Below are 121896 nucleotides of genomic sequence, written 5' to 3' on the forward strand. Positions count from 1 at the left end.
TGTTTATTGATTCCTTTATTTACTTTGTAAATACATTTTTTTCCAAGGAATTTTTATGCAGGCAAATTGTAATTTTCCATAATTTTTTTTTTAATATTCTCTCGAAGTTGTAAAATACACGAACGCTCCCTTGTCATCTGTGGTGTGTTCTATTTATAGAAAATGAGATAGGTAAGTAGGTCATGCTAAGAATAGAAATAGAAAACTTCACTTACAGAGTAACCTCCCTTATCAATAAATCGGATCAACATTTTTGACGAAATTGTAAATAAAAAAATATGTTCTGCTCTACAAATAAGGACGGGAAAGACAGATAGCATTGTTTTAAATCACATAATAAGTTGCATTACATACATTTTTTATGTTTTCTTTTTGCCATTTTTTGTTTATTCACTAAAATGTATTGTGCAATATCGTTGATCCTTTTACAAACTATTCACTGTGTTCAGTTTATCACTCCGAAACTATTCATTACCATCTTTACAGGGTCCGAAATAAAAGTGTATCCCATATACTCGACACCGCCTTCAGGGCGGCGTCGAATAATACTCGCGAAAGGCGTGAGGCAGTAAACATAGATAGATAGATAGATAGATAGATAGATAGACGGGTAGGTATGTAGGTAGGTAGATAGATAGATAGATAGATAGTAGGTAGGTAGGTAGATAGATAGATAGATAGATAGATAGATAATATCTGAAGTTTAAAAATGATAAATGATAAGACATACTTTGCAAGAAAAACATAAAGTTTCAATATAGAACTTTTAGATTATGTATGCCAAATATAAACCTAAATCACAACAGAGCTGATCTACAATTCAAACAAGTTTAGAGGAGCATGTCTCTGCGCACCCTCTCCCACGCAAAAATATTTGTCGCACTGGCGTTTTCTTAAAAAAAAAAGTCAATAAACGTTCTTCTTCTTCTTCTTCTTTTTCTCCTCCTCCTTCTTCTTCTTATTATTATTATTTTCATTATTTTCATCATCAAATTGTACGAATGATATAATATTTACTTTCGGAAGTACATATAACATAGAAACGATTGAAATTTAAGATGCACAGTACCATACAGCGCTTTGTTTTATATTATCAGTTAGACCCACATTCACACCAAGTGATAACATATTTCTTTTAGTACTATTAAACTCTCAAAAAGTGTAGACAAACAGAGCTAGCGTATGTGTTAAAAGCACTTCTATTATATTTTGTTACATGATTAATGGCGGTATTCAGGCGATCTATTCATTCACCTAAGCGATTGTTTTCATTTACATGAGCGACTTTGACACACTGTAAACAAGTACGCCGTCAATACTTGCGTCACTTTCCCGTTGCTAATGTGTTATGATATTTGATCGAGCTGCTCAGAATTATGACACCGGGAACTTTGAAAAGATTAAAATGTGTTTCCATATAAATACTTCGATAATTTTCCTAGTAATATAGATTAAGCATTGTTATAACAAAAATTTTAAATTTAAGAAAATGGTCATGTGTTCGAACTTTTGAATTTGCGTGTTTTGTCGGCTCGTGAAATGAAAACATTTTTTTTTTTGTCGAAGTACAAACTATGTACAGTAGAGTAAATTTTAGTATTCTGTATCAGCTTTGCTTGATTCTTCATTAAGCCGCAAAATATCGCGTTAACTGCTGTCAGAGTTTAGTATGAATGATGACTTCAATAGCGTAAATTGTTATTCTGCAATAGATAAGCACGTATTGTAAGTAGTAACTAAGAACAGCGAAAATCATATTTTTTCAATGCTGAAAATACCCAACGAATGTTCGATATTATTATTTATTGTTCGGTTACCAATAGATTAAACTTTAGATAAAATAATTTTCAGATTCACCATTATTCCACAAGTCTATTGCATGATAAACTATACATAATATGCTAACGGAATTGCTGAAGAAACGTAAGACCTGCCTTAAGACTAACACATTATCCAAGCAAATATAAGTAACTGGCGGAAGAAGTCCATATTCACAAAATATAAAGGGAACCTCCTATAAAATTCGGAATACATTAATTTCAAGTAAGACTATCGCTAAAAATAGTGAGGATACATCCATTTAATTGTTTTATCAACTTTATAATGAGGATAGTACATTTTATATCTAATGAAGGATAATACCATTTATAACATTTTATGAGGATAGTACCATTCAAGTCTTTTATGGGGAGAGAACAATTTAAGATTGTTAATGATAATAGTATCATTTAGAATTTTAAATGAGGATAGTACCATTTGATGAATATAGTACAATTTAGAATTTCTAATGATAATAGTATCATTTAGAATTTTAAATGAGGATAGTACTATTTGATGAACATAGTACCATTTAGAATTTCTAATGAGAATAGTATCATTTTGAAATTTTAATGAGGATTGTACCATTTAATGATATGTACCATTTAAAAAATTTAACCAGGATAGTACATTTAGATTTATTAATGAGAATTTTACCATATAACGAGGACAGTACCATTTAAAGTTTTCAATGAGGATTTTACCATTTAAATTTTTATCAGGATAGTAACAATTATATTCTAATAAGGCTAGTGCCATATAAAATTATAGTGGGGACAGTACCATTTAATATTTTAATGAGGATAGTACCATGAAGATTTCAATGAGGACAGTATCATTTAATGTTTTTAACGAGGATTGTACCATTTAAATATTTACCAGGATAGTAACAATTATATCTTTAATAAGGATAGTACCATATAATTTTAATGGGGACAGTATTATTTAAGATTTTAATGAGGACAGTACCAATTCAGCTTTTTTTAATGAAGATAGTACCATTTAATATTTTTAATAAGGATGGTATACTTTTTTCCTCTGAAAAATCATATATACTCTCTATATGTATTTTAAAAACAGTCTCGAAATTGATCGACGGCAAGGTTGCATTTTGGTCTCAAAACTAAGTTTCATAATCCAAGGCATTTATATAATCACATGTTATGATGCTTTTCTGTTATATCATATTTACTGTATCGCCATATTTGTAAATATGCTTTGTTATTCCTCATGGGTATCTGATCTTCTTGAAGAAATGAAATAAAACTTTTCAACTTTGTCTATCATGTAAATTATAATTATCAGGCTTTTCTGTGTTCGTGGCATTTTTAAACTTCAGTAATATACTTGAACAATAGTGACTGATATAACACTATATATAATAGTTGGCAAAACGTGACGCAAATACTCATTTACTATATTATTAATTGCTAAAACCAATTATTTTGGTGAATAGAAATTATTTAAGACAAACAATTGACCGTATGAATATGGCAATTTGTCATTAAGAAGCAATTAATTTCTTTTTTACACATATATCCCACGACTCTTGATTCAATATAACTAATTCAATACGATGGTGGAACTAAACTATGTTTTGCAAAAGAGAAAACCATGAAATTAAATTATACTGTTTAAACACAATCGTATGAGCAATAATATACTACATACATGCATATACTACAAACTGATTGTATGAACAAGAAACTTACTGTAGAATTAAAAAAGCTTTGAAAGTAAAATTATGATACTAATAGAATTGTCTTATCTAAGATTTACTACACAGAAATATATGTCATGTTTTACTTGCATACTTCAAGTTAGCTATATCTAACTTTGGCGATGTGGGGTGCGCGATTTTCATACTTGTGCTAACATGATCCACGTATCACAGGTTAGGATAAAGCCCAAAGTTGTTATAAAAGTCACATTCCACTCTTAGTTTTGACTGTATTCCATGGAAAAAGTAAGGAAATAAATGTCTAATAGTCAGATTCTTGCCTTGGCGATATATCATATGTTTTCTACTATGAACGGATAAGCATGATTCAAAAGTAAACAGTTTCAATCATTGAAAAATCTAAAAAGTGGCTGTTTCTTTAACAACATCACAGAGATGGAAATAACGTCGATTAATGACTTCATTGATCCTGAAATTTTTACTAAACAACAAATAGCTCATACGGTAATAGATTTCACTAAATGTTAATAATTCTTTGCCATGCATAATATTTGATACAAACAATCGAGATTAAATGTGAACTTGTGTCTGTGGTCTTCCTGGAGTGACATGCTTTAGGATTATGGTATGTTATGAAATGTAATGAAAGTCCAAATCCTCCGAGACATTTGCAGATTTGTTGAATCGATGATTATCTTAAACTATACCTAACATGTTTTAAGACGGATGTTTGGAAACTCTTTTACAGTATATGGTATCTTGGGATCTATTTGCTTTCCAGTGCAAAAAGCACATAGGAAATTTATTTGTCAGCCACATTACAAATTGAGAGGCACTATCTTGTTTTAGAGGTTTCTAAATAAATAAATATGTTTTGTTCGGTACAGGCTTCAGATGATTCGTTATGTTAAAAATACTTGGAGTGTAATCTAAAGCTGCTTTTTGAGCGTAACAAGCGTTTCGTAATTGAAATTGTGAGAGAAAGTGAAAGAGGTTTTTATACGTACAAATGAAGAAACAGATCTAAATGGCTTAACGAAAAAGAGTTTGGTTCATTTATAAATTTCTTCACGGAATATCATATACTAAATGTAAATGTCTGTCGCTATACTGTTTTGTGTTCCACTGATTCCTGCTGAAATAAAAAAATGCTTAAGAAATAATAAGTTCCCAAACGTGGTTTATCGTAGAATAACCTGAGTTTTGAGTTCTTATGCGTAAGAATAATATCAGGAAGGCCGTAGGCCTGACTGACATATTGTTTCGCATAAGAACGAAAAACTCGAGTTATTCTACGATAAATCACACTTGGGAACATATCATTTCGATTCTCACACGACATACTAGTATCAACAGTGTTAATAAAATAGTAACCACTTTTTACGACCGTGCTACGCACCTGGTTCGGATGACGTCATTGCACGCGGGTTGTTTATTGCAGAATAACCCAAGATAGATTTTGCTGTACATGTATGTAGGTTATTTGCTGGTCGTGTTAGCTTATTACCGATACTTAGTCTTTGTTGCACAGTTGGCAATGAAATGGAATGCTTGTACATATATATGACTTTGGTCTTATATATTACTATTTAAAATTTAGGAAGAAAAAAGCAATTAATTTTATAACATCAAACTGAAACAAACACGTACTTGAATTAAATCACTTGGAAATTCCTTTTGAACCATCATCCGATTGACTGTCAATCCAGAGGTACGGTGTTCGAATACCGGTCCAGGCACTGGAAATTTCCGAGATGCTCTTGAGTGTCTCCCACCTAACTTAGAGGTCTGTGCTGGTTCAGACGGCTTCGCGTGCTGTACACAGGGCACGTTAAAGAACCAGACTGTCTATTCGCAAAGAGCTAGGATAAGTTAGCCCGACAAGTCTGTATCTAAAACGTTCTCTCTGTCTGTTCTGGGGGCTTTATCTCACTCTGTCCCTCTGGTCCGATCGCTCTATGTCTGTAGTAGTAGAGGATGAATTTCGCGCCCTGTATGGCTGCGTTTACTGCATGTAAAGCGCCTTTGAACGTGTTTATCACGAAAAAAGGCGCTATATGAATCTGGCATAATAATAATAATTAATAATGATAATAATATTCAAAATAATGATAATAATAATGATTTATGTAACATTTCACCACAATTCACAATCTCAATAGAAACACAGTTACGATGGTATATCAAATTCTTTAGCCTTACTATTTTGTATTAAAACGTTCTGATTTGTCTTATTTTATTAATGTAAATTTACTATACAAATGACAAATTAAATCAAGCCGTACTTTGAAATTGTTTGACATTATCTTTGTTTTGAGTGATACATTAGAAATGGTATTCGAAACTATATTCCAGTGACAACCTTCCTTGCATAATTGACTTGGACAGTCTTTTAAAGAAAAGTCAAACTGCACGAAGAAGTTGCTTCCCTTCTACTTTAGAAATCTCTATCCATAGGTAAGGGAGATCACTGCGTAGAAGATTGAAGAAAAGAACTATTTTTTTTAGTCCGATTTCTTTATTTCTACAGCGTCAACTTCAAATACTTTTTCGGCATTATCGTTAATGTAACACATTTAAATGTACAGCAACGGAAAATTGCTTTTATAAAGCATTCAACAAAACACACACTATGTGCAGTAAGATGCGCATAATGCCACTTTAAGAGAAGGAGTTTAATAGATAAAGAAGATATTTAATATAAAACTAACTATTGCATGTGGAATGCATAGGCAAGTGATACTGAATCTAGAAACTAACGGATCAATGGAAAGGTTGCACCATATCAGATACCAATTATCTCGCTTTTTTAGTGTGCCTATAGCATTTTAGATTGTAGTAATAAATTTTGACAAAGCGAAACTCTAGTATCCATTTTGAAATGTCAGGCACATTAATTGAAGGCAAAAATTGATATGAAAGATGGTTTATTTGAAAATTTCTTGTTAAAATTACTTACTTAATGAAATAAAATTTATTTTCCATTTTGAAATGTCAGACATATTAACTGCAGGCAAAAAGTGATACGAAAAATGGTTTATTTGAAAATTTCTTGGTTAAAGTACTTATTTAATGAAATAAAATTCATCAATGATAATAAATCAATTACCATATATAGTCATTACTCATGCTACATGCGTCAAAATTGCTTTTACTATAAAGGGCTTTTATAGTATTCACAGCAATTTGCTACAGTACGTTTAAGTTTTTTATGAACAAAATCTTTATATTATAACATGCCCGTTGTATCCCTTGTTAACAACGGATGGGTTGTTATGATAACTCATTTCCTGTGATCCGTCGGTCGTCCGTAAGTCTTTTTTCCAAACGATATCGCCTCTGAAATCACATGAAGAAGGTTGGTGAAAGTTGGCCTGGATCTTCCTTCCGACGGTTCGCTTCAAAGTTTGTACGAACGCTTCAACTCTGATCCGCAAGAGTTAAACTCTAACAAATAATTCGAACGACATCACCTCCGAAATGAATGGTTTGATTTTAAAATGATATCATAAATATCCCTTGGTTGACTTTCTACCAAAATTCTTCAGATCAATCCGATTCTACATAAGCTCGCTATAGGGGGCATGACCATTTTTCCTTATACATGTATGCATATTATGGAAATTATAAAAAAAATATTGTCAGAAATTGTTTTTCTATTTTTCTATTAAGTAATTTTCAGGCAAATGATCCTTGGCTGGCGCTTTAACGCAATGGTCGATTCATACACGGTATCAAAGCTTATCATCTAAATCCTTGACGACATCCAACAAAAAAATCCCATTTTGTATTGTGTTTTTTTTTTTCTAGCGTGCCTCTATGGTGTTTGTCGCAATAACTTAATAAAGTTAGTTAAATACAATGATTTTGTTGCACAATAACGTACAGTTTCAATCTTCTTTGTTGAATAGATAAACAAGTCGGGTCTTGTTAGAATATGTAATGATTCCATATATTGGCAGCAAGCCAAATGGTTAATTAATTAAATAGGTGTTATTGTGTTACATTCTTTTAATTTGTTATTTTTGTAAACAACGATTTTTTTTATTCTTTGAAACGTTAACAAAGTCAAAACACAATTGTAGAGTCTCCGAAGGAACATACTAGCATATCGACATTAATTGAACGACAAAAAGTAATAGGTAAGGGTACATTTCTCGGAAGCACAGAGCACCACAAACACAACCTCAGAGCCACGCATTTGCAAAATAGGCCCACAAAAAAAGCTGTAACTGAAAAATATTACAGACGGGTTGCTTCAAAAATCCAACAGGTACATTTTAATTCTATGCAAAATACAGATAAAGAGGAGGAGGGGTAAGGAGTAGAAAGGGGGATTGGGGAAGGGGTTTAAGGAGAAAGCAGAACAATGATGAATATATACAGGGAATGCTACGTTCCTTGATCACAGTTACACCACAACGTAAACCGCAGCAGCGCAGACATTCATGCACCAAAGACAAACACCCACACACACACACACACAAATTACTAACATAGATAAACATATAACAACACTGTAGGGCACCGCCAAAGACACACAGACGCACAAGTACACAAACGCACACTTATAAGCAGGACAAAAAAACAACCAAACAACAACAACAACAACAACAAAAAATTGGGCACCCCCTTAGGATTCCGGCAGCCAAAATTAAGATGGACACGAAAACTTACTCATAGTAAAGGGGGAGGGGATGCCAAAACAAGGGAGCGTAGTTGCAAAAGGAAATGATGGGGGCGATAAGGAGGGGGCGGGGGATGAGGAGAAAGAGGAAAGAAACATTAACAATAAACAAGACAACATACGCAACACAAAATACAAGACTTACAGAAAACCAGTTACTGACCGCCTTGGAACGGTCAGTAACCTATATAAAGGAAACTGGGAGTTTAAATGTGTTTAGTGCATGCCAACCTCATACTTACCCATTTTTCAACAAGTTAGACAACACAATGTAAATAAAATCCCCGGTGAGAAAGGCTCCAACATTAGCGGAAAAAAATACCATATCATATTAGGTAAAACATAAAATTAAGGTAAATCTAAGGTATAATTACACCAATGTACTCAACTACTTGTCTGAAGTCAGAGCACCAAGAGTCTAACTTTTAAGAAAGCTGCAAGACAAAACTCCACTCCCTCAGTCCGTTATATGTAGGATTTAGGGGCATGATGGAGTCTTTTACACTTTATTAGTCATCGCACCATCAAATAGGAAGAGTGGCGATTTACTTTAGAGGGATCAATCACCAAACATACACTGTTTTTCACGATTTTCGAATCGTATTCTCTTTTGATAAACTTTTGAACAAATTTTAAAAATATCTGACTAAAATAAGGACTATGTTTAATTTTCCGAATTTTATAGACATCTCCATAGTATTCTGGGTGTGTAAGTCCAAGTTTTAAAAGTGTTTTAGATTAGTATTATATTTATCTAACAGTTCGGACGATCTGTAGTAAAATTTATTGAAAGCTTCCGTAGCTTATTATAACGGTGCTCTTTTCTTAAGAGTTGTAGAGCGATAGTACAATAGGCTTGATAGAGTAAGCGCATTTTATAGTGCGTGTCAAAACTTCTGTTTGTATTAGCCGAGTCAGTGAGTAAGATATAACTGTATACTTTTTACGTTGACATTCGTTTAAAAAACAACATGGACTTATTTTTTCCTGGAAATTTGTTCAGGGTCAAGCTCTTTCTTTGGGGGGGATTTTAGTTAATTAAAACTGGGTCAAAATGGAAATAATCCTATTTGACTCATATTAATCACTCTCCAGTTACAAGTAGCTTTCAAGGACAAATATTGCGTTTTTATTACACGCAATCGTGACAGATACGTAAACTGAAATCGAACCTATTACTTTTTGATTCAGTGTCCAACACCGTCTCTCTTACTTACGCATAACGCACCACTTACATTGAGCAAAGACAAAGCAATATATGATGCTATACATCACAATGACAAGATTCCACCTAAAAGTAGGTCATACTTTACTACACCTGTTCAAGGTTCCACCGGATACTGCATCATGCTCTGCAACTCCAGGATGTGGATTGGATTCTCACCCATGATTGAAGAAACAACTTGTGTTTGTTGACATGAAGCTTAAAGGCCTAGATTTTGGCAGTGGGCCAAGGGATTTCTGTCTTCACCAGCACAGTTGGGGGCTAATGACCATCACAGTATGGTTCCAATAAACAAGGGTCATTGTTTATTGGAGAGTCAGTCTACCTTTCAAGTGTATCAATTAGTGAGAAGGGGAAACAAAGTAATTTATTTTAAATTAATGAATAATTAATAACATTTAATGTTATACTAGGTTTTATTTTGTCATTTCTATGTAAAGAAAAATATTGTTGATCAAACACAATAATAAAATAATCAGAAACTTATTTTCACAATAATAAAATAATGAGAAACTTTCTTAAAGAAATATGCAAGTTTTTATTTTTTTCAAATTCTGTCTGGAGAATTGTGATATTTCAGAAAAATGTGACTTTCACTCATCTAAAGCTGGCAGAATACTGTACATATAATACATTTGTCTAAAATTGAAAACAGTATGTGCATTTCAAAGTTACAAAGCAAAGCATGAAAAAAGTCACTTTTGGCAACAAACTGAAAATGAAAATTGAGTATAGATGGAACACAATAATTTTATATTAATTTTTTGTCAGCACAAAGAACTCATTAAGTTTTCACTATACTTGTGTTTTATTATCATTATTATTTTCAATATTATTACTGTATCTTTTATCATCCTATATGTAATATAATAATAATAATTATTATTATTATTATGATAATAATAATAATAATTATTATTATTATTATGATTATTTTTTTTTATTATTATAACATTAAAGTAATAGTTATTATAATCTATATAATATCAAAATAATAATAATTACTATTATCATTCCACATTCACTGAAGAAAAATTAATTTCTTTCAACTCCACTGCACACATCTTCATGGTCTAGTTGGGGTCCTGCTGTGCTAATTGCCCTCTAATCAGTTACTGTTACATTATCGCTGATAAGCAGCAGATAAGATGGGAGTTGTATATTGGATTTGGGTGGGGAGGGGTGGGACACTTATATAGTAGTGAATCTAGGCCTTTAACGTGAGACATTTTAATTACTCTATACATTATGTAACGTCAGTCAGTCTCCATATTGTCTTTGCTCGAACTTATCTGCGTTTTCGCATGTAGTAGATAGTTACTAAAATTTTCTAAATTCTTTTTCATGTTTTAACATTTGTAAGCTATTTTAACTTTTTGTGTTTTTATATTTTCACATGCATTCTTCAAAAGTAAGGTCATACAAGTTTACTGAGCTTAGAAACTGTTCCATGAACACTCCTTCCTACTTCCATTTGGGTGCAAGAATGGATGATTTAGTCGAACTGATGCTGATGACACAAAGGTGTATAAAATACCTTTTTTAACTTCAGAACATAAAACCGCACTATGAAATTCTTATCGGAATATCAAGTAAATGCCATATTTACACGGAAAACAACTTGCAATTCTCTTCAATTAGGTTTTGCATTGTCGATATCAATCTTGTTTTATTTGTAAAGCATCTGATTTCAATTGTTTTCCTCTAAATGAAAGAAAAAAATCATAAACCATTTTAAAGATGGAATTCCAATTGCATTACTTTCTGTTGAAACACTGATTTCTGATATTTGATAAATCTATTGCATGTTATGATTGTTTAAAATCAACTGAACGACGAAACTGCCCTTGACATATATCATATCGTAAGAAGTTATCTTATTTCCTTAACACACAAATTTCATTAAGGAATCGGTCAGATCTTGCTGTTTGGAATGAAAAGTGAACCTCCTGTATAAAACTCGGAATACATCAAAACTAATTTTTATAACATCTGGCATTGACCATATTAATGATTAATTATCAGGATATTCTGTGATCGTGGCATTTTTAGATTTTAGTAATACACTTGAACAATAGTGAAACTCCAGCTCCCATTTTGTATTGTCATAACATAATAGTTGAAAAAACGCGACACAAATGATAGTTTACATCATTATTACTTGTTAAAACCACTTAGTTTTAGTGAATAGATATCATTAATAACAAACAATAGAGCGTATGAATATGGTCATTTGCGACACAAGAAACAATTAATTTCCTTTTTATACATATATCTTGCGAGTCACGATTCAGTATTCTATTTGGCATAAACAAATACAATCTCAAAACAAACATTGTTTCTCACCAAATACAGATACTCGAGAAAAAAAATAAGAAATTGATATTACAATAACTGTACGTATATGTGTAAGTGTATTTGTGGAAGACCCATTACATTATGGAAACGTAAAATGCAAAGCAAAAATCATTTTATTGAGTAGTTTAATACACGTTTTACAAATAAATCGCGGATTGAAACAGTAAAAGAAGAGTTTGTACAATCCACCTGTCAAATTTTGTCACCAGTTTTCACGATCAGTCAAAATTATTTTCCCCCCTCCATTCTTCATATGAACTGACATTTGCCGGAAACTCAGAACGTGGTTTCACCGAAAGTAAAAGTCTTGATACCAGTAAATTTTATATTAGAAATGATATTTCTAATTATAAACTGCTAGTCAAGTATGATTCAAGAGTAGATTTGTATTGTAAGCCAAAAAGTTTTAAGATTATGTAACAGAGCGGTAAACTGCTAGGATAATGTATAAAGAGGTTTTAGTGTGCGACGAAAGCTGAGCTAAAGAATTGCAAAATTACAAGCCAAGTATTAGTAAACATCCACTAAAACACAAGTTTAAGTGATGGCTTAACTATTTAAAGGTTTAAACTTTTGCACGTGGTAGAGTTGAAAACTGGCCATATAGTATAATTGTACTAAAATCAAAATATGTAGGAAATACCTGCTTAGCAGCTTGTACATGATTCGTGCTTTAGGCGGATGATGTTTATATTGTTCGATTAGTTATTGTTTTCAATTTCTTAAAGGTCCACCACAACGTAGTGACCTAACACTACCCCTTTTACATACACACAAACTTAATGAAAATATTTTGATAATAAAGGTATAATACAGTTATACTACAAGATGGCATGTGGACAATTTAGGCCCTTCCTGAATTATTTTTTACAACTTCATCTGCAAACTTATTCAGTCAATTTTTAGTATAGTTAAAAAACCATAAATATACAACTATCTTACATTGTAGAATGTTTGTTTTGTTTTGTTTTTTTGGGTTTAACGCCGTTTTTCAACAGTATTTCAGTCATGTAACGGCGGGCAGTTAACCTAACCAGTGTTCCTGGATTCTGTACCAGTACAAACCTGTTCTCCGCAAGTAACTGCCAACTTCCCCACATGAATCAGAGGTGGAGGACTAATGATTTCAGACACAATGTCGTTTATCAAATAGTCACGGAGAACATACGCCCCGCCCGAGGATCGAACTCGCGACCCCGCGATCCGCAGACCGACGCTCTTACCTATTGAGCTAAGCGGGCGGGCTATTGTAGAATGTAGAAGCAAGATATGCCCTAACATTAATTAAATACATCACATTAACTAAACGCTGTGCATACTGCTAAGATAATTCAATAATATCTTAAAGCATTTAACACATTTTCTTGGCCTTTTTATTTTATTTCAGTGTTAGTTTGTAAGTAGAAACTTGTTTTTACCCTTTTTGATGAAAATAATGTATTACCACCGTGAAAACATAAAAGACTACAGATATTCTGTAGTAGGTTATTTTAACTTTTTGCAAGCGAAAATGATGAGAATTGAATAACTTGTGTTTTAACGACGTTAAGTTTTAATGGATCTGAAATTGTTTAAATTAAATAATCAAGTGATGGGTGTTATACATTTCACTATCTTACATGAACAAACTGAGTTGCACTGACTCTGTTCGGTTCTGTGTATCCAAAGGATCTTAATCTAGATTTTATTAACTATCAGAACAGCAGTCTTTAAGTGCCATGTGGCCGCTGTAAAAAGATCTACCCATCTTTGGACTCAATGTTGTTACATTATCTGGATATTCTGGTCATTTGGGACCATGGAATACATTCAATTTTACTATCATAGAATTTCGCTTAAGTCGGTGCTAGTTGGCGTGAGTGGTGTTGCACATTTCATTACCTTTCATGAACAGACTCAGGCAAACCGTGTCGGCTATTATTTTGCTTGGTTGTGTTCTGTGCTTCCAAAGGATGTTCTTATAGATTTTTGATGGTGATAATAGATGACTAGACTGTGTTTGCTTGGAGTTAAAAACAGTGGAATCGTATTTGAAAGTGTTTTTGCGATGTTAGCATGAAATCCCTAAATCCATAACATACCCTTAGTGGTATGTTAAAGGTATTCAATGCCCATCTTTCACCAAAATAATAACTTATAATGGCCTGTCAAATTATGTCATTAGTTTTGAAAATATCAACAGTGAGTGAATACATGAGCACGTTGTTATTATTACTGTTCCTGTGCTGTTTAATTTTCTGATAGTTTTAACGATTTGCCAAGCAAAAACGGAAAATCATCAGAGTTGAACCCAGGCTAGAGGCAGCGTACATTGCATTAAACGCTAATTAATTAATTAGATATTATGCTTAATGCTTAATTGGAGTGGGACTGCTATTGTTTTACTTGGTTGCTTTTTTATGCTAACAACGGATCTTTTAATAGATTTTGTTAATCTAGGTCAGTTGTGAAAATGTTTGCAGTGGCAGGATTGTAGGAGAAAACGAATGTAAGCATATAGTATTACGAGAATTCAAAGGTCTTTTCAAATCATTTAAAATGGTATTTTGTGATTTCTTAAATACCCAATTGTACAGTTACACGGCACTTAAATATTGCTGTTGTGATAGTTAATAAAATCTGTAAAAAGATCCTTTGCAAGCAAAGAATGCAACCAAGAATAATAATAGCAGACACATATTAATTGCGTAAATATTTTGCTAAATTTTACTATCGCAATTCTGATTTAGGTTTAAAATTCAATAGTAATTTAAAGACACTTCTGCGAGAAGGTATTTCTAAACCCGTTTTTTTATGGGGATGTGGTTTACAAACTTCGTAAGATCTTGGGTCATGGTAATTTTTCAAATGTATTTGGTAAAATTATAAAACGTTTTATTAAAAGAGGTTACGATCCAACTGTTTTGAGACATACCGCATGTTTAGTGTTCAACCCGTTTACAGCTGGACACTACGCTTCCCTCTTTGATTGTGTCTGACGAAAGAGGGGGAGGACTCTATGATAAGCAGTTTTTAAATCCTACCAGGACTGAACTGTTTTGATATCTGTCTTCTGGCCTGTTTCGTCGGGCCCTTAAGGGTGTTTCTCTTGTTGCTCTGTCTTCTGAAAAGGCATTGAGTACATACGTTTTTGGTTCTTAAGGTTTGTTTTTTTTTATATATTTATACACGAGCATTTCTGTGTTTTACACGCCATGCCTTTTTGTTTCCATTACGTGTGTTAGAGATTCACCTGGAGGTGATTACCTTTATTTACACTGTCCCGTGTCTTTGGAACATGGTGGGGGTAAGGGTGAGGTTGGGTGCGCACCATAAACCGGTTTAAGCTCCCCAGTGGTGTTTTTGCCACTGGCCGTTCCAAGGCGGTGCCCCACTGTGTTCCTATGTTTGTTCGTTTTTGTCGTCGTGTGTTGGCTTTGTGTGTGTGTGTGTGTGTGTGTGTGTGTGTGCGTGCGTGTGTGCGTGTGTGTGCGTGCTGTGGGTTTCGTTTTGGGGAGGCTGCGTTTTTGGTGCGCGGCATTCCCTGTTTGATACTTATCTTTGTTTTTTTGACTGAGTCTGTTCATGAGAGGTAATAAAATGTGCAACACCTCTCACGTCCCCTAGCACCGGCTTAAGCGGAACTATATTACACTTATATTATCCCAAAGGACCAGAAAATATAACAACACTGAATCCAAGTACGGGGAGACTTTTTACAGCCGCCACACGGCACTTAAAGATTGCTGTTGTGATAGTTAATAAAATCTGTAAAAAGATTCTTTGGAAGCAAAGAATGCAACCAAGAATAATAATAGCAGACTCGGTTTAATTGAGTCTGTTCATGAGAGTCATGAGAGGTAATAAAATGTGCAACACCTCTCACGCCCCCTAGCACCGCCTTAAGCGGAACTCTATTACACATGTTGGATGGATGGACTCCATGATCCTAAAGGACCAGAAAATATAACAACACTGAATCCAAGTACGGGGAGACTTTTTACATCTGCCACACGGCACTTAAAGCCTTTTTGTGCCAGGTTGAGCAGAATTTAGCATATGCACATGTTAGAAGTACCCAAATACAATTTAAAACACCCGCAGATGTGTTCACACTACCGATTAATGGATTCTTTAATGAAACACAAAGTGCAATTCTATGAAAAGCGGCAAATGATCCCTAGATAAAAACCAACAATATTCAAATTCTTTCTGAATATGGAATATTCAAATCATTATTGTAGACAATAGACATTCAAATTTAAGACAAATTTCAGACATAAAGTATGCTGGTGTGCACCTAGTTGGAAGTGGGTAATATTAATCAAAATGATTTTAAACGATATTAGCTTACTGTATCTGTACATTTTAGTTTACGGAAGAGTTTCAGTGGAGCCTCAACGTTTCAATTTTCTTCGATTTTTCTAATAAATTTAAAATGAGAAGACAGTGGCCTACTTCAAGTATTCTTTATGTTCAATTTATATTCCACTTTATTTTTTTCAAAATTAAAGTTACCTACATGTTCATATATATAATATGTAATGACAATTTATATATATTTTATGAAGAAAAGCTCGAATTACACCAGGAAGGGATACTAATCTGGAATAAAATGCGGTTTCAAATACGAAAGAGCAAGCCGGTATAGCCAAAAAATAGGTTCTTTTGCGAAACGTGTTCTAACGAATAAACAATACACTGTAAAATCCTTCTTTGTTTAAATAAAAGAAAATCTTAAAAGTGTTAGAATGTAGGTTTAAGACTGATCTCATATTTTTTTTTGTTCTCGGATGGTTCTCAGAAACCTAGATGGCATTATAAAGATTATGGTATTTAATTAAATTTAATTAAATGAAATCCAGGTGAAAATAGTAATAATTCCTTGTCTTCTCAAGTTCCCTTATTAACTTATTTGATTTCTCGGCTACGAGCAAATCAAATAAGTTAAATGTGCTGTACTGACGTGTATAATCATGTATTAAAAGAAAATTTAATTTAAATGTATATTTAAGGACACACGAAGTAGTGATTGGATGCCTTGCTATAAAATGATTTCTTTCCACATTTCCAAAGAAAAATATGTTATGTAGCATACCAATATAACGGGGAAAGTTTAAGCAATACCAAGGCACTATTTAAATTAAATTTTATTCATCAAGGTTTTGTTAGGACAACAAAATATGCAAAACTCTTTAGTTATTTCAAGTAGATCCATGTCTCTCATCTATGCTCCAAAGAAGCAAGACTGAGTGTGAAATGTAAAAAAAACTCATAAACTACCAAAGTGTGTCACAAAATTTTCCTAAATTGTCAGAAAGAAATCTTATCAGAGAGTATCGTAAACACATGTCAGATGTTTACTGTGTATCCTGAAAATTCATTAATAAAAGTTATATACATGTATTTGAATCTTAAAATTCAGCTTCGTGGCATCTGATGGGGGAAGGCACGATGAATGTATATAAAATGAAAACAAAAAAATGTCAGAATTGCCAATTCACTACTTAGTGTGTTCTCGGTCAAGTTTATTTCTAACTGCATCGTTCTGAAACCTAAAAGCTTATTCAAATTACTCTCAAGCTAGCGTTCTTGTCTCACTAGAGGAGTTGAAATCGTGACACAATTTGGAATCGAGACTGTTGCCCCCAGATTTAGCGACTAACAGCGCTCCACTTACTTATAATAAACACTGTTCTCCGCTTAAAGGTTGCTTAAATGAGGAGCTCTAGACAGCAAAGACATCTTGTTCTACTGTGCTAGAACAGTATGTATAAAATTGAACTCACAGTTCTTTGACCTGATATGGTCACACGACATTTAACAATAACAGACAACTTTCTAAAATAAGTAGTATATATATCCTGATTAATCTCTTGTAGGGAATGGCGACGTTGATCATATACTAATTCTGTCGCTTAGGATAACATTCAAAATCGACTTGAAAATAAGAATTTTATGAACCTTTTGATATTTGATTGAAATAGAACAATTTATGTTCCCATGGCTACATTAAACAAAATCGCGGAATTAATAAATTTCTAGACATTATCTGAGATTTCTGTAAGATAATTTATCTATTTTTTCCAACTTTAATGAAAGAAATAAAAATGTAGATATTAAACTCAGGAAACATTAGAAGTTATTCTATGCTAGAAACATTTAGCACTTGTTTGGAAACTAATTATCATGTTTATCTTAAAATGTTGCGCAAATATGATTGATCACTTTTAATCAAATTAACTATTGCTCATCAGTCTTTATTGTGTTCAAGGAATTTTCTGATTATAGTTTATTATATATTTGAACAATAGTGAATACTGGCTTCCATTCTGGTATTGTCATTGCACAAACAATCGGGAAAACATGACACAAATGATTATTTCAAAAACCATTTTATGTTAAACAAAATAGAAGATTGGTATTAATCATGCCAAAAGCATCAAATTTTCGTTTGTTCCATACAACTTTATTTTTTACAACAACAACTTTTATTAGCAATATCGATAATTACATGTCTTTGACTAATGAACAGTAAAAAAGATACATATGGTTTGTACAACATGCGTAAACATAAACAAATTTCAATCTCAACAAATATTTACAAATATTATTCTGGGTTCTCTTTCTGTCAGAGGACTCAAATTGTCAAATTTTCTCAGAGTGGGCCATGATATTTTTGGTAAGTATTTTGAGCGAAAATTCGTATATCTTGGACAAGTCATAAGTACATGGTATACTGATTCCACTGCATTTAAGTGACAATATGTACATGTAATCTTTGATTTCTAACTATACCATTATATCTACCAGTCTCTATGTAGCTAAGAATGGTTAAAATATTTTTATTTAATAGGGTTTTGTTGTCTTGAAAGATATTTTAGAACTTTTTCTCCTAACGTAATGTCATCGTAATAAAATATAGAAGAAGATATTTTCAGATATTACCACCAAGAAAACTAAAGGCAAACTCTCGTAGCACACGCATTTCCGCTACCTTCTATGAACAGGCTCAATCAAAGCGAGCCTGTGCCATTTTGGATTTTGTCATGCATGACGGCCTGTGAAGTTTCAATTCAAAAAATGTTCGAAAATTTTGTCACTTAATTTTTTTTGTGAATTAGATGATATGTAAACATTGAAACACGTGTTTTTCTGTGGTGTTTAACACTTTTCTTATTTGCAGTTTCGTTTAGCAATTTGAAAATGCTTCTGTTTATCTAAACATTGTAATATGTTGGGTGTTGTTATTCCATCTAAACTATATAAAGAATGCACTAGTGACATGTTGATTAAAAGATTGTGCACAATGCAAAGATATTTCGAAAAAATATACAAAACTTTTACTTATTTTATGAACGCTATTAAACAGTTCTTGTGTGATGATTAGATGAATATTCAAGTTTATGGACCTGACCAATGTGATATTCCAGTCAATTTCATTTCAGTGAAGCTATGGTAGTTAGTATTTTCTCTTCTAGAGAGTGTTCTTGTATCGTTCTAGAGACTTTGTTTATTTTAGTTTATATCAGTTTTGTGTAATACTTCAGTAAACTTTCTATTCAACAACACTTTAGGCAGCTGTAAGTTCAGAAATTCAAAGGTTCCCTTAAGAATTTAATAAGGTATGATTGTTATAATCCTAATCCTAACCATAATAATAATTGTTATTTTAACAGATATATATACACAGCGCAAACACATTTGAACAGTAGAAGTTTAGCACAATCAGTCTGCTTCACAATGGTGTATTTTATTTATTGTACCATGTAATATATTTTTCTTATGCACCAGGGTTTTTAAAAGAAACAACTAAAAAAACTGGTTATTTTGCTTCACGAACAGGAAGTTTTCTCCATTGATGTTCATTTGAATAAATCGGACTATATTTACTATACTAAATTCAAATATAATTACTTTGACTTCTTAAAAATATTGCGCCCTAATACACTCCAAAACCCGTCACACAGAGTTATTGACTGTAGATTAAAAAGGAAAATGTGTAAATAACTTGGTGATAAATGGTTGCATAGATACTACAAGAAATGTTAATATTTCATATGGTTCGAAAACCTATCTAAACGTATTCAAACCAAAACATTTTAACCTTTACCCTGCTAAATTTCGAAAATGGACTAGCTCATCATTCAATTTGGGCAGTACCATTTATTATTTGAAGGGGTGTTTGCTGAAAATTTACTGACAGAATAGCGAACAGTGCAGACCATGATCAGCCTGCACGGATGTGCAGGCTGATCTTGGTCTGCACTGGTCGCAAAGGCAGAAATATTCGCCGCCAGCAGGCTAAAGGTTAAACGTTAAGTGCAGTTAATTACATTAAAGCGCAGTTTAATAAATGTACCGAATACTACATTTCCTCTTGAATATATGAGCCGTGCCATGAGAAAACCAACATAGTGGCTTTGCGAACAGCATGGATCCAACCCAGCCTGCGCATCCGCACAGTCTGGTCAGGATTCATGCTTTCGCTAACGGTTTCTCTAACTGCAATAGGCTTTGAAAGCGAACAGCATGGATCCTGACCAGACTGCGCGGATGCAATATGTTGGTTTCCTCATGGCGCGGCTCAATTTTGATATTCAGAAAGCACAATCTAGTTTATCGTATGACATTAATTTAAATTCAATGAAATTAAATCAGTTCGAAAATGGAAATGGGTTTACTGCTCCATATGATTAATAATACAGATATGAGAAAAAAAAGTGAGATGCATTATATGGATATGCCATGAAAGCCATTCAATTTAAATGTTTATTTAATGTAGTTCATTTTATTGACTTAATGGCATTTGCGAAGAATTATTGTTAATTTATCAGTGTCTCTATATACCATATATCTCCATATACCATATATCCATATACATTATACACGTATTGAATGGCTTAGTCAAAAACTATTGTCCGACTTCGTACAGATCCGAATGATTACGGGTAATAGATTTTACTATTGACCGTTAAATCATTCAACAAGTCTATCATTATAGGACATCAAGACTTCATTATCACGGTTTTGTTTTCAGCTTTCTTTTACTTATTAGCATAGTAAACGTTTATTGAATATGAACAGGTTTTACGGCACACACCATGGTTTTACGGCACAAACCATGGACCGATGATTTATATAAGGAGTAATGTAATAAAGGAGGCAGTAAACAGTTTTCAGAGCTTCTCGGCCTAAAGTCGCCTACCCAACTTTCAAAACCTCACACAACAGTCTGTAACCACACACATGAAATAAATATATTGCAACATTAACATGGCTTATGTCTACCGTTACAAACCATCTGCAATACATCTCTAATATCTAGTTTTCTGTTTATAAGACCTGAAGTTTGTGCTCTCCCGGTTGCGGAAACTGATGACGAAAAAAGCTAAATTTGCCAATTTTCAAATCGCTGTAGAAAATTCCCTGCAAACGATAGCTCCTACTGCTACACAGTTTTATACACCGGTAAAACTGAAAAAATCTGAAAATAAGCTCAAATATATGTGCCATCCATACCGTTTTTTCTCTATTCCAGTTTTCCTGAGGCCCCTGCTAAAATGAGAACTCCACTTTAAGCTAGCTCAGCGGAGGTATGTATTCGCATCTGCAAGTCATTTTGTCATAATTTCAAGATCAAGGCTACTCAACTAATTTTCTTTAAATAAGTGAAACTCAATTCTAGCCACTGAAACTTCAATTTTAACGATTATTATTATTTTAAAGTTCAAATATGCACTTCAATCCGTAAACTGCCTTATATTTGTAAATTTGACCCTGGCAAATTCGACACTAACAGCTGAAAACTGTTTACTGCCTCCAAATACAAATAATATTGTAAAATAACACAACGTATGGTCAATATACAGTTTAATCAACATACTGTACGCGGTCTTTTATTGAGCAATCTTAAAATTTGACATCAAAAATTAAAACCACATTCAATCAATGTTCAGTTAGACAAAAGTTCTAAGACTACATGTTATATTCATAGTTTAGGTTAAGAACTAAAGTATTAAGGCTAAAATGCTCTCTACAAAATATATGGACTAATACTAGAGTACACAACAAAAGCTGTCTGAGGACATGTCGTTCGAATATCTGAAACCCTTTCACAAAATATTAGTTTACATATAAAGGCATTACCAAAATTCTTTTTCTACACTGAAAAAGGGGCAACATTTTGTACAGAGTGGTCGTCTCATGATGGCAAATACCTAAAAAGAGCAAAAAAGCATTCAGTAGGTAGTCTCTAGTAAGAAACCAACTTACTTGAACAAACTATGTGAAAAGGGGCAAAAAAGACCTAAGTTATTATGTCCAAGACTTGCGATGAGTTTGACAGTTTTCAGTCAAGTTGTTTCTGTAAAGAAAACTGCTTACATGTAATACATTCACAAAAAGTCTAACAGAAGTTAGAAGTGGAAGAATTTTGACAAAGTATAAACTTTGGATTTATGCAACTTGTCATGTAAGGCCAGCTTATGACGCCGAAAGCATGCGTGATGCTTGCAAGCATTTAACTTGATAGGCGTTCATGCAAAACTTTAATCAAATAGTATGTTTAAAAGGACATTGAAGCTGATTTCAATCGCTATCAAATAAGTGTTTGCGAATACTAGTGCCTGTGTGACACGAGGTCTTGCAATTCGTGACACTGGCGTGGATCGAACCAGTAACCTCCAGTTAGCCTCCAATACCTCTCCACTCGTTACGCACAATTCTGCTGTTACAGTAAGTATGCAAATGACTATTCGCCTACCCCCAAAGGACATGGTACGAAATCATAAAAAAACATATTATTGTTATCTTTTCATGCATACCCTTCATTTTCTTCATTTGGATGAAATGATCTGTGTAGTTGGTGCTAGTGACATAAAAGGGTATTAATCATTCTTTTATTGAAAAGCTCCTTTATAAAATTCTTTCTTTATATCACGTGAAAGTCAAGCGCTATTTGCATGCCCATGTTCTTCATGCTCCTTAATTCGTTTTGCATGCCAAACATCAATTTTGTTTTCAGTTTATGAAATCTAAGATCAATTATCTTGCTACGAATAGAAGAGAAATTTTAAACATTAATTTCCTAGCAAACCGTAAAAGATAAAACAGCCATGATAATAGATTTTGTTAAATAATTGATATTGACAATCTTATAGTACGCATATGTTATAATTATTAACAAGCAAATTCGATGAATTGGTATCCCCCGCCGAAAGGGTCTGTGGTGAGGAACGGCAAAAAAATATATCTGGCAGAAAGTTAAGAATGTTACAAAGATGCAAATAATTTCATTAGTCAAAATCAAATTAACAGAAAATGAATGTTTTTTCTTGGGGAGGGGCAATGCTTTTTTCGGGGGTGGGGGGAGGGGGGGGGGGGTGGGGGGGGGGGGGGGAGGGTACAAAACTTTACATGTTGATTATAAATATTGATGGAAAATAAAAAATGAAAAAAATGGGGGGAGGGGAATGCATGATCAGGGTGGTGAGCATGACTGGGTGGAAGAGTGAGGTGAGAGAATGGTACAACTTTGCATGTTGATAAATATTCATGGAATGTTTGAAAAAAAAAGAAATAAAAAAAAAATGAAAAAAAAAATGGTGGGGGGGGGGGGTGGGGGGGGGGGGGGGGGGTTGGGGGGGGGGAGGGGAGTGACCAAGGTAAGGTGGCAACCAGGTGTGGGTACACAACTTCACATGTTTATAATAAATGTTCATGGAAAAGAATGAAAGAAGTTTAATGAAATTCTTCCAATTGTTTGGTTTGTTATGTACAAATCTGTAGATTTTAAACAATTAAAGGGCAATAACTCTATGGGAAAATTGACCAATAAAAAAAGAAAATGAAAATGACGGGCATCATCAAAGTATGTTGGTTCATATTTATTTCAAGTTTCATGAAATTCTACAAACTTGTTACTGAGAGATGACTGCAGACGTGTATTTTTCATTAAATCAAAGGCAATAACTCTAAGGGAAATTGACCAATAAAAAATAAACTTGACGGGCATCATTGCAGTTTATTGGCTCATGTTTATTTCAGGTTTGATGAAATTCTACCAGCTAGTTACTGAGAAATGGCTGCGGGCGGACATTTTTGTGCATTTTTCATTAAATCACGGGCAATAACTCTAAGGGAAATTGACCAATAAAAAACAACAACAACAAAAAAAAAAAACAAAAAAAAAAAAAAAACAAAAAAAAAAACAGAAAAAACAAACTTAAAGGGCATCATCGCAGTATCTTGGTTCATGTCTGTTTCAAGATCGATGAAATTCTACCTGCTAGTTACTGAAAAATGGCTGCGGAAGGACATTTTTCGTTAAATGAAGGGCAATAACTCTAAGAGAAATTGAACAATCCAAAAAAAAAACTTGACGGGCATCATCGCAGTATGTTTGTTCATGTTTATTTAAAGTTTCATGAAATTCTACCAGGTAGTTACTGGAAAATGGCTGCGGACGGACGGACTGACTGACGGACTGACGGACGGACAACGCCATTTCAATACCCACCTCCCGATTTCATCGGCGGGGGATAAAAATATAACGGAACAGTGAAACTATCCTTAAAATATGTTATATCAGTGAATTACCGGTATATCTAACGGTTACATATTTTCTAACGTGAGTTTTATTAAAGTTGCATCGCGTAGAAATGTTTATGAGGAAAAGATAACCCCGTTAAGGAATCCACAATGCATTTATGTCTAGTAATGTTAGAGATACTATTTAGAAGTTTTAATGACAAAGTTGTTCACGTGTTGTTAAAGAAGCTTTCTGAAACGTTAGAGTCTCACAAAAATCTAAAGACTTCTCTCCCTCAACAGCTGACAACAAAATTATTTTGCTAAAATACGTAACATTTTGCAAATACGTTTTGGAAGTCTTTGTAAGTTTTTCTAGTAATTTAGTTTGCCTTGCTGTTGTTTACGTAGGAGTTTTGAAAAATCAATAAGAAGTACATTATGATGGTACATAGCTAATTGTATGTATCTGTTCTTAAATACATAGACTGATTCTATAAAATATGTCTTTAATTTAAATTTATGTTGACATTTGTTAAATTTCTGCACACAAGGAGTTGTGAAATAGTACCCTGTTTGTTACATTTTTAACAGTCTTACACTTAATATGTTTTAATAACAAGTGACATTTTATCACGGGTAATTAAAATGCCATCAAATTAATTGGATTTTAGAGCATATAGTTTATTTTCATCTCATCAATGCACAATCATGACATTTATATAAACATTTGCATAATATAAAAGTACATCGCGATTCACATTTGAGACAACAGTAAAAGAGATAAAACGATTCTTAACCTCTTAAATACATTCTAAGATCAAGACAAAGGAGTTCTTATTTTTACCCTAAATGAAAAGATCGATAATAATAAACCAAAGGGAGATAACACATTTATTTAACTCGTATGAATGGTTTGAGACATAAGAATACCATTTTATAAAATACAAAATTTCATTTAAATGGAATTGGATAAGAAAATTTCCCTTATACAAGCTAACCTATACATATCACAGTAAAACATGATAGTATTATGACAATTTTTAAATTTGTAATTCAAAAATGGCGTCTACTTATATAACAGATTTGTTTTGGCGGTGATATTTATCATTCCCTTATTGGAGAAATAAAACTTTAATTCATTCTCATCTGAAAAATTACTAAAGGAGTTTTTAATGGGCAATGCCTTAGAATCTTACTTATCCTGATACTCTGGTATGCTGAACAGTATAACAATACACGCATTTCATTTTCAACTGAATTATGAGAGATGGGACACAATCTTTCCAGTTCAGGAATATTTTCATATCTTCCTGTTTCTAATTGAATAGGGGCTACTCCACATATAAACTTAGCCAAAGCTGCTCTATGTTTATTTGGTAAAAGCTATTAACATACTCCTCAGTCTGAAACTTAGTGTGTACGTATCCGAGACATGATGGCACACTATGTGTTATATATGTGTTATGTACACTTTACAATAATTATTATATGATCAAAATGTCTAGATATTTCTTACACACAACGAAAAATGGATATTTTAAAGAGTTTTTCTGTAATACAATGAAAAAAGTTAATTTGTTTGTTTCATTTAGTGTTTTAGTTTTTGTTTTAATGTCGAGCGGTTAATGGAATTGACGGGTTCGGGTCCTAATTAATTGAAGACATCCGGCCGGCTTATTGAGGATCAGTGCTTTCACCCCGATGCCAGCGTGTCCGCACTACCTAAAGTTATGCCCAGAGGAGGGGCATTTGAGATTCTTCCGACACTAAACTGAAAAGCTGCCACATCACCTGAATTGTATTGGTTGACTTAAGATCAAACTAAACTTGATGCTGTTTTTCAACAGCGCTAGCATTTCTATAATATATGGCAGTCAACGTTCCTTTATTCTAGATTATAGTAATTAATTTGAACCAGAATTCACACGATCACCCGGTCAGAAGTTATAATTAAGACTCAATTAACAACTCCGGCTGGTTATTTCTATGTTCCGAGTTAAATGTTGAAACTGACCATTGGTGAGCTTACATTCTCGCATTCTGAGACATTGGTCTCTAAACTTTGGATCCAGAATTATAATAGCTAGTTATTATCACGGTTATCTGTACTTCATTATGCAACTAACGGGTAATATCAGAACTAATGAATAAATAGTGGGCGAAATAGAATATATTTGAACATATATTTGTTAATAACTTACCAAATCGTTAACTTATCTGAATAAGTTATTAATAGATTGCCTGAATATGGTCATTTATCATTGAAGTAGTTTGTAACACTCTTGGATAGAGTATTATGACTATAATGATTTGCCTTTGCTGTTTTGCGACTGTTGTTATATGAAATACGAAGGTATTCGAACTTCAGTTATTCTACTAATCGTTCAAATGATTGCCACACTTTTTTTGTCTTGACTTTGTTGTTTGTGTTGTCCATATTTTTGTACGTAGCTGCTATGTACACATCAATACATGACAGGTGTAATATTTCTCTGTTATAGTGTATTTACATAGGTTATGTAATACTTTAAAAAAATTGATACATATGCCACTGCCCAAAACGTTTAAAGAATTCATACATACATAGAAGCCTGATGCTAAAAACAAAATTCTTGTATTTGATTGGGATATAATGCATTTAACATAAAAATGTAACAGGATACTTTGAAAGCTTGATAAGTTCTGTCCAGGAGAGGTAATTAAATGTGCAACACATCGCTTCTCTGTTGACACTGGCTTAAGCAAACTTCTATAATGCAGATATATCGCATTGATAACATGCGCTAAAATGATCACGAAATATAACAATGTTTCGTCTTTATACGCCATATGACCCTGAAATACTGTTGTCCTAATAATTTGCAAAGTCTGTGAGTAAATCCTTTGAAACATGATAACATAACTTAAAGAAACAAAACATCTACGCTTTCTGTCTGTTCACGAGAGGTAATGAAATGTGCAATAGCCCTAACGCCCCTACTATCAGGGCATAAGATGGACTCAGTGATCCCAAAGGATTAGAATAAATAACGACACACTGTCCAAGTATGGGGGAGACCTTTTACGGCTGCCACACGGCACTTACGAACTGCTGTTCTGATAGCTTATTAAACCTATAAGAAGACCTATTTGGAAACGCAGAACACAACCAACAGAATAATTGATGTTATTAACTTTGCTCATAAGAGGTGAAAAAATTGCTACATCCCTGGCGCCCCCTTGTACCTACATTCTGTCATTAAAATGCATGAAATAATTATAGACTACAAAGGATGCAGAAGATATAACATACCAAGATCAGGTAAAAGTAGTTTAGACTACGTTTGCCACACATCACTTAGGAATTGCTGCTGTAACAATTATCTAATAAAATCTATAATACCCCCCTTCAGAAGTATGAAGCTCAAGCAAAATTATAGAAGATTCGTTTTCTATTGATGTTGTTCCCGAGAGATAACGAATCTCCACATCTAGCACCGACTTAGGCTGAATCTTGTATGCAAATACGAATTTACATTAAATGGTCTGCACGATGATGATTATGACTGGCTTTTTTATGCAACCAGATTCAAAAACACTAGTAGATATACGGTGTTTGGCAATCCGTCTGTCACTCATTTACATTACCTTCTGTACTCAACTCCTCCGCGAGTGTCCATCAAACTCAAATGAAACGTGGAAAACATCATTAACATGAAATGGATATGCGCATGTTGTCGAGACTTTTACGGCTAATTTCATTTTATTTTGCTCGATTTATTCTATAATATTACAAGTACATTTGTCATGAGGCTTTAATAGCATGGCATGGAAATGCAACGCCTGAGTTTTGTTTTTCATTTTAGCCACTGTAATTGAAAGCAACAAATATATTTGTCATTTTTGCATATTTAATTAAATTTAATATAGATCATTGCGATCTTTGGTACTAATAATACTTAATTAATTTTCCTTCTCACTATGATCATAACGAAGATTAAAATAGACTGTTTTCAGTGTAATTACTCTACATGTGTATGTCAGGATGTCAGGAAAGCAGTTTAATTGAACGTGTTATTAATTTAGTTTATACAAACTATATGAGCTCAGTTGAGAAAGAAACATTAAACTTCTTGAAGTTTGATATCTAGAAAACAATATCACATTGCGGAGATAGAGTGCGCGACCTTTGAGTTGAGTGGCTGTCCTGTTTTCAACAATTTTCTGGTTATACTATTTACACCTAACCTAACCAACTAACAACTGGCACCTTAAATGACACAGAAAAAAACAACAATATTATTCTTGAAACGGACATTGCCAGTGATTGTTCATAAAAATGAATATATACAACTTCTTAAATATCTTTGCTTTCCAGAAAAAAATATCACTTACTTACTTACTTTATATAAATGTTTTTGGAAAATTGTCAAGGTTTTCTCCCTAATCAAACATGATATTGTTTAAAAAACAAGGAAAGTCTGACAATAAGTTAATTTTGTATGAAAGCCATCTTCAAACCTTTCATAATGCTGAAGGAATTTTTAAAATCGGACCATTATTGAAAAAGATATGACAGTTTGAAATTCTAAAAAATGGCTGATCATGGAGGCGGCCATTTTAGTGTTTATGACGTCATTTACACGCTGCTGAATTCATTATGTAGCAGATAACCTTTTAAATAGATTTATTTCATATGTTTCTTGTGTAAGATATAAGACAGGGTAATTTATTTTATTATAGCTGGAGTAGAGAAATTACTTTACAGAAATAAGTAAATACAGTTCAAATATGTATTCAGGAATTTAATAAATCCACCATTTTGTTTTTTGTGGCCATGAAAATAAAATTGCCACCATTTTTATAAAATATTTAAATGCTCATAACATTCTCATTCTTAAACTGATTTTGAAAATTCTTTCACTTCTTTAAATGATTTAAGAAATCCTAGCAGATGGATTTAACATGAGAACAACATTGCCATTCCCTCTAATAATCTTGAAAAATATATAAATATAAAATATAGGTATAAATATATTAGCACAGCTCGAAATTCAAACCAAGGGCACACATAAAATGATATTATTTATATATCTATGAAAACCTTTTGCAGTAACTCATAAAAAGCTCTGTTGCACAAATGTTTTACTGTACTTCTAAGCAATTCAATATTTAGATGACAGTGCTATAATAAATAAGAGCAAAATGGCACTTTTGAGAAAACTGATAAGAACTATTATCTAATTTTATTTCTTGTAAACGGTACATTATAACTTTCCATTGAAACAAAACTATTAGTGTCCTTAAACTTTTCATTTCTTTTTTTATTCATAGTGAAAGATCGTATCTTCATCCAACAACTCGTTAACTAACAGTAATTGGACATTTTTTTGTCAGTTCTCAGATTTCATAATACTTTGGTTTAACAAGTCTGTAACTTTGCACATACGACGCAGACACCGACACTGGTACTGGGTATAGCAAAAGGTTCATGCAGTTTTGAGCTAAACGTAATGTGACAGTTAATAAACACTTTTTGATATCTCGCTACTGGTCGGTCAATACAGAAAGTCATTATTCTAGGGTACTAGTCAAGTTGGTTCTACCCAGGTGTTCGCATGTGATGACCAAATGTTCGGATAGAAACATATTGTAATAATACGGAAATACCGTGATAATTATGACCTCGAATTATGTCTGTGTGACTCTATCACTCTCCCCAACCAAAAACATTCGTAATCCAAACATAGCGTCATATTCCGTTGAAAAGATGCAAAAGACAGAGAACGTGGCAGTAACATAAATGAAGGTGTGTATCTAGCGACACACTCTGTCTAAATTTGTAACTAAGTACTTATTACTAAGCTCGGCCAAATACTCAGATGGCGATTAAACCTCGTTTCAGTATTTCCATTAAACGTGGCAACTTCAAGTAGAACTCCTACAGAAATCCAACATGATATTCAATATTCATTCCACAGCATAAAGTAGGTGCTTGTTTACATAGATCGAAAAAATGACAGTATCGATGGCGTGCAATTATATGATAATGTTAAATAATTTAGAAATGTTTACATTAAATAAACAAACAATGTACTTCGAACCCCACAAGAGACATTCAAGTTAAGAGATGAAACATTTAACAATTGTTTCGTTGTAAAACACATTCGCTTCGCCCCCATTATGGCCCTAGAGAGTTAAAATGGTATGCAGTTCAGCTTGAGTTTAGAGCTACTTTGACGTACCGAACTCTCAATTCACTGGCCAAAAGCAATAATCTTTGTTTGAAATTTGTCGGCCCGAGACCATAGCGTTTTGTCAAGAAACCATTCTCAGTCTTAAGCTTATTTTTTACTGAATGTATGCAATCAGTGGCTTCTGATCAAAGGCAACTGAACTTTGATGTTTGACGGCACTTTGCACAAGCGTTTTGCATTTATTCGGTGTCCAAGTCTGGCGTTGATAATACTTCGTAGTTTGTAGTAAAGATGTCACCTTAGGTGTTGTTTTTAATGACAGCAATTGCAAATAATGCGAGAAGAAGCGTGTATAGCTTATCTCGTTCTAGCAACGATTTGATATAGCACCGTGAGGTAAATATGGAAAATACGAACAACATTGTACGCTTCGTTGTAGAAAAGAAAGGAAGGTGATTGTCATTTCTTTTTGACTAACACAAAAATTTGCTTATACTAGTGAATATTTGCAAGGCATTAGAAAAAAATCTGTAACTGTAGTTACGCAATGTAAATGCGATTCCAAACGACTTGGCCGATATGTAAATTACGTACATTTGTAAACACAAGGTGCGTAGCAACGTTTTCCGGCACAATAATTGACAATAATTAGCATGTTCATGGTGTGACCATTTGATAGAATAATACTTTATTTTTAAACTGTAAGGCATATATTTTGAGCCTTTATTTATTCTTAAAGTTTAGTGTTAAGGGATTTAATGCCGTCAACTTCATATAGTCTGTATATATTCTTATCCACGAATGAAGTTGTTTTCCTACAATTATACGATACCTTTAAATTATAAGCAGTAATGCATTCCATTGCTCTTTAAATTGATTTGTTTAAAAACGTTCTCACACTTAAATGATGACCACAGATCTTGAAGTAGACTATATTTTGGAAACACATGCATATCTGAAATATTTTATTCAGATAACTAAATTTTCAAGGACGAGTAATCTTCATTGGCTTCACTTTTCCAAGAAGGACCACTTTTTTGGTAATAAATATTTTCTCTGACCATGAGCAATTATTTTCAAATACTAATTCATTATAAAATCGGAATACTCTTGTATCAATATTTTAACAAAGAGCATTTTCACATGCAATGTGAACTTTGAGGTAGCATCTCAATTTATAGGTACTGATATAAAATTTACCTTCTTGCATTCATTTATACACTGTCCACACTTTGTGCAAAAATGTTACAAAAGACCCCAGGGTTAAGCTAAGTGAATAACGGTTGTTGAATATGCAAAATGGCGTTTATTAAAGTACTAGGCTGTTACTTATAACACATGGTAAAATTGAACCACATAGATTATATTACCTGCTTAACAAATGAAGTCCATATATGTTTTGAAAACCACTCTCGTAACCGTTTCTTAGAGTCATATCCATACTTAATTCCAGTATTTATCAATTACAAGCAAGCATAGACCTCATGAATAAGTAATAACTTCAATATACAATTCATACATGTATTAGGGATGTGCATCACTGTGAATGTTAAAATGATCTATCAATGCCTCTGTATTAACTCTCACCAACATATGTGGCTATATATATATATATAATTATATATATATATATATATATATATATTATATTGTGGCTATAAACACTATAACATGTTTAATGCTAATAAAATCTTTGTATTGTATTGTATTGTATTGTATATATCAAGTATTTTCGGGCAGGAATCGGACTAAATTAAGACTGGTCCCCGGATTAACTTCCGACGTTTTATAACAGATAGCAGAGCGTCAGTCTTTCAACCAGTTGTTCGGGAACCAGACTTGATTAGCTTAACTTTATTCTGTAAACATTGTCTTTGATCTTATCGTCATCTTATTTGTCCCATTAGTTCTAATAATATTTTCCATGACAATATTAAATGAAATTACAGTAAAACTCTTACAACATTTCAGTATGAAAATATCTTTTCCTCAGCTAGAACAAGGTGCTCTTTTGCACAGCTTGTGATATTGAAGAGGAAGACACAGCTTATACCAGCTGCCAACGACTTGCAATTATGTACTCAATATTTTCAGAATTATTGTACATTAAGTTAAAATGATAACATTATTTTGGTATCCCTAAGGGATCATTAGAGCATGAAACACTGACATTATCACACTCGTATGCTATACTTTACTTTAAATCGATGAAATCTGAAATCTCCTCGTTTTGCAAAACATAGAAACATATAGAATACGTATGAAACGGCATTTTGTCATAATTCCACTGACACGTTACATTGAAATAAATATTTTATCTAAGCGGCTGTCAATAGAGATGTTTGTTTAAAGATCAGAAATATTAAGTGTCAAACGTAATTGTTCTTTTGCGACGGAATACCTTTACATTAATATAAAGCGACCATTATAGGAATATGTCAATACTCTAGATATTACATTTAATGAAGGTTCTACGCATTTATTACCAGATGTAAAGAGTGATAAGTAGAAGATAACATTTTTCTCTGATATAACATAACTTGTATGCCAGGCTGATATTTTAAGTAGAAGTAAATGAGCCGCGACATGAGAAAACCAACATAGTGGCTTTGCGACCAGCATGAATCCAGACCAGCCTGCGTATCCGCGCAGTCTGGTCAGGATCCATGCTGTTCGCTAACGGTTTCTGTAATTGCAATATGCTTTAAAAGCGAACAACATGGATCATGACCAGACTGCGTGAATGCGCAGGCTGGTCTGGATCCACTTTGGTCGCAAAGCCACTATGTTGGTTTTCTCATGGCGCGGCTCAAATAATATTTTAGACATTATTTTTTCAGTGATATGAATGACTACATGTATTTTTCTTTCTTTTACCTTTCTCTTGTAGAGTTGTCATGGAAAACATGTTCCTTAAAATAACATACGAGTATTCGTTTTTTTACTGAACATCTGTAAATTATAAGGTGAAAGGCTATATCTAAAACTTTAAAGATCAGTTGCAAAAGTGATTACTTCTTTTACTTTTATTCATTATAAGTATGTTTCCATGATGACAAAATAACTGCTCATTAACTGTTCATTAAAGGAAACCAGGTTTATTGTATTATTGATAAGAAAAGACCCAAACTTTACTTGAGCCGCGCCATGAGAAAACCAATATAGTGAAGCCTATTGCAATTATAGAAACCGTTAGCGAACAGCATGGATCCTGACCAGACTGCGCGGATGCGCAGGCTGGTCTGGATCTATGCTTGTCGCAAAGCCACTATGTTGGTTTTCTCATGGCGCGGCTCAATTTACTTAAGTCACTAATACTGTGATCTGACCTAAATAAAGATAATTGTTGTTGTTGAAGTGTAGATGACTTTCGTATGAGATCGTATTAGATACACTTATTTGAAGGCATTCCTTCTCCTTTACGAAATACTCAATTGTATGTGATATTTTTTATTTCAGAATAATCACAATGCACAAAACTTTTAGATTGTAATAAATTTTTTGGCGGCAGAATGGAAACGGTTTGCTCATAGAGTATGGTTTCAAAATCCAACCTTTTCTATTTTATTAGTTTTGAACTTGTTGCTTTTATACATTAAGAAAGACAAAGCACACCTCCAGGAAAAATTACGATATATTACTCGCACTTTACTGGCTAAAACACGTGCATGATCGGCAAGTTCTGTGATTGCCATTAAAATTGTTTAATGTCAGAAAAAAATTGAACTAGAACTCCCACATAATGTCATCATCATGATAACACTATTAACAGTAAATAAATGTTTGTAAAAGACAACACTTCTGCAGAATTGTATTTAAAGTTTCAGAATAGGTCTCCTTAGTGGAAACCCCTGAAGTATTTCAATACAAAAATGACTCTCAGGACTTGCGTTTAAGGTAGCGAACTTATCATGGCATTCTGCAAATTGTGTATTTTCCGTTTATACTCTGGGTATTCTCTGTTTCTTCTAGGTCTTCTTGTTACCAACAGATTCCCGTTTACACAGCTTGTTTTATTTCATTGGGATTCTGAGACTGTAAAAGATATCAACGGCGCGAGGGTTCAACGCAATAAGGGCGTATCTACATATAATAACTATATGTAGATACGCCCTTATTGCGTTGAACCCTCGCGGCGTGCAATTATATGATAAAATTGGATGTTTCAGTATTACTTCTGATACAAGTAAAACATTCAAAAATATTTCGATATACGCAAGGGGCCATCAGAACAAGAAGAGCACATGTAAAACATTGCTTAATTCGACATACTTGCCCACTATTAATGTAGCCAAACGTTTGTGTTGACACATGCCATTTTAAAAGAATATTTACTAAAAAGATCTGTAAGATCAATTGTCAACTGAAGTTTTCTTTTCTCGCAATTTTCATATAAATTCAAACAAAAGTAATGGTTATAGAATGTCACGCCATTAACCCTTATTACACTTAAAAGGCTTTTCGCAACGTTTAATTTTTCAAAACATATGTTTCAATAAAATTGCCAAAGTATAAGTTAAAAAGCTTTATGATTCTTCTTTTATCTATAGTACCTTAAGATAAGTTAAGTTTATAAATGTGTAATTTTAATATCTAAAGTATCTTACGAGTTATAAATGTACAACTCCGCTCTATGGTATCTCTAAAGATAGGGTCATAAATGTGTAATTCTGTTATCTACAGTATCTTAATGCAAGTTCATATTTGTAATTCTAATATCTATAGTATCTAAAGATGCGGTCAGAAATGAATGTATATTTCTACCACAGATATATAAAGGTACATTTATAAATGCATTCTTCCGCTATCTTAAGTATCTAGGAGTACGAGTTACTCTTACCAGCATTGTGTACTATGGCTACGGAATGGTACTAGTAGCTCCCTCGCTTGGCGCTCAGCATTAAGAGGATAGTGCTAGGACTGGTCAGCCCGGTGTCAGTATAATGTGACTGGGTGGGGTATCATGCCACGTGTCTACGGCGTGATATTCCAGTGAGGCAGCACTATAAAGTTGGGCATTGTGCTCACTGCTACAATTAGACACCGTCGTTTATATGACTGAAAAATTGTTGAAAAAGACGTTAAACCCGAACACACGCACGCACGCACGCACACACACACAGATCAGGTTTCATACATGCAGTGTATTTACAATTAGGCAAAATATCAGATGACTGTAACACTAAAACTTTAGATCACGTAAAAATTATCTTTAATTCTTACTTCTTCCAAACTAAAGTATGGAGGACAATGTTGGTACATTCATGGAATATAACTGTGACGGACAAGTAAGCAGAACAGAAATAATCCCTAAAGCCCGTTGGGTAATAATTTATAACTCGTGTTGGGAAAAAATCATTTTAGATAACATCATTTATATATCCATTGTATGGAATATGTTAAAAATATGCAGTTAGGACAAAGATATTGCCAATGTTATAAATATGACTTTATTACACTTAAAACGTCTTAGTGATTTATTTCTATAATTTGTGAACTGAATATCAAAGTTTCTTTGAAAGTGTGTTTTGAGTTAGTTCGTCAGTTGACCTAAGGGCACGACAAACGCTATCGCGGAAAACTGCACTGCTCTTAGTTCAAAACTCCTTTAAAGTAAAACGTTTGTAAACTTTAAAGTAATTTCAATAAACATTTATGATTTAAAGTGGTTGTATAACTATAATGTTAATTCACTTGTAAAGACGCTCTGTGCGTAAAAGATGGTTTCCAAAAGACATTATTTACTATTGCTATATTCAATGTACCTTACTATCAACAGTTATTCTTGCATAAAAACTACTTTTTTCACTGGATCCGCCCATGTATAAACGGGAGAAAAATCGTGTGCAAACAAGGCAATTCACGTGCTGTTAATACATGGTTTTTACTTTTGAAATGCTTTGCCAGGGATATATGTATGTATTTTTGCGCACACTGATAGTTGGCATCTGCGTCTTGTTTCTTCCATAACAACCACTTCTTGTAGCATTATAGATACAATGTAATCCATAGTATGTTTAGCTGTATCTGTATCCAACCCCAAACGTACTGCCCCCATCAATATACGCACTAGCCTCTCTTAGAGTTCACTCCCTTTACAAAGCGTATGTTCAGTTATTGTAAATAACTGTGAATAAATAAGTATTGCGTGTAACTTGTGCTATTGTTCGTTTTTAGGTATTATATTTATGATTTTGGTAAGTATCAGTCGGTATGTTTTTATCTAATTTCTCGAAGAATTTATATAAACAGCTTGGAAACTTGACAGTACGTTCGTACTCATCCGTACTCCAACTGCGTGTCCGTACTCAATATAACTCGAATGTAAAGTTATTATTCTTGAAATTGTGATCGAGTCCACCAAATTGTGAAATGATATGAACAATTATTGGTAGTTTTATGTTTGTAATAATGAGAGATAAAAAAAATCGCTTAAAAACCTTGAGGATGTGACTTTGATAGTGTTGTTTATTACCGGGCCCTGGATACGGATATTTAAAACATGTTTACCGTTTCCAAGAACAACTGGAATGGTAAATAAAAAGTGTACCGGAATCGTCAAGTCATCACATATGAAAACAATACATAAATCGTCGTGAAATATTTTTTTATGCAAGAATAGCGACAATACACGTTTGTTTTGTGTATTAACGTCTGCAGAAGCCCTTGGGATAGTTTGTGACCTCGACCTTCGGTCTCGGTCACAAACAATCCCGCGGGCTTCTGAAGACGTTAATACACACAAAAAAAACGTGTATTATCCCTACAAAATAGTTACTATGTTTCAAGTGCCAAAATAATAATGGTCTAGGATAGCGGAACATCTGCGCATCCTGCCGTCAACGTCATGTAGCAACGTCATTATTGTGGATGAAAGGCGCTGAATCAAAATCAAACGGTATCTGGATGAATTATTTCTATCTTTTTTTCTTCTTTTTTTTCTACCAGAGGTATTCATCAAATATATTTGAAATATTACATTTTTGAATTATATATAAAGACGACGAAATAGAAAGCACACGTTTTCAAGCGGAAAAATAATGTATTACTCAACGAATAAACTTTACTTCCGTAAACACCGCCATGTAAGATAATGTTATCAAACCTCGTGTCAACGTGTCAATGATTATCAATAAAGCTTCAGATATTATGATAACTTGCAACAATACACCCACGAACATCTGTATTTATTACTGACAACAAACAAAATGCTCTTCTAGCTTTTAGGTGGAAACCGACAATTTTATGAGAGGTATTAATGGCGGGCTGTTAAATGTTGAAGGTCTCAAACCTGCTAGTAATTTGCTTTTAAATAAGTTACCCCGGAACTGACGTGTGACAACAAACATACCAATCTCACATTACGAGAAATTCTCTCTTGGCGTCAAAATTATTTTTATTTCGATAAAATCTCTATCATTAACATCTAAATATGACTTGCTCACTGTGTATTAAGTCTGAAACTTGTCCCAGGAAATTCCTTTTAATAACACGGAGACCCTTCATGAGAATAAACACTGATATCGATGTGTATTACAAAGCAAACAAGGATCCAACATTGTCATCGCTATACGAGGATCAGCCATAAAGTTCATGAGCTACATATATGATTTGTCTTACGCCTATGATATCAACTTCAAATGTTTTTATAATTTGTATGTTTGACTTCTATTACAAGACTTAGTATATGAGCCGTGCCATGAGAAAACCAACATAGTGGCTTTGCGGCAAGCATGGATCAAGGCCGCGCAGGCTGGTCAGGATCCATGTTGTTCGCTTTCAAAGCTTATTGAAATTAAAGAAACTGTTAGCGAACAACATGGATCCTGGCCAGACTGCGCGGATGCGCAGGCTGGTCTGGATCCATGCTGGTCGCAAAGCCACTATGTTGGTTTTCACATGGCACGGCTCATATCTTGTTTCTTTCATAATAAACAGTTTCGTTACTATGACACCTCCTTAGGAGCACTACTAAACCTTAATGTAAAATCTTACATTTTTTTTTGTACGGGAAAAAGTATGAAACCGACTGAAATTTAGTGGTGATAACAATTTAAAACTAAATTGAAGTGCACATGAGTTGTTGATGTCAAACGATAAATAAGGCCCGTTATTTCACTGCCTGGAAATCAATGCATGTGCCTATGATCGAAAATCAGTGAGTGAAATGATTAGTTTGGAAAAACTGATCTCATTCAGCATTAAATTGCATAATATTGAAATCCATCAAACTTATACAAAATATAAATATATAACCTAGTAAACATGGGATTTAATGCTGTTAATAGATGAGAGACTATGTGTCTAAAAATATAAATATGTGATGACATTCAAAAAGGAATTTTCTAACATTAAATTTATACATTGTAGCTGATATAATATAAATCATAATCCAAAAATGTACATTCAAGAAATTGTTTTTCATCTTGTAATCCTTCTTTTTAATGTGAATTTACAAAACAGCTCAGAGGAAAATAACTTTTATGAAGGTGTTAATATTTTTTAAGATATATAATATTTGCTACATACAAAATTAAGATTAAGTGTGTAAAAACTTTGGTCTATGGCCTACTTGTTGTGACATACTTTTGGATTAAACAAATAAATGCATGAAATATCGTGAAATTTGAATCCTCCGAGGCGTTTTCAAATCATCTGAGGAGGCGTTTATGTGTATGAGGTTCTGTACCTATTTTTGAAACAAAATAAACAACAAAAACAAAACAAAGCAACTGGTGTCCCTTGAGATGAACGTTGATAAGGAGAACAGAAAGCACATGGCAAATTAGATTTCAGTCATATTAAAATGTTTATGCAAATATATTGTTTTAAACTTTCCTAAAAATCAGATGATCAATGCACGTTTTTGTCAGTTGCCGCGTTAAAAGGATATGAATGAATACAGTGCACGATCAAACATTGACTAAACATGAAAAATAACTAGTTATATTAATGAAAAATATGATTTCTTTCTAATCTATTTCATTGAAAACAAAGTATTTTTGATGGTATGCATTCAAGTCGCCAAAAGCAAATTGATTTAAAATTAAATAATTTCATTCTATAAAATACAATTTAAAATTCATTTTAAAATCCAGTTTTCTGATAAAGACTATTAAATAGGGAAGCTGGACAAAAGTAAGTGCCAACTGAGATTTAAATCTAACGGATAATCTTTCATCATGGGTATTTTTACCTCACAGTAGGTACCATGAGCACATGAAGTATCTTACACATGTATTTCTTGTTCAACAGAATAAAGAATAAAGCAAACTGCAGTCATGAAAGCTAAATATGCATTACATCACACGTCAGATTTTTTAATAAATAGATATAATATGATCATTTGCTCTATACTTTTTCCTATTACTAAAATACTCTAAACTACTGAAAATGTTGTCTGTAGGTTTAGTCATTTATAATAAATAAAGAAGAAACAGAATTTGTATCATGCAATCTAACCCAGTCTCTTTCTGAAAACGCTACTTGTCTATTCACCAAATGCATAAAATAGGGATTTTCGTGAATATTTCAACCATAGTTTGCATTGATCTAATATGTATCAAGGTGGAAGTATGAAATTCTTGAAATTTAAATGTATCTTTAGTTATTTTGGAATTATAAAGTCTTATATGTATACGAATGGTTATGACAGATATTCAAAGAAACCATGATAAACAACAAGTTTTAGTCTTTCGAGGAATGAATTATTCACAAGGAGAAAGGAAATATCATGGTCGCAAATTTCAGTTCCTCGGGCAATAGCAGGTTTAAGAAAAAGGCACATGTACAACAGAAGAGAATTAGCACACAAACTCTCGACGAAATATGTCAGTAAAAGGGTTTAGTAAAGGAGACGAGCATGCCTTTACTCAGCGAGGCTGCCGATAACGCAAACAGCAAAACTCCTGAAGATATTCCCATTCTTCAACATCGTGAAAAGTGTATTAAGCGCGCGTTCCCCAGAACACGATTGGAAGGTAGAATACGAACATGATGCTAATCCACCAGCAGACGATGCCGGCGATGAGACAAAAATACGGAAACTGGCAAGAATGGTATATGCAAAATGATTTTTTAAAAGTTACTGTCCGTCCGCTAAAATCACTTCTAACACTGTACTGTAGGGTCTTACTTTCGTCAAAAATGGTTTTATTTGAAATTTCAATGTCTAATAATTACACTTATATTTTATTTACTGTACACTTAATGTATGTTAGATTTAACTTTTTTTTTCTCTTTCCTGCTTGCCAATTATTAATATATTTTATCTTGAATCAGTAAATGTCGCCAAAGGAGGGATATGAATAAAACAACTGCATCATGTGTCAAAAAAAATTGCATTGACCTTAATATTTTTGTCGAAATGTATTACCAATGCATTTTTGTTAAATTATTTTAACTTTTCTTTTGCCTGACTTGTTTGTTAAGATAAATTAGAAGTAAATGAAGTCCAAAGCTACACATATTTTTCAAATATAATGTGAAATATCCCGATATCTATGAAATGGAAGTATAAAGCAAGAAATTATAGAAGACTCAAAATACATGCTTAGCCTTTTAATTTTTTCATGATTAAGGCAAATGGGGCAATTATAAATTGATGAAGGAAATAAAACATACATTTTGTCAATAGTTAATGAACCTTTTAGTTCCTTAAATTAGATCTGTGCAAGAGTATGAGCATTACAAAAAGTGCAAATGTCATAAAATATTATTTAAATGTAATTGACGACCTTTAATATGAGGGAATGTCTTCCGCTATTATACATCATATAAACTGAAATAAACATTTAGACAAGCTTTTACATCTAACATACCCAAGTATCAAAATGTTCTATATTCACGGAGATGGTCAACGTCACTTCTTATAAAATCATCAGAATCGTGTTTATATGCTAGTGATTCTCTAACTTATATTTTGTAATGTTATTGTACATTAAAAATGATCGGTCAATCGTCACAAAGACATGATATACTTGTTAATTACATGCTAAAATTGCTATTTCACGAAGAAAAGGCGTTTGTAAAAAAGATTGGATTGCAAAACATAACCATTTGTCATAGCAGAAACATCGAAATAGCTTTTAACACAATCAGCTACAGTATTATTCACAAGTTAATGGATTTATGATATATCATATAAAATATTTAACATATAACGAAAACAAACATGACAATATAATTATGTGCTTCAATTGAAATACTCCCTGAAAAAAGTACAAAATAGTTTTGTCGGAATTAAGCAAGTTATAGTCAGCGAATGCATAAAAGAAAAGAAAACTTGAACTGTGTTGTTTTAGTCAAATATGACCACTCTGTTTTACTAAATATTTACAATAAATTGAAACTACGTTTAGGTGGATATGTTCCGATTCCTCCTAATTCTTAATGCGTAAATGTTATGGGAATACCAACACTTCAAGGCAGTTAAATTTACGTTATTATGAGTTTGTTTTTAAAAGTGAGTACATCAAACATTTGATACGGACTTGAACGTGTTTGGTGGCAGTCCGACGGTCAGAGAGCCCGAAAAAAAACGGAAGGTTTATCTCATCTGGCAGATATTTATAGCAAAACTGGAAAAAAGGTGGAAATAAATTACAGGTTGTCGTCTTCGACAACATACTATTACGTCATATGAAAGGGTCCGTTTAAAAAGATAAATACATCATTTAAAACATTATTCTATTGAAAATTGCCTATTCCTTTAAGGTGACTTGTTGATATTTTATCTTTGTAATGTATAGAATGCGTCCAGTTCTTTCGAATCTTCATGAAATCATCAAATTGTTAATTCATTATGCAATGAGTCTTCATAATCTTTTCAGTACCCGATTACATTATTATATATGCATTTTGCTAGAAACTAGGGTGTTTAAAATAAAATTGTTTTATGAACTTATAAATTTGATAAACGTGATGGCTATGTTTTATCTTTTGACAGCACATTCCTTTACTGACGTATATCCTACACATTCCGGTATAAAAGTGATACCCACACCTTGAGTTAGCTAGTATCAGCATATATCATGCATTTGTTGCTTTATGAACCCTGAACCCTAAATCTCTTGATAGTTGTTTCTTCACGTCTAATTTGATTTAGATATATAACATTAAATTGTATATATACATATATCAAACGGCGAAAAAGATGTGTCTAGTAACAACATGACAATATGTAGGGAAAAAAGCTAGTAGATTAACGTGTTGATTGTCACATTACATGCATTTTGTGCTTTAAAATCCTGTCAATTATCTGAGTTAATTCAGATGTTGCTGCGGAAGTATTTTATTATAAAAGCCTTCGGGAGATTTAAATATTATCCCTATGGTTTCAAATGTCAATATATTTTCCACATTTGTATAAATTTTTTACATGTAGTAGGGTCCTTTGAAACAAGATTGTAAGTTTTAAATTATATTACAGGTACATGAGGTGGGTGAAAATCACCCTCATCCTTGTCCAAAATAGGTTAAGCCAGCATGTTTCAGCATTTCCATTTTCGTATCTAAACAAGATTTGTAACGATTTAATTATGTTTCTTTATAAATCCCCAGTTACTGTCAATGCAAAATAATATATTGTCAATTTCCAATATATTATAACTGACAATGTACAATTTCGATGATATTTTGATGAAATAGCAAAAAGAGATTTTGAAAAACATGTTCAAACTCTAAAGATCGTAGTATGTACTACATGTTTTAACCCTTATCATGCTGGGCACGATTGGTCTTGCTTTAGCGACCAGTGTAGATCATGATCAGCGTGCACATCTGTGCAGTCTGATCATGATCTGCATTGTTCGCTATTCAGCCAGTATCTTTTTGGTAAGCACCCATTTTAACAGTTGATGGTACTGTCCAAATTGGAAGATGGGCCAGTCCATTATAGAAATTAAGCATGGTAAGGGTAAATGCTGGAAATTGTTGGTGTAAGGTAGCGGACCCGTAATGACACTCGGATATTTCCTTCTGATTACGCAATGGCCATTACAGAATTTATTACATGTTTTATCAAACTATTAGAATGAAATATATCTGATATTCTCACAGTGAAAAATATCAAATATATATTTCGCTGGTAAGAAACTATGAAATAGGTAAATTTATTTCAAACTTGATATAAAAAGAAAATTTGTTTGTTTTACATTTAAGGTCGAAATGACTTGCACTCATGAACACCCTATCCTTCATTTTCACTCGTGCCTGATACTCGTAAAAATATATTGCAACTGGTTTTCACTCGTGAAAGATATTTCTATTAAAACAAACAGATATCCTCTATTTTTTTTATCTTAGACCTAATGCCAACAGCTTCAGGTAATTAACACGTAATGGCGTTGGGCAAAAAATTCTCAAATGGACAGGCATTCGTTTGGCGGAAAATTAAATATTTTCGAGATATGAACTCGGATAGATATTTTGTAATGTGTAGCTTTACCTGTAGAGGTAGAAACATACATTGCGAAAAAATTGTTTATTTATTTGGAACAGGTCACAACAGAAAATCGTAACAAAGTGGAAATGTTACCTTTTACTTGCAGCATTCGTGGCCGACGTAAACCGGAGCGTTTGTTTATTCTAAGACGAGAATTGTTTTCTTGCCGCTCACGTGACCGGCGTATCCCGGGTTCGGTGAAGCAAATTGACCCAATGTATCGATTAAAAAAGGAATTTCATAAAATTTACATGCACATAGTTTGGTCGTTTTGGTCTTTGGATGAAATTAAAATTGCTACAAAAATCTAAATTCATTTATAATTTTATTGACCTATTTAAATTATTTCATCAGTATGATTGTTTTAAAAGAATGTTTATCTCAAGTATTTGAGATAATAATCAGTTTGTACAGGAAATAAAGCCGTTTAAATAAGTTCAATAACATAAAACTACGCCCAATGTTTTCTTATTGAATTTGTAGCAAATTACTGAGCCTTAATAATGTCTTGGAAAATGATCGCAAACTTGATAAAGAAAATGGATCCGCAAAATATTTCTTAATAGCTTTATGACAATAAAAAGTTGAACAATGTCAATATGACTTTCAAATTTAAATCGCCTTTAGTCTCAATAAGTTCAGCGTCAAACGATATCAAAAGTACCCTATATTCCATATATTCAAAATGCAGTCTATATATTTTTCTTTTCTGAAAGCGAGGCAAAATACATTTAATCGTTTAGCATTTAAAAAAAATAATATTTTCTTATGTTAGATTTTGATTTAAACGTGTTTGGTTCAATTAACATAATTTGCATGGTGCTTAAGAAGGTTTATTTACTATGATTTTATAAATGATGTTTTATAATAAAATCTTTTAGAAGATCCTTAGGAAGCACAGAATGGAACTTAGCAAACTGACAGCTAACACTGTTTAACTAAGTCTGATCATAAAAAGGTAATGAAAAGCGCAGCTCTCTTTATGCCTTTAGAACTGGCTTCAGCGGAATTCTATAATACATTTATTATTGAATTTACTCCCTGATTTCAAAGGCAAAGAAAATATAAGAACACTGAGTCTCATGAAATCACTGGTTAATGTATTCTTTTTAATATTGTTATTTCCTGAATGTGTATATTGACAAATCGTGAAAAGCAAAAGAAGGCACGATAATATTTTGTAAAGCACTAAAATGCTCGGGTAAAAACATTTGAAAAGCAAATCAGACGAACCATGTGAGCATGGGGAATGAGGATTAAAAAGGCAAACCCTATTTAAATATTTCTGTATGTCTGTAACCTATAATCAATATTTAGTATTTTCCCTTGATTTGAATCAAGAAAGAGTGCTTTATCGATTGTGTCAAGTGGGTAGGTAAGATGTACATGTATCTTTATCTATAACGAAATGCTAAGTGAATGAGATATTTACAAGGAAAACGACTTACACATGGATGCTCTTAAATTAGTGTTGTGCATGTACGTCGTGAATATTTTTGGTTTTAATCTATAATATATTGTTTCAGTATAGAAGATAATATTTTATTCAAGATGCATTTCGAATAAAGTTATCTATTGTCAAGCAAAGGCATTACATCAATATCTTAAAAGTATTATTGTTCGAACTTTCAATGTTGCTCTTAAAATAGGGAAAAAAAGAAAGTTTCGATTTAAAAATCCAAATTATTTGTTTCATTTGGTTTTAAGCCGCACCGACACAATTAGGTCATACGGAGACTTAATAACTTTTAATGGAAGCGGAGGACCAAAATATGCTCCCTCGGGAATTATTTAAGATATAGGCGGATAACTTGGTAGAACAACCGGCCTTTTGCAATCCAGCTGAAAGTTTTCCTAAAATTGCGACCCGAGTGATGCTCGAACCAACACGGATAAAAGGCGTGTTAGTCACGCAAATCTCTAAAGAAAGCCACATTTTTTTTTTGTTCGAAAACGATATAATAACTTTCACAATTTCAACCTTCTTTGCATTGTAAATAATATGTTTATGTTGGGGTAAACGTCACACCTACATTAATAATAAGTATATTATTACATAAAAACACTAATTTCAGAGGAATTTAGATAGAATACGGGGTCAAATATATAACACCGCGATAGTCTAAAATATAGTCTTGATGTCCAGAAAAGTAATTTGTTTAAAGTTTCTTTCCTTTCTTTTTATTAAAGTTTTACTTTTGTTTAAATTGTTCGTAAAGATAAATTTCTGTCGTGAAAAATGGAAGTAAATCGCAAAGGTATTTTAATTTACAAAGACTTTTCTTTCGAAATTTGGAAAGAACATTTTAGCAAGAAAAACATAATAAATTGACCTAAAATAATGTCATAATTTTGACAATGACGAAGCTAAGGTGTACTGTTTTTCTGTGTGATTTGAAATAACTATTGCAAAATCGCGAGGTGAAAGCAATGGAGGTCCAAGAGTGTGTAAACGAAGATGCACTTAGACTTTTCTCTCATTCACCCTTATCATGTACTCTACAAATACCGTGTATGCGACGATGGTAAATTTTATATTGCTTCCCGACATGACCGACAACCTCACGACCCCGAAAAAATAGTTTTTATATAAAATTTTCATATTTTCCTTTGTTTTCATTGATTATAATGGTGTTTGTTCAATTAAAAAAATAATAGAAAAGATTGACTGTTTATCTTTGAATGAGAACGAGAATTATGTTTGTGTTTGCGACCGTAAGATCTTTTTGCTGTTGTTGCAGTGGCAACTAGTGATAGTATCTATGAAAGTTCCATTATGTATTTCGCCCTTTGTGTTTGATCTTGAATGGATACTGTGAATTGAGTTGGGCGCTCCTTATTTATAACCGTTTCTCAGTTTTTCAAATGTGAAAATTATAGATTCCTTTTATGTATAAAATGTAGGTAGGTACAAATTGATAGGGTACTTAAAATGATATTATCTATCACGCTAGATCTGGTGTTACGTCATCAGCTACTAATTTATTGACGTTCGTCGTTGTACGTTATTTCATTTTTATAATTCAACGTTTTACCGCCGCTCCTACGCAAAAAGAAGTATAATGCATAAATAAAAAAGATAACTAATAATAATATATAAATTGCTTTTTGTACTTATTTATCTTGAACAATGTCGTTTATATATTGAACATATTATGCTACAAACATGCTATGCGCTTAATGTAAATCATATGAATCCATCTGATGTAAAAACATGTAAATGTAGGTTTGACATTTTCACAGTTTGCATTGTTAGTATGACAGTATAAATCAACAAAGTTTTCCAAATATTAAGCCCGCAATATTGATATCGGAGCAAGATTGTGAAATCATCATTTTGGAATATACACAACTTGGCGAACGCATTCACATCACTGCAGTGGAATTATTTACGATCACAATATGATTGAAACTTCAAAACTGCACTTCTTTACTTTAGCAGGTAAGGTTGAAGTCGAGGAAAACGACACCATTGCTTACATGTCAAGCGTAGCCTTATAAACTAAATTAACTTCTTCCACAACCTAAAACATTTCAGCTTAATCAGGTATATACATTGTTGCTATTTTTATTACAAAAAATGTAGTTATATTGTAAGTAGTCGTTCAAATGAGAACAGATATATAGTGTAAAAACTATTTCCTGTAAAAAGAATAAACCCAGTCCAAACACATGCTATGCACTTTTAGAGTTGGAAAACTTGTTTTGACTATTGCTCTTTGTACCAAGATATAACTAATGTAAAACACCATCTGTGCAATACTATGAGATCATCTGAAGTAAAACAAAACAGTTACATCTTATTGTCTTCAGATGGCACGTTCAATTCCATAACACAATAAGTATTAACTCAAAAGAACATAATGTTGTCGATAACACGAGAAGTCTTTAATTAGCCGGTTCTTGTCATCGCATAATTATACGGAAAAGTCTGATAGCAAGCAACATGAATTAAACTTGAAACGTCTGGTGTCTCCAGAAAAACCCAGAAGTAAAACGTTGTTGTCAGTGACACAAAATTTCCTTTGAATCAATAACATGAGATGGCCTGGAAGTAACACTGTGTGATACGCCCTCGTTTTCGTTGTATTTCTTTCAGTTCTACGTCACTTCCGCCCATATCCTTGAATGTTTCATAAGCTACACCCATAAGCCGGTCAAGTAAACGGTTTGCCAGTTCTCGTTCGCGTGAGATGATACCCTTAAATGGAAAAGACCTTTTAATATTGATATGAAAATAAATCTATATGAAGATCCTTTGGAAGAATAGAACGCAACCATGAAAAATAGGAGCATCGAATTAGTTAACGAGAGGTCAAGAAAAATAGGAGCATCGAAATAGTTAACGAGAGGTCAAGAAAAATAGGAGCGTCGAAATAGTTAACGAGAGGTCAAGAAAAATAGGAGCATAGAAATAGTTAATGAGAGGTCAAGAAAAATAGGAGCGTCGAAATAGTTAACGAGAGGTCAAGAAAAATAGGAGCATCGAAATAGTTAACGAGAGGTCAAGAAAAATAGGAGCATAGAAATAGTTAATGAGAGGTCAAGAAAAATAGGAGCATAGAAATAGTTAATGAGAGGTCAAGAAAAATAGGAGCGTCGAAATAGTTAACGAGAGGTCAAGAAAAATAGGAGCATCGAAATAGTTAACGAGAGGTCAAGAAAAATAGGAGCGTCGAAATAGTTAATGAGAGGTCAAGAAAAATAGGAGCATAGAAATAGTTAATGAGAGGTCATGAAAAATGAAACATTTTTCTTATTTCCCCTAGTGCCGGCTAAAGATAAATGAAATTTTAATGGATTTCATGATCCTAATGTACCTGAGAAAATAAAAATACAAAATTCAAGTACGAATGGCTTCCATGCTCTCCTCAAAAAACGTATGTACTGCTGTTGTAATAGTTAAATACAATTGAGCCGTGCCATGAGAAAATCAACATAGTGGGTTTGCGACCAGCATGGATCCAGACCAGCCTGCGCATCCGCACAGTCTGGTCAGGATCCATGCTGTTCGCTAACGGTTTCTCTAATTGCAGTAGGCTTTAAAAGCGAACAGCATGGATCCTGACCAGATTGTGCGGATACGCAGGCTGGTCTGGATCCATGCTGGTTGCAAACCCACTATGTTGGTTTTTTTCATGGCACGGCTCAAATTCATCCTTTAGAATCATAGAACGCAACCAAGCTAAATAATAGCAGAGTCGAGTTAATAACAGACAACCTTAATTTTACATTTGAAAAAAAGTTTATTCTCTCGCAAAATGTTGTATGAACTAGTAAGATTGACTTAACTGTATTATGGTTTTTGTGCGATGCAAAACTAATTTCTATATAAAATTCTACACGTGAATAAAGCACAACTAGAAAAGTATGATTTAGAAAATAAAGCGAAAATTAGGAAAAAGACAAATGAATACCTGCTTAGAGTAAAAGTCTCCGGTGGCATCGTCATCTATGCTGGCACCAGTACTTGCCTCCACAAGCATTAAAGCCAGCATCATCAAATATTGCGCAGTCATTTTTTTGTAAATTTGTTTCTTTCTTCAAACAAGACAGATCTTGAAATGCAGATATAAGTTCAACCTTACAAACTTCCCTTAAAAGACAAAAAGAACGAGTTACTTCGGAACTGTCTTATAAAAACAACATTCTGTAATAACCCATAAATCTCGGTACTTAATTTTGACAGCGCGTGGCGAAAATTAACGCATACAAGTAATGAAATTGTCTGTGTTTAAAGGAACGTAATTTTAGCAACAATACGGACAAATGACCAGTTATTACTTGCTAATTTGACGCTAGCGTAAGTTTTGAGCGAACTTGAAAGACTGCGTAGATTAAGGGCCTCATTATTTACATCTGTCAGGGCTTCACCTAGTGTGGCGAACGTAATGTAAAGAATAATAGGGTGTAATTTCCCAGAGGTAAACTTACGTTGGTGTAGAAACAAATTAAGAAAGAACGGGAGAAAATGAATAATTACAATACGCTAGCATTTGTTCAACCGTGCATATTTATCAGGAGGCGGACGCGCAAACAGAAGTTGCTAGGCTATTTAAGACGTCTGTAGAACAGAACAGAAAAGTTAATTATTAAGAAATATTAAAGAACTTAAATGCGCATATTTGTAAATGGTCAAGAATCAATATTCAAACTTATACACACATACAGCGAGAGTGACAGCAAAATTATTATAGCATCGGAGAAAAACAAAACAAAACAAAAAAAACAACAAAATAAGTTGATATAGTCATTTTAGTAAATATTCACTTTGTTTCATTGTTCCTCTATTTGAAAGTGTTAATACATGTACAATATAAAGCTAGTGTTTTCACAATCACGATTGAGGTTAAAGAGACAATGGTGTTTTTTTTTTATCTATCATTATTTTTAATTAACAGAAAAAGCTGTATTAGCTGTGCTTGTTACACAATGTTACCTTAAAGACATATCGAACAATTTTCTATATGTATATAGGCAAACATTTTCATACGGACAGAATTTCATTAAACTTTATGTATTGACTCAGATTGGAAATATGTATTGAAAATCATTCGTGCCCATGCTTGATCTTGAATTACTTGCCCTTGAAAATAGATTTCTTTTCAGTATTTTCCAACTTTCAAGTGCAGATAATTCATGACAAGGCTGGGTACGTATGATTTATTCTATTTCTGTTTTTTAGTTGATTCTCTGTCAGTAAACACAGTTTAAAGAAGAAATTCTGTCCGTAAGAAAGTTTACCCCATTTCAGTATAGACACTGTGTTCTTAACTATAAACATGACAAAATGATACCGCAAAGTCCTGGTCTTTCCCTTTGTTTACTGCTGCAAAAGAAGTCTGAAACAGAAATATAAATAAAATGCACAGTTTCCTTGCCTTGATGTTGAATTCTCTGCCCTTGAAAATTGCATTCATTTAGTATTTTTCTGATTTTCAAGGGTAGAAGTTCAAGATCAAGCCCGATTATCTATGCTTTTAATATATATTTCCGTTTTAAACTTGACTCTCAGTCAGTAAACAAAGTTTAAGGAAATTCTGTCCGTATGAAAATGTTTGCCTGAATGATGGACCAGTCTATTTTAAAAATTTAGCGGGCTAAGGGTTAAGACACATCAATGTAGACGCTTTTAAATTTTATCATATAGTATCTATCAGGCAGATGCATGCAATGGAAGGCAAAGATCCTCTTCACATAATCGATCAAGAGACCTGCTCCAGATTCCAAAAAAATATCTCACAATGCTGTGAAATTATGCTTTCTAATAAACGTCTTTTCGTATTTCCTTGTAAAATACGGATGTATGGTATTTGTAGCGTAGCTGTCAATTTACTATTATTTGTTTATTCTTAACTATAAAGAATTATGGCCAATACAGGACTGCAAGTTTTGTTCAAGGAGATAATCATTTAAAACTGGGAACTACTTAAAGTACATTTTTCATTTTAATCTAGCGCTTTGTATCATTCTTATTGAATCACTATATTATAACCATGCTTGTCATGCTGCAAACTGAAATCTTTTCAATCTATTATCTGACGTATTTAGTTTCACACTTTGACACTTGATAATCTTTGATGAAATCTTATCTTACCAGTATCCGGCACTTTTATTGGTCAATAGACATGACATGCTGATCCAATATATTTCAAATTGATGTAATAATTAATATTTTTCACATAACATAAATTGTATCCGCTTGCTGCCTTTTAGTCAAGTTTTAGGGGGTTAATCCCAGTATCAAGTCTGATGTATGTCTTAAAAATGTCTCAAAAAATTGTGAATTTCTGTTTACCTAATGGCATTAAAACCTTTTTCCTGTATTGTTATTGTTGTTATCTTTGTACTTTTCAGTTTGGAGTTGAGTTTGACAAGTATCTTAGATAATTACTTGTAGGGCCAATTTTCTATATCTGTAAAACTTACGTAGAATGTTGACCATGTCAAGTGGGATAAATATCACAAAACCAGAGAACTGTCTGTTACAGACAAGGCTTGTAATTATTCGGTATGAATCTTTTAGTATTGTTATTTTTCCAAATTCTGCGAATACGGAAAGAAAGGATATTCGGCAAAATGAATTTGTTACACGGTTTGTTAGAATCAGCATGAAGAGTATCTATTTCATATTGGTCATCAACAAACCATGACTATAATAATATTTATATATGACCTTTAAACGGAGTAAAGCCATGTAAAATTGTCAATAAAAGTATAGCAATATTTCTGAAATTATTGTTTTGTATTTGCATTCGCAACTTTTAATGAAACCGTTTTATTACACTTAGTAGGAGAAATTTACAAATATATAGACGCAGTCACTTTTATATGAATTGAAATTCTGTACAAGTACAATATAAACTTTTCATTAAATTGTAAAACTCTCTTAAATGACAGTATCATATTATCGAAAACAGAATTTAAGACGACGGCGAAAGAAATTGCATGAGCACCGGTAAACATAATCAACGATATCAACATATCGTCAAAAATCATAAACCCCTGTAAACCCTTGATTGATTTTCTATATATATGTACTGTACTGTAAATTTAAAAGAAAAGAAGAAGTAACTGAACACCGAAGGAATTTCTAGTAGGAATGATGGAAACACGAGGACATTAATAAAATATTACAGACCTCACTGGGGCAATGCGGGAGCGTTTTTTTTTTTAGAAAAGATAAGCTGACAAGACGGAATGTTATATAGAAGGCGTGTACTTATGAGCAAAAGTACATTTTCTGAAGCACTTTTGAATGATTTTTATCATGAAATATTTTAAGATATGTAGTTCTTAATATCGATGGTCGGTCAAAAAGGAATGAAGAGTCCTTATTATAGAAATTAAACAAGTTTAATGTGTCACGGTTTTTCAACTCTATATACGTTTTCCGCCATGAACATAAAAGAACGTATTACACTTCATTACAGGTGAAGTGATAAATAATAATACAAATGTAGTAATAATAATAGTATAAGTAATAATAGTAGTAAAAGTAATAATAATAGTATATCGTGTAAATCACATTTTCAGTGTAACTGTTTCGCTAGTTGTCATTGTTTAAATGGCAATGACGTCAACGTCATCAGTAACGTTAACTATATCTCTAATTTGCAAAAATGAAATATTAAAGGTACATTAGGTTTAAAACATGAACAGTTACTTCATATAGTGTATGTAAACATAAAATTATCAAGTTTATGTGTATTTACAGTACTATGCATTAGGTTTAAATTAGTACACACTTTATACATGTATAGCTAAACACAGTATAAATGTGTACTAACACGAAAACAATTTACAATAAACTGTTACTGCATAACATTTAATTATGAATGTAACTCTATATGTAAACTTTGTTTATTTACTGAGTAGAGTTAAATACATTTAATTAGTAGTTTATTCATTTGAAGTAAATAACTAGGTATCAAATATTTTAGTGAAAGATGGCCATTGTATATCATTATATGAGCCGCGCCATGGGAAAACCAACATAGTGGCTTTGCGACCAGCATGTATCCAGACCAGCATCCGCGCAGGCTGGTCAGGATCCAAGCTGTTCGCTTTCAAAGACTATTATTATTAGAGAAACCATTAGCGAACAGCATGGATCCTGACCAGACTGCGCGGCTGCTGGTCGCAAAGCCACTATGTTGGTTTTCTCATGGCATGGCTCATATTTTCAATGACTGGAACCCGCCTATTGTACATATTATGCTGTATCTATATAAGAGCATGGTATTTATCCTCTACAAAAAGATATTACTTGACAACCAACCAGTTTTTGCTCTCAATCTGAGACGCCAACAGAAACGATATAAATTGTGAGTTGTGGGTTACGTATATGCGTTGATGGTGAAATTTTAGCGTTTTTCATTATTTTCGAAAATTAGTCGGAGATATTACATAAACGTCTTTAAATATTGAATTTAAACGAGTTGATCAATATAACAAATGCGAGTCTCTGTCGAGTATTTCGTCACTTTTATTAGACGAGTTTGAAAATATTGTATAAAGAGACAAATGTATTATTTTGTTTTTATGGCATGTCAGTTCTTTTGCTGAAACGCCGACATTGACAAAGTAACTCGACCAACATCTGACGTCAACGTTAAAGTGTTATTCCACTAGCGGAATATCAAATTGATATAATTACTTTATTTCACTGTTGGCGCTTATAATAGATGTAAAGAAATGACGTTTTGTAAACATTTGAGAATATGAAAAAGAGACATTTCAAGCTTTTATATGAATACCGTTTTTATTTTTATTTTTATGGCATGAAACATACCATATTTCACTCATGGGTACGCCACATGTGATTTTTTTTTATTTTCATACCGTAAGATGGAAATAAACTCCATATTCCTGAAACAAGATGAATGTCCTCTATATAATTAAACAAAATTATATACAATTTTGTACTACCTTTGAGTGAATGTGGGAAGCATTCAACTAATGCTGGTGCAAGTACTTACATTTAAAGTGAAGAAAGCTGACGTTATCAAATATTGTTTAATCATTACTTAAAGTGGAAATGTGCGTTTTTCAAGTAAAGCTCCAGCTGAATTAGATGTGTGTGTGTGTGTGTGTGTGTGTGTGTGTGTGTGTGTGTGTGTGTGTGTGTGTGTAAAAGGTTGGAGGGAATTATAGCTTTTAACCCAATATACCAAACTATTCCTGTTACCAGTACGTAATAATAACTTTCCAAATATGGCTTTTCTTATTTTGACTGGGCAGTCTTTTTAAGAAAAGTCAAACTGCACACAGGAGTTGCTTCCCTTCAACTTCAGAAATCTCTACCTATAGTTAAGGGAGATCACTGAGTAGAAGATTAAAGAAAAGAATTATTATTTTCTTAGTCCGATTTCTTTATTTCTAAAGCATCAGCTTCAAATACTTATTCGGCATTATCGTTAATTTAACCCATTTAAATGCACAGCAGCCGAAAATTGCTTTTATAAAACATTCACCAAAAACACACTATGTGCAGTAAGATGCGCATAATGCCACTTTAAAATTTTTGCTTTTTGCATGCAGATAGTTTTGTCTAGCTCTTAAATGTGCGGCGGAAGAAATGTACAGTGTTAGTATGAATCAGGCAATGCAAACGTTCTTTTCTAGAGAAACTTCTTAGCAATGTAGAAACGTCTTTGTTCAACCAGACTCAATCAACACACGTAAATCTTTGTTTGACAGCGAGACGCCAAACGCTGTGCATACAAAACTTGCCGTGGAAAGTTATTGAAACAATAATATAAGTAGATGATCGTTATTGCTACTAATGGGACGATAGACTAAGGTATTTTATGCACTTGTAAGGTATCATAGTTACAGGGTCTCATTATCTACATCTGGATAGGCTTCGTCTAAAATAGCGAACGTAATAGGAAGATTATACGGCTGTAATTCCCCATTGTTAAACTCTTCTTGCTGAACGAAAAGTACTCTGAGAAAAAGGGAAAATTTTACAGTCTGTTACCGATGTTTTTTTTTTGAAAGATGGGTGAGGATATACTGAAATTCCGATATGATATTATTTTGATTTTCTATAAGTACGTGTATCGTATAATCGTATACTTCGTGCATCGAATAATTTGTACTTCACGCACAGTATCATTTCTACACTTCCAGTCTTTCTATAGCTGTTGCTTGGTCGATGTATATTTTTTTTTAAATTAGCGAAAACATATCTTTATAACATATTCTTTTGTTCACAAAGCTCCTGAATTATATTCTCCATGCACGTACTCCATACTTTTCTCATGTTTAAAAATTTAACATTTATGAAAGTTTGATTAATTTTGTGATTCTGGAAATGCCTGCGAAATAGGCACTCATATAAAAATTGTCGTTTTCTAACAAGAAGACGAAAAATATGGATACACTGAAAAGTACATTGCTTTTCATTATTGGATACCAATGAAAATCATGTGCGAGATACATGTACTTTAATACAAAGGTCAGTTTTAAGCTTTAACATGATACCAGATATAGGTATGTACCGCTTTGTTGTAAAGGTTTATAGAGCTTGCAATATCATTTAAACTTTGTACAGCATTCAGCTAAGTACGTTAATTTTCGTAATACCCCGCATGTTGTAAAAGACAGCCACGTGCTTTACACCCTTTCTAGTGTTGAAAGTGCTTCCTCCTGCTTCTCTTTAGAGAATAATTCTTGTCAAAGCACTATAAATATCAGAGGTTCAAAATTTTCTAAATTGAGTACTCGCACCTCCATAATTCTATGAAATGCATCACTTATGCTAAGAACTAAATCTAGATTAAGGGTGAAAACCATATGTATATGGTATTCCGCAGTAACATAATGGCGGTATTACATTGATATAAACATAAATATTAAGAAATCTGAATTCTCAAATGTGTCTGTTAATCTGTGGAAATGGCACTTGTCGTTTGTCTGTAATGTGTTCCGAACCTAATTACTAAACTCAGCTTTTATGGCCACCAAGGGCTCTATAGATCTTATTGTGTGCGCATAACCGATGAATACATTTGTCAATGCTATTTGCAATAGACGATCCTCTAAGTAAATGGCTTGTTACATTATATGTTGTATATCAAATAGAATTAGTGGATTTTAACAAAGACATCAGTGCTTTGGCAATTAAAACACCTATTTTCGCAAATTTAGTTTCGCCTAATCAAGGCTAATGTACAATTCTTAGCAAAAACTTGTTTCGCAAAATTAATGAATAAACCTAATAAGTAACATTTTTTATCCAATTTCTTCGAAATTCCTTAGTAATAGCCAGGTAGTGAGATCGAGTTGAAAGAAAAAAATGAGTTTCGAGGGAACCAAGATTAGTCTTGGACAAACCTGACATACCAGGGAATGTATTAATCATTATAATAAAGATGCACAATCAAACAATGAATGTTAGGAGAAAGAGATAGTGCCAAATATACTTTTAATCTGAAATAAACACAAGAAATAGAGCAACAAACATGATTAAAATGCAAGTAAATATTCGATATGATAATGTTTAAGAATGATATATAAGATACACAAGAAAAGATAGTGAAATATATGTCATCTGATATATACATTAATATTGTTCAATTTAAGAAAAAGGGTAAATATGTTTATAACATTTTTCATTTCAGCCGACTTGTAAAATGTATGCTAGGCATAATATTCTATACTAAAGAAATGATAAAAACTCTTAAACATTGTTTTTAAACACAAACACAATGTAGACATTTGAGTAGATATAGTACATTGTGATCAGAACTTTATACAATTAATGTTGAATGTAAATATATAAAATTTCAGACAGAGTTTAACACTTTAAAAGTTTTTATTTGATAATTTTCAAACATGTTGTTTAAGCTTTTCTGAAATATCACATTTAATTTCCACGCAGTCCCTTTTACAGACAGTCCTACACCTATCAAACCATTAAGTGTTACATCTCCAGTTATTATTGGATTATTGTGGGAAGACCTAATCTGACTGTAAAACAGTTGTTAAACACATACACAAATTATGACATCACAAATTTTACCAGTCTAATAAAAAAAAATCAGATCCACTATTAAAGCTAAAATTTAAACAAACTGTTATGCGTAACGTATCACACATCATATATATAAAGGTGGAAACACTCTTTATTTAAATATTTACAGATCAGATGACGCCGAAAACCAATTCTACTCGATCCTCGAAGAATGGCCAAAACGAGTACCAAGGCTCCTACTCGGAAGTTTCTTTGAGTCAGCAATTTTCCGACAAGGAATTTCTCGAATTGTCCAAGGATACGACTGGGACTAAAATTCTTACTGAAGATATGGAAGACGCTCAAAAGTGCAGCGATCATCAATCCAGGAATATTCAGCTCAGGTTTGCGAAATAAAATGAAAAGTCAAGAGACACTTTTATCTCCGTCACTATTTACATTTTGTCTCACACAATAAAATTATACATACGTATTATCAGGTCCGTCATTGGCAGATAAAAGGAGACATGTTCCATTATGTGTGCAATTCGGGGTATTCTTGTCTCTGTTGAGAGTCCTGAAACCAATATTTCCTCGTAGCTGAATTGGCAGACAGAATATAACACACGATGACGTGCTACGTATTTGTAATATATTCAAATGACATGCATTTTATGATTTTTTCCGCATTGATATTGATGCAGTTTTCAAATTTAGTATCCCTTGTCCTCATTTACGTTGTCAGACGGTGTTCAGTAATCATTTTACTACGTATAAAAACAGCTTGTTCCCCTCGACTAAAGAGCATTTAGAGTAAGTCTATAACACAATGAAACAAATTACAACCGAGTATTTAATGATATGGTACAGGTAGTATACCGGTTGGTATGTACGAGGTAGGACTAGAGTTGGTGTAATTATATAGTTTCTGATACTATCGGCTACATGATATTTTTAACGCTTCTTGAGAATACTCATTAGATCTTGACGTCCATTTTTGGTGAGGAATATTTAAGTTGGACCGTGTGCACATCCGTTCATTTGACAAATTTGGTGCGTTGATTCCATAGTAGGGATATTCATGTATTTCATAAATATATACCTTTGTATATTTCCATCATATTTACAATAAGACAAATTGACAGGTCTTTTAGAATAAAATGCAATACTTGGAACGCCTCTTATTATGAGATGCGTTCGATTGAACCAACTGACCAATAGTTTCATGTTTTTGAGCGAACGTCAAACGTCAAACTGATGACAAGTTAGATACTCTTTCAATAAACTCTCTTCAAAGCTCTATTAATTCATAAGTCAGCGTCAAGTTTTCCATTACCACTTTAACAACCGCTGTCGGCTAGTAAAGAGGAAACTAAAATATTGAAGTTAAAATGTTTTCATAAACAGAAGCTAGGATATCAATAAATTATTTAAGAATCAAAATTCAGATACAAGCCGAATAAATTATTACGACAAAAATATTTTATGTGAACAAATCAAATAACGAATAAGTTAACATTTAACATTTGCAGATAGAAATTGACGGAGATATAAATTGAGGGAGATAGAAAAAAGGAAAAGTGGTAAATTAGACATGCTAAAGTTGGACCTTATGATTTCTTATGTACTGCTCTTAGTGTTGACAGCCACGTGCGTTTTCACGAGCCCTTTGTGGCCAGGAAACAGGCAGCATAAATTACTATCGTCAAGACATAAACGGGAAATACAGGTACTTGTTATATTGTTTCGTAGCCCTTGCAAAACAAAGTTTTAAAGAAGTCTTAACAGCGTCTTAGGGCCGATATTTTAACTATTTTATCAACATTTGGCGTAAAGTAAGTCTATGATTTATTTCATATTGTATTCGCTTTTGTGTGTTAACTGAAACATTGAAATAAAATAATCACGCCAGTTGCCAGCAAAGTATTTGCATATGGAATCAATTACGTTGTTCATACAAATTATACAAGTCATCGCCGTCTTTAAGATTGAATAAGTATCTTATTTCTTCAATAAATATGAAATAGAAAACTTCGATAAACATTGTGTAATTACTATTTGAATATTAAGAACCGTGTATTTCATCTGATGGGAAATCACACAAACTTTCATAATATTGTTCTATTATTTTCTAATAAATACTAGAGATTTTATGAAAGAATTATTCTTCTTCTACTTGTCTGAGTGCAACAATAGCTCCTTAAAACGGTAATGTACATTTTATCAGTTACCCTATTTCGTCTTTATATTAAATACGATCACGTTCCTTGAATGTCTGAGTCACAACAATGACAAATACGTATATGAATGCACTGCAAATATAGTTTCATTTAATGAAATCATATTTACTCTGACTATTTTTTCGCTGTGCATAAGGATACAGCATGTAGTTGCGAAAATACTAAAACTGCTGCAGTCATGGTGTTGATGGTATTTGTATTTTTTATGTACAAATGTAGGATCAAATAGTTTTCATGAAGTGCACACCAAATGCAAAATATTCACGAAAAGTACAACCAAAAATGAAAACAAAATAAGTTCTGTTCACACGAGTGATAGACATCAAAATTTTAATATCAATTGTTCAGTAAACCAGTAGTTTATCTTAGTTCCGATCTTGTAAAAACAAAATTAATGTAATGTTTACTAATTTTCGCTGTTGTCTTTTTCTAAATTTAACTGAAAATTACGTAATAAATATGAAAAGAAAAATCTCTAAAATGCTGGCAATGAAATAAATTAAGTTAAGTCTGCAGGAGTTCGCTAAGTTATATCAAATGAAATCTTTGTCATTATAAATACATTGGATTAATCCGTAAGTGATACAGTTCATTATGTGGAAAAAAGATCATAATGAAATCAATATAAGATCATAATGAAATCAAATAACTCTCTTGGAATGCCATGCGTATGATTTCGTTATTTTTTTTCTGAATAGAAACACAAACATCCTTAACATTTACCCTGCTAAATTTCTAAAATGGACTGGTCTAGCATTCCATTTTGGCAATACAATTTATTATTCGAAGGGGTGTTCATTGAAAGTTTACTGACTGAAAAGCGAAAACTGCAGACCATGACCAGCCTGTACGGATGTGCAGGCTGATTTTGGTCTGCAATGGGCACAAAGGGAAGTTCAGTTGCTGCCAGCAGGCTAAAAGTTAATTCACTTATTTGCCGCCATATTGTCGTCATATTGTCATATAAATATCTGGTAATTTTGATACAAGGCAACGTCATTTGTAATAATTACATATGTAAAGCAACTGTATTTCATAACAGGAACATAGGACTGAAAATGGATTTTGGTACAAAATTTAAATCTGAACATTCTTTTATTGGGCTGACAAGGAAGTATATCAAAAGTTGTTATTTCTATGTCTGTAAATATCTGTGTTTTTACATCAGAATTGCGCGATGTTTACGTCAAATATTTCTTCGATGGTGCATGAGTTGATAATTCATATTTGCGCTGTATATCAATATAGCTAAAAGAAAACACGATCTGTTAATTCGAATTGCCATAACAAAAAGGTCACCTGGTGGATATATTATATATAAGATTGGCACTTAAGAATGAAAATAACAATTGCTTGAGATAGATATTCACAATAATAGTTTGTTTATCACGTGCACTGTTTAATTGTTTTCTTAGTACTTTCTTAGAAAATTCGTGAAGCTCATTCTGATACGATATATGGTACATTACTTGATTTATGAATTTTCCGACTTACCAAAAGTTTTTTTTTAATATTCTGAAAATACTCGGAAATGTCGGTATATATTTAGTTCAGCATATAATTTCGTATCAACTAGCCACGTAGTAGTTTCACTTTTTGTGCAGCCATGGCAAAGCAACAGCTTTTTCTGCATAACATAATATGAAAATATAAACCATTATAGGAAATGTTTAGGGAAACCATAGTACTGCATATTATATACACAAGAATCCCTAACATTAAGATACATCTAACAGAAAAAGCATTAGCAGAGCCTCTTATTAAGTTATATTTTCCGAAAATGACTAAGGAAATAGTGTTATCAGAGACTGTTGTTTCTCAGAAAATTCAGTTCCGAATGTAACAATTTTAGAATACTTCAGAAAGTTAAATTTGGAATAAAACAGGGTTTATCTTTACACATTGTCCGCATTTGCGCTTTAAATCACTGACATTCCGTAAACACGTTTTCCAATAAAATATTTATAGGTTATTAGCATTGTATCGGGAAATATGCACGAGTTCTTCAGCGGAAATATTGCGCGACTTTAGGAGCGCAATATTCTTCCGCTGAAGAACGAGTGCATATTTCTTGATGCAAAGATAATAACCCTTTTATTACATACGCATCTACACGTATAATTATTATGTAAATATCATAAATATGTTCTATAGCCTAATAGGGTTGACAAACTGAACTAAATAGAAAAAAATAGTGCAACAACACCCCACTGAATTTTCGTCACGCACCCATAGAAATATCTTTTTGTCTGAAATATGTTCCATGTAAACAAGACTAATTTGACTGTTAAATCATTAGAAAATAAAATGATACAGGTGCAATTTTCTTTTAAATTTCAATGCTTCCTGACAGGGTAACCACAGATGCAGAATTTCAAAAAGCAATCATTTATTCTTTGTCTAAGTTTTAAAGATGTTCTCTGCTTATCTTTTATTAAGCTAATTCATCATTAGATATACATTAAAATCTAGTAAATCCACATCAGGTAGATTGCTGATACAATGCCTGTTGTATATGGAATCAAACATTTGAAGGGCAATGTCCCCTGTTTTCTTACTTTAACATGGATAGATCTGTTATTTCCAGCATGACTTTGCGCAGATTCCTTGTTACATAAATAATTGTCAGGTGAGACATCAGTGTCAGAATTTTCAATCTATGACAGTCCTACTTATGTGAAATGTTGTTTTTAGCTCGACTATTTGAAGAATAAGTAGAGCTATCCTACTCACATCGGCGTCGGAGTCGGCGTCAACCCTTGGTTAAGTTTTTCGTACCAGTCCACATTTTGACAAAGTCTTTTGACGTAAAGCTTTGAAACTTTCAACACTTGTTTACCATCACCATGACCAGTTATAGGCAAGAGCACATAACTTCATCAAGGATTTTGGCTGAATTATGGCCCCTTTTGACTTAGAAATCGTGGTTAAGTTTTGCGTACTAGTTCATATTTTGACAAAGTCTTTTGAGATAAAGCTTTGAAACTTTCAACACTTGTTTACCATCACCATGTCCAGTTATAGGCAAGAGTACCTAACTCCAACAAGAATTTGGGCTGAATTACGGCCCCTTTCGACTTAAAAATCTCGGTTAAGTTTTTTGTACCAGTTCATATTTTGGCAAAGTCTTTTGAGATAAAGCTTTGAAACTTTCAACACTTGTTTACCATCACCATGTCCAGTTATAGGCAAGAGAACATAACTCCATCAAGGATTTTGGCTGAATTATGGCCCTTTTTGACGTAGAAGTCTTGGATAAGTTTTTCGTACCAGTTAATATTTTGTGTAAAGTGTTGACATATGGCTTTGAAACTTTGATCACTTGTTCAGTATAATTGTCTCTATCTGTAGGAAAGAGTACATAACTCTGTCATCTATTTTGGCTGAATTATGGCCCTTTTTGGACTTGGAAATTTGTTCTGTTTTCATACAAGTCCACATTTTGTCAAAACTATTTGACATGTTGCTTTTAAACTTTGATGAACACTTGTTTATCATCATGATTTCAATCTGTAGGCAAGAGTACATAACTCTGACAACTATTTTGTCTTAATTATGGCTCTTTGAAATTGGTTCATACATTGCCATTTAGTGCAAGACTTATCAAAATCCACAACTACAGGAACATTGTTTGTCTTTAGAATCTTTTTTTTCTTTTGTCTAGATATCTGGTAATGTTTTGACCCCTTCTTCAATCAATTCTTCAAATAGTTGAGCGCGCTGTCATCTGACAGCTCTTGTTTAATGTTGATAGTAATTATGGATATTTGATTTCAGTCTCCACTTGCCCAAGATCCAGCTACAATTGTAAGAGCAGCATTTGCTGAAAATATAGCCCAGCTTGCAGAAACTGCTTTAAGGTATGTGCACCAGCTACAGTTTATAGGTACAGTCAGACATGTATTACCGGTACCATCTGGCTAGTTTACGGATAGTCTGTGAATCTACCAAGGTGCCTGCCCATACTTATAATGATGCTCTGAGAGGCAATAACAATCTCCCTCTACCATAAAAAAATATGAAAATTTGCAATTTGGCTAAATTGTGTATGTTTAACTCTAAACCCAGCAAAAAAAACAACAACAAAATACCTGTATTAGGCAACAAGCCATGACAGAACAGAGAGTCAGTTTTGTAAGTTAACTTACTGGCTGCTGAAGGCAGGTTGAAATTAGAACAAAAAGTCCATTTGGGAAGTCAGGTGGCTGACCTGCTTAAAGCCATTTTCTGCTTAATACAGATGGCTCCTTGACCAGGTGCAGCTGTATCTGTTACCGTCTGAGTGTAATGATAAATGTTGAAGATAATGAAATCACTGTCAAGCTGAACTTTGGGTATAAGTCGATACTGGAATGTTTTATTCTGTTGTTATGTTAGGTTAACTGCCCGCTGTTACATGACTGAAATACTGTTGAAAAACGGCGTTAAACCCAAAACAAACAAACAAAAGATAATATAAGCTTACATACACACAAAGACAGTTTGCTATGTATTTCAGGGTTGTAGAAATGATGCAGCTCAGTGATATAGAAGATACAGTTTGCTGTATATTTCAGGGTTGTAGAAATGATGCAGCTCAGTGATATAGAAGATACAGTTTGCTGTATATTTCAGGTTTGTAAGAAATGATGACAGTTGTGATTAGAGATACAGTTTGCTATGTATTTCAGGGTTGTAGAAATGATGCAGCTCAGTGATATAGAAGATACAGTTTGCTGTATATTTCAGGGTTGTAGAAATGATGCAGCTCAGTGATATAGAAGATACAGAGGAGAAGGAAGATACTACAGACTTTGTAAGATTTATTATTGACATGTTTGTGATCTTACTGCTTCGAAATTCTTTCCTATTTCACTTTTTAAATACAAGCCTGAAATTTCTCAAAAATGTCAAAACTTTTAACAAGGAGATGGTCTTTAATGAATGAGGTACATAGTGTAAAAACTGTTTACAGCACTCATAAAGATCAAGGTTAAAATACTGTTTAACTTACCAAATCCGTAAAAGGCTATTTCTTGAACTGCAGCTTTGTTTTGCAAGATCACGATATAAACTTTGCACCATTTTAAACATCTTCCATGTTGGAAGTTCGATCCTTTTGAATTTGAGAATGATGTCACAATACAGGAGATAATACAAGAGAAAGTTGTGGTTTTATTGAATGTATATATTCCAGTCAACATATGACCATGAACTGCAAGCATTACAAGAGATAATACAAGAGAAAGTTGTACAGTTATTGAATGATGCTGATAACTCTGTGAAGAGAGCCCTACTTGACAATGGTATCACAAGACTGTGTGTCTTCTTTGGAAGACAGAAAGGTAGTGTACTGTATTTAAATGGTTATTTTAATGGGTCGAAGAGTTAGCGAATTTAGAATTCCAGACATTTGGCGTGCAGAAATATTAGCAAATTCCTTTTTTCCAACTTGCGTAAAAATAACTTTTCATAAAAATCACTAATGTGTCTGGCGTAATAATTACATTTTTGATGCATGACAGCATTATTATCCCTTATATGGAGCTAGTGAACGTTCATATATAAAAGAATGTGCTATACATAACTAAAATTGTTGTTTGTCTTTTCTTTATAAAAATAATAATTACTTAAAAACATACTAGTATTTATTAAGGAAAGCAGAATATGTGTAATTATCAACCTGAAAAAGGCTAACAATATGTATTGAAGTAAATCCTTTTATTACATTTTGTAAAGGTGTGAAATGCAATTTTAAAAGTTAGAATGTTTTCTTGCTTTCATGCTCGCCTATGCCAGTTCTGTCAATAAATGAATGGAATTTAATCAAATTATGATAATCTTTACCTTTTTGAAATATAGCCAAACAACTCGGGCTTTTTTGTTTTGACATATTTAAGGCCTAAAAAAGATAGCTTCAAAAACGTGTATAGTGTACAGACAGAGACAGAGGGTCAGTTTCTCTTGTTTACTACTGGTGTTTTTATGATGGGTTGGCTGATATTTACGCTGGAGAAAATGTTAGCGAATTTTGTCAATTTGTGAAGTTCACAAATATTTCCACCTCGCTAACTTTACCACTTATACAGTATTTTGTCATAATTTGTATAGTGAATATTGGCTTTTTACTAGCACATTTGGTGGTGGCATACCCACGTATGTGATGTCGTTATGTGTCTAGGAAGCCATTTCTTGAGATATGTTTGAATTTCATGTAATCAGTCCTAGTATTGTGTAAACTTTTACCATGTTTGTCTAAAAAACATACTTTAGATCAAGTAGAACTGGCACAAATTTATAAATTCAGGAAGAAAATTTGATTTACAACATTTTGTTTAAAACAAAAGTATGTTACTTTTAATAATGATTTTTAGTGTGTTTATGCTTCGAACTATTAAAATGGGAATAGCATTGGTATTGAACAGTTTTGAAATTTACATTACACGTGTATCAGTTTCAAATAAATCTGTTGCATGAAAAATTTTAAGAAACATTAATTTTGGTTAGTGAATACAACAAGTTTCCTATAAAATTATAGTTTAGTTACCTTTCTGTGTATTTCAGCTAATGATGTTCTTCTGTCACATATGATAACATTCCTAAATGATAAGGTAAGATTGACAATAGAGCCACACCATGATAAAACCGACATAGTGCATTTGCAACCAGCATGGATCCAGACTGTTCGCTTTCAAACTTTATTGCAATTAGAGAAACCATTAGCGAACAGTATGGATCCTGACCAGACTGCGCAGATGCGCAGGCTGGTCTGGATCCATGCTGGTTGCAAATGCACTATGTTGGTTTTCTCATGGTGCAGCTCAATAATGATTTTCTTTTTGTTTCAGTAATATTTCAGTTTTCTTATATACCTAAAACATTGTGTAAAAATATGCTTGCATTTCACAAAATAATGCAAACTTCCTGAAATCAAAATAGGTCTGCACTAAGTGGAAATCTTACTAAATGTATTTTAGTTTTGTCTGGACTGCTTTCATCAATATCCATGAGCAATAAGTTTATAGTGTATAGTTTATAGTATTTGGTCAAAGTTGAAAAAAGTAGGTAGCGGTGTATAAGGAAAATGCTGTGTAACTGTAGCATGATCTGGGATGTATATGACTTGTGGATACCATCAAGGCGGATCACACTGACCCTCTGTCATCACAAATAATTTATCATTATGTCATAGGTGGGCCAGTGGTCTAATGGTTACACTTTTGACTGTCAATCCAGAGGTCCGGGGTTTGAATCCCAGTCCTGGCACTGGAAATTTCTGAGATGCTCTTGAGTGTCTCCCACCTAACTAAGAGGCCTGTACTGGTTCTTCCCAGGAAAGATGGCTTCTTGTGTATTGGTGCTATACATTGGGCGTGTTAAAGAACCAGACTGTCTATTCACACAGAGCTAGGCTAAGTTAGCCAGACAGGCCTGTATCTAAGGATTTCTCTCTGTCTGTTCTAGGGGCTTTATCTCACTCTGTCCCTCTGGTCAGATCGCTCTGTGTCTGTACTAGTAGAGGATGAATTTCATGCCCTGTGGCTGCGTTTGCTATATGTGAAGTGTCTTTGAACATGTTTATCATGAAAAGGGTATATATAAATCTGGTATAATAATAAAAATAATCATTATATGCCCGAAGGGGACATATTGTGTTATAATGCCGGTGTCCGTCTGTCCGTCCATCAGTTCGAAAAAAAATTTTGATGCACCTAGCCCAAAAACATGTTTGATATAAATTGATGAAACCTTGCACGAGTCTTTATCATGATATGAACTTGTAAAACTTCTATTTTTCGTCTGGCTCCATCCCCTATTTCCAGAGTTATGGCCCCTGATCAAAAATGCACATTTTCGCCCTGTGACATGTCTGGCTCAAAAGGTATTTGATATAAATGGATGAAAACTTGCATGAGTCTTTATCATGATATAAACTTGCGCACTTCCTATTTTTTTGCCTGGCTGCACCCCCTATTTCCATTGTTATAGCCCCTGAAATAGTCAAAAATACACATTTTCACCTAATGACGTGCCTAGCTCAAAAAGTTTTTGATGTAAATTGATGAAACCTTGCATGAGTCCTTTTCATGATGTGATGGACCTTGCACACTTGGCATTCTTCTTGAAATTTTTTGCGAATTACAGAGTTACGGCCCATGAAATAGCCAAAATAGTTGATTTTTTGTTTGTGATGCTCATAGCACAAAAAGTATATGGCCTAGAATAATGAATCCTTTATATAAAATGTTTATCAAGGCTATACACCCTTAAGACTGCAAATATTTTAATTATTGCCCTTTATTTTTGACAGATGTAACAGTGGGGACACACCCTGTGTCCTATATGAAATTACCTCCCTTTTGTATGATGTACAATAGATGCACCTTTTATATTAGTTTTCCCACAAATTTAAATATGAATATGTTTTAAGTAATATGATTGGTATTGATAGATATAAAAAGCTATTATCTAAAGATAGTACCTTAGTTTTTATGCCCCCGGCATCTACTGATGCGGGAGGCATATAGTGATTGTCCTGTCTGTCCGTTTGTCCGTCCATACGAGGTTAACCAAAGAGGACTGTTTCATCTAGGATCAGTACCGCTTACAAGAATGAATTGATACTAATACAGATGTAACCTGTGACCATCCCTCATCTTCAAACATCACCTGACCTCAGTTTAACCTTGACCTCATTTTGGACTTAGGTTGCTTTATACGGGCCATCTCTTGGTTAACCTAATGGGACCGTTTCGTCTAGCATCAATACCGCTTACAAGAATGAATTGATACTAATACAGATGTAACCTGTGACCATTCCTCATCTTCAAACATCACCTGACCTCAGTTTAACCTTAACCTTATTTTGGACTTAGGTTGCTTTGTATCGACAAGGATGCCACTGGGGGCATCAAGCGTTTATTGAACGCAGCTCCTTGTTCAAATTATAGTTATGAAGTTAAAAAAACTTTGAATGAAGGCAAATATCCAGCTGTTTTTCAAAAATAAATATATAGACAATATTTTAATCAGAAGCGTAGAGTTATGAGCATTTAATGTTTTCATGTAAATGGAAGTTTTGTGATGAAGGAAATGTAACTCTTCTTGAACATGGAGAGCAGAAACATCAAAGGGACATAATTAGTAAATATTTTATATTGGGTACATTTGATTTAACATTCAATTGTGATCTGGATTGCTAAATAATGATCCATGATACTGTGTGCTAAAAATTTAGAACATCTGGGACAGTCTGTTAACAGAAAAAAGATGCTGTAGCAGAATGCAAATATATAAGCTCTGACCGGGACTCGAACCCATGACCTCTCACACCTAAGGCTGACACTCTACCACTTCCCTTTAACAGCAGTAGATATAGCTAGGCAGTTTAAGTGCACTGATTACATTACGTGAACTGGAACAATTTTGTGACAATAACATCATTATCGATGAACTCCAGATTATCGGCGTATTCGCTTTGTTACCTAACAGCAGTTGTCGTGAAAAGAAAAAATATAAACTAATGCTGTCAATGTTTTGATCGGTCAAAACTGCCGAGAGTTCTCTGACATTAGAAACTTACTAACTGGCAGTACCAGTGAATTGAAACTTACACTGAATCTTATATATGTGCCCATTTAGCAGTCAGCGAACGACAAAGACAGTGCTCTTTGTCAAAATATAATCAATTATTTAACCAGTTTTGAGAGGATTTCAATTGAAAGGAAATTACAGTTACAAACTAAATACCTTTCTGCAACACGTTAAGTCATTAGCATTCACTGTCAATCAGTGTTATGACTAAGATCGACTGTCATTCATTCATTCCAACGATTCATAGTCAGAGTCCGATGTTTACATTTTTAATCGTAACCGGTGCACTTGTAAAAGCCACTTTATTTTGAAAAATCAAAGTACGCGAAGAGCTATGGTACGGTCTCTATATTATCAGTTGTAGACTTGTAGAATGCAGACCTGGGCACAAGCTATAACTTAATGGCTTATATAGCTAAATGTAGCATTATAATTATGGCTGCAAGAAGAACTTTTTAGTACTTAATCAAGTTTATGTCATGAATTTCATTTGTTTATTAATTACTCCCTTTAACCCTTTCGCTGCTGAGGGCCCGATAATGTTATGTACACTGTATTTGCCAAGGCACTTTCCTGAAATCACCTTAGTTTTGACAGAATATTTTAGAGGCTTTATTGTACACAGAAAGTATATAAAACCTATAAGTTTTAGAAAGAAAAATAATAAATGCATACAGATGAACAGATCTATTCTAAAAGAAATCTGGTTTTACTTTGAAATATGCTGACGTAAATGTGAGACGGGTATACCCGTCATACAAGTAGACAGCGAAGGGCCTAGATGGCGAAAATTCACCATAAACAGCTATAAATTTGCTAAGTATGTAAATCTTTATTTAGAAAGCAATGCAATATGAAGTACCTAATCTCCTTATCGAATCTTCGACATTTAGAGGGAATATTGCAATTGTTTTGTCTACTTTACCCTGCAGCTGAATCGCCGTCCACCATTTTGAAATGTGGAAATTTACTAGTCACTTAGGTCATTGTGGGCTTTCCTATGTACAGTATTTTAAAAATACTACAGCAAACACAGATGGAAAACATTCTTTTTATATGATTGGTTGCTCTGGGATGAATTCATGTGACGTCATTTGAATTGTTTACATGTTGGAATGTTGGGAAATCCCAAGACGGGTAAACCCGTCTTGTAGGCAAATAGGCTGACATAGAAGTGGGACGGATATACCCATCTTGTAGGCAGTGGGTTAAAGGCATTTGCGGTAGCTTTTTTTGACCAGTCGATATTTACCCCAACACCATGCCAATTTGGTTGTTCCTAATCCCCATACTGTACATCTGTATTCAGGAACTATTGGTTTTCTTCAGAAATTGGCATAAACCTACATCTATTACATCACAATAGTTCAGAAACAGATAAAAATCCATTTATTAAGAAATCTGCCATTTGATTATTTGATATATTTCTAGGTCACATGTTCAAATCATTGACGCCAAAATGGCCAAATGGAGTAGATAACCCTATTGCTTTTAAGATCAGTATGTTAAAGGTTAAGGATGCAGCAGCCAGAATGATTCCTCTCTGTTTCTTCCTTTAAAAATACAGTAAAAAAAAAACAACAGTTTCTTCAGAGTTTATTCCAGATGTTCCTCAAGTGAGTGACCCAGGGCCATTTAATCGTCTTGTCAACTATCTTTGCTAAAGCAGAATACTGTCAAAGATTTTGGCTAAATATATGCTATTGTTTGAAATAGAAATTGATTACATATTTCATACAAACCTGCGGTCTATAAATGCATGCCACACCCAACCGCGTTGTAATTTAATTTAAGTCAAATCTGCAAATGTGACATACAAATTTTCTTTTTGTTTTAGATTAGGTAGACATAAGCAAATACAGGTGCAGAGTTTGATTTAGTTCTATTATGTGAAACTCAATAGCATAGCAGAAATACCAAGTTAAGATTGACAAAAATATGAAAAAATAACCATCGGTCTGCTGAACAACTATTGTTCTTTTTTACAAAATCAATTTCTTTTAATTTCTCTGTACATGTCTCCACTAGAAATATTGTTTTCTGTTATAAAAATGCTTAGATTTCAAATTTATTCTAGTTATTGTACTTTACTGAAACACATGGTAGGAATATTGAAATTTTGAAATTTTTTCAAAATAGCATCATATCTAAGGACAAATAAAACTGAAACAGTGCTGGTGACCTAGTATTTTTATTTCATTTTTCAATACATCATAGCATAATCTTGTAATACAGAACATTTCATCAAAATCTATTATTGCGAAAAAAATGACGTTACTGCCATAAGCTATCTTTAATATATGAAATATTTCATTATATCATTTATTTATTTTTTCCTTACCAGTTTTAAAATAAAATCAAAATACAGGTAATAGCATTTGAAAGCATTTGCCAGTTATTTTCTAACTTCGGAATGTCTTCATGAATTATATGATATATTGTTACAGTCGAACTTTGTAAACTCGAACTGGATGGAACCATCAACATTTGTTCAAGTGATTATACAAAATTTAATTCATTATACTGGGATTTTTCTTGGACCTGATGACGAGTTCAAGAAAAGGATGGTGTACGAATTACTGTGAAATCATTTAAATTCGCTGGCATGAAATTTCGCGCAAACATGAAGAAGGACTGATTCGCGTGGGCTTAAATTCGCGCATTTTCAATTTAAGGAAGGGAAAATATTATAAAAAAATAATATTAGCGCGGTTTTAAATTCGCGCATCGGTCCTAGCGCGAATACGCGAAAATTCGTCCTACGCAAATAAAAATGATTTCACAGTATCCAAGTTCAAGTTAATGAAGTTTGACTGTATATGACTTATGTACATTGTTAGTATGTTGCCCTATTACTTAAAAGATCTTGTATTGGTATGCAGTATGTTTTGTGAAAAATGCCCCTAAGCAAGGGACGTTGGTAACTCTTTTTCTTGTTAAATTTATACTTATGCCAAAATAACTCTTTGTAGTGCAACCATTGGAAAATCTAAGAGCTATTCCATTCGAACATACCCACCCCAGGATGGCAATGTAAAAAACTTCTATAGGGATCGGGTCCTGGATACCATTATTGTTTGCAAATTATAATAATAAATTCTAGCCAGTCCTTTGCTACAGTTTAATAGCGTACTTGCATAGACAAGTTGAGCAAATCGTTTATGAATTGATATGAGGACGAGATGACTCTAGTATGAATTATTTGCTACCATTAGAGTTACTTCCCTTGAAATCTGAATAACAGAAAAATATCAAGATTATATGATTGATCTTATTGATGTAAGTCAAGGTAAAGAAATGTTTTCTTTATCCAACAAAAATTCACCCTAACCTACACAGAAAAATGCATTATCATTCACAGACAACATAAAAAGGTAACATGAAAACTTAAAAAGACAACATAAAAGAACGTCTTTTAATTTCTTATAAAGGTTCATAATCTCAGAAAGCTTCTCTTTTCTAGCTTTATTATGATTATGCCCAAAGGGACATATTATGTTATCACGCCGGCGTCTGTCTGTCTGTCTGAAATTTTGTGCCCGCTCTGTAGCTTTTGAACCGCTTGAAGGATTTTAAAGAAACTTGGCACAAATGTTCAACACATCGAGACAATGTGCAGAGCTTATGTTTTGGAAGGCTTATTTCAAGGTAAAGGTCACACGTAGGGGTCAAAGGTCATATGACTTTGTTTCATGTCCGCTCTCTATCTCTTGAACTGCTTGAAGGATTTTAAAGAAACTTGGCACAAATGTTCACCACATCAAGACAACGTGCAGAGCACATGTTTTGGATGACTTGCTTCAAGATCAAGGTCACACTAAGGGGTCAAAGGTCATACCTTTGGGCATATATTGCTCGTATTGTGGTGCTCTTCAGAATACAGTTGAACCTACATTAGAAGTCACCTATACTGAGCAGCCAGTCTACTTACTTTCCAAATTGACATTATATTCTAATTTTAACATGTCTTAAGCAGCCAGATTGTGTTGCTGACTCATGGCAGTTAAATACAAGTTTGACTGTATCCACAAAGCACAGTTTGTGCAGAGTGGAGGCCGCGAAAAGACTAACTCGGCTTTAAATATAATCAGTGTTGTAATTAACATACATCCATCATTGGTGTAACATACTGAAGATTGTGTTTGTTAGAATTGCCTGTGTAAACTTAAATGGGGTTGTGGCAGTAACTCATTTGGTAATTTGGTCAGTTTTGTAGTTGCTAAGTGTATAGTCTTAATGTTCTGTTATTTATATTTCTGTCGGAAGCTCTTACACCATATTTTTTCCAGTTATTCATGATATTTATTATATTAATTTATTTATTTATTATACCACATTTAAATAGCACACTTTTAATGCACATGTACACTTTCAAAAGTGCTTTACAGAATAAATTGCAAACAATACAAACAAATATGCATTCAACATTAACAAAAGTCACAAATGTAGAACATACAGATAAAAGTACGACAAGCATATAGACATATATAAAAGTATTTAAGTGACCCTAGGATCAAATACTGTTCTACGCTGTATTATGAAAAGAATAATGTTCCTGTCAGTAAACAAAATATTGTACAAAGAAGTGGGGTTTTAGCGGGCTTTTGAAAGCAGCTGAAACTGAAACTGAAACTGCTTTATTTGATTAAACGCCTAATTTTACACATAGTATATTCACTGGCGTTGTACATTAAATAGCGTGTGAGCTTCCCTGGTATTGACGGGAAGGGAGTTCCAAAGCTTCAGAGCAGTGAACAAAAAGCTGCGTTTGCCATACATCATGGTCACCTCCATTTTATTAGCATTGAGCTTCAGCATGTTGTAATGCATCCATGAGACTTTCAGCCAGGCAGCTCTTAATGCGGCACAAAGCCTCACTTCTAGCCACAGTTTCTGTGGACTTAAAAGACAGGTATAATTGAGAGTCTTTGGCATAGAAATAATGAAGAAGTCCATGACATCTGCATAATGGAACCAGTGGGTTTAGTGTACATGATATTGTTCTTTAGACCAAGTACTGATTCCTTGGGCACTCTTCTTTTCATCAAAATAGGCATATACAACTCACTATCAATGCACGCAGTTTGAAAGCGGTCAATAAGATATGATGACATCCATGCAAGTGTTTTGTCTGCGACACCAGTATGATGTTTGAGTTAGTATAACAGTGTTTGGAGGTCATTTCTGTCGAAAGCTGCAGACAGATTGAGTAGCACAAGGACTGTTGATTGAGAGATGTGAGGATGTCATTCTTTGCCTTTATCAAGGCTGACTTAGTTGAATGAAAGTTTCTGTATGCAGACTGCAGTCCCTTGTGTAGCATATTTTCATTCAAATACTGTTCAAAACGTGCATCTACTACCTTTTCTAAGATTTTTTAAATGAGAGGAAGAACATAGGTCAGTAGTTTCTGAAAATATTTTGTTTAAAACCTGGTTCTTTAAGCAGAGGTCTTATTTTCGCAATTTTAAACTCTTGGTAGATAACCTAATTCCATTGTATTTATGAGGTTAAAAAAAATGTTATCAATGACAAGAGCTCATCAAGACCTTTTTTTCAAAAGACATGTTTGTAAAGGGTCAAGTTCACAGATTTGTTTGGAAGTTTTCGAATGATTTGCTTTACCTCTTCTGTCGTTGCAGGAGCCAAACCAACAAGACAGTTTGTTTGAACAATGTAAGTCTGCTGAATCGCAGTCAGTTTGGCTATATGAAATAATGTCGTTCCTAATGCTTTCAATTTTCTAGATGAAAAAGGCAAGAAACCATATACTTGTATTTCATACATTGCTCAGAATATTTTATAATATTCTGTTAGATTATACAAGGTCATAGATTTCAATGTTGTCTGTATCGCCCCTGCATACGATCATTTTAGACATTTGTTCATTACAGCAAACTGTCTTGCAAGTGTATTTCCCCCCATCGGACATCAGAATCTCTCCTATCAGCTCTCCAGAGGGTCCAAACTGCAACACATTGTTCGATTCTAATCCGCATACAAGCACTCCCATACCAGTGATAAAGTGACAACCAAATGCAAGATTTAACTGTTTGTCATTATAATGTCCGACAATCTGTCCACTATCATCCAATACAATCAGTCCATTACTACGATGGGTTAAATAAATTCTTGAGCCATCTTCATTGACGGCAAGACCTTTCAAACTAACACGTATCCATCTATCAAATAAACTTTGACTTTTAAATAAGTCATTGCTGAACTGCTTGAGCTTTCTTCCTGACATGGTACATGTATATACATAAACTGATGTGTCATTGTCAGAAATATATAGATTACCATTTGCATACGATAGTCCGTAACAATCATGATCCATTTGTATTGTCTTGATTTTTGTCATTTTGCTAACAAAGATGAAACTAATTTGTTTGTCAGCAAGACTGACAGCAACTTCTTGGTGATTTATTGCACAAACTTGCCAAGGTCGTCGAGGTAAATCACAGGAGTCTTTGATTTTATATATGGAACAGTCAAAACTTTTCAGTTTCTTGTGGAAGTAATCACTCAGTATTATTGTACCATCTTCCATGGTGCAGACACTATTGATGTCACAGGTAGTTGGATCTGATTCCGTTTTAACACAATAGACACTCTTTTCCTTGATTTGAAGTAGAACATTCTTGTTTCTTTCTTTGTATGTAGCAGTCTTCTCAGTAGCTGTTGAAACCTCTTGTTCCGCTGCAACTTTTCTAGAAGCCTTGTTTCCAGTTGCAGTATTGCTCTTTGTCTTGCTTCCAGCTGTTATTTTGATGTTAGAAGTATGTTCAGTTGTTACGGTGTCAAGCCCATCTCCATCTTCAGCAGTCATGTTTGAAGCAAATATATGCTCATCTGTGAGATACCTAGCAGTCTTGCCTTCTACATCAGGAGTAGCTGTATGTGTATTATCATGTCTCTTTATTATCTTTCCCAGACCTTCAAATTTATTTAATAGCCCCAGTATTTTTTCATCAGCTCTGAACTCTGGAATATTGTCTGGACTCAGGATGTCGATTTCATCTAAAACTTGTTGAAGAGCATTGGCAGCTCTTGATTTTATTTTGTTACTTACAAATACTTGAGGTAAGTTGTTTCCTGCAGATTCTATGTTATCCTGAGCTGACTTTACTCTGGTTTTGTTTGATTGCAGCATACTGATCTTCTTTTCTGTTTCATTTGTATATGTTTTATATACACTTTCTACATTAGAAACAGATTTTTCTTTAAGTTCATTTAGCCTTTCAGTGATTTCTTCTGTAGATGTTCTAATGTTTTCCAGTGCATTTGCCTTGTTTGCTAGCAGTTGTTGTTTCTCATGTTGAAGTTTGTCTTCATATTCGTTTGCCTTTTTCATAGTTAATTCTAGACTGCTTTTGTCATCTCCTGTAGGTATGTTGGTATTGTTCTTGATAAAGTCTGGTATGTAGAAGATATCTTGGCATGACCTATAAAGCAAAGGAATGTTTTATATATACATATACTGTTCAGGCAGAGAAATATATGATGGTACAACAAGATTTTTTTTTTTTTTTAATTCAGACCCTTGTCCAGAAAGGGCTTCAGTAAACTCCTCCCTTGTACACACATAACCATTGTATTTCTTGCTATATTCTCAGTATTATGTCCCCTTGGCCTGCTTATGCCCACCACCTCTTTCCTCTGCCCTCCATACATTACCAATATAGAATAGTGATAAGGTTTTTCTATGATCTGATTTAGTGACCTTGGTTTTGAGCCTAGATGATCTGATCTGGAACTCTTCCTGAATTTTATTAAAGGCAAACGCTAAAGTTCTGAAATTATTGAATTGATGGATAGTGAAAATCATAAATTTCAAGGTGACATTTGTAAATTAGCTATTGAAATAATTATTATATATACCTATGGTCAGTAGCAAGACATATAGCACAGCAGACATCGTCGTGGTTATTACAGTACATATCCACCAACTTGTGAACATGTTTCTCACATCTCTCTGTGGGTAACATAGGTGGTGTCTTGCTGGTTCTTTGCAAAAACTGGCTCTTGATTAAAATCTGGTGCTTAGTTAGTGGTGGAACGTCTTCGTGAACTTTGACACAGGATAAGCAATAGTAATCATCGCAGTCAACACAATACCTCTCTGCTTCTCTGTTTCTGTCCTTACGTTTACACATTGTACACAAGAAATCAAAGGTTTCATCAGAAAGTAGGTTTGTATTTATTAATCCTCCAGATGCCATTTTGCGTTGCAAAGATCAGTCCTAGTTTCACTGAGGATTGGTTGTAGTATTCTAATAGTTATCAATTCTTACATAGGAACTTAAATATTTACAAAATGTCTAGCCAAGTCCTTGCACTCATCCTAGCAGTACACTATCTACACCTACTTTTAAATACGAAGTTCACTAAGATTTATATTTCTTATCAGAACGTCAACCTGATGTAATCAGTAGAATACATGATTGTAACAATTGAACAGTTACATTTATCATCTCTTGAAGCAAATAAACTGATAATGCAATACAGTCGAAACTCGGTATCTCGAATTTCAAGGGACCGTGCTTTTTATTTCGAGATAACTGAAATTCGAGTTATGAGAAGGGACGTATGGACGAAATGATGATAAAAGTTGGTTTAGTTATGAGAAGTTTTAATGAAAAATAAACGCTGTTTCCATTATGCTGTGTATACGCTGTCGGCACTAATGAAAATAATACTAACCTCAAATGCTTTTTAGCAAAGTTCCTTTTTGTACCACGTTTCTCTCGCGAAGGATTGACAGCATTTCGATCTGACATTTTGAACGAATGATACATTTCGCCAAGAAGTAAATTTTGATAGATTCTCATCGCGATTACCTCTAATTAACCCTTATCAAAGATCCCAGCTGTTCAAACTAATTAATTCATTAGTTTAAATTAAAAGCAATTTTCATAACGTCTCAAAAACAAATGACCGCTGATTAAGAAATCTAATGTTTACATCTAACAATTATAATTATGGCACGTGCAAACAAGTATGACATCATCTCGCTTTGATTATCGCCGCACCTTTGGTATGTCGGCATCGCAGCTCTCTGGTTAGGCAATAAACATGGTCATGTATTAAAAACCAACAACAATCACAGTGAGATGTGTGAAATTTTATCGCATATTTTCCTCACTTCGACCTTTTGAGTTTACAGTGCACTTGAATTTTACTAACGGGACTGAAAATCCCTTTCGACATATCCAGAGTCTCGGTAAGTCAAATTTTGACGTAACCGGAGTTGAATTACATATGTAAAGAAGGAAATTTGACGGGACTTGAAAATTTCTTCGACTTAAGCAGAATTTCGAGGTAAGCGAGTTCGACATACCGAGTTTCGACTGTATATTGTCCAAGTTATTTGACCTGTCAAAAAATTGATCCGGCTTTCATTATATTCTGTTTGAGCCTATATAAGATTAACATGAAAGCCGGGAACATGTTTTGACAGATCAATTAAATTGTACAATAACTAAGATAAACGAAACTAAGTGATATCATAATTTATGTATACACACCAATTACGCTGTCTTAAATTGTTTCATATAATCATGTGTAACTGCTGCTTAAGAATGTGTATTTCATGTTTTAAATTGGAGATACACAATTTTTGCACTGTTTTTAGTTACACCTGAACTTTGTTCAGGGTGCTGTCCATCATCCTGTGTCAACATTTTCACTTAAACATTATCTCCTGAAACTACTGATCAGAATTGTACCAAACTAAGTCCTAGCATCCTGGCATGGACCTCTGTCAAGTTTGTTCAAATGATTCACCTTTGCCCTTTTTAGGGGCCGTCAGAGCTAAAAAAGGAAAACTTTGCCGAACTTCTCATGAACCGCTAGATGGATCTTCATCAAATTAACTACACCAGTAGCATCATTATAAGGTCATCTTCCAATTTTTGGGGTCGCTAGAGCTAAAATTAGAAATGCCTTTAAATGATTTCTTTTCATGAGTTGCTGGATGAATCTTCGTCAAACAAGGTTTGTAGCATCATAATGATATCCTCATCAAACTTTTTTCAGATAGGGGCTGTTAGGGCTAAAAGTAAAAATAACAACTTCTAAGGAACTGCTTGACTGATCTTCATTAAACTTGGTCTGAAGCATCATTATAAAATTTCTTCAACATAGATAATAATATTGTTAATGCAAATTTTAATAGGTAATATAACATATAACACAATAGTTTGGGGACTCCGTGGCCTGTTTAAGGCTGTTGACTTCAAATCACTTGCCCCTAATCGATGTGGGTTCAAGCCTCACTTGGGGTGTTGAATTCTTCATGTGAGGAAGCCATCCAGTTGGCTACCCAGGTGACCGCTCGTGATGAAATAATGCACAGAGGGGCACCTGGGGTCTTCATCCACCATCAAAGCTGAAAAGTTGCCATATGACCTGTACTAGTCTTGTGTCGGTGCGACGTTTAACTCAACAATAACAAAAAAATCACAATAGTTCATGTACTCACATAATTTCAGTGGCTAAGTGTATCAGATTTATACTTATGCTGAAATAACTATCTTTGAGTACATGAAAATCTAATTTGAAAGTACCTCCAGTGATAATCTAACATGTGTTAAGCACTCAGTAAACATAAGTAAGTGTAAAAATGTTCATATGCACTTGGCCAAAGTGTGATAAAAACTGCAGAAGATCATTAACGTTATATGATTGGTCAAACAGTGCAGTCTGGTCAGGATCCATGCTGTTCGCTAACGGTTTCTCTAATTGCAGTAGGCTTTGAAAGTGAACAGGATGGATCCTGACCAGACTGCGCAGATGTGCAGGCTGGTCTGTATCCATGCTGGTTGCAAATGCACTGTGTTGGATTTCTCATGGTACGGCTCATCTTATTTACTATAAAGTCAAACCTGCATTAGCAATCACTTGTATCAGCCAGTCAGTTATCTTCCAAAATGGACATTTTATTCTAATTTCAACTTGTCTTATTGACTAGTAGTCACATGTATTATAAACAGTCAGGTTGTGTCACACCCTTGACTATTTAATATGAGTTTGTCTGTAATCACAACAGTACCTAACTTATAATTAAAGATACCTTTGGGCATATATTGCTTGGCTTTGCGGTGCTCTTATTTGATACAATTCTTAGCTCCACTATTCGGAGAATAAGGAGGCTATACTACTCGCCCCGGCGTCGGCGTGACCCTTCTTGGTTAAAGTTTTTCGGCAACCTTTGTTTTTCTGTCATATCTTTGTTACTATTGCTTATATCTTACTGTAACTTCACATAAACACTGTCAAGTATACAAACAATGTATGTGTAGGGACTGAGCCCATTATACCCAAGGTCAAGGTCACCAAGCTATTATACTTAGGTTATTTTTAAGGTTAAAGTTTTTCGGCAACCTTTGTTTTTTCTGTCATATCTTTGTTACTATTGCTTATATCTTACTGTAACTTCACATAAACATTGTCCAGTATACAAACAAAGTATATATAGGGGCTGAGCCCAATTATACCCAAGGTCAAGGTCACCAAGGTGTTATACTTAGGTTATTTTTAAGGTTAAAGTTTTTTGGCAACCTTTGTTTTTCTGTCATACCTTTGTTACTATTGCTTATATCTTACTCTAACTTCACATAAACATTGTCCAGCATACAGACAAAGTATGTATAGGGACTGGGCCCATTATATCCAAGGTCAAGGTCACCAAGGTGTTATACTTAGGTTATTTTTTAAGTTAAAGATTTTCGGCAACCTTTGTTTTTCTGTCATATCTTTGTTTCTTTTGCTTATATCATACTGTAAGTTCACATAAACATTTTCCAACATATGTGTAGGGGCTGGGCCCATTATACCCAAGGTCAAGGTCACCAAGGAGTTATACTTTGAATTATTTTCATGTTAAATTTTTTCAAAAGCTTCATTTATAGACATGTCTTTGGTACTTTAAAAGATAATGACTTGAAATTAAAAGTATTTGTTTATAATCATCCGCATGTGTGGCTACATACCCTATAACTCTAATTGTGTTTTTGACAGAATTATGCCCCTTTTGTACTTAGACTTTTTTGCAATCTTCGCTTTCTGGATACTTAGTAACTTTAATGCAATATAAGATAAATGTATCTTTATCATCATCATCTGCATATGTGTAACAATCCCCATAACTCTGATTTGTATTTTTGAATGAATTATGCCACTTTTATTCTTAAATTTTTTACAAACTTTGTTTTCTGGACATAACTTTGGTACTATATAAGATAATGACTTGAAACTCAAAATATATCTTTATCATCATCATCTGCATGTGGTTTAACAATCCTAATACTCAAATTAGTGTATTTGATGGAATTATGCCCCTTGCCCCTTGTTGTATCTTCCTTTTAAAGTAGAGGTCTCTTATTCAGGCTGGTAACATTGCCCGATCAGGCTTTCGACATAAAAAGTAATATTTCTTGAAAAATAATGAAGATATTTCTTTCAGACTTGGTCCATTTATTAAACATAACATGTGATGCATATTAAGATAGAAATAACTTTGTTGTCTTCAGTTTTGTTAGAATTACTTCCCTTTTTCAGATTTTTATTATGCATAATTTTTGAAGTCTAAAAAAATTATGTTTTAATGCAATGTTTAAAACAGAAAAGGGCTCTATGGCTTTCTATGGCTCCAAACTTTTGCGCCAATACCTTTATTCTATATATTTAGGGTTAATACTTTGTTTCTAGTGCAGATATATGAACATTTTTTTCACAACTTACATTTCTCTATAATGTTGTAAGTGAGAGCACAGTAAAATATATACATTTATGTACTAGCGCAATAATTTACAGCATTAGAAAGCCATTGAACCCTTTTTAGCTCATCTGATTTTTTGAAAAAAAATGATGAGTTATTGTCATCACTTGAGCGGTTGTCGGCGTCGGCGTCGGCGTTGCCTGGTTAAGTTTTATGTTTAGGTCAGCTTTTCTCCTAAACTATCAAAGCTATTGCTTTGAAACTTGGAATACTTGTTCACCATCATAAGCTGACCCTGTATAGCAAGAAACATAACTCCATCTTGCTTTTTGCAAGATTTATGGCCCCTTTTGTACTTAGAAAATATCAGATTTCTTGGTTAAGTTTTATGTTTAGGTCAACTTTTCTCCTAAACTATCAAAGCTGTTGCTTTGAAACTTGGAATACTTGTTCACCATCATGAGCAGACCCTGTACATCAAGAAACATAACTCCATCTTGCTTTTTGCAAAAATTATTGCCCCTTTTGGACTTAGAAAATCAGTTTTCTTGGTTAAGTTTTATGTTTAGGTCAGCTTTTATCCTAAACTATCAAAGTTATTGCTTTAAAACTTGCAACACTTGTTCACCATCATAAGCTGACCCTGTACAGCAAGAAACATAACTCCATCCTGCTTTTTGCAAGATTTATGGCCCCTTTTGGACTTAGAAAATATCAGATTTCTTGGTTAAGTTTTATATTTAGGTCAACTTTTTCTCTTAAACTATCAAAGCTATTGCTTTAAAACTTGCAACTCTTGTTCATCATCATAAGCTGACCCTGTACAGCAAGCAACATAACTCCATCCTGCTTTTTGCAATAATTATTGCCCCTTTTGGACTTAGAAAAATCATTTTCTTGGTTGAATATTATGTTTAAGTCAACTTTTCTCATAAACTATCAAAGGTATTGCTTTAAAACTTGCAACAGTTTTTCACCATCATAAGTGGACACTGTACATCAAGAAACATAACTCTATCCTGCTTTTTGCAAGAATATTGGCCCTTTTTAGACTTAGAAAATCATGGGTAGGACAATATTTCTATTACACAAAAAAAATCAGATGAGCGTCAGCACCCGCAAGGCGGTGCTCTTGTTTGTTAAAGCTTAACATTAGAACATATTTTTTTTGGACTTCAAAAATTATGCGTCATAAAAATATGAAAACAGGAAATAATTCTACCAAAACTAAGGGCAACCAAGTTATTTTTATCTTTATTTGTATCATATGTTCTGTTTAATAAATGGACCAAAACTGAAGGAAATATCTTCATTATTTTTCCAGAAATGTTAGTTTTTATGTCGAAAGCCCGATCGGGCAATGTTACCAGCCTGTTATTTAGACATATATTCATTTTACTGTCAAATCCCCGAATAGTGGAGCACGCTGTCTTACGGACAGCTCTTGTTACTTATTGAAATTGTTCTGAGTATCTTCAAAAGATGTATTATACTATTAGTATAATTAATAAGATAAAAATACAGTTGAAAATAAGAAAATAATATTGTTTATAATAAAATAATATCGTATTTGTGCATATATAGTGATTAATAATTTAATACAGCACTAGGGATGATAATCACTTCTTGGAGTTTGACTCGATACATTCTTGCCTCAAGACCCAAGCTTTGTGAAATCTGCTTTAGGTGAATTGAACATTACATATCAAGCTACTGTTATAATAACACTTGGAAAAATGTGTGAAATTAATATATGATAAACTAAAAGACTTTGTTCTTTACATAGGCTGACTGGCATTTACGTGGAGCATTCTTTGACAATATTGTTGGAATAGCAGCTTATGTCGGCTGGCAGAGCTCAGAAATTGTGAAACCTCTTTTGGAACAAGTAAGTGTTCTGTTTTTTTCCAGTGTTGTCAGACCGATTGTGTCACAGATGACATGTTCATCTCACTATAAAAAGAGTTGAGTTCAAAATCCATATGGATTTTACAGGTCGGGTTAAACTTCCAGCTATCATATACTAGTATGCGTGTAGACGTAACAGGTAAGTGAAGTAGTAACTTTCATATAAACATATCTGTATAGTCTTTAAGGTGTTCAATACAGTTTTGGTCGTTCAAACTCTTAAAGCTGACTTACACATATTCAAAATCATTGGGCACTTAATACAACTTAATAAGAGTTTTTAACATAAGATTAAGTGTTGTATTGTTCTATTATGCTTGAATATAAGAATGTTTTTATTACATTAGTCAAAGATTTCAGTAAATAAATTGTAATATTTAGAAGCAACTCAATAAAAGTACATGTTCCTGAAGTTATTATTACCTCCCTTTTGTACATCTTGGCTGCTTAGAAATTAAAAAAATGTAAGCAGTTTCAAGCTTGAATTTTCAAAGAATAAGGAGATTGGATTGTACTCACTCCAGAGCCACTGTCCCTGTGGTATCATTGTCCCTGTGGTATTAGGTTATAGTTTCATGGCAAGCTTCTCAGTTTCTTCTTAACTCTTACCCTGCTAAATTTCTATAATGAACTTGTCCATCTTTCAACTTGGACAATATTATTAACTGTTAAGGGGTGCTTACCTAAAATATACTGACTGAATAGCGAACAGTGCAGACCATGATCAGACTGCACGGATGTGCAGGCTGATCTTGGTCTGCACTGGTTGCAAAGGCAGAATCACTTGCTGCCAGCAAGCTAAGGGTTAACTACAGGCCAAATTATGATTAAAGTCAACATAATAGTTGGTCTTGGTAAGAGGCAGATTGTTAATGGGTCTGGTACCCCAGAGGTCAGGTTCACATGGTTGAGGTACAGTAATAGCATGGGTTAAAGTTTTATTTCAAGCTTCAATTCCTTATTATAATAAATGCTACTGCAATAATTATCAAACCTCAAATGAGAATTAGTGTTGGTAAGGGGCAGACATCATTTTGTTTAGAGTCAGGGACAAAGGTAAGTCCAATGCAGTCAAATTTGCTATAATTATCAAACCTCAAATGAGGATTAGTGTTGGCATGGGGCAGGCATTATTTTGTTAAGGGTCAGGGACAAAGGTCAAGGCCATTGGGGTCAAATTTTTTAAGTGTTGGTTAAAGTTGTATGTCCTTCTTCTCAAATTCACTTTACTAGTATTCTTTTAAACAGTCATATATCATAAGTTGTTTCTTATTATATCTCATACCCTATCTCTAACTTCTAACTTCTGCCAACCCTTAACTTCAACCTTTCTCAACAGTACACCAGCTTGTTTCGTTCCTCACACTAACTTATAGCTTACATGTTGTGCTTTAGTATCCATTTTTATGCCCCAACTTTGGGGGGGTGCATATAGATTTGCCCTTGTCCTTCCGTCCGCCTGTCCTTCCGAGAATGTTGTGTTGTGCCTAACTCCAAAAGTATTTGACGTAGAGTCACAAAAATTTACAGGAATGTTGGTCAGCATGTGTAGTTGTGCACCTGGAGTTTCGCACCCGGATTCATTCTGTTGTGTAGGAGTTATGGCCCCTGACTTTGTAAAAATTGGACATTTTAGTGTTGTGTCACGCCTAGCTCCAAATGTATTTGACCTAGAGTCACCAAAGTTTGCAGGAATGTTGGTCAGCATGTGCAGTTGTGCACCTGGGGTTTCGCGTCCAGTGGACACATTTCTAGTTTCTGATAGGGATCTAGTTTATTGTAAATTATATTTTATGTTCTTTAAATTATCTCTAGTAGAATGCATGAAAAGTGAGAAATGTGATTTAATTGTTGCAAAGATGCGAAAAACCACTGCTAACAAACATAGTTGTTTTCATTACATACATACTTTTATATATATGGTCCTGACTTGTTTCCAAATATCCTGTTTTTTTTCAGGGTTTATCAGATCAGGAGGAGTTTATTGTTCACAAGAGTTTGGGAGCTCTCAAGTCGCTGACTGAGCTGGGCCTTCTACAGAAACAGATGTTACACTACTTTGTGAAGATTGTAGTGCCACTTCTAGCTCATCCTGTAAGTACATAATATATTGGCTATTCTTATTGTGTCATTGACCAGTGGCAAGATTTAATCATGTAGTATGGTCTCTTTAACCCTGACCCTGCTAAATTTCTAAAATAGACTGGTCTATCATTCAATTTGGGCAATACCATTTTTTATTCAAAGGGGAGTTCACTGAAAATTTACTGACTGAATAGCAAACAGTGCAGACCATGATCAGACTGCACTGATGTGTAAGCAGATCTTGGTCTGCACTGGCCGCAAAGGCAGAATCACTTGCTGCCAGCAGGCTAAAAGTTAAGTTCAGTTTTATATTCTTGGGGCACGTTACTTTACGTTACTTTCAGCATTTTGAAAATTATATTTTTTCTAGGCATGCAAGCTATTTTATTGACAATTATTTTATTGGAAACTATTAAAACTTATCTTGTAATAAATTATGAATAAACATGGGTTTCATAATCAATGCATGATTTGCATCTGGCCAGTTTAACAGACCTTGGATCCATTACTGGGCCATTACAAAAAGCATGTTTATTTACAGTCTGTTCAAGTTAAAGGACAAATTTTAAGTCCGCCCATGCCTAAAAATATGACTGGATGGTACTGGAGGTCTTTCTCCATCATCAAAGCTTGAGTTTTGCAATACTATGATCAGAACTGTGTTGGTATGACTTAAGATTCAATGTATAATGCTAATAGAATGAATGAATGAATGAATGTATACTTGCAGGGTATGTGGATACGACAAGGCAGTGTAGGGTTTGTGTCGGCAATAGCAGCCAAACTGAATATAGCAGATATACACTGTAACCTGCTACCTTCTATAGAACCCTTTCTTACTACAAAAATACTTCAGATAGAAAAGGAGGTAAGAGCATGTATAATATATGAGCCGTGCCATGGGAAAACCAACATAGTGGCTTTGCGAGCAGCATGGATCCAGACCAGCCTGCGCATCCACGCAGTCTGGTCAGGATCCATGCTGTTCGCTTTCAAAGCCTATAGCAATTAGAGAAACCGTTAACGAACAGCATGGATCCTGACCAGACTGCTTGGATGCGCAGGCTGGTCTGGATCCATGCTGGTCGCAAAGCCACTATGTTGGTTTTCCCATATATTGTACAACGTAGCTTAGCTGTTAAGGTATATGCCTGAGGAACAGGAGGTCGAAGGTTTGAATCTCCATGGATTGCCAGTTGGTGAGCCACCAGTTATTAGAGAACTGGTGAGCAATTACCTTCTTACCTGATACCTGGTATTAGAAGAAAGGATTTGGAAGGTGAGTATTTACAAGGCAAACATATTTCATGATTAAAAATGGCCAACACTTTCAAAACGACTGACTTTGTAACAAGCAAATACTTCACCTTTACCTTGTATAATATTATATATATTTTCTGTAGCCTATTAGAACAAACAATACGCTCTTTGACTGTAATTTGTGGTGCTATGATGTAGTCTGATCCAAGATTGAAACTCGTCAGCATAGTGGTTGTGCCTAGGAATATCAATCATACTTGACCAATCTACCATCAACCTACGAATATAAGACGCACATTTTTTTACGAGATTCTGGTCTCGAAGGACTGATGTGTCCTATATAATATGTGGATAGAAAAAGACAAAACATTTCCCTTAACTCAAAATAAGAAAATCGATCTTTGTTTACCCCGCGTACCTTTATATTGAAGAGAATTCAAGGGGAGTAAATACCAATGACTTGGGCATAGCTAATAGCTGGTATCGGGACTTGGCGTCTTAAATTACTTTGGTATAAAATGTAAAATTTAGAGCTCACGTAAAATCTTAAGATAAATAAATGATGTTTTTCATTAAAATATATTTTACAACGCATTTCTGTAACTGATCATTAAGTTTTTAACAAGACCTGTGTAAAACTTTCCTGTCGTGTTTTCACACATTTTGCATTAAAATACTCCATATCAGGTACCCTAGAAATCGATTATCTAATCTTCAAACATAATTTTGATAGATGTCTATAATCCTCTTGTTCATCGAGAATTCACACCCAAGGCATTACTTATCTCACACCTACTGTCACAATCTGCAAATAATTAACCGTTTAATCATACCCGGAGGCAATTGTAAACATGTGCATGTGACATTTTAGACTGATCCAATATGATCATAGTTGCTGATCTGTAATGTTCAAAACAAAATGCAAACCAGTCTTAAAATTACGTCATTTTACCGCCATGTGCCAAAGTGTACTTCCGGTTTCATTGGCGTCAATATTCCCGGAGTGTTCGGAGGATACGGCAGTTTATGCTTACACAGAGTTTATGCTTTTCAATTTAAATACTTGCCACAGCATGCAAAAACATCGACAATGATTTAACAAAAAAAAGCGAGTTCATAGAAACTATAGCGAATTTCGGACAAACATGAATTCGATTAAGTGATAAGTGGGTATAAGCATTTTTCCAGAATTCTGCTGATATTTTTTCACTGCGTCCTATACACGAGTGCGCCCTATAATCGGCCGATTATGGTAACCATTGCATTACTTCCTCTATTGCTACTATTAAAGAAAATTCTTGGTCAAGCCAGAGGAAAAACTGCTTTCAAGAATTAGAAATTCTGTTTTTTTAATGTTAGCCATTTTAAGTTATATAATAGTGGTTAGTTTACCTACCCATGCTTATTAAAAGACTACTTTCCAATATTAACCTCCACAAATGAATCGGCAGTGGTATTGTCAAATTGACAAGGAGACTGTTTGTATTATATGGAGGTCGAGATCTTGATTGATAAATTACTTAAATAACAAGATAGGACAGTTAAGCACAGGGGCCTTTATCAGACTTTTTAGGGGTGAGGGAATAAATGAGGGGGTGTGGATGAAATGACCTACATACATTCAGGATGAATAGTTATATGCAATAATATAAAGGTAATGCTCCCAAAAATAGTTTGATGCGGGGGAAAAAAGTATTTTAAAGCAAACTTATAATGCAGGTATTGCTGTTAAATGCTCTACAAGAACCAGTGCCAAGATCAGTATTTGACTATGTTTTACGGTCTCCTATGGTTGAGAGGATATTTGCTATTCTGCAAGAACGCCACTACATGAGGGATATCAGCAGACAAGGCCACAAACCTGCCTACCCTGAGATGGATGATTCCATGTCACAGGTACTTTTTACCCATGATGCATTTTCAAGAATGACTAGTTTGACTGTTGAATCAGTTTACATGAATTGTTTGCTTGACAAACCAGTCTACCCAAATTATTTGTGCAGTTACCCATGATACTTGAAAAATGTTGTTGTTTGATAATCATTTAACCAGTTCAGCCTAAAACAGATGATTCCATGTCACAGATATTGTTAGGTTGACTTTATGCATAATGCTTCTTTCAGAATATCATATCTTGGCTCTAGTTTTCATTGAAATATGCATAACATTACATCTGTGTTAGATAACTTAGATAACAGTGGTTAATTAATTATGTCTCCCCCAGGAGACATATTGTTTTTGCCCTGTCCGTCCGTCCGTCCGTCCGTACGTCACACTTCATTTCCGAGCAATAACTGGAGAACCATTTGACCTAGAACCTTCAAACTTCATAGGTTTGTAGGGCTGCTGGAGTAGACGACCCCTATTGTTTTTGGGGTCACTCTGTCAAAGGTCAAGGTCACAGGGGCCTGAACATTGAAAACCATTTCCGATCAATAACTAGAGAACCACTTGACCCCGAATGTTGAAACTTCATAGGATGATTGGTCATGAAGAGTAGATGACCCCTATTGATTTTGGGGTCACTCCGTCAAAGGTCAAGGTCACAGGGGCCTGAACATTGAAAACCATTTCCGATCAATAACTAGAGAACCACTTGACCCAGAATGTTGAAATTTCATAGGATGATTGGTCATAAAGAGTAATTGACCCCTGTTGATTTTGGGGTCACTCCATCAAAGGTCAAGGTCACAGGGGCCTGAACATGGAAAACCATTTCCGATCAATAACTAGAGAACCACTTGACCCAGAATGTAGAAACTTCATAGGATGATTGTACATGCAAAGTAGATGACCCCTATCGATTTTGGGGTCACTCCATTAAAGGTCAAGGTCACAGGGGCCTGAACATTGAAAACCATTTCCGGTCAATAACTTGAGAACCACTTGACCCAGAATGTTGAAACTTCATAGGATGATTGGTCATGCAGGGTAGATGACCCCTAACGATTTTGGGGTCACTCCATTAAAGGTCAAGGTCACAGGGGCCCGAACATTGAAAACCATTTCCGGTCAGTAACTTGAGAATCACTTGACCCAGAATGATGAAACTTCATAGGATGATTGGTCATGCAGAGTAGATGACCCCTAATGATTTTAGGGTCACTCTGTTACAGGTCAAGGTCACAGGGGCCTGAACATGGAAAACCATTTCCAATCAATAACTTGAGAACCTCTCGACCCAAAATGTTGAAACTTCATATGATGATTGTTCATGCAGAGTAAATGACCCCTATTGTTTTTGGGGCCACTCCGTTAAAGGTCAAGGTCACAGGGGCCTGAACATTGATAACCAGTTCTGATCAATAACTTGAGAACCACTTGACCCAGAATGTTGAAACTTCATAGGATGATTGAACATGCAGAGTAGATGACCCCTATTGATTTTGTGGTCAGTCTGTTAATGGTCAAGGTCACAGTGGCCTGTTCATGTAAAATCATTTTTTGGAAATAACTTGAGAACCACTTGACCTACAATGTTGAAACTTAATAGGATGATTGGACATGCAGAGTAGATGACCCCTATTTATTTTGAGGTCACTTGATCAAAGGTCAAGGTCACAGGAGCCTGAACAGTGACTTGAGAACCACTAGGCCAAGAGTGTTGAAATTTAGCGGGATGACTGGACATGCCAAGTAGATGATCCCTATTGCAGCCAACCATCAGTGTCGCTTTGATTTTTGCTCCTGACCCCTATTGACTTCTTGCCTATAGGACTTTGCATTGGGGGAGACATGCGCTTTTTTACAAAAGCATTTTCTAGTTCTAAGCTTCTATTCATTCCTTGTATTTAACCCTTATCATGCTTGACAATGTTGGTTCTGCCTTTGTGACCAGTGTAGATCATGATCAGCCAGCACATTTGTGCAGTCTGATCAAGATCTGCACTATTCACCATTTAGTCAGTATCTTTCTGGTAAGCACTCCTTTTAACAGTTAATGAGTATGTCCAAACTGAAAGATGGAAAAGTTCATTATGAAAATTTAGCAGGGTGTGAGTTAAAGGCAACATCCACATTCCTCAACTGATGGTGCTGTTATATTAAACAAGTGCCTGTATAATTGCCCTGTGTGATCTTATAAAAGCAAAATATTCAAAAAATGTTTGATGTCTTTTATTTGAGCCAAGCCATACTTATGAAAGTCATGTTTTACTTTTTAGCTCACATGTCACAAAGTGACAGTGTGAGCTTTTGTGATCACGCAGCGTCCGTCGTCCGTGCGTCCGTCCGTCCGTCCGTCCGTGCGTCCGTGCGTAAACTTTTGTTTGTGACCTCTCTAGAGATCACATTTTTCATGGGATCTTTATGAAAGTTGGTCAGAATGTTTATCTTGATGATATCTAGGTCAAGTTCGAAACTGGGTCACGTGCGGACAAAAACTAGGTCAGTAGGTCTAAAAATAGAAAAACCTTGTGACCTCTCTAGAGGCCATATTTTTCAAAAGATCTTCATGAAAATTGGTCAGAATGTTTACCTTGATGATATCTAGGTCAAGTTCGAAACTGGGTCACGTGCCGTTAAAAACTAGGTCAGTAGGTCAAATAATAGAAAAACCTTGTGACCTCTCTAGAGGCCATATTTTTCATGGGATTTGTATGAAAGTTGGTCTGAATGTTCATCTTGATGATATCTAGGTCAAGTTCGAAACTGGGTCAGCTGCGGTCAAAAACTAGGTCATTAGGTCTAAAAATAGAAAAACCTTGTGACCTCTCTAGAGGTCATACTTTTGAATGGATCTTCATGAAAATTGGTCAGAATGTTCACCTTGATGATATCTAGGTCAGGTTCGAAACTGGGTCACGTGCCATCAATAACTAGGTCAGTAGGTCAAATAATAAAAAAACCTTGTGACCTCTGTAGAGGCCATATTTTTCATGGGATCTGTATGAAGGTTGGTCAGAATGTTCATCTTGATGATATCTAGGCCAAGTTTGAAACTGGGTCAACTCTGGTTAAAAACTAGGTCAGTAGGTCTAAAAATAGGAAAACCTTGTGACCTCTCTAGAGGCCATATTTTTCACAAGATGTTCATGAAAATTGGTCAGAATGTTCACCTTGATGATATCTAGATCAAGTTCGAAACTGGGTCATGTGCCTTCAAAAACTAGGTCAGTAGGTCAAATAATAGAAAAACCTTGTGACCTCTCTAGAGGCCATATTTTTCATGGGATCTGTATGAAAGTTGGTCTGAAAGTTCATCTTGATGATATCTAGGTCAAGTTTGAAACTGGGTCATCTGTGGTCAAAAACTAGGTCAGTAGGTCTAAAAATAGAAAAACCTTGTGACCTCTCTAGAGGCCATACTTTTGAATGGATCTTCAGGAAAGTTGGTCAGAATGTTCATCTTGATGATATCTAGGTCAAGTTTGAAACTGGGTCACGTGCCATAAGTAACTAGGTCAGTAGGTCAAATAATGAAAAAACCTTGTGACCTCTCTAGAGGCCATATTTTTCATGGGATCTGTATGAAAGTTGGTCTGAATGTTCATCTTTATGATATCTAGGTCAGGTTCAAAACTGGGTCACATGAGCTCAAAAACTAGGTCACTATGTCAAATAATAGAAATAAAAACGACGTCATACTCAGTTCAAAACTGGGTCATGTTGGGACAGGTGAGCGATTCAGGACCATCATGGTTCTCTTGTTTAACTATCATACACACTCTTGTTTTCTTCAGATATTCAAGAAGTTGTCATTTCTTGGCTGTACAGAGTCCCACGAGGATAAGATACTGGCAATGAAAGAGTTCATTCTGAAGTTACATAGAGCTAGAGCGGGGTAAATATATTTACTTTTTTGTGCCTCCCCTTCATGAGTGGTGGGGGTATATAGATTTGGTCTTGCCCGTCCGTCCGTGATGCGCCTAGCTCGTAAAGTATTTGATATAAATTGATGAAACCTTGCATGAGTCTTTATCATGAAATGAACTCATGAACCTCCTATTTTTTGTCTGGCTCTGCCCCATATTTTCAGAGTTATGGCCCCTGAAATAGTCAAAAATGCACATTTTTAATTTGTGACATGCCTAGCTCAAAAAGTATTTGATATAGATTCATGAAACCTTGCACTAGTCTTAATCATGATATGAACTTGCGCACCTCTTATTTTTCATTTGGGTCTACCCCCTATTTTCAGAGTTATGGCCCCTGAAATAGTCAAAAATGCACATTTTCACCTTGTGACATACCTACCTCAAAAAGTATTTGATATAGATTCATGAAACCTTGCTTGAGTCTTAATCATGATATGAACTTGCGCACCTCCTATTTTTCATTTGGGTCTGCCCCCTATTTTCAGAGTTATGGCCCCTGAGATAGTCAAAAATGCACATTTTCACCTTGTGACACGCCTAGCTCAAGAAGTATTTGATATAGATTCATGAAACCTTGCATGAGTCTTAATCATGATATGAACTTGCGCACTTCCTATTTTTCATCTGGCTTCGCCCACTATTTTCAGAGTTATGGCCCCTGAGATAGTCAAAAATGCACATTTTCACCTTGTGACACGCCTAGCTCAAGAAGTATTTGATATAGATTCATGAAACCTTGCATGAGTCTTAATCACAATATGAACTTGCGCACCTCCTATTTTTCATTTGGGTCTGCCCCCTATTTTCAGAGTTATGGCCCCTGAAATAGTCAAAAATGCACATTTTCACCTTGTGACATGCCTAGCTCAAAAAGTATTTGATATAGATTCATGAAACCTTGCATGAGTCTTAATCATGATATGAACTTGTGCACTTCCTATTTTTCACTTGGGTCCGCCCCCTATTTCTAGAGTAATGGCCCCTGAAATAGTCAAAAATGTACATTTTCACCTTGTGACATGCCTAGCTCAAAAAGTATTTGATATAGATTCATGAAACCTTGCATGAGTCTTAATCATGATATGAACTTGTGCACTTCCTATTTTTCACTTGGGTCCGCCCCCTATTTCTAGAGTAATGGCCCCTGAAATAGTCAAAAATGTACATTTTCACCTTGTGACGCACCTAGCTCAAAAAGTATTTAATATAAATGGTCAAAAACTGGCATAAGTCTTTATCATGATATACACTTGCACACCTCTAATATTTTGGCTGGCTCCACCCCTATTTTTAGCTCACCTGTCACAAAGTGACAAGGTGAGCTTTTGTGATCGCGCAGTGTCCGTCGTCCGTCGTCCGTGCGTCCGTCCGTAAACTTTTCCATGTGACATCTCTAGAGGTCACATTTTTCATGGGATCTTTATGAAAATGGGTCAGAATGTTCATCTTGGTAAATTCTAGGTCAAGTTCGAAACTGGGTCACGTGCCGTCAAAAACTAGGTCAGTAGGTCTAAAAATAGAAAAACCTTGTGACCTCTCTAGAGGCCATAATTTTCAATGGATCTTCATGAAAGTTGGTCAGAATGTTCACCTTGATGATATCTAGGTCAAGTTCGAAACTGGGTCACGTGGGGTCAAAAACTAGGTCATTAGGTCTAAAAATAGAAAAACCTTGTTAACTCTCTAGAGGCCATATTTCTCAATGGATCTTCATGAAAATTGGTCAGAATGTTCACCTTGATGATATCTAGGTCAAGTTCGAAACTGGGTCACGTGGGGTTAAAAACTAGGTCAGTAGATCTAAAAATAGAAAAACCTTGTGACCTCTCTAGAGGCCATATTTTTCATGAGATCTTCATGAATATTGGTCAGAATGTTCACCTTAATGATATCTAGGTCAAGGTCGAAACTGGGTCATGTGGGTTCAAAAACTAGGTCAGTAGGTCTAAAAATAGAAAAACCTTGTGACCTCTCTAGAGGCCATATTTCTCAATGGATCTTCATGAAAATTGGTCAGAATGTTCACCTTGATGATATCTAGGTCAAGTTTGAAACTGGGTCAGGTGGGGTCAAAAACTAGGTCAGTAGGTCTAAAAATAGAAAAACCTTGTGACCTCTCTAGAGGCCATATTTTTCAATGGATCTTCTTGAAAATTAGTCAGAATGTTTACCTTGATGATATCTAAATCAAGTTCGAAACTGGATCACGTGGGGTTAAAAACTAGGTCAGTAGATCTAAAAATAGAAAAACCTTGTGACCTCTCTAGAGGCCATATTTTTCATGAGATCTTCATGAATATTGGTCAGAATGTTCACCTTGATGATATCTAGGTAAAGTTTGAAACTTGGTCAGGTGGGGTCAAAAACTAGGTCAGTAGGTCTAAAAATAGAAAAACCTTGTGACCTCTCTAGAGGCCATATTTCTCAATGGATCTTCATGAAAATTGGTGAGAATGTTCAGCTTGATGATATCTAGGTCAGTTTCGTAACTGGGTCACGTGCGGTGAAAAAATAGGTCAGTAGGTCGAAAAATAGAAAACCTTGTGACCTCTCTAGAGGCCATATTTTTCACGAGATCTTCATGAAAATTGGTGAGAATGTTGACCTTGATGATATCTAGGTCAGGTTTAAAAGTGGGTCACGTGCCTTCAAAAACTAGGTCATTAGGTCAAATAATAGAAAAACCTTGTGACCTCTCTAGAGGCCATATTTTTCAATGGATCTTCATGAAAATTGGTCAGAATTTTTTATCTTGATGATATCTAGGTCACATGTGCTCAAAAACTAGGTCACTATGTCAAATAATAGAAATAACGACGTCATACTCAGTTCAACACTGGGTCATGTGGGGATAGGTGAGCGATTCAGGACCATCATGGTCCTCTTGTTAAAGTTATGGCCCCTGAAATAGTAAAAAAAAATGCACTTTTTCACCTAATTATGTGCCTAGCTCAAAAAGTATTAGATGTAAATTCACGAAACCTTGCTGGAGTCTTTATCGTGATGTGACCTTGCACACTTGGCATTCTTCTTGAGAATCTTAGCTCTTATTAAAGAGTCATGACCCTTGAAATAGCCAAAATAGTTGATTTTTTGTTTGTAATGCTCATAGCTCAAAAAGTATAGAGCCTAGAATAATAAATCCTTTTCATTCTAGTCTAAAAGCTATGTAGATGCATTTCAATTTGAGAAAATGTCAAAATAAATTGCAATGCTCATCTTCCATTAGATAAAATTTTCAGCTGAATTTTCGTGATTTGTTTGTTTGTTTTGGGTTTAACATCGTTTTTCAACAGTATTTCGGTTATGTATTGGCAGGCAAGTAGCCTAACCTATGTTTCTGGATTCTGTACCAGTACAAACGAGTTCTACACAAATATCTGCCAATTTCGCTACATGAATCAGAGGTGGAGGACAAAAGATTACAGACACAATGTCTTTTATCAAATCATCACAGAGAACATACGGCCTGCCCGGGGATCAAACTCACGACCCGCGATGTGTAGAATTCTCATTACATCATATTTAAAGTAACATATTACCTGTTTATTATTTTGTTCTACTTGTCTACAGTAATTGAATAACGAATGGGTTTGATTATTATAGATCTGCTGAGTCAAGCACAAACAGTGATTCCGAGGGCAGAAAAACAGGCTCATTAGACCTTTATACACTCCGCTATATGCCAACACGTAGACATGCTGACCTGTACAAACTTAAAGATGGGAAACCAGAAAACCATACCTCTCCAAGCACGTAAGTTTTTTATACACCCGAAGGGATGTATTATGTTATGACGCTGGTGTCCGTCTGTCCGTCCGTCTGTCCGAGCCCACGAATGAACATTTGTTGGGTATAGAGAACAATAGGTAACGGTAAATTCTATTCATTCCGTAGTGTTTATCGGGTACTTTTTGTAGCATATTGGGTACTTTTTAACAAAAGAAATACCCAATAAAGGTCCATTTGTAGGAACGTCTGTTCGTCCGTCTGTCCGTTAGCAATTTATTGTCCGCTCTATAACTCTTGAACCCCTTGAAGGATTTCAAGGAAACTTGACACAAATGTTCACCACACCAAGACCAGAGCGCATGTTTTGGATGTCTTGCTTCAAGGTCAAGGTCACACTTAGGAGTCAAAGGTCATGTCAGTTTGTTTTGTGTCCGCTCTGTTACTCTTGAACCCCTTGACACAAATGTTCATCACACCAAGACAACGTGCAGAGCGCATGTTCTGGACAACTCGCTTCAAGGTCAAGGTCACACTTAGGGGTCAAAAGTCATATCAGTTTGTTTCGTGTCCACTCTGTAACTCTTGAACTGCTGGAAAGATTTCAAAGAAACTTGGCAGAAATGTTCACCACACCAAGACAACACGCATGTTCCAGATGACTTGCTTCAAGTTCAAGGTCACACTTAAGGGTCAAAGGTCATATATGACTTTTCTTTGTGTATAATGCTCTGCATTGCAGTGCTCTTGTTTTTATTTGACAGATCTCTTTTTTGTTCACTTACAATAATTTTTTTTTTAATTAGTTCCCTTTTATGTTACTATAAATAGCTTATTTTGAAACTTTTTTATTATTGGCCGTAGGGAAAAACCGAGACCACTTTTCTGTGGTACAACATGGATGGTACCTCTAATTTTTAGGTGTATTTCTACATACCTGTCCTTGATAAGGATTTTTTTTGTGGACTTTGAATATTTTTTTGTGGACTTAGATTTGTTTTTTGAAGTTTTCCTTTTGTTGTTCCAATCTTTGGGCTACAACAGTCAAGTTCTTTAAATTTTGCTTCCATCTTATGATGTAATCCCTCGGGCATATATTGCCTCGCTTGGCGGAGCTCTTGTTTTAATGTAATTTGAGAGTTAGACTTGTTCACACAGTGGCAAGTATTTCAAGAGGTCTGTAGGTTACATTTACATCTGCCCTGATAGCTTATTTAACACTGAAATCTAATGGTACTGTTCTAAATATGGTCAAGTTGGTAAGTTATGGGAACTAACTTGACCACATTAAACATGCCTATAAAACATTAATGTTAACCTGTCACTCATCCTCTGTATTTCACCAAAATGCACAGAATAAAGCTTTAAGCATTTTCTTAGAATTTTGAATTCTTTTGACAAAGTTTATTGCTGACTTTGCTTCATAAGATATTCTAGTTTATATTTGTAATCAGCCTCATTCTAAATGTGTATATAGATCTAATATTCCTAGAAAAAGAAACCTGTTTTCTTTCAGGAGAAGTAAAAAGAAATCACCTGGTCCAGAGGCACAAACACAAAACATGGTAGGTGTTTATAAATTCTGTTTTGTCTTGAAATTAGCAGATTTCTGTATAAAATTTCATGCAACAAAATTCTGGTAAATACGTTCACCATAAATGTTCTTGCATAAAAAGGCAAAATAATTTCCATATATTTTTGGGTCTTCCTGCTGGTTCAATATTCTGAATTTTAGAATATTTTTGAAATTTCTGTTATAGGAACCATTTTCATTTTCGTGTATTTGAAAAAAATTATCAAGTAAACTGAAGAGAGGAAGACGCTGATGTATGAAAAAATCATTCCAACATCATTTCTCTGTAAAACTCATTTACCAGTATATCACAAATTTATAATGCTTCAGAATAAGAAGGAAGGTATTTGCTCTCCAGAGGCGTTATAAACTGAGGTTATGCTGTATGTAAAATTTCATCTTTGAATGGAACACTGTTGAGCTTGTTCAGTTTAAAGAAAGTTTGGAAACTTTTTTGTTCAACCCTAGAATTGCTTTAAAAATTTCTTGTTTGCAGAACCCAGAATGGAAGAGCATGTTTGGTTCCAACTCTTCTGATAAATCCCTCAGTTCATCTCCAAAGTCTAAGGCCTCTCAGAAGCTGGAAACCAGTGACCGTAAAATTTCAACACCAACTGGTTCCCAGGCGTCGTCAACAGGAAGTCTGGTCACTGTTTCCGGGCTCTCACTTGATAGCTCTATCAGGTCGGGAACCATCAAGGGAGAAAGGCAGACACAACAAAGTAAGTTGATTGCTTATACAATCAAATATGTACAATAAAGTTCTTTCAATTTAGTCAAACATTACTTGTGGTCTGCTACGTTTTATTTGGGGAAGTTGACAGTTACATGTCCATGTACATTTCAGATAACAATAATTATCACATGACTCCTTCAAAACTTGATGAGAAAAAACATGAAAATTTACTTCTGGTGTCATATAATAAAACACTTATTGGATGGCTAGCCAGTAAGTGGACCTTGAGCAATATTTTGACTGTTAACTGACAAGCCATTCAGTCAGAGTGTATTCTATACTAGTTACAAACCAAGCAAATTGCTGTAAACTGACATGTGTTATATACCTGAAACACAACTGAAAAGTGACATTAAACACCACCTCATTGAAAATATTGTTCATTACAGCTCGCTACGCCAATTGTAAGCTAGACTTGAGAACCCTCGTTCACAAGAGAAGGGCCCAATATTCCTCAGACTTGGCTACCAGGGATATGTTAGAGGGTATATTGTGGGACAGTCGACCCCCACCTAGTAACTGGAAACCCAGGGGCCAGTTGGTAGCTCATCTCCATGAACATAGAGGGCCTGTCAACAGGTAACAATATCTCTGTCTGAACATAAAATGCTACGCCCCTGAAACTCATGCTCCTTCTCGTAATATAATACACTTTTTTGACTCCAAGAAGTAACAAAAAGATGTGAAAACTTAATAGGTAACAAGGTATTTGCTTGTCATATGTTTTAGTACAGATGTGTGTAAGGATTACAAATAGTTGTTTTGTGATCACAGCATAATAATATGCTTCAAAACTGATGAGTGTTGTGATCATCACGTAATTATGTTTTGAAACTAGTGTGAGTTGTGATCATGATCTAGTTGTATTTTTCAAGACTGATAGGTTTTGTGATTACAGCTTTTTACTATCATTATATCATATTCCTACAATTAAGATCATCTAATTACTGTTTGTTATGATCGCAACATAATATTTTTGCTCCAGATTTGATGATCACAATACAGTTGTATGTTTCAGGATTGCTGTTTATCTATAATGATGACAGCATAATTATGTCTCCCACCACACAGTGGTGTGGGAGACATATTGATTTACTCCAGTCTGTGTGTCCGTCTGTCACAAAGCTTGTCCGCACTCTAAGTCAAACATTTCTCAGCCGATCTTCGCCAAACTTGAACAAAATGTGTCTGACTATAAGACCTTGGCCAAGTTCGATAACTAGCCAAATCGGCCTAGGCACTTTGGAATTATGGCCCTTGAATTACCGAAAAATCCTCGGAGCGCATGCGCTTTCGTGCACCCAAACCGTACCCTATACTACTTTTATTAGTAGTATAGGGTACGTTTTGGGTGCAAGAAAGCGCATGCACAAGTAGTATAGGGTACATTTTGGGTGCAAGAAAGCGCAGACTGACTTACTATTTAGATGATTAGGCAGTTGTGGGAGACATGCACTTTTCTCAAAAGCATCTCTAGTGTATGCTCCAGATTTGTGACCACAACACAGTTACATGTTTCAGGATTACTGTTATGATCACAGCATAATTTATGCTCCAGATTTAGGGATCACAACACAGTTATATGTTTCAGGATTGTTTTGTGTTATGATCACAGCATAATTTATGCACCAGATTTAGGAACCACAACACAGTTACATGTTTCAGGATTGCTGTGTGTTATGATCACAACACAATTGTATGTTTCAGGATTGCTGTGAGTTATGATCACAACACAATTGTATGTTTCAGGATTGCTGAGTGTTATGATCACAACACAATTGTATGTTTCAGGATTACGGAGTGTTATGATCACAACAGTTTTGTATGTTTCAGGATTGCTGTGAGTTATGATCACAACATAATTGTATGTTTCAGGATTGCTGAGTGTTATGATCACAACACAATTGTATGTTTCAGGATTGCTGTGAGTTATGATCACAACACAATTGTATGTTTCAGGATTGCTGTGAGTTATGATCACAACACAATTGTATGTTTCAGGATTGCTGTGAGTTATGATCACAACACAATTGTATGTTTCAGGATTGCTGTGAGTTATGATCACAACACAATTGTATGTTTCAGGATTACGGAGTGTTATGATCACAACACAATTGTATGTTTCAGGATTGCTGTGAGTTATGATCACAACACAATTGTATGTTTCAGGATTGCTGAGTGTTATGATCACAACACAATTGTATGTTTCAGGATTACGGAGTGTTATGATCACAACACTTGTATGTTTCAGGATTGCTGTGTGTTATGATCACAGCTTCTTTGCTACAGGCTCCAATGATGGTTTGGTCAAGCTGTGGGAGTGTGGAAGATTAGAGGGTAAAAATATTGCAAACAGATCAAAACAAACACTGAAACATGGTGAGTACTTGCATTGACTTGTTTGAAAAAGGTTTTTATGCCCCCACTTTGGGGGGGGGGGGGGCATATAGATTTGCTCTTGTCCGTCCGTCCTTCCGAAAATGTTGTGTCGCATGTAGCTCTGAAAGTATTTGACGTAGAGTCACAAAACTTTACAGGAATGTTGGTCAGCATGTGTAGTTGTGCACCTGGGGTTTCGCGTCCGGATTCATTCAGTCATGTAGAAGTTATGGCCCCTGACTTTGTAAAAATTGGTCATTTTAATGTTGTGTCGTGCCTAGCTCCAAAAGTATATGACCTAGAGTCACAAAACTTTACAGGCATGTTGGTCAGCATGTGTAGTTGTGCACCTGGGGTTTCGCGTCCGGATTCATCCAGACATGTAGGAGTTATGGCCCCTGACTTAGTAAAAAATTGGTTATTTTAATGTTGTGTCGCGCATAGCTCCAAAAGTATTTGACCTAGAATCACCAAAGTTTACAGGAATGTTGGTCAGCATGTGTAGTTGTGCACCTGGGGTTTCACGTCCGGATTCATGCAGTCATGTAGAAGTTATGGCCCCTGACTTTGTAAAAATTGGTCATTTTAATGTTGTGTCGTGCCTAGCTCCAAAAGTATATGACCTAGAGTCACAAAACTTTACAGGCATGTTGGTCAGCATGTGTAGTTGTGCACCTGGGGTTTCGCATCCGGATTCATCCAGTCATGTAGGAGTTATGGCCCCTGACTTTGTAAAAAATTGGTCATTTTAATGTTGTATCGCGCATAGCCCCAAAAGTATTTGACCTAGAATCACCAAAGTTTACAGGAATGTTGGTCAGCATGTGTAGTTGTGCACCTGGGGTTTCGCATCCGGATTCATTCAGTATTGTAGGAGTTCTGGCCCCTGACTAATGTCATGTAGTGGGGGCATCTGTGTCCCATGGACACATTTCTAGTTTTAAATTTGTATATAGTTCAGTCGGCTAATAGAACTGGCATCTGTGATTCTCAAAAATACAAATGAATCCTGTCCTTTGTTGTAATGAATAAGTATCATTGAATATGAGTTTTATTAAAAAGGACCAGCTATAAATTAAAATGTGTTAAATTAGTTCAGGTTTATGTATATAGTCACTATTTAAAGCAGACATAATACAAAATTAATGTCATTGCCTCCGTGAGCAAGTGGTTTATGTTGATGACTTAGAATGTGGTTTATGTTGATGACTTAGAATCACTTGCCCCTCACCAATATGGGTTTGAAACCTGACTTGGTGAATAGAATTCTTCATGTGAGCAGCTGTCCAGCTGGCTTACCAAAGGTCAGTGGTTCTACCCAGGTGCCTGTTGATGCCTGGAGAGGTACCAAAACTTAAACCCAACAAAAGAAAGGAGTAAATCTTTGATGTGATATAAATGAAATTTAGCTGTACTTCATACCTTGCCCTAAAACATCGACTTGAAAGACCCACCCGCTTAGCTCAATAGGGAGAATATAGATGTACAGATGTACGGGCGTTGTGAGTTCAGTCTCATTGTGGGACGTATGTTCTCCTCGACAATTTGATAAAAAACATTGTGTCTGAAATCATTTGTCCTCCACCTCTGATTCATGTGGGGAAGTTGGCAGTTATTTCGGAGAACAGTTTTGTACTGGTACAGAATCTAGTAACACTGGTTAGGTTAACTGCCCACATTACATAACTGAAATAATACTGAAAAATGGCGTTAAACTGAAAACAATGACTTAAATGATACATACATTGAGTTTTGATGTGTTTTAGCCATTGATACCTGTGAACAAAACGTAATATTTTGATAGGTATTAGAGGTATGTGTCCCCGAAGTCCCAGTTTATGACTCCAGTTACCTGCCCTGATGCTCCGACATATTTTCTGGCCATGTGACAGTTGAAATAGAAAATACATACGAAAAAAGTGAGAAGTGTATTCAAATGAGCCATGCCATGAGAAAACCAACATAGTGGCTTTGCGACCAGCATGGATCCAGACCAGCCTGTGCAACGGCGCAGTCTGGTCAGGATCCATGCTGTTCGCTTTCAAAGCCTATTGCTATTAGAGAAACTGTTAGCGAACAGCATGGGTCCTGACCAGACTGCGCGGATGCCCAGGCTGGTCTGGATCCATGCTGGTCGCTAAGCCACTATGTTGGTTTTCCCATGGCACGGCTCAAATATTTTGCTCTTTAATTGAAAGGAAAATGAAAGTGATAATTATGCCACATGTCGGACTAGCCTCCCCTTTAATATAAGTTATAAATTTGTTCTGTTTCAGAGGGCCAGGTGAAACATGTAACATTCTTTGAAGGTTCACATCAGTTTGCAGCATCAACAGACAAGGGAACAATTAATGTTTATGAGTAAGTAGACAAATCCATCAGTTTAATGAAAAAAACTGAAAAGTTGTAGATGTACTGCAGAAAAGTGAATTGGTTATATTTTCTGGACATATGACAACTGAAATACAAACACATACAAAGAAGCTAGATGTGTATTCAGATATTTTGCACTTACTTTAATTATATGAGCCGTGCCATGAGAAAACCAACATAGTGGGCTTTGCGACCAGCATGGATCCAGACCAGCCTGCGCATCCGTGCAGTCTGTTCAGGATCCATGCTGTTCGCTTTCAAAGTCTATTGCAATTAGAGAATCCGTTAGCGAACAGCATGGATCCTGACCAGACTGCACGGATGCGCAGGCTGGTCTGGATCCATGCTGGTCGCAAAGCCACTATGTTGGTTTTCTCATGGCACTGCTCATATATTAGTGGGGAGAGGCAGAGTTGTTAAATTTACTGACATTGAATGACTGCTGTGCATTTTAAAACAAATGTGATGTGGTATTCTTTCAATTATGTAGCCATGTGTTTTTACCCATTTGCATGCCAATGCCATAAATTAAGTTCAGAGGTGGCCTGGATCTTCCTAGACTAGTGATTCAGAAGCTGTAGAGTTGCCGTATGCATTGTCATTTTGACTTAAAACCAAACAAAACAAGCCAGCAGACTCACTTTAATATTTTCATTTCAGACTGGAATCTGGGAAAGCTAGTTTACTAGACAGTCATACGGTCAATGTGCAAAGTCAAGGACATGTTGTTGACATGGCACATTTTGATACAGGTATAGCTGACATTATTGACATTTTAAAATTTCACATTGAATTTGAACATTTATTACAGTATTTTAAAACAGTTATCTGTCAATTTGATTTTATTTAATGGTGACAAGTAGGAGCAAAAAAAGTTGCAAAAGCTTAGCCTAAGTAGTAGTACTTTGTAACGGATTTGTTTTTATTCAAGAGGCAAATGGAATAAAAAACTTTCAGGAAATAAGTAACATATTGATTGAATTCAAGATCTACAAATGCCCCAGTCACAAATACAGCGCGGATTGCTACGTCTAGCCACAGATAGAACCGTAGTAATCTGTATCAATCCGTACCTGAGCAGTACGGATTGATACGGATTACTACTTTAAGGTACGGCTCAGGTACAGATTGATACGAATTACTACGTTTCAATCCCTGGCTAGACTTAGCTATCTACGCCGTATGTGTGACTGGGGTATTAAGGAAACCTGAAAAATGGAAGACCATGCACGTATGTGCAAGTCTAAAATAAAGTTCTGTTCTGTTTTGATCTATTCTATTCTTGAGTAGGTAGGTAAATAGCCTCTTGTAATTAAGTATTCTAGATCTTTATGGGCATTGACCAACTAGTTTTCTTCACCAAGTTGACAGAAAATGTTGATGAAATGTTAGTTTTTATTCATGAATAATTTCTTGGCCCAGTCCAAATACAATGGTGTTTCAGTGCTAATTGAGTTAAACTGACTCCAAAAGTGGAACATGTCTTGCTTGAAAGTCCTCATTTTATTATAACTATGGGTATCAAACAGACATATAAAAATAATGTTTTTCATGTAATCTTGTAAAGTATTGCAACTTAACAGTGAACTATGTCAGTAAAAATTTCAGTGGTGTATGAAACTACAAAATAGGTAAAATTTGTTTGAAAAAAGTGCATCTAGTATTTATTCAATAAATGATTTTTTTGATCTTCTGCTGAAAAATGAACAAATGTCCTTTATAATTTACTGTTACAGGTCACCAGTCAGTTTTAGCATATGCCACAGTCAATGGTCATCTAGTTGGCTGGGATCTAAGATCACCAGACCTTGCCTGGGTCCTGAAAAATGATCCCAAAACAGGTTTGTATACATTATTACATCATATATCACAGTTAATTATATGCTTAAATCTATTTTAATTTTGGTAATGTTGATAAGATACCTTAAAACTAACAACTGCCTTGTTTATGTGTCAAGATATATAAAGTTTCTCTTTTATATATGATCATATATGATATATTCATTAGTACACTGACTAGTTGAAGTTGCAAGAAGGATAAAAAACTTAGTATCAAAAGTTTCAGGCAGTCTAATTATAGACAGTGTAATGAAAAGAACAGGGGATCACACAAATTGCTTGAGTGAACCCGGATGCTAGAGAAATAGATGCTAAAATAAACTGTTGGGTTTTGCCTTTCTATCAGTCTGATAATAAATTGCTTCTTTATATAGAAACACCTCTTGAACATGAGAATCTGATAAAACTAATCAGGCTAGTTATTGATCTCCTTCTTTTATAAATTTGTACTGTATATACATGTATACCATCTGTTGTACTGTACTAGTGAAAATAAATGATATTTTGGTAGCTTATCTATTGTTATACAAGTCAAAGTTGAGATGGAAAGCAATTATTTAAAACCTGGCATATTTATGGTACCTGAATAAAAGAAAAAGATATGACCTTTACTGGGGTACAAATATGGTGGTCAGTGGGTATCAGTCATTTCCTTTGTCACTAGAAAAATGGTGAAATTTGGAGGTGGAATTTCTGTTTTGTGAAAATGTATTTTAAAGTGTCTCCTATGCTGCATTTGAATACATTTTTTTTGATTTTAGGTTTGATCACATCATTTGCTGTGCACCAGTCTCAGTGTTGGTTAGGTATAGGTACAAGCAGTGGTACACATATATGTTGGGACCTGAGATTTCAGCTCCCTATAACATCTATAGTTCACCCAGCAGGTAAATATTATACTGTCAACAATAGCAAGTCATTTAACGGGTGTCTTATTACATGATGTCAGACATTGATTTTCTCAGTTTTATTATCTCATTTTTGACTTATTGGCACAGCAAACAGATAGACTGGTCATATAGCACAAACTATGGAAAGGCCACTTAAATGACGATTGTAAAAATTGTATACTGCCAGCAAGAATATTGATATTAATAAGGCAACTGGCATGGAAGCAGCTAAATTAAAAGAGGGCTTCTGATGGCACACAGTACACCTTTTCTTCATTGCTTTAATTTTTAGCTCACCTGTCACAAAGTGTCAAGGTGAGCTTTTGTGATCGCGCTGCGTCCGTCGTCCGTCCGTGCGTCTGTAAACTTTTGCTTGTGACCACTCCAGAGGTCACATTTTTAATGGGATCTTTATGAAAATTGGTCAGAATGTTCATCTTGATGATATCTAGGTCAAGTTCGAAACTGGGTCACGTGCCTTCAAAAACTAGGTCAGTAGGTCTAAAAATAGAAAAACCTTGTGACCTCTCTAGTGGCCATATTTTTCACAAGATCTTGATGAAAGTTGGTCTGAATGTTCACCTTGATGATATCTAGGTCAAGTTCGAAACTGGGTGACGTGCCTTTAAAAACTAGGTCAGTAGCTCAAATAATAGAAAAGCCTTGTGACCTATCTGGAGGTCATATTTTTCATGTGATCTGCATGAAAATTGGTCAGAATGTTCATCTTGATGATATCTAGGTCAAGTTCGAAACTGGGTCACGTCCGGTCCAAAACTAGGTCAGTAGGTCAAATAATAGAAAAACCTTGTGACCTATGTAGAGGCCGTATTTTTCATTGGATCTGTATGAAAATTGATCAGAATGTTCATCTTGATGATATCTAGGTCAAGTTTGAAACCGGGTCAACTGTGGTCAAAAACTAGGTCAGTAGCTCAAATAATAGAAAATCCTTGTGACTTCTCTAGAGGTCATATTTTTCATGGGATCTGCATGAAAATTGGTCAGAATGTTCATCTTGATGATATTTAAGTCAAATTTGAAACTGGGTCACATCCGATCCAAAACTAGGTCAGTAGGTCAAATAATAGAAAAACCTTGTGACCTCTGTAGAGGCCATATTTTTCATGGGATCTGCATGAAAATTGGTCAGAATGTTCTTCTTTATGATATCTAGGTCAAGTTCGAAATTGGGTCAACTGCGATCCAAAACTAGGTCAGTAGGTCTAAAAATAGAAAATTCTTGCGACCTCCCTAGAGGCCATATTTTTCATGGGATCTTCATGAAAATTGGTCAGAGTGTCCACCTTGACGATATCTAAGTCAGGTTTGAAACTGGGTCATGTGCGGTCCAGAACTAGATCATTAGGTCAAATAATAGAAAAACCTTGTGACCTCTCTGGAGGTCATATTTTTCATGGGATCTGTATGTAAATTGGTCAGAATGTTCATCTTGATGATATGTAGGTCAAGTTCGAAACTGGGTCACGTGCGATCCAAAACTAGGTCAGAAGTCAAATAAAAGAAAAACCTTGTGACCTCTGTAGAGGCCATATTTTTCATGGGATCTGCATGAAAATTGGTGAGAATGTTCATCTTGATAATATCTAGGTCAAGTTTGAAACTGGGTCACATGCGGTCAAAAACTAGGCTAGTAGGTCAAATAATAGAAAAACCTTGTGACCACTCTAGAGGCCATAGTTTTCATGGGATCTGTATGAAAGTTGGTCTGAATGTTCATCTTGATGATATCTAGGTCAAGTTTGAAACCGGGTCAGCTGCGATCAAAAACTAGGTCACTAGGTCTAAACATAGAAAGACCTTTTGACCTCTCTAGAGGCCATATTTTTCAATGGATCTTCATGAAAATTGGTGAGAATGTTCACCTTTATGATATCTAGGTCAGGTTCGAAACTGGGTCACATGCGGTCAAAACTAGGTCAGTACGTCTAAAAATAGAAAAACCTTGTGACCTCTCTAAAGGCCATATTTTTCATGAGATCTTTATGAAAATTGGTGAGAATGTTCACCTTGATGATATCTAGGTCAAGTACAAAACTGGGTCACATGCCTTCAAAAACTAGGTTATTATGTCAAATAATAGAAAAACCTTGTGACCTCTCTAGAGGCCATATTTTTCAATGGATCTTCATGAAAATTGGTCAGAATTTTTATCTTGATGATATCTAGGTCAAGTTCAGAAGTTGGTCACATGAGCTCAAAAACTAGGTCACTATGTCAAATAATAGAAAAAACGATGTCATACTCAGTTCATGTGGGGGCAGGTGAGCAATTCAGGACCATCATGGTCCTCTTGTTGTATTAAAGTCTTCATTGACTAGTGATGAAGTTAAGAATGCAACTGTTTACATTTTCAAGGTATTCATACTCTGTTATGTTATTTTCAGGATCCCGTGTAAGGAGACTGCTTGCCCATCCTAAAGAACAGTCCTGGGTGATATCAGCAGTACAGGGCAACAATGAGATATCTATGTGGGATATTGAGACTGCTGCACGGAGGAAAGCTCTCTGGGCCAGTTCTGTACCAACTCTGTCTAAAACACAGGTAAGAAAACTGGTTAGACCTAGCAACATGAACTGAAAAAAGAGCTAAGACTTTCTTTTGATAGTTTAGTACTGATAATATATAAAGTTCAGGTAAGATAGACCATTGTTGTCTAGCTGAGTCATAGGGGAATGTCCCTGTGTACTGTCTAAAATACTACTGGCAAACTGCAATAGCCTAGCAACGGTACTCATTTTCAACCTCATTTCTATTTTTTTTTCCCCTTAGAAACTAATGAAAACAATCTAACATTCAATAATATTGAAATCGGCAGTTAGGTAACTGATATGGAGTTATCGTAAATTTTACATAGATGATAATATACTCGGAGTTTGATAGAAGTATATTTTTGTTAGGCTTATGTTAATATTGGAGATATTTTCTGGGGACTGCCTTATTCAGGGACCTCCGTAGCCGGGTGGTTAAGTTTGCTGACTTCAAATAATTTGCCCCTCTCCCCACTTACCAATAGGGCTGGGACGATTTCAAAATTTTGAAACCGGTTAATTTTTTGTATGAAATCAAAACGAACCGGTTAATCGGCCACCATATTGAAAATGTCGTTTTCTTTTCTAACGAAGGTATCAGGGTACGTCCAGCAGCTGATTACATCAGGAACTTTCGAACTTTATCCTTTGCAAACAATGTGATAATTAATAAGTCATACTTTGGTATATTTTATTTTACACATATCACGACAGGTAAATCCGCGAGACTATTTACTATGTTTTATGTGTTGTAGTGGAAATATACTGCAGTTCTATGTGCTTGTCAAAGAAATGTATAAAGATAAAGGAAAATTTGTGATGTTTATTGTTTGAGAGCAATTAGCGGTTTTGCAAAATTGAAACCTATTTCACCTTGTAATCGAATCGGATCCGATTAACCGAGTAATTGTCCCAGTCCTACTTACCAATGTGGTTTCGAGCCTTCAACTGTCTTACGGAAGGTCAGTGGTTCTACCAAGGTGCCCACTTGTGATGAAATAATCCACAGAGGGACACCTAGGGTCTTCCTTCACCATCAAAGCTGGAAAGTTGCCATATGACCTATAAGTTTGCCGATGCGATATTATACCCACCCCAAAAAATCTAGGCGTGGCCGAGTGGTTAAGGTCGCTGACTTCAAATCACTTGCCCCTCATCGATGTGGGTTCGAGCCTCACTTGGGGCGTTGAATTCTTCATGTGAGGAAGCCATCCAGCTGGCTTACGGAAGGTCGGTGGTTCTACCCAGGTGCCCACTCGTGATGAAATAATGCACGGAGGGGCACCTGGGGTCTTCCTCCACCATCAAAGCTGGAAAGTCGCCATATGACCTATAATTGTGTCGGTGCTACGTTAAACCCAACAAATAAATAACAAAAAATCTACGAATGTACTTTATTCATAATTTCTACATTATGTTTACAGGAAAGTCCACATGCTATCTATGGTATGCATGTTGGTGTAACAGACAGTAATACCTTCCTTCTAACTGGCGGTTCAGATATGAGGGTGCGATACTGGGATCTCAGCTACCCTGCTAACTCTTTCATCATGGCAAATGCTGCTGGCGATCCCACACAGCAGACAGCTGTTAGTTACAGGTATGTGTAAAACATTCCTTCTCGCCTGTCAGGTGTTTCAGATATTAGGGTGTGTCACTGTGATCTTGGCTTCTCTGTTAACTCATTAATCATGCCAGTTGCTTCTGGTGATCCAACACAGCAAACAGGTGTTAGTTAACCTTTAAGTGTTAAAAGTCCATTCTCACCTGTCGTTCAGATAGGTGTTAAGTACTTGGAACTAAGCTACCATGTTACCTCATTAAAGATGTCCTATGGCTGCTTTTAATTAAAATGTTTAACATTTAGATATTTTCTTCAAAAGTAGATAATCCACATCAAATATATTTAACTTAACTAAATATTTAAATGAATTTGTATGTAGTTTAAGAAAACTTTTTTTTTTAGTGATAGTACACATTTTTAGCTCATCTGATTTTTTGAAAAAAAATGATGAGTTATTGTCATCACTTGAGCGGTTGTCGGCGTCGGCGTTGCCTGGTTAAGTTTTATGTTTAGGTCAGCTTTTCTCCTAAACTATCAAAGCTATTGCTTTGAAACTTGGAATACTTGTTCACCATCATAAGCTGACCCTGTATAGCAAGAAACATAACTCCATCTTGCTTTTTGCAAGATTTATGGCCCCTTTTGTACTTAGAAAATATCAGATATCTTGGTTAAGTTTTATGTTTAGGTCAACTTTTCTCCCAAACTATCAAAGCTATTGCTTTGAAACTTGGAATACTTGTTCACCATCATAAGCAGACCCTGTACATCAAGAAACATAACTCCATCTTGCTTTTTGCAAGATTTATTGCCCCTTTTGGACTTAGAAAATCAGTTTTCTTGGTTAAGTTTTATGTTTAGGTCAGCTTTTATCCTAAACTATCAAAGCTATTGCTTTAAAACTTGCAACACTTGTTCACCATCATAAGTTGACCCTGTACAGCAAGAAACATAACTCCATCCTGCTTTTTGCAAGATTTATGGCCCCTTTTGGACTTAGAAAATATCAGATTTCTTGGTTAAGTTTTATGTTTAGGTCAACTTTTTCTCTTAAACTATCAAAGCTATTGCTTTGAAACTTGCAACACTTGTTCACCATCATAAGTTGACCCTGTACAGCAAGCAGCGTAACTCCATCCTGCTTTTTGCAACAGTTATTGCCCCTTTTGGACTTAGAAAATCATTTTCTTGGTTGAGTATTATGTTTAAGTCAACTTTTCTCATAAACTATCAAAGCTATTGCTTTAAAACTTGCAACAGTTTTTCACCATCATAAGTGGACACTGTACATCAAGAAACATAACTCTATCCTGCTTTTTGCAAGAATGATGGCCCTTTTTAGACTTAGAAAATCATGGGTAGGACAATATTTCTATTACACAAAAAAAATCAGATGAGCGTCAGCACCCGCAAGGCGGTGCTCTTGTTTAGCTCACCTGTCACAAAGTGACAAGGTGAGCTTTTGTGATCACGTGGCGTCCGGCGTCCGTGCGTAAACTTTTGCTTGTGACAACTCTAGAGGTCACATTTTTCATGGGATCTTTATGAAAATTGGTAAGAATCTTCACCTTGATGATATCTAGGTCAAATTCAAAACTGGGTCACGTGCGATCAAAAACTAGGTTAGTAGATCTAAAAATAGAAAAACCTTGTGACCTCTCTAGAGGCCATATTTTTCATGGGATCTTTATGAAAATTGGTCAGAATGTTCACCTTGATGATATCTAGGTCAAGTTCAGAACTGGGTCACGTGCGGTCAAAAACTAGGTCAGTAGGTCTGAAAATAGAAAAACCTTGTGACCTCTCTAGAGGCCATATTTTTCATGAGATCTTCATGAAAATTGGTGAGAATGTTCATAATGATGATATCTAGGTCAAGTTCAGAACTGGGTCACATGCCTTCAAAAACTAGGTCATTAGGTCAAATATTAGAAAAATCTTGTGACCTCTAGAGGCCATATTTTTCAATGGAACTTCATGAAAATTGGTCAGAATTTTTATCTTGATGATATCTAGGTCAAGTTCAAAACTGGGTCACATGAGCTCAAAAACTAGGTCACTGTCAAATAATAGAAAAAAGGACGTCATACTCTTTTCAAAACTGGGTCATGTGGGGACAGGTGAGCGATTCAGGACCATCATAGTCCTCTTGTACTACGTTAAGCCATACTTGTATACAGGATGTTGTTTTTAACCTAATGGATAGACTAAGTACTGTTTATATACATGTATATAAACTTAGTTTTATGTTAACCTAAACTATTATATAGTATTTGTGCATGTTTACAAAATATGAAATTTGGGTCTAGTATATACCTTTAAGCATGGCCAATGTAACTGGGGATCAATGGCAGCAGTCAGCTGTTAGTTAAAGGTAACCGTAAATGTAATTTTGCCAAATATAAACCAGGTCAAGGGCCTGCTGTCTTTCAGGTTGTTCAGTAATAAACTCAAATTTTTAGCTCACCTGAGCCAAAGGCACATGGTGAGCGTTTGTGACCGCTCAATGTCCGTTGTGTGTTGTGCGTCGTCCCTTGTGCTTCCTCAACATTTTCTAAAAAAAAAAATCATCTTCTTGAAAACCACAGGACAGAATTACATTAGACTTCACAGGAATGATCCTTGGGTGATCCCCTTTCAAAATTGTTCAAAGAATTGAATTTCGTGCAGAACTCTGGTTGCCATGGCAACCGAAAAGGAAAACTTTAAAAATCTTCTTGTCCAAAACCGCAAGGCGTAGAGCCTTGATATTTGGCGTATGACATCATCTAATGGTCCTCTATTAAGATTTTTCAATTTATGCCCCTGGGGTAAAAAGAGGCCCCGCCCCGGGGTCCCAAGTTTTACATAAACTTATATAGAAAAAAACTGTAAAAATCTTCTTGTCTCAAACTCAAGACCTAGGCCTTTGATATTTGGTATGTAGCATTGTCTTGAGGCCCTCTACCAAAATTGTTCAAATTATAATGCTGGGGTGAAAAGAGGCCCTGCCCTGGGGGTCTTAAGTTTTACATAGACTTATATAGAAAGAAACTTTAAAAATCTTCTAGCCTGAAACTGCAAGGCCTATGCTTTTGATATTTGGTATGTTGCATTGCCTTGTGGTCCTCTACCAGAATTGTTCAAATTATGTCCCTGGGGTGAAATAGGCCTTGCCCCTGGGGTTCCAAATTTAACATATACTTATATAGGGGGGAAAAATCTTCTTGTCTATATGTGTCATATAGCTAGAGCCATGGTATTTATATAAACATAACTCTGTACTTGCACCATTGCATTATACAAACACACTTGAAGCCTTTTACACAGGTGAGCGCTTTAGGGTAAATGATCCTCATGTTTAATTAATCATACAAAACAAAGAGATTATACATCCCCATGTGTGGCTTATAACCATTTCCCAGTATTTGAAAATTAATTAGAAATGCACTTCTGTTTGTATATTATGTTGATTCTTACAACAATGTGTTATATGTAGAATGGTTGCTGGAATAAATAATGTCACACTATTTTTTGGTCTCTGTAAGTACATTGACAGGCTGTCACCATTGGTGTGTTTTATTAAAAAAATAAAACATGGGTGGTCAGTCTCACTTAAGCACCATTTTATGACATTTCTCACCTTTTAGCTCAACTTTATGAAGTATATGGAGAGCTGTCCAACTTGACCCAGATTCTGTTAAAGTTCTGATGCACTTTTTTTTTATCTTTGTTATCACCTGATAGATTTACTTCAACCATTTCTTGAATAATGTCACATTTTGGCTAAAAATTTAAGATTAAAGTTTTGATGCACTTTCACTCTATCTCTGTTACAACTGAATGGATTTTATTCAGACTGAAAAATAGTACAAACATCATACGACACAAGGGCTTTAACTCTGGTGCTGATATTTCATGAATTATGCCCCTTTTTTACTACTACTATAATGCACTTTTACTTTATTTGTTATTTCAGCAGTGGATTTGATTCAAACTTAAAACAGTTGTTCCACATCATCATTCATGTCAAGTAACATAAGGTCCATAAATCTGGCACCATTATTTCTTGAATAATACCTTTCTCTTTACTTGAAATTGTGTCTCCCAACCAGTGGTGAGAGACATTGATTTAGTGCTGTCCGTCTGTTAGTCTTATCACAAAGTTTGTCCACACAATTCTTCTCCCATGACAAGGCGGATTTGCATCAAACTTCAGAAAAGTGGTCCTTTGCAAGCTTAGTTATGTATATGGTGAGCATGTTTAAGTTTATTGCTCTTCAATGGAGTTATGGCCCTTGATTTGTCAAGTTCTATGATATTTTGGCTACTTCTGTTATATTATTGGGATGGTTTTCACCAGACCTTTCAGAAGCGATCAGTACCTTATTGAGCATATTGTTGGCATGTTCCAGTTCAGTAATTTTCAGTGGAGTTATGGCCCTTGAATTATTACATTTTACAGAGTTTATTCTGCTTGTTGTATAACACTGGGATGAATTTTACCAAACTTTACCAGTGATTAGTGTGAAGGGTAGTTATGCATTTTTTTTTTAATGTTCCAGTTAAATGATTTAACAAGTATGTTGAAATGTTTGGGCAACCAGATCCATTACCTGATCAAAATCAGACTTAAAATGTGAAACCTAAGATGTATATCATTTATTATTTCTTTATTTGAGCCGTGCGATGAGAAAACCAACATAGTGCGTTAGCGACCAGCATGTATCCAGACCAGCCTGCGCAGTCTGGTCAGGATCCATGCTGTTTGCTTTCAAAGCCTATTGCAATAGAGAAACCGTCAGCAAACAGCATGGATCCTGATCAGACTGCGCGGATGCGCAGGCTGGTCTGGATCATACTGGTCGCAAAACCACTGTGTTGGTTTTCTCTTGGCGCTGCTCATATTATTCTTAACTTTGTTTCTTAATATTATTTATAATTGTATTCCACAGGTCGCGAATTATCGAAGGTACAGAAGTAATTGAGGAAACTTACTCCAAAAAGCAGACCAGTTCAGAAGACATTCCACGCCGGGGACCAGACGCCCCGCCCCAGGGACATAATGACATTATAACAGATGTTTCACTGTGCCAGGCTTCACAGTGTCTTGTGTTGACATCCTCACGAAATGGTGTGGTCAAAGTCTGGAAATAGAATTTTATTAGGACTGGAAAAACCTTGCAGATGTGTTTTCTGTGTTATGTCATATTATTGCAAAAATTATGCAAATATAGAAGAAATGAAAAGAAGATTGGTCAATACAGCACATGTTTTAAATGTGTCATTATGAAAATTGAAATTTTAAGTCCAACAACAGTAACAACGCTTAAATTCCTTTTTTTTTTCAGTAAATTAGAATGTTGTTAAAGTCAAATTATGTAAAAAAAAAAAAAAAAAAAGTTCACAAGGAATATGACCCAAACGCAACAGTGGGGTGTATAGGTTTCTATTTTAATACTCAATTTGAATAAGTGTGTCACCAGAACATGTCAAACAGTTAACTTAAAAGCAGTATGTAATATCAGTTTGATAATATTATATAGAAAAACGTAAGCAGTACGCCAAAGCTTCAGTCATGGAAGAATATATTGAGAGTTGAAACAATTTGTTCATACTTCTGCATTTAGGAAATTAATAGATTGTTAAAAGTTATGGCATGTTTATGTTTTGGGACTCTATTTCATTGGTTAACCATTTTATTGTCATCTACTAGTAATTGGTGAGAGGTAATTAGAGGTTTGTGGATCACGGCAAGGCAAGCTGTTTCTCTGAGACACCTACCTATGCTTTTGTCTATGTTCATATTCTCCTATTCTGCCCTTTATTGCCAGATATCTGGCAGGAAGGCATTTGGTAACCATTGGTTAACTAGATGTTGACACACCATCATCCCATTTGGATTCCAACCATGGACACACTAACCATTATACCACATTTTTAATATATTATGTGCCATTCAGGCTTTACTGATTTAGGAAGAACAAATTTCTGCATGTGTAAAAATAGAAGATTTGAATGTTTAACTTTTATCGTTGTAGTGGTTGATGCTAAAAGAGTCTCTGTCGAACCCAGATGCCTGGATTAGACTTTAAAGCTAACAGAATGTATGTCAAAGCCAGATCTTTGTTGTAGTGTTTGAAATTAACATAGTCTCTGTCAACCCAGATACCTGTTTTAGAGTTTGAAGCTAACAGTCTTTGTCAAACTATGGTCTAAGTTGTTGTGTATGAATCTAATGTTATGGAGTTTATGTCAAACCCAGATCTCTGGAGTAATGTGAAAGTTACAGATATTATATCTCTGTTATAGTCTTTGAAGCTAACTGAAAATTCCAAAACCCAGATCTCTGTTGCAGTGTTTGAATTAATCAAAGAGTTTGTGTCAAACCCAGATCTGTGTTGTAATGTTGAAGTTAACAGAGTCATTGTCAAACCCAAAGTCTGAAGATAGCATTCTATGTCAAACCCTGGTCTCTCTTGAAAAAGCCATAACCTTATTACTAGTATTGCTGAGATTTTCTTTCAAAATTGTGTCACTGAATGAGCCGTGCCATGGGAAAGCCAACATAGTGGCTTTGCGACTAGCATGGATCCAGACCAGCCTGCGCATCCACGCAGTCTGGTCAGGATCCATGCTGTTCGCTAATAGTTTCTCCAATTCCAGTAGGCTTTAAAGCGAACAGCATGGATCCTGACAAGACTGCATGGATGTGCAGGCTGGTCTGGATCCATGCTAGTTGCAAACCCACTATGTTGGTTTTCCCACGGCACGGCTCAAATATGGAAACCACATAACATGTGAAACTTTATCAAAACTTTCTATCTGGACTATTTGGAATTTTTAACTTTGACCAAATGTTTTCAGATTCTCAGTACATCTCGAGTATCATGAGATAACATCATATGGCAAGTTTTATATTTCTGGCTTGTATTTTTGCAAAATTATCCCCCCTTTTTACTTAGAAAAATGGGATAAAGCATTTGTATAAAAACAAGGATTAAGCAGGAAGGCTTAAGATTCACTTGTGGATTTTAAAATGTCTTTAGTAAGATAATGGAATTAATTAGTTCGTTATACTACTATGAAAGGTTGTATTCATGATGTGTAATGTGTGGTATTAAAAATGAGCTATTTTGAATGTTTTGTAATACTTAATTATACCTGTATATGAATTAATAATGATTCTACTAGATTCTATAAAATTTTATTGTTGAATGTGATAGGTAAATAATTGAATACTAAGTCTGTTATTTATGTAAATAATAAAGAAGATGTGCAATAAACAAATTAAATACTAAGTTTTGTTCGAGTTAATTATATTTATACCCCCTTTAAAGAAGAGAGGACATACTGTTTTCTTCATGGTCGTTCTGTGTGCCAGTTGACTGGTAGACCGTTTTGGTTTCCAATCAATAATTGGAGAATGGTTTGTGTTTGTAAACTAGTTTATAGTCGCCACCAGTTACCAGTTATGGGGTTCTTCTGCAGGCTGCTAGTAATGTCAGTGGAAGGGTAAGGTATGATACTGAAGGTGCTCCAATTCCAGAAGCTTGTTTGATTCTTTAGTGTACCAGGTGTACAGCACCATACGTTGGACTCGTCCAAATATCAGTAATTTTGAGATGAATGAGAGGGTAGCGGACTTGAACTTGTGATCTCTGGTTTCATAGTCAAGACAGTATTACCACAGCACCACTGCATCAGCTCTTGGTCTCACAATGGTCAAACTTTAGGATGATTAGCTGTGATCAGGATATGAATCCTTTTGATCTGGGGATACGTAGATCAAAAGTCACAGTGATCAGTTTCTGCCCAGTAACTGAAGAATGCATTTGCCTAACTTTGTGTTCTTTAAATATAGACCGACTGCCTGTGGTCAGCAGATGACCCTTGATGTTTTGGAAGTCAACTGCAACTACTAACAATAACAAAGTTTATTATGAAAAGTAACAATTCAAATACCTTAAATATGTTAACTAGTCGTAAAGTCCAATTAAATATGCAAGAATCGTCCAAATCCAAAAAGTAAAAATTCCAAAATATTTCACACAGCCAAAACTGAATTCAGTATACTCAAAGATAGTTTTTTAAATCCACAATGTTAATGTTAATCCTTCAAATGTTAAATGTCCAAATTGGTAATATTTTGTTATTAAGAAATACAGGAAAGTTTTTCTAGGTTCACCCAGCCCTCTGAAAGCTTCTTACTTGAGGCATCATGGAATGTTCCAGCCTTTGCATGTAAGCCTTTACCCAATTCAGGAAAATCCAAAATAACCCAGACTTTAAAAAAATGTGACCTATTTATTATTTGTGATAGGACATTCAGAAACACGATATAATATAAATAACTTATTGACATATATGATGTCTCAAAACTAGACCAGGCTTTACAGTAAACAATGAGTCATCAATATAATAAATCATAAGGGAGAATAACATGCACATAACAAGATAAAAGTTCAAGGTCATAGTGATCTCTTCGACTGAAAATCATTTTTAAACTGTTATTAAAGAACGCCATACGGTCATCAAACTTCATAGATTGCCTGTGATCAGAAGATGACCCCTATTATTTTGGGGCCTGTAGGACAAAGTTCAAGGTCGGTGACTTGAACACCTGAAAATAAACAAGGCCTTGTTGGTTATCGTCTAATTTATTACGGTTCAAAATTAAGATACGCAGGCAATAAACAACGAAACTTTTTTCTTTCTATGTAAAATACATGATAAATTAAAATATTGAATTTTGATTTTCTTTCACTTTCTGTAAATTTATTTATCTGCCCGTTACCGGTGTAAAGACCTGGATGAGACCTTGCTAAATGCAAGGACACATTAGTTTAAAACGAAATATCATTTGAATAAATATAAATTGCAAATCGTAAATTACCTACCACGAACAATGTTACTATGGTAACTACTTTAGCAAAACATATTTATCTGAAGACGAAATGGTCACACGCAATTTTATTGATTGACAGAACAAGTTTCATACTAGCTCCAAAATGTTTCTACGTGAAAAAGTTCTTGTTTGTAAAGTTTACACAGTCAAACTAGTATGTTTAATTGAAATTAGGCAACTCAAGTTTTTCCTGCCCCTTAAATTAACCTTGTCTGCAGTGTATAGAATTTATCCATGACACCAAAACAAAAAAAAAAAAAAAAAACATGCTGCTGTGACAAATGAATGACGGACTTTTTTTGTAACTACAGCTGTCGTTTTTGAGTTTAAATGAATTACTGTGACACCTGATTGAATGAAATGACGTGAGAACGCAGCATTCATAGTTACAAGCGCTATTGTGACCCGTTAGAAAATAAGAAGATGAATTTTACAAAAAAAAATGATGAAGCGGTGAGTAGGTGTTCAATGTGATTTGCTTGTTTGACAAAGTGGATGAATTTGTGATGAAAAAGCATTTGATTTTCTCACATCTTCGGTGTGATCTTGTATTGTTAATATATCGCCGGTCAAGAGTTTGTGTTTTTGACCGGTTTATATTTCAACACTTGAAATAAAAAAATATGACAATTGATTTCTGATATCATGTAATAGAACACTTATTGAATGTCTTGCCCTTTAATAATCAAAATTATTCACCCTAAATCCTTTGGATCTCGACTGTCAATAGCTTTGACTATTGACCAGCAAGTCATTTCAGTATAAGTGTATAATTTTAAATAATTCCAAATACATGGGTTTACGGTCAGGTCCATATGGCTTCCTTCAGGTGATTCTACAAACACGTGATGCATGCCAATCCCAATGAAGAGTATGACCCCAAATACGGATCATACCAGAGGTCACAACACGATTGTTAACTGACGTCACGTCTTCACGAGAAAAACGTGCATTTTCACCGAAGTTGCCTGTTGAAAGTGTATTGATGATTTTAACCTTCACAAGATGTATTATTTTAAATATATTGTGCATCAATGAAATGAAAGAGAAAACAAAACTGTAAATGCAAGGAATGCAACATCACCATTAGAGTCGTTCAGTCTTGTCATTGAGTCGAATCAGGTAAAACCGAAACTAGGCCCCATGTTCACAAAACAGTTTTTGGTCTCAGCTGATTTTAAGATAGAAATTTTGATAAGTAATTTTGCTGGAACTACAAGATTAAATTCTGGCTGAGACTGCCCGTCAACACTGAATAGTCACTTGAAAGTTTTCATTAACATTAGATCTACATTTAGTTTTAAACATGCAATTTAGATATAAATGACAAATAAAATTTCATTATTTTATGCTAAGTAATGAAATACTGTATTCTATCAGTTATATATTTTCATATCTCATCACTCGCACTGTGAATACATTGTATATGAAATCTATATTTTCACACTGTGAGAGATATAGCTCCGCCCCCTCATTACATTGTGTATGTGCTTAAAACAGGATGAAAATTGTAGTCGCACTTTGTTCTTTATAGTATATTTCTTAATTCAAATTATTTTACTTAAAGAGAATTTCATAACAATATGCAGCAAAAAAATAAAATAAAATGGAACTTTATGTTGTATGCGTCTTTATTACGTCACAGCACGTCTGACGTCATGTCTGTTTACGCGCGTCTGTTTCCCGCGCTGAGATTAAAAACAGTTGCCAAATGCAAATATCAACGTAATTGAGCATAAAATAAAAAGAAAATTTGTTTGTTTTTCGTGAATATGGAATATATCTCACCTCGAAGTGAGAAAATTTTCACATTTTCACTCGCGCGTGAAAATATTTGAAATTTTCTCACTTCTCAGTGAGATATATTAGAGCGGGTGTGGGTATTTCCGAACAGTTAAGCAATAATGTTGAATGTTCGAAAATACCCACTTATATTGCCATTTAAAAACAACTTGTTTATAGAGTGATTCCAGCTGATTTAGCGTGTATAATTCCGAACTATATAAGTATACAGATATTGTCAGTATAGTGTATTGAAGATATTACCTATTGGACGTGTATTTCCGAACAGAGGGGGTAATTCCGAACAACAGGGGGGCTAATTCCGAACAGTTCCAACTTCTTAAAAACAGAATGTTTGTTTGTTTACAATGATAAACAAAGACATTCTTTACGGTATTACTTGCATTTTTAACAAAGAAACTTTATAAAACAAAACATATAACTGGAATTTACAGAGCATCTGTATCTAAACCTAAATTTGCAGAAGCACAGCACATCATCTGTGAGAACTTTCTTCATGATTAATGTCCGAAACATTTAATATGGTATTAACACCCTTATACATGATGGAGTGTGCAGTGTTAAAAATGTCTTAGAATCTGTGTTTAAATTAACAGTATTTGC

At 34.6% G+C, this 121896-nt stretch overlaps 2 protein-coding genes across 2 annotated transcripts; one reads left to right on the forward strand and one right to left on the reverse strand.

The window, feature by feature from the left end:
- Nucleotides 1-61135: 61135 nt before the first annotated feature.
- LOC123527907 (phosphoinositide 3-kinase regulatory subunit 4-like) lies at nt 61136-117883 on the forward strand. Its single transcript, XM_053522642.1, has 22 exons — nt 61136-61141; nt 63382-63464; nt 64333-64399; nt 64781-64928; nt 66148-66194; nt 83685-83786; nt 85766-85900; nt 86622-86759; nt 88871-89047; nt 92833-92933; nt 96574-96723; nt 98213-98261; nt 98766-98991; nt 99395-99584; nt 101257-101384; nt 103661-103745; nt 104418-104509; nt 105494-105598; nt 106358-106483; nt 108895-109052; nt 110464-110639; nt 115538-117883. The coding sequence occupies exons 1-22, from the start codon at nt 61136-61138 to the stop codon at nt 115737-115739; spliced, it is 2691 nt and encodes an 896-aa protein (XP_053378617.1). The 3' UTR covers nt 115740-117883.
- Nucleotides 71043-81577, reverse strand: LOC128548511 (uncharacterized). Its single transcript, XM_053523563.1, has 2 exons — nt 77059-81577; nt 71043-76622 (listed from the first exon to the last, which is right to left on the reverse strand). The coding sequence occupies exons 1-2, from the start codon at nt 77397-77399 to the stop codon at nt 74996-74998; spliced, it is 1968 nt and encodes a 655-aa protein (XP_053379538.1). The 5' UTR covers nt 77400-81577; the 3' UTR covers nt 71043-74995.
- Nucleotides 117884-121896: the final 4013 nt, after the last annotated feature.

This window comes from Mercenaria mercenaria, chromosome 14 (assembly GCF_021730395.1).
Source record: "Mercenaria mercenaria strain notata chromosome 14, MADL_Memer_1, whole genome shotgun sequence".
NCBI classification, from domain to species: Eukaryota; Metazoa; Mollusca; class Bivalvia; order Venerida; family Veneridae; genus Mercenaria; species Mercenaria mercenaria.

Coding starts and splice junctions, on each gene's coding strand:
- LOC128548511 (XM_053523563.1), bottom strand. CDS start 77,399: ATGGCATCTGGAGGATTAATAAATACAAACCTACTTTCTGATGAAACC. Junction 76,623..77,058: donor TGTCTTGCTACTGACCATAG/GTATATATAATA, acceptor TTTGCTTTATAG/GTCATGCCAAGATATCTTCT.
- LOC123527907 (XM_053522642.1), top strand. Junction 96,724..98,212: donor AACCATACCTCTCCAAGCAC/GTAAGTTTTTTA, acceptor GTTTTCTTTCAG/GAGAAGTAAAAAGAAATCAC. Junction 103,746..104,417: donor GGAACAATTAATGTTTATGA/GTAAGTAGACAA, acceptor TTTTCATTTCAG/ACTGGAATCTGGGAAAGCTA.